Genomic DNA, 141405 nt, shown 5'->3' with positions numbered 1-141405 from the left:
TGCAACATTACAATAGCTAAGACATGGAAAAAGTTGTTTCCATGGGTGAATGGATGAAGAAAATGTGAAAGATATGTATGTATGTGTGTGTGTGTGTGTGTATATATATATATAGATATATTTTATATATAATATATAGAATGGATTTCATGTAATCTTGGCCAAGTTAATAAGCTTTTTTTTAAAACTGAAGTATAGTTGATTTATAATATTGTGTTAGTTTCAGGTTTACAGCAAAGGGATTCAGTTATATTTTTTCAGATTATTTTCCATTATAGGTTATTACAAGATATTGAATATTGTTCCCTATGTTATACAGTTAATCCTTGTTGCTTATATATTTTATATATAGTAGTTTGTATCTGCTAATCCCATACTCCTAATTTATCCCTCCCTCACTCCCTTTCCCCTTTGGTAATCATAAGTGCGTTTTCTTTTTTTTTTTAACATCTTTATTGGTGTATAATTGCTTTACAGTGGTGTGTTAGTTTCTGCTTTATAACAAAGTGAATCAGTTATACATATACATATGTCTCCATATCTCTTCCCTCTTGCATCTCCCTCCCTCCCAACCTCCATATCCCACCCCTCTAGGTGGTCACAAAGCACAGAGCTGATCTCCCTGTTCTATGCGGCTGCTTCCCACTAGCTATCTATTTTACATTTGGTAGTGTATATATGTCCATGCCACTGTCTCACTTTGTCCCAGCTTACCCTTCCCCCTCCCCATATCCTCAAGTCCATTCTCTAGTAGGTCTGCATCTTTATTCCAGTCTTGCGCCTAGGTTCTTCTGATCATTTTTTATTTAGATTCCATATATATGTGTTAGCATATGGTATTTGTTTTTCTCTTACTTACTTCACTCTGTATGACAGTCTCTAGGTCCATCCACCTCACTACAAATAACTCAGTTTCATTCCTTTTTATGGCTGAGTAATATTCCATTGTATATATGTGCCACATCTTCTTTATCCTTTCACCTGTTGATGGACACTTAGGTTGCTTCCATGTGCTTGCTATTGTAAATAGAGCTGCAATGAACACTTTGGTACATGACTCTTTTTGAATTATGGTTTTCTCAGGGTATATGCCCAGTAGTGGAATTGCTGGGTCGTATGGTAGTTCTATTTTTAGTTTTTTAAGGAACCTCCACACTGTTCTCCATAGTGGCTGTATCAATTTACATTCCCACCAACAAGAGGGTTCCCTTTTCTCCACACCCTCTCCAGCATTTATTGTTTGTAGATTTTTTGATGATGTTCATTCTGACCAGTGTGAGATGATATCTCATTGTAGTTTTGAGAAACTACATTTGCATTTGTATTTCTCTAATGATTAGTGATGTTGAGCATCCTTTCATGTGTTTGTTCGCAATCTGTATATCTTCTTTGGAGAAATGTCTATTTAGGTCTTCTGCCCATTTTTGGATTGGGTTGTTTTTTTGATATTGAGCTGCATGAGTTGCTTGTATGTTTTGGAGATTAATCCTTTGTCAGTTGCTTCATTTGCAAATACTTTCTCCCATTCTGAGGATTCTCCTTTCGTCTTGGTTATGGTTTCCTTTGTTGTACAGAAGCTTTTAAGTTTCATTAAGTCCCATTTGTTTATTTTTGTTTTTATTTCCATTTCTCTTGGAGGTGGGTCAAAAAGGATCTTGCTGTGATTTATGTCATAGAGTGTTCTGCCTATATTTTCCTCTAAGAGTTTGATGGTGTCTGTCCTTACATTTAGGTCTTTAATCCATTTTGAGTTTATTTTTATGTATGGTAAGAGGGAGGGTTCTAATTTCATTCTTTTACATGTAGCTGTCCAGTTTTCCCAGCACCACTTACTGAAGAGGCTGTCTTTTCTCCACTGTATATTCTTGCCTCCTTTATCAAAAATAAGTTGACCATATGTGCGTGGATTTATCTCTGGGCTTTCTATCCTGTTCCATTGATGTATATTTCTGTTTTTGTGCCAGTACCATACTGTCATGATTACTGTATGTTTGTAGTATAGTCTGAAGTCAGGGAGCCTGAATCCTCCAGATCCATTTTTCTTTCTCAAGATTGCTTTGGCTATTTGGGGTCTTTTGTGTTTCCATACAAATTGTGAAAATTTTTGTTCTATTTCTGTGAAAACTGCCATTGGTAGTTTGATAGGGATTGCATTGAATCTGTAGATTGCTTTGGGTAGTAGAGTCATTTTCACAATGTTGATTCTTCCAATCCAAGAACATGGTATGTCTCTCCATCTGTTTGTATCACCTTTAATTTATTTCATCAGTGTCTTATAGTTCTCTGCATACAGATCTTTTGTCTCCTTAGGTAGGTTTATTCCTAGATATTTTATTCTTTTTGTTGCAATGGTAAATGGGAGTGTTTTCTTAATTTCTCTTTCAGATTTTTCATCATTAGTGTATAGGAATACAAGAGATTTCTGTGCATTAATTTTGTATCCTGCTACTTTACCATATTCATTGATTAGCTCTAGTAGTTTTCTGGTAGCATCTTTAGGATTCTCTATGTATAGTATCATGTCATCTGCAAAGAGTGACAGCTTTACTTCTTCTTTTCCAATTTGGATTCCTTTTATTTCTTTTTCTTCTCTGATTGCTGTGGCTAAAACTTCCAAAACTATGTTGAATAATAGTGGTGAGAGTGGGCAACCTTGTCTTGTTCCTGATCTTAGTGGAAATGGTTTCAGTTTTTCACAAATTGAGGATGATGTTGGCTGTGGGTTTGTCATATATGGCCTTTATTATGTTGAGGATAGTTCCCTCTATGCCTACATTCTGCAGGGTTTTTATCATAAATGGGTGTTGAATTTTATCGGAAGCTTTCTCTGCATCTATTGAGATGATCATATGGTTTTTCTCCTTCAACTTGTTAATATGGTGTATCACATAGATTGATTTGTGTATATTGAAGAATCCTTGCATTCCTGGGATAAACGCCACTTAATCATAGTGTATGATCCTTTTAATGTGCTGTTGGATTCTGTTTGCTAGTATTTTGTTGAGGATTTTTGCAACTATGTTCATCAGTGATATTGGCCTGTAGTTTTCTTTCTCTGTGACATCTTTGTCTGGTTTTGGTATCAGGGTGATGGTGGCCTCATAGAATGAGTTTGGGCATGTTCCTCCCTCTGCTATACTTTGGAAGAGTTTGAGAAAGATAGGTGTTAGCTCTTCTCTAAATGTTTGATAGAATTCACCTGTGAAGCCATCTGGTCCTGGGCTTTTGTTTGTTGGAAGATTTTTAATCACAGTTTCAATTTCAGTGCTTATGATTGGTCTGTTCATATTTTCTATTTCTTCCTGGTTCAGTCTCAGAAAGTTGTGCATTTCTAAGAATGTGTCCATTTCTTTCAGGTTGTCCATTTTATTGGCATATAGTTGCTTGTAGTAATCTCCCATGATCCTTTGTATTTCGCAGTGTCAGTTGTTACTTCTCCTTTTTCATTTCTAATCATAAGTGTGTTTTCTATGTCTGTTTTGTATACAGATTCATTTGTATTTTTTTAGATGCCACACGTAAGTGATATCAGCTGATATTTGTCCTTCTCTGTCTAACTTACTTCACTTAGTATGATATCCTCTAGGTCCATCCATGTCGCTGCAAATGGCAGTATTGCATTTTTTATGGCTAATATTCCATTGTATATTTTATAAAATATGTATACATACCACATCATCTTAAACCAATCATCTGTTGATGGACATTTGTGTTGTTTCCACATCTTGTCTATTGTAAATAGTTCTGCAGTGAACACTGGGATACATGTACCTTTTCAAATTAAAGATTTCCTCTTTTCCAGATATATGCCTAGGAGTGGGATTGCTGGATCATATAGTAGTTCTATTTTTAGTTTTTAAAGGAACCTCCATAACGGCTGCACCAATTTACATTCCCAACAACAGTGTAGGAGTGTTCCCTTTTCTTCACACCCTCTCCAACATTTATTATTTGTAGACCTTTTGATGATGGCCATTCTGACCAGTATGAGGTGATACCTCATTGTGGTTCTGATTTGCATTTCTCTAATAATTAGCAATGTTGAGCATCTTTTCATGTGTCCATTGGCCATCTATATGTCTTCTTTGGGGAAATGTCTGTTTAGGTCTTCTGCCCAATTTTTGATTGAGTTGTTTGTTTTTTTGATATTGACTTCTATGAATTATTTGTATATTTTGGAAATTAAGCCGTGGTTGGTCATATCATTTGCAAATATATTCTCCCATTCTGTAGCTGGTCTTTTTGTTTTGTTAATGGTTTCCTTTGCTGTGCAAAAGCTTTTAAGTTTGATTAGGTCCCAACCTAACCTTATTTATTTATTAATTTATTTGTTTGGCCATGCGTGCAACTTGTGGGAGTTTAGCTCCCCGACCAGCGTTTGAACCCCAGGCCCTCAGCAATGAGAGTGTGGAGTCCTAACCACTGGACCACCAGGGAATTCCCCCAACATAACCTTTCAAAACATGCTGTTTAGTCTGTTAAATAAAAAATATATTATTAATTGTACTTGCATAAAACTGGGCATGTAAAAAAGAAATGGGCATGTCAAGTTGGAAAGGTGGGGAAGGAATCCATTATTTGCTGAATACCTACTCTATGTCTGACATTGTGCTTGGTGCTTTACATGTGGTATGTAATTTAACCCCATCCTCAAATTAATCCTGTGATTTAGATAATGCCAGTCCCAAACGGCAGATGTGGAAACTGAGATGAGGTAAATTAATCACACTAGGTTAGGAATATCATTGGGGACACACAAAGAATTGCCAGGAGTCCATGGGCACATTCATTTGTAAAGAAACCAATTTCTAGACTCTTGACTTCCTAAAATGATCTCCCTGAAAACACTGAGTCTCCTTTCCAACCTCCTCTTTCTCAACAGCCCTTCTCTCATTTTACAGAAAAAAACATTCCTCTTTCCCCGCTACCCCACATGTGGCTAATCTGACCTTGGTGCATTGCCCCAAGGGACAGAAGCCTCTGGGTACCAAACAACAGGACCAGCCAAAATAAGGGTGTTGATGTGGAAAAATGAATGACGCTAATCTCTGCTTAAGAAGACCTTTTGCAACACAGGAGGTTTATAATTCTTTGCTTTCAACAAAATTGCTGAAGTAACTAATGGGATTGTCAGCTAATAAATCATGAAAATTAATTTTTGAGGCTCATGGTGGAATTTTTGGTACATAACTCAGAGGAAATACAAAGAATTGTGTGACAATGCTGTGAGAAAAACTTTTCATTTCCTTTTACCTATTCATGTGAACAAAACTTCTTAGCATTTACATTTTTTCAAAGTGAAAGAATCAAAATAAAACTGATACTGAACCCTGTCTCAAAAAAAAAGTAGCAGCTTAAAACAAACATTTATTATTTCACAGTTTCTGAGGGTCAGGAGTCCATGAGCTGCTTAGGTAGGTGGTTCTAACTCAGGGTCTCTCAAGAGATTGCAGTCAGGCTGTCTGTCAGCTGGGTCTGTAGTCATCTCAATACTTGACTGGAACAGGAGAATCTACTTCCAAGCTCATTCACTAGTTGTTGGCAGGCCTTGGTCCTCACTGGCTGTTCCCTACTGCATAAGCGTCTCCATAGGGCTGCTCACAAAACGGCAGCTTGCTTTTCCCAAACAAGTGATCTAAGAGAGCACCCAACACAGCAATAGGGCACCCAGCATAGAAACCACAGACTTTCATAATCTAATCTCAGAAGGGTCAGCACCACTTCTATTGTATGCTGTTGGTCACACAGACCACCCCAGTACAATGTGGAAGGGGAATACACAAGGGTATAAATACCACTGAAGGACAAGTTGCAGGCTGGCTTCTACAGGTGGTCAAGAGTAACAAAGCATCCCATTGAACTTCCCTGGGAGGGCAGAAAGATTCTCTCATGTAAAGTGACAGCTCAAAGTCTAAAAGAGCTTCCCAGAAATGCACTGTAACAGGCACTCAAGAGTCACAGATGAGAGTGTGGGCAAGCCTGGAGATCCCAATCACCCAAACATAAGAAAAGAAATCAACTTAGTTAGTGCTCGTTAAGTAAGCTGGAGATCCATGTAACTTCAGACAAACACTTCCTCTCTCTGCAACCGTTTTCTCACTTGCAAATGAAGGGACTGGACTAAACTGTGGCCGAATAACAAATACGTAGCAACTTATATTCTGTGCTCTACCCACTTTAACTTTTTTATTTTATTTTTATTTTTATTTTTTAACATCTTTATTGGGGTATAATTGCTTTACAATGGTGTGTTAGTTTCTGCTTTATAACAAAGTGAATCAGTTATATATATACTTATGTTGCCATATCTCTTCCCCCACTTTAACTTTTAACTCATTTTACCTGCATGGCGAAAGGTAAAGCTCGTTTGGAAGAGCCCTTGGCACCATTGCAAATGTGTTGGGTGCGCCCACACCAGTTTCCTATTCTCAGCCTGAGCTGGAGCTCCGAAGATGTGATTCATGTGTTTAGCAATGGGCTGGCTCTTTCTCTGGGCTTCTTGTGAAATATGCTTCCCTGTGTGGCAATCACCGTGCTTTGTGACTTGGAACAAAGTAAACTAGAGACTAAACAAGTTTGCTTCCTCTAAATATAAAAGTGTCTGATCCTTTCTGTGATGTTTTTATTTTGACCTCCAGGAGAAGAGAGAGTCTTGATAATTTCTGAGGAAATAAACTCCCAGCCTCTGAATTTGGCTGGACCGTGAAATGGATTTTCCCCCAGCCTAACAAGGGCATCTCTGCTGAGACTCCAAACTACCCTTCATATGAAAGTCTATGGACATGTCTTCCCACGGTTGGGCATTGGGAAATCCTGTGAGTTCTACTTCAAAATATAGTCAGAATCCCTAGTCCATGGCACTGTTGCCTGTTGCCTGGTCACTGCAGTAATCTCCAAATTCACCCCCTGCTTCTATCCTTGTCCCTCTACAGTCCATTCCCAAAACAGTATCCAGAGTGACCCTTGTTAAATGTAGGTTAGATTGTATCACTGTGCTGTGTGAAATCCTATAATGGCTCCCCACTTCCTTCAGAGCAAAATACAACATCCTTAAAACGCCTTCAAGATCCTACATGAGCTGCACCCCCATTACCTCTGGGACTTCATCCCCTATACCTCTCTCCCTTGCTCACTCCTTACCAGCCCCACTACCTCCTTGCTGTGCCTCAGTTAGGCCTTAGAGACTTTGCTCAGACTCTGCTTGGAAGGCTCTTCCCCCAGATGGCCACCCAGCCCTCTCCTCACCTCCCTCAAATCTTTGTTCCTATCTTACCTTCTTATAAGGCCAACCCTGACCACCCTATTTAAAATTGTGACCAGTCTCCTTCCCCTATTTCTTCCTTTACCTTCTGAAAGAAGGAGTTACTTAAAGACCAAAAAGAAAAAAAACTTTAGTTACTGGATTCCATCTGCAGCAAATTCCAGATAGTTGAAGATAGTATACTGAGTTAGGCTGCAATTCAATTTTCAATTATCTTTTATTCAATTCAACAAACAATACACTGGTGGTCTCCCAGAAGCAAGCTTTAGGGTTGGATGGTGAATTGTGGAGAGACGGAGGTCCAGCAAAGTGTAGTGAAGGCAATAAACTTGGAACAAAGACCTGCATTCAAACCCTAGCTTCACCTCTATCTTCCTTTGGGAACCTGGGCAAGTCTCTTCCCTACTCTGGGCTTCAGTTCTCCATCTTGAAAATAAGGGGAGGGAACTAGTTAGTCTCTAAGATCACGTTTAGCTCTATAGCTCCATGACCTTACCCTTATTTCACAGAGAGCTATGGTCTCTTGTGTCAGTTGCGAGTTCTCAGTAGTGAGTGGGCAGAGAGTGCATGGCCACCAGCTATCTCTTATAAGCCAGCACCTCAGGGGCCTGAAGTCTGCCTTAAGCACTAGCAGCAACTGGGTAATAGCTGCAGTGGTTAACCTGAAGTCACCCTGTGCATCCTCCAGCCGGAAAAGGATGCCCATCTCACCTTCCTGCGTCCTCAGCAGAGCACAGAGGAAGTGTTCCATGGTGCCACAGAATTAGCATTAGCTTCCGGTTAGTCTACTAAGCAGAGAAGGGGGTGGGGGTGGGAACAAGCCTTGGTTAGATTTGAGGTATGCTTGGGAAATTACTGTTGAAGCCAAGCAGACAGCATTCTAGAGGTGTGAAACTCATGTGCCCATAATGGGAATGATGCAATTCCAGCAAAGTTCCAGGGCAAAAATGAGTAGGCCATCAATTAATGTTCCAGTTTCCCTTGTATTTGCTTTCTTCTCTTTTTAAGTGTTGTTAGAAGAGCAACTGGTTTCTTACTCTGCTGTGAATATGAATGAACTGCTGTAGTGTGCAGGGAACTGCATTTATGGAATTAGAAAACAGAATACTGTACCAGGAGTGAGAAAACCTGCGGCATGTTCCTGGGGCATGTTGACACTCAGGACCTCATTTTCTCCATTTGAAAAATACAAGTATTGAACTAGGATCTTTCTAGTGTATGATAATTCTAAGGTATCCTGTCCACCCAGGAGGCTAGAGCAGGCGTCAGCAGACTCCAACCCGTGGCTGTTGTCTGTTTTGGTAAAACCTGCCAGCACCACTGAAGCAGGCTGGCCCTGGGAGCCTCAGAAACCAAGCCAGGTATCCTCCTATGACTCACTTTCTCCCTCTGTTCCCAGTGCCTGTCTGCAGTGCCAGTGCCTGTGCCTTGCTGCTGCCCAGGGCCCAAGCTGGTCCCTACCTACACATTGGGGATTCTGCTACTGCTGACTACCAGTCACAGAGCAGAGGAATCTCAGTCTGCCCCAGGTGAGATGGCCAGGCTTTCTTGGGAGAAGAGAAGGGCACCCCGATCTCAGTTTCCTGCACTGTAAAATAGAGATAATGATAGTACCTGCCTTTTGAAGTTCTGGTGAAAATTAAATGAGACAATGTATGTATAGTTTTGACACAGTGTTCTGCATTCAGTAAATGCTCAATAAACGTCAACTAATATTACTATTCGGTTCTATTTCTTCTCAATCACCAACTCTAATATCAGATAGGTAATAATACAACACTAGTACAAAGGAAAAAGCACTGAACTGATGGCAGGTAACATGGGCTCCAGTCTCTGCCAGCCCAGTTCTAAGTGGTTATTTTACATGTCTAAGCTTTAGTTTATGCACTAGAAAAATGTAAACGACACCTAGCAACATTGTTCATTCATTGATTCCACTCCTTCACTAAGCAATATTTAATGAACACCCACAGTATAAACTTAGTCCTAACGCTAAATATGCGAAACCTTAAAATGAATGAGATATGGCTTCTGCGTGGAGGAGCTCAATCTAAGAAACTTCAAACGAGATAACGTCCGTGAAAGTTTCCTATAGGTCAGTAACAAGACTGTCAGAAGAAAGTGCTGGTGTGGACTCTTAGTTTTCCAGTTCCCATGAAACTCTGTCTCAGAGATCCTCCCTAACTTCCGGATGTTTGTCTGGAAGGTGAGGGCGGTAGAGGCAGTGTTAAATAAAACAGAAGAGCAGCCTTCCTTTCTGTTAGAAACAAAGGAAAGGAGCGCACTGTGTCTGTATGGATTTGTTCTGCGACTCCGTACTTATCAAAAAAAGGTCTAAGCTCAGCCCAGACGGCTGACGCTCTCAAACATGCTGCAGAGGTAAGGTGGAGGCGGGGTGAAAACCTGGAACCCCAAACGAGCATGCGCACTTTGACTTTCGTCCGGCGCAAAGCCTCTCTAGCTCGGAAACCTTACGTCAAAGTCTACGTTGAAAGACGTAGGGAGGGAAGCCAGGGAAACGCTCGCTCTCCAGTCACGTGACGCGACGAGAGCGTCGTTGGCTCCTCCCCCTAAAGATGGCGTCGTTGCTGCAATCGGAGCGGGTTCTCTACGTAGTCCAGGGAGAAAAGAAGGTTCGGGCCCCGCTCTCGCAGCTTTACTTCTGCCGCTATTGTAGCGAGCTGCGGTCGCTGGAATGTGTGTCTCACGAGGTAATGTAGTCGTCCCATGAAGAGTGTGTGTGTTGGGGGAGGGGGGAGGCGGTTCCACCTAGTCAGCGCGACCAGCGGGTGGTAATTTTCCTAGCATGCTGATTGGCTCTGCCTTCCGTCACTCAGATTTGCCTGTGATTTAATTTGCTTATACGTACGTAATTTGTCACTTGGAAAGGAGGAGCGGCCTTGGGTGGGGCTGAGCGGCCCTTCTGGTCTAGAGCGCCCTCTGGGACAAACTTGACTTTGGGGACCCTGGCTATCTCCTGCGGGGGGTGGGTGTTGGTTATCGGGTGGGTCAGGGGGAGAAAAGGTATGGGGATGCTTAGTTCAGGCCACTTGAGGGGCGAGATATCGTCTTTCCAGCATTGATTGAGGGAGTGGAGAGGTCCGCGGGCATTCTCATCCAAGCCCCTCCCATCCTGGAAGTTCTGCCCCTGCTTGGGCAGAAACTGGGCCCTCTTCCAACTGCCTTGTTATGTTTCCTGACCCAGCCCAAGGCCTGCAGCAGATACGAGGTTGGGATGGGGTGAGCTGAGTGAAAAGCGCTTACAATCGGGTCTGTCGTTGAAGAAGCTCAAAGTGTTATATTCATGGCGCTTCTCCTGAGGGTACATTTCTGACCTTCACTGGCGCAAGTGGGCGTTGGAGGTGGGATTGCTCAAAATGTAAAAGACCCCCGGAAAAAAAAATCACCAAATAACAAAACCCCAGAACTTCTGCAGCACTTGGAACATGTTGTTCATTCAGTAGGCTCTGCGGATTAAAAGACGCGTTAAGACGTAAATCTTGCTGTTGAGTAACTTGCAGTCTCGTGAAGGAAAAGCTAATTAGTAATAATACATAGTTAATGCTTATTCAGTACTTTCTATATGCCATGTGCTTTACATAATCTTTAATCATCCTACAAACTAGAATAGATACCCTTTTTTAAAAACCACTTTACAGTTAAAGAAAGAGGCACATAATGTTTGCGCTGGGTCACACAGCCAAAAATTTGTGGGTGGGAGGGGGCAGCAAAATTTGAAACCAAGCAGCCTGATTCAGAGGACTTGAGTGAGGATCCCTGGACGGTTAAAAATGCATATGAGAATATGTCCTATACGATAAGCCATTTTACACATTATGAATAATTATTATTTTATTGGGAATATTTTTCATGCTATTAAGAATAGTCAGAGAAAGCAGTTAAATAACACAAGAGAAAAATCAATGCTGTATTATATACATGATTTTTTTTTCTCCATCTCCATTAGCACTTTGTATGCTTATTCTTTGGCAGGTCCTTTCTCTTTAGGATGCTGTCCCAGCTCCACCTCTAGAATTTATTGGATTAGATTCTCATTTGGTGATCATTAGGGAGCTGAGTCTCCATAATCTGTAAGGATCTCTTCAGCTAGGACATTCAGTCTGTGACTGAATCGTTTACGGACTGGTGTGCACCTGTGAAATGGAGGCCATTAGGGTTTGGGGAAGGATGATGCTAGTGAGGGCTGAAGCAGTCCAGAAATTTCAAATGACAAGCCTGGGATTGGAGCTGCACATGAAGGGATGAGCATAATTTGGAAAGGGAACAGGGAGGAATAAATTATATTTTGCTTTTTATGATGAGTAAGTGCAAATATAAGTTAACAGTATTATATTTTGTGTTCCTGGAGACTTATTTGAGCAGTAACTTTATCTTTTCAAAGGTGGTTCTGTTTATAAGCAGATGATGAAAAAAGGAAACAGTTTCTGTCATAGTATTTATGTTCAAGTGAATCTGTCCATCTGCAGGTGACTAGAGTTCTAGAATTATCAAATAGGATCTACTACATTAAAGAAAATATTTAGTCCTTAAAAAAGTACAATGAATTTAATTTTGTACTATGTTTTTGCATTAAATACAATAAGACTATGTTGTTAACTTAGTAGTTTAATTTGCCATTTAAAAATCTCTAATTGGTTGGCTACAGCTGACTTTGTAAATGTTAATGTATGCTTTTCTTCAGTGAACATGTAATACCTCAGTAATGGGAAAACTTTTAAAATCTCTTAACAATTTGTGTGGCCAAGTTATTGCAGTCACACAAAGCTAGACTAGATAGAAGGATATTTGATCACAGCCTCATAAATTGGGTTTATTTATTAATCTATTTAGATTATCATAGAGATCTTTTACATAAACATGTTTTAACACGTCTAATACATAAAACCCTGATGAAAGGGAATAGGAAAGATCAGAAAGGAAAAATAGAAGGATTTCAGGAAATCCAGAGGTTAAGAAAACAACAGGTGATTGAAGAATAAACCCGATGCTGAAAACAGTCCAGGTTCTTTGCCAGATCAATGGTCTCTCACCTCTGCTGCAGAATAATGTAATTTAAATTTCACTAATTGGCATAGGCATATATACAAGCCAAGCTAAATGTCTTTTCCTCCGATTTTTTGATTTCTCGTTTCTTTCTAGGTGGACTCGCATTATTGTCCCAGTTGTTTAGAAAATATGCCATCGGCTGAAGCCAAACTAAAAAAGAATAGGTAAGACTGGGATCAATTTTTTTCTATTTTCCCCAGCTATTCCTTTAATAGCTGGTAAAAAAGCACATGGAACTAACTCTCATTTTTAACAAGCTGTTTTTCTTTTTTTAGCATCACTTATGTCAAAGGTGAAACTTTCATTTTAAAAAAATAAATTGTATTTTAGAACAGTTTTAGACTTAAGAATTACTGTGAAGATGATACAGAAAATTCTGTTTACTCCTTACCCAGTCTCCCATATTATAAATGTCGTATGTTAGTATGGTATATTTGTCTCAACTAATGAACATTATTGGTAACATTATTATTAAATGAACTCTATATTTTATTTAGATTTCCTCAATTTTCCCCTAATCTCCTTTTTCTGTTGTAGGATCCTATTCAGGATACCCACATTATATTTAATAGTCATGTCTCTTTAGGCTCCTCTTGCTGTGATATTTTCTTAGACTTTCCTTAGTTTTGAGGAGTACTGGTAAGATATTTTATAGAATGTCCCTCAATTGGAAGTTGTCTTATGTTTTTCTCATCAGCTGGGGGAATGTGTTGTGGGGAGGAGAACCACACAGGTAAAGTGCATCTCTCATCACATCATATCAAAGGTATATACCACCAACATAACATCACTATTGATGTTAACTTTGATTACCTGGCTTGAGCTAGTGTTTGTCAGGTTTCTCTGATGTAAAGTTACTCTATTTGTTTTCTTCTCCTTTTCCATATTGTACTCTTTGGAAAGAAATGCACTATTACAGCCCACACTTAAATAGTGGGGAGTTATGATCCCCTTCCACGAAGGCTATCTCCATGTATTACTTGGAATTCTTTTGTATGGAAGATTTTTCTCTTCTCCTCTTTTTATTTATTTAGTCATTTACTTCAAGCAGTATGGGCTTGTGAATATTTATTTTATACTTTAGGTTATAATCCAGTACTACTTTTTTTTTTTTTTTAATTCAGATTGTTCCGGCTTTGGCCATTGGGACCTCTTTTAGTAGACTTCCTTCTCCCTTTGGCATACCCCCGTCATTATATGGCAGTGAGGAGGAGGGAAGTGTTATTCAGTTGTTTGAGAACTTTCTTACTTACTCCAGGCTCATCCTCTATATTTTCTGCTCCAGTCCTAGAATTAGCCATTTCTCCAAGGAGCCCTGGTACCTTTTATTCGAGATTGGTATTGCAAACCAAGATCTGGGTAGTATTAAAAACCAAGATCGGTATTAAAAACCAAGATGTGGTATTAAAAAGCAAGATCTGGTACTCACTGCTACTGGTGCCATTTTGGTTTTTAGCATGGTGTGGAAGTCCTTTGTAACCAGTCACACCTCTGTACCTCCATGGATATGAACCACTGTTTTGTCTTTCCTGTCCTGGAGAAATAGCTCCTTATAAACCAGTTTTGTATGCTTTCCATACATTAAATTTTGTCATTTAATCCTCAGAATATCCCTATGAGGTGGGTACTATTATTATCCTTATCTGAGGATATTACCTAGTAGCAAAATATCACAGAAAATTGGAGTTATGGAATGGAACATCAGAACAAGTCCAGGACTGGAGGTGAAATCTTGATAATTTCAGATGGTGGGAAAGTTAAGAATAACAAGGCATGGGGGGGACTGTAGGGGAATGTTGAGTGTTTCACTAGGAAGAGTAACGCCTAAAGAGAGCAGAAAACCCTGAAAATGCCCCTTCTGAAACATTTCATCTTGGTAACATTGTTTGGTATCTGTTTCAGCTCTCTGGCACAGCAAACAAGCAGTTATTTTCCAAACCCAGTTTCACAGCTTATTGTATTGTTGCCTCTCAGTTTTCCATTGTGCAATTGGTCTGTTCTCTCTAAAGTCATAAGCTGTGACATTTCTCTGTCCCACAGAAATCTTTGTGGTCTGTAAAAGAGTCTAAAAGTTAACTCCAGACTGTTAACCGTGATTCCCTCTCTGGAGTAGGATTGGGTCATGCTGTAACTCTTCAGGAACTTTGATGATGATTGTATTTTTAAAAATAATTATTGTAATACTTTTGAAATTTTAAAATGAAGTTTGTAGGAGCCTCTTCAGAGTACTTTTTAATTTCTTTTTGCTTGAGAGCCACGCTTCCCTTATAGTTCTCTCTTGAATTCCTAACATGTAGAACAATGTCTGGCACATAGTAGGTGCTCGGTAAATATTTGTTGAATGAATCAATGATTGTTTGTCGTGTCCTAGATGCGCGAACTGCTTTGACTGTCCCGGCTGTATGCACACCCTCTCCACTCGGGCAACAAGCATTTCCACACAGCTTCCAGATGACCCAGCCAAGACCACGGTGAAGAAAGCCTATTACTTGGCCTGTGGATTTTGTCGCTGGACATCTAGAGATGTGGGCATGGCAGACAAATCTGTGGGTGAGTGAGGCGGACTTCAACATGAGATTTTGTGAAATCGGCAGTGCTGTAATTGCACACAAATCATTATTTCTGTTACCTGTTGGGAGGTAGGCGATAAATTCAGAGTATTTTGTCATTAAATCTTCTATGTTCCCACATTCTCACATGGACCGTGATGTTTCATCTGAGACTTGGTAAACTATTTCATTTTCTTAAAGTTGGTAAAATAGCATTTATAAATCTGATACTTTTTTAGAATCAAAAGATTAATGTTCTTCATAAAAAATAAATGCTCCTGATGGTGGAACACACCATGAACAAACCTAAAAGATAAAAGTCACAAAGCTTGGATCATATATAACAGTAAAGATAAATAACCAAAAATAAGGAACCCTTAGAAATCAGAAAGCTACCCAATAGAAAGAAAGAAATTGTCAGAGGATATGAACTGCAGCTCTCAGAAATGGAAGTAAAGATGGTCAATAACCAAAGTGTGCACAAATCATTGGATTTTTTTCCTTGCACACAACTTGGTGAGGTGATTTTTTTTAAGTCAATAAATATGCAAAAAGATAAGTTCAGTTTTGCTAGTAATCATGAAAATGCAAATTAAAACTTCGTCCATTGATTTGGCAAAATTTTAAAAATCTGGTAGTATGACAAGAATATGGGAAAATAGTTCTTTTGTCTGCTGCCATTTTAGAGAGCAGTTTGACAACATTTATTAAAATTTCAAATTGCTTTTATTCTTTTACCCAGAAATTACATGTCCAAGTATCTATCCTGGAGCATTCAAACACATGCTCAAAGATACATCTATATGTATCATAAGTGAAACAGGAAAGTTACGTATGTTCGGACCTAAAGAAAACCTAAGGTATTAAATTACCTTTCCATCATTTGAGCATTTCAAAGCAGAGGTTGCATTTACCTTCATTAGGAAACTTCCTTTTTTTTCCCGTATCCTGTACTCCATGGTTAATACCAGAGAGTAGAAACACTCTTTATTATAATCAGTTCAAAATCTTGAGTTGCTGTTTATTTTTTATATAAACAGCAGCACTGCTAACTCCCCATTGTCTTTTTTCTTTCTGAAATTTCGTTTGTTTAATTTTGTGAAAACTTTTTAGATTTGTTAAAAATTCCCATTTTTACATTTCCATTAAAAATATCAACTTACTGGGGCTTCCCTGGTGGCGCAGTGGTTGAGAGTCCACCTGCTGATGCACGGGACACGGGTTCGTGCCCCGGTCTGGGAAGATCCCACGTGCCGCGGAGCGGCTGGGCCCGTGAGCCATGGCCGTTGAGCCTGCACGTTCGGAGCTTGTGCTCCGCAACGGGAGAGGCCACAACAGTGAGAGGCCCGTGTACCGCAAAAAAAAAAAAACTCAACTTACTATTTACATGAGGAAGCCAACTAAAAACTCATTATGTTATTTGACATAACTAAAATGAAGATGGACTTCAGCTAAAAGTTTTCTACAGATTCTTACGTAGCTTGGAAGTAAATATGGGTGAAGTTCCTTTAGATTCAACTCTATTCTTAAAACTTAATCCTTGGTTCTGTTGAGTTCACCCTTTGGTTTAGAATGCTTGAGCTCTTGGTTGTTTTTCTAACTTCATACATTATGTTGATAAAATACTCTTCAAAAACAAAAAACTAAACAAGTCCCTTAAAAATGCTCATTGGTGGGTAGGCATTTCCTGAACTGTGATTTATATTGGAAAGTTTCTGTAGCGTCTTCTTAGATTGTCAGTAAATATTTGTGTGTGTGTTTTAATGTCAGTGTAGCAAGTAAATTGTTTGAATTTGTTTATGAATTTATGTTACATGTAAAAAACAACCTCAAAGTGGCACTTAGTTCGTGAGTTAAAGTGTATTTTTTCCATGTTTGTATTTTGTTTCTTTTTATCAAGTTAAAGAAAGGAAGCCTAGAAATCCAGATAGATTTCTCAGTTTGTTACTCTGTAAGTGCTTTTTTAATACTTTCTGGACTGTAAGCTATTAGAATTGGAGAATTTATTTTTCAGCATTTAAAGGCTGTGCTTGTTTCTAGAAATCTAGCTCCTCTAGGGTATCTTGACAGTGATAATTATTGAATACTAGGAGTTCTTAAGGAGTACAGGTAATTTCATTTCTTCCATGATGTCACTGGTGTCTGAGAAGCCCTGAAACCACTTTAGTTAGAACTGTTTGTTTATTTGTAAGTAAGCCATTGTGTCAGTAATGTGCAGAAACTTTTTAATGTCTCTCAAATTTACATTTAGAATAAATCACCAGTTCTAAAAATGCTATTAGGTAAAACATTCAGATTTTCTAAAATATTACTAAAACATTTCTTTCACATAATTATTTTTCATAATTGCCTTAAGGCAACTTTTAAAATATAAATACTGTACTTAAGGATATTATCGCTGCCTTTTCTTGCAAGGGGCTATAGTGTCACCTTCAACAGGAGTCCTTTTTATTTGGAAAAAAAGTTATTTTTAATTATACAAATAATACACTTTTATGAACTTATCACCCAGCTTAAGAAATTAAACATAACCCAAACAGTGTAAGCCCATTGTATAGCCTTTCCCCCACTGCATCTGCCTTCTTCTGCCTTCTAGACAGAGATAGTCATCACAGTCCTGAATTCAGATTGTCATCTGAAAAAAACCATGTATGCTTTTGCACGTCTTCATGTATGTATGTAGCCACTAGCAAAGAATGCTTCTCAACTTGAAACAAATAGAACCATGCTTTGTGCATCCTGCTACAATTTATCTCTATCATGTTTGTCTGTGGTATGTAGTTGTGATGGTGGGTGATAAAATGGTGGGTGATTCATGCATGACTTACCACAGATCTCTTCTTCACATTTGTTTTCAATTTTTTGGTTCTGACAACAGTGCTGTTAGAAACATTCTTGTGTGTGTTTCCTGTCACAAGAGCAAGGGTTTCTCTATATAACAAAGTAAAATTGGTGGTTTTAAGATGTGTACATGTTTAGCTCTCCAAAATGGTTTACCAATTTTTGCTCCCACTAATAATATATGAGTAGACTACCCATTGCTCCAGATCTCCGGCAGCTCTTAGCATTGTTGGACTTCTTTCAAGTTTTTCCAAACTGATGGTTGTGAAATGGTATCTCGTTACAGTCCCCCCCCCCTTTTTTTGGTTAGCTTTATTGAGATATAATTTACATATAATGAAGCTCACCAATTTTAAGTGTAAAATGCTTTGATTTTTTGACAAATGTGTATAGCCATGTAGCCACCTCCACAATCATAGAACATTTCCGTTACCCCAGAAAGTTGTCTCATGCCCCTTTGTAGTCACTTCTTTCCCCCCCACCTCCTGGCCCCTGACTACCACTGATTTCTTTCTTTCACTGTAATTGTGCCTCTTCTAGAAGTTTATATAATTGGAGTAGTTTAGTCTGTTGTGTCTGTCTTCTTTCACTTAGCATAATGCTTATGAGGTTCGCTCGTGTTTTTGCTTTTTATTTTTGAGTTGTCTTCTATTGTATGGATATACCATAATTTGTTTATTCATTCTCCAGTTAATGGACATTGAATTTTTTGCAGTTTAGGACTCATATGAATAAAACTGGCTATGAACATTTGCCTAGAAATCTTAGTGTATTTTCGTTTTTCTTGAGTATATACCTAGGAATGGAATTGCTGAGTCATAGGGTTAAGTGTATGTTTTCCTTGACTGAAAACTGCCAAACTATTTTCCACAGTGGCTGTACTATTTTGGGTCCTCACCAGCAGTGTAGGAGAGTTCCAGTTCCTCATCAACTATTAGTATTGTTTTTCTTTTTTCATCTTGGCCATTCTAGTTAGTGGGTAGTGATACCTCATTGTGGTTTTAATTTGCATTTCCTTAATGTGCTTGTTTGCCATCTATGTATTTTCTTTGGTGAAGTGTTTGTACAAATCTTTGCCTTTTTTTTTTTTTTTTTGTGGTACTTGGGCCTCTCACTGTTGTGGCCTCTCCCGTCGCGGAGCACGGGCTCCGGACGTGCAGGCTCAGCGGCCATGGCTCACGGGCCCAGCCGCTCCGCGGCATGTGGGATCCTCCCGGCCCGGGGCACGAACCCACGTCCCCTGCACCGGCAGGCGGACTCTCAACCACTGCGCCACCAGGGAAGCCCTCTTTGCCTATTTTTAAACTGAGTTTTAATCTTTTTATTGAGTTGTGAGAGTTCTGTATTGTAGATACAGGTCCTTTGTTGAATATATATTTTGCAAATATTTTCTCCCAGTCTGCGGCTTGCCTTTTTATTTTCTCAACTATGTCTTTTTTTTTGTTGTTGTTTTTGTTTTTGTTTTTGCGGTACGCGGGCCTCTCACTGTTGTGGCCTCTCCCGTTGCGGAGCACAGGCTCCGGACGCGCAGGCTCAGCGGCCGTGGCTCACGGGCCCAGCCGCTCCGCGGCATGTGGGATCTTCCCGGACCAGGGCACGAACCCGTGTTCCCTGCATCGGCAGGGGGACTCTCAACCACTGCGCCACCAGGGAAGCCCTCAACTGTGTCTTTTGAAGAACACGTTTCTAATTTATTGTTATTTTTATTTTATTTTTGGCTGCATTGGGTCTTTGTTGCTGCACTTGGGCGAGCTGCGGTGAGCGGGGGCTACTCTTTGTTGTGGTGCCTGGGCTTCTCATTGTGGTGGCTTCTCATTGCAGAGCACGGACTCTAGGCGTGTGGGCTCAGTAGTTGTGGCGCATGGGCTTAGTTGCTCCTTGGCATGTGGGATCTTCCCAGACCAGGGCTCAAACCCATGTCCCCTGTATTGGCAGGTGGATTCTTAACCACTGCGCCACCACGGAAGCCCTACAGGTTTCTAATTTTGATGAGGTTCAGTTTATCAATTTTTTATTTTCTAGTTGTGCCTTTTGTGTTCTAGTAAAGAAACTTTAGCCTAACCCAAGGTCGCTAAGATTTTCACTTCTGTTTTCTTCTAGAAATATTATAGTTTCAGCTCTTACACATAAGTTTATTACCATTTCAGGGTAAATTTTGTAAATGTTGTGAGGTAAGGGTCAAGGCTAATTTTTTGTAAATTGTTACAGCACCATTTGTTGAAGTATTCATTATGGTTTTACTTTCAGCTTTCTGGAATAATCTTTTCCCTTATGATTTGTGCTTTTGTCTCTTATGTAAGAAACTCTTCTCTAAACTGAGGTCGTAGAACACAGAAATTGCCCAGTGTTGCAGATATGGGCAAGTTCTCTGGAGTCAGACTGCCTGAGTTTGAATCCTGGCTTTACCGCTTACTGTCTCTATGACTTTGAGCAAGTTATTTAATTCTCTGAGCCTCAATTTCCTCATTTGTAAAATAAGACTAATAATGAGAGTCCCTACCACAGAGGGTTTTTTTTTTAATGAATTTATTTATTTATTTTTGGCTGCGTTGGGTCTTTATTGCTGTGTGCACGGGGCTTTCTGTAGTCGCGGCGGCGAGCAGGGGCTACTCTTTGTTGCGGTGCGCGGGCTTCTCATTGCGGTGGCTTCTCTTGTTGCGGAGCACGGACTCTAGGCGCGTGGCTTCAGTAGTTGCAGCACGCAGGCTCAGTAGTTGTGGCTTGCGGGCTCTCGAGCACAGGCTCAGTAGTTGTGGCACATGGGCTTAGTTGCTCCGCGGCATGTGGGATCTTCCCGGATCAGGGCTTGAACCCGTGTCCCTTGCATTGGCAGGTGGATTCTTAAGCACTGAGCTACCAGGGAAATCCTCAGAGGGTTATTATGAGAATAAAATGAAGTGTGATACATTTCAAATACCTGGCACAGAAGTTATACATGTGTTAGTTGTAGTTGTGGTCCTAGTGGTGGTTATTATTATCACCATCATTATATTTAAAGAAAAATTTTCATTCTGAGCCCTTCAGTCTGTATAATTTCTAGGACTCTTTCTTGGAAATTGTGTGATTTTATGTCTTCAAGCTTTATTTTGTGGCCTGCAGATGACCTGTTTTTGTGGAAATAAAATTATCAAATTACATAAGTCTTGTTTAATATTCCTTTATTTTGCAGCTAGTGGTGGTTGGCAGGAACCTGAAAATCCTCACACGCAACGGGTAAGTAAAGGGTCATCAGAGAGAGGATGAAATGAGAAAAGATGAAGAAAAAGACCATTTTATCAGTGTATATGGCATATGCTTATAAATCCATGATGTGTATTTTGGTGTTTTTTACACTTAGAAAGTGCTTCTCGCTGTAAGACATTAAATCACAGTGGCAGTTTTTTCCAGTCTGACTTAAGTTAATAGAGAAACCTAGGTGTAGTTTTAGTTATGTACTCAGGTTGTGAATTGGAAAAGGGAAATGATACGTTTCTGTTTTCCACGTACGCACCAACTGTGTTAAGGATCCATTTGTTCTCAGAAATCTCATCCACATATAAACATTTTAACTCTTGGAAACACCACTAATTTGGAAGATGCCCTTGGACTCAGTAGTGGTTGCTTATAGAATCATGATTTAGACATCCTTTAATAGTTCACAGTGAGTTGATCTCTGCAGTATATACATTAGAACTGATTTTGTTGCCCCTGGAAGTAGAATATTAGAAAGGTGATAAAATGCTATCGAAATGAAGTTGTACAGACTGCAAATTAAATAATAATTTATAATTATTCACTTATGACATCAGCAAAAATTAGAAATACTGAAAATATCTTGGATGGGAGTGTATGGAATTTGACCTTTTCACATATACTGTTGTTAGTGTAAATTAGTACAGATTTATTGTTCTCTCAGCAGTATCTACTTCCTGGACTCTGACCTACAGAAATACTTGTACTTATGCACAAAAATATGTATATTCATTTATCAAACACTTACCAAGCATGTGCTGCATACTGTGTGTCAGGGGTTGTGCTAAACAATAGGAATACATGGTCCTTACCCTCAAAGAGCTTAAGTCTAACGGGAAAACAAAAATCAATTAAATAATCCCCAGCTAAAGGAGAAACTCAAGGTAATATGAAGGAGGAGAAATTGTGCATGTGGGCATTTTTAGGGGGAATTTCAATTAGGTAGGTCCATATCTGAGGATTGCGCTAGGATCTGAGGATGACAGGCAGAGAAGGGAAAGAATTCAGGGCGGAGGAGCAGCATAGGCAGAGAGCTTGTAAGTGGAAGGAGCAAAGCAAGTTATAGACAAGAGGCAAGTGTGCCAGAGTAGAGCATAGCAGTAGGTGAATGGAGAAAAGGATTTGGGGTCAGACTGCAGAACCATGTGGACCAAGTTAAGGAGTCTAAGAAGCCTTTAAAGCAAAAGAGCTGACAGAATCAGGTTAGCGTTTCTAAAAAATAATTACTGCTGAATTGAGAGGACAAGAGTGGGTACCAGGAGACCATTTAAGTGCTCTCAGAGCAAATGGTTAAATACCTTTAGGACATTTGTACCGTTTAATAAGATGCAGCCTTTAAAAAGAATGAGGTAAAAATCTATTTGTACTGAATGGAAAGTTCATGGCACTTACAGTGAAAAAGTTTTAAAATAGTAAGTTTTTTCCCCTTATATGAAGAATAAAAAGAGCTGTATTTATTTTACACATATAAAAGCGATATGTCTATACATGCATTTTTTAATGTATGCAGGATATAATATCATACCTGTGTCTGTAAGTGTGTAAGAAAGATATCTAAACTCTAATGATGGATACCTGTGGGGAGGGGAAGGGTGGACTTGGGCGTGAGAGATAAAAGAGAAGTTTCACTTTTTATTCTTTATGTTTCTATATTGTTTGAACTTTTCACAGTTATATATTGCTTTTATGATTAAAATATATTTTTAAATGAAAATACGTGATGGAGAGTGGGAGAAAATAAAGTATGAAATGTCACATCCTTGGAAATAGGTGGTCCTCTGGTCATGCAGAGAAAATAGGAGCAGTTGTGAGGGGAAGTAAGCAATGAAGTTAAAGAGCAGTGAAAAGAGAACATGAAATTTTCAAGCCTTTTCATTGCTCATTTCTTCCTGTTGTTGAAGGTTCCATTTCAATTCTGAAAATAGATCGTGTAATGAAGACAAATTCTCTTTGAAGAAGAGGGCAAACTTGCCCACCTTAATAATTATTTGTCTTGTCTATTCATTATATGTCTAGTCAGTGGAGTTGATTAATTTTGTAAGTTTCTTGTTAGCTTTTTCGTGAAACGAATACTGAGTCTTTGATTTCTTACAGATGAACAAACTGATTGAATATTACCAGCAGCTTGCTCAGAAGGAGAAGGTTGAGCGAGATCGCAAGAAACTGGCACGGCGTAGAAACTATATGCCTTTGGCTTTTTCGGTGAGAAATTGGTACAAAAAGGAGTTTGCAATTCATGGATCGAGACCGGTGTGGCATAAGAACAGGGAACATTTCAGAAAGTGGCCATTGTCCCTAGATTCCTGAACGATGGCTAGCAGAAGAAGGTTCCTCAGCTGATAGGTGTCTAAGTCCAGCGGTTATGCTTTTGCCATATCATTAGTTCTGTTTGAGTTCTTTGAGTTTTAAGTACATTTGTGTTTCTTTCTCCATCACACCCCTTTCTCTTCTGATTATTCCTAAAGCGGCTACTGTTTAGTTTTGTAGGCACCCACATTTACAGCTTTTGGATATTACAGAAAGACAGGAGAATATGGGCGAGTGGTAGGTTTTATCCATATTACCTATGTAGCCCACCCACCTTTAGCATCCTGGTAGTAGTGGTTTCCCAGCTTTAGTTACCATAATTTTTTGGCCCCTTCCAATATTTCTCCAGTATAAAAAACCCTGACTTTTACATAGAGCATTTTTTGTGGTTAAGTAAGTAGTGATATATGCAGGTGTAATTTTTGATAGGAATTATTTACAAAAGTCATTCTCTACTCATTTGTAAACTACCAATTAGAAGCAAGAAATTAGGATTTGGAGCTTTTGCTATTGTCCCCCAAGTTTTATTTGCTCTCACAGAACAGTTTATTTTCTGTGTGTTTGCTTGGAGCCAAGCAGGTTGGCATTTAATAAATAATGTTTATTGAATAGCAGTGATGTGTCAAGCTCTGTGCTAAGCACTTTATACATATTATTTTGTTTAATCCTCACAACAATCCTGTGTAGTAGGTGGTATATCCCCATTTTACACTAAAGGAATGAGACCTGTAAAGGTTAATTAACTTCTTGTACTACCTCTGCATGAGAATTAGTTAAGGCATTAAAACCCTAAGAATTGGTAAGGTTCATATAAAAATATGTAGTTTAGAATTTAATAAAACATTAAAACTTGCAAAGCATCCATATTTGCCAGAGACTTTTATGAAGTCTCGGTGAATTTTTTGAACAATTCAGTGGTACAATCAGCATATGCACTAGTGTATTTAGGAGAGGAATTTGAATTAAATGTGTTATTCTGCCAACTTTCCCATATAACCTGCCTGCTGTATGAGTTTGCTTCTGTCTTATGCTGCATTTTTTTGTCTCTGTTGCAACCTGCTGCTATTTTGGGGCCTACAGCAACATACTATTCATGTAGTGGTAAGTTCTCTTTTATGATTCTTGCTAACCCTGAAGAAGTTAGCAGATGATCACTGGTGTTCCAAGAAGACGTTCATCGTGTGTCTTAGATACTCCACAGAGTTCTGGCCTAAGCCATAGCTTAGATATTCTTAGATTATCACATTTTGCTCATTTTCACTGCATTAATGTAGTTTCAATCTCCATGTTTGGTGCTTTTGTTATTATTTTAAGAGTAAGATGATGTGGGGCTACAATTACTCTCTTTAAAAGAAGCTTTAAAATTAGCTTTTTTTTTTTTGGCTTATTTCCCTGAGCTTCTCATGCTGTCCCTCCCCAAATTCTTTATTTTGATACACAGGATATTTAAAAGTAGAATTTCTAATAGGAATTTCTGAACTCTGTTTAGGACAAATATGGTCTTGGAACCAGGCTTCAGCGACCACGAGCTGGTACAACCATCAGTACCCTTGCTGGACTTTCGTAAGTTTGGACGTTAAGTGGCTTTGAGGGAAAAAGCTGATATCAAAATGAACATTGAAGGAATGTGGTTTTAAAGTTAATAACAGTTGCCAATGGGGAAGAAGATACTCATACTTAGGAAAAACCTAAACAGAATATTCTACAGTAGAGGAATACTTCAATTATTGATATCATGGACTTTGAAGATATTCAGGTGGACCCTTGAGAAATGATGGCTTTTATCTTTTAGCCTTAAAGAAGGAGAGGACCAGAAAGAGATAAAGGTTGAGCCAGCTCAGGCTGTAGATGAAGTGGAACCTCTACCTGAAGACTATTATACGAGACCAGTAAATTTAACAGAGGGTAATTTTATACATGATTCTGCTTTGTTTCTATTTTACATCTAATTCTGTTTTTGTTACTTATATGCCTTGTGATTTGAGGTTTAATTTTTTGAGTTGAAATTTTTAATAGCATAGTTGTTAGTACTAAAATGAGTCATGTAGAAAATAAGATAGGTGTAATCATTTGAAGAACTTTAAAACATCTGTCAAATTTCTATATTGTAGTTTTTTGAAGAGCACTGTTCACAAAGGCAGTGTTATTTTGTGTAATTATCTCATATACGTCTGATTTTGAGCAAGTCACTGTAAACCAAGCTTGGTTTCTACCTTTCGTGCTAGTGACCACCCTTCAGCAGCGCCTCTTACAGCCTGACTTCCAGCCAATCTGTGCTTCACAGCTCTATCCTCGTCACAAGCATCTTCTGATCAAACGGTCCCTGCGCTGCCGAGTAAGTATTCCTTTCTGTAGAGTTGTCATTTGTGTAAGAGAAAAGCAAAAATAAACACGATTGGCATCTGGTCAGTATCAAAACCTCTGGAATGTAGTAAATGTAGAAAATGCTTGTAGATAACGTTCCAGTGTCCAGGCACTATTTTAAAACTTTCAAGATAAACTTAATCCCCCTAACTCAGTGAGGTAGGTACTGTTGTTACCCTTGTTACAGATGTGGAAGCTGGGGTATTTGAAGGTTAAGTTCATACTGCTAATCCCTAAAAGAATAGTGAAAGAATATAAAGCTTTTAGGCCAGTAGAGAGGGGAACAAAAGGACTAATAAAAAAAAATCAATTTAAAAGAAAGCAAGAAAGAAGAAAAATCAAGAAAAGCCTCTGGGAATCTATGAAACTAACAGCAGGGTTTCTTCAATAAATAAAAGAAACATTGTAAAAGAAAACAAAGTATGGAAAAAAAATGGAAAGGAAACCTTTGCGATCAGTACGATCCAACAGAACTTTTCTGTGGTGATGGAAATGTTCTTTATCTGCATAGTCTAGCATGTTAGCCACTAGTCACCTGTGGCTACTGAGAACTTGAAATATGGTAGTGCAGCTGAGGGACTGAATCTTTCTAAGATGAAATTCATTTAAATAATCACTTGTGGACTTCCCTGGTGGCACAGTGGTTGAGAGTCCGCCTGCCGATGCAGGGGACACGGGTTCGAGCCCTGGTCTGGGAGGATCCCACATGCCGCGGAGCGGCTGGGCCCGTGAGCCATGGCCGCTGAGCCTGTGCGTCCAGAGCCTGTGCTCTGCAACGGGAGAGGCCACAGCAGTGAGAGGCCCGCGCACCGCAATGAAAAGTGGCCCCTGCTCGCCGCAACTAGAGAAAGCCCTCGCACAGAAACGAAGACCCAACACAGCCAAACATAAATAAATAAATTTAAATAATCACATGTGACTAGTAGCTCCTGTTATCAAATAACACAGCATTAGATTAGAAGAGGCCTATCAACCAAACGCAGTGTATAGACTTTAATTCCTGATTCAAACACAGCATAGAACAATAGAAAGAAAGGGACCAGGGGAGGAGCGAGGGAGGAAAGAAAAATGTGTGAAACCTTTGGGGAAATTTAAATACTGACTGGATTTTTTAATGCTATTAAAAGAATTATTCATTTTTTTAGGGATAATAATGGTATTGTTATTTTTTTAAAGTATCTTTATCTTTTAGAGCTGCATACCAAAATGTTTAAGGATGAAATGACATGATGTCCGATATTTGTTGCAAAATAGTCAGGCATAGGGAGTGGGTAAGAGTCTAGGTGAAACAAGATTGGCCATTGTCGCTAACACATTGCTAATTGTTGAAGTTGGGTGGCTGGTACCAAGAGATTTATAATACTACTCTGTATTTTTGCATATGTTAAAAAATTTCTATATTGAAAAACCTTTTTAGAAAGGAACGGGCTTCCCTGGTGGCACAGTGGTTGAGAATCCACCTGCTAGTGCAGGGGACACGGGTTCGAGCCCTGGTCCGGGAATATCCCACATGCCGCGGAGCACCTAAGCCCGTGCGCCACAACTACTGAGCCTGCGCTCTAGAGCCCACGAGCCACAACTACTGAAGCCCGCAGGCCTAGGGCCCGTGCTCCGCCACAAGAGAAGCCACCGCAATGAGAAGCCCGCTCGCCACAACTAGAGAAAAGCCTGCGCGCAGCAACGAATACCCAAGGTAGCCAAAAATAAATAAATAAATTTATTAAAAAAAAAAAAAAGAAAGGAAAAGCCCACTTTAAATATAAAGACACATATAGATTAAAAGTAAATAGAGAAATCCAAAAATGGGCAGAAGACCTAAATAGACATTTCTCCAAAGAAGACATACAGATGGCCAAGAGGCACATGAAAAGCTGGTCAACATCACTAAACATTAGAGAAATGCAAATCAAAGCTACAATGAGGTATCACCTCACACCAGTTAGAATGGGCATCATCAGAAAATCTACAAACAACAAATGCTGGAGAGGCTGTGGAGAAAGGGGAACCCTCTTGCACTGTTGGTGGGAATGTAAATTGATACAAGCCACTATGGAGAACAGTAAGGAAGTTCCTTAAAAAACTAAAAATAGAATTACCGTATGATCCAGCAATCCCACTACCGGGCATATACCCAGAGAAAACCATAATTCAAAAAGACACATGCAGCCCAATGTTCATTGCAGCACTATTTACAATAGCCAGGTCATGGAAGCAACCTAAATGCCCATCAACAGGAGAATGGATAAAGAAGTTGTGGTATATATATACAGTGGAATATTACTCAGCTACAAAAAGGAAGGAAATTGGGTCGTTTGTGGAGACGTGGATGGATCTAGAGACTGTCATGCAGAGTGAAGTATGTCAGAAAGAGAAAAACAAATGTCATATATTAACGCATGTATGTGGAACCTAGAAAAATGGTACAGATGAACTGGTTTGCAGGGCAGAAGTTGAGACACAGATGTAGAGAACAAACGTATGGACACCAAGGGGGAAAGCCGCAGGGGTGGGGGGAATGGTGATGTGATAAATTGGGTGATTGGGATTGACATGTATACACTGATGTGTATAAAATTGATGACTAGTAAGAACCTGCTGTATAAAAAAGTAAAATTAAAAAATTTTAAAAAAAGTAAATGGAGAAAAATATACCATGTCAATACTAATTGAAAGGAAGCAAGAGTAGCCATATTAATTTCAGACAGAACAGACTTCAAAGTAAGGACAGTTATGAGGGATAAAGAAGGGTATTACATAACGGTAAAGGGGTCAGTTCTCCAAGAAGATGTAACAATTCTTAATGTGTATGTGCTGAACAATAGAGTGTCAAGCTGTGTGAGGCAAAACCTGATAGAACTGCAGGAGAAATAGATGAGTCCACCATCGTAGTTGGAGTCTTCAACACCTGTCTCTCAGAAGTGGACAGATTCAGCAGGCAAAAAATCAGTTTCGTATTGACCCATTGATCTCACTTCTAGGAGTCTACCCTGAAGGTACACCTCTACAAACCAAAAATATAGAGGTTAGGGTACATCCACACAATGAGTACCAAAAACATAAAACAGAACGTACTAATGTGGGATATATTTTTAAATGCAAAAAGCAGGGTGCGCAGCAGGTACATAACTTTTTGTATAAGAAAAGAGGGAAAATAAATATATATATAAACATAAAATTATTTGGGTATGTTAGATTAATAGACTGTTGGAACAGAATAGAGAAAGCAGAAACAGACTCATGCATGTGAGGAAACTTGATTTTACTAAATATGGCCTTGCAGGTCCCTGGGGAAAGAATACTATTGAAATTTTGCCAGGTCAAATGATTCTATGAAAAAAACATAAAATTGGGTCTCTAACTCATACCATACACAAAAGTCAATTTCAGGAGCATTGGAAACTTTAAAGAGTAAATATGATGACCAGTATGTCTAGAAGGAAATATGGGAGAATATTCTTTATGGCTTCTACTTAAGGGAGTAGTCCGAAAATAAGACAAACCATAAAGGAAAAGTTATATATTTGACACATTAAAAGTAAAATTTAGGGCTTCCCTTGTGGTGCGGTGGTTGGGAGTCCCCCTGCCGATGCAGGGGGCGCGGGTTCGTGCCCCGGTCCGGGAAGATCCCACATGCCGCAGAGCGGCTGGGCCCGTGAGCTGTGGCCGCTGAGCCTGCACGTCTGGAGCCTGTGCTCCGCAACGGGAGAGGCCACAACAGTGAGAGGCCCGCGTACCGCATTAAAAAAAAAAAAAAAAAAATCAAAAAACCTTTAAAAAAAAAATAAAATTTATACCCCCATTCCAAAGAAAACCCATATCGAAATGAAAAGGTAGCCCATAGACTGAGAAAAGTAATTTGTAAGGTATATAATTGACAAAGAATTAGTATCCAAAATATGTAAAGAAGCATAGCAAATCAGTAAGGAAAAGATACCCAGTATAAAAATAACAAGTGGTACTAACTTGCAATTTACGGCAGAGGAAATCCCAATACCCAATAAATAGGAAAGATACGCGAACATGTACAGTAATCAGGGAAATGTACATTAAAACTACAGTGAGAAACCATTTCATAATCATCAGATTGGCAAAAGTTAGCAGTTTGGCAATATCCATCAAAATAATAAACGCATGCATTCACTTTTAGGAAATTATCCTACAGATACATTTATACGTGTGGGAAGTGATTTGCATACAAGATTACTCATTGCTGCATTATTTGTAGTAGCAAAATCATGGAAACATTTATCAATTTGGGTCTGGTTACATAAGTTATGGAAATCATTACAGTAGGACACAGAGGTACATCTGTGTGTGCTGGTATGTCATTCCAAGATCGATTCAGTGAAAAAGGCAGAAGAATATAAAATGTTCTCTTTTGTGTTATTGTGAAAAAGAAAGGTGATGTATGTGTATACTTCTATGTGTATCAGCTATCTGTGAGAAAACACATGAGAAGCTTGTTGGCTCTGGGGAGAGGAACAGTGGGACGGGTAACTGGTATCTTTACACTGTTTCTTTTTTATACCATTAAAAAATGTTTTAACTGGATGCATGTGGAACCCATTGAAGAAAGTAACCAAGTAATTGTTACTGTATTTTAAAGCATGAGATCTGGAATCACACCACTTGGATTTAAATCCCAGCTCCAACTCTTACTGGCTCAGTGAAGTTTACACAGATTATATACCTTTCCTGTGTCCCATTTTTATCATCTGTGACATAGGGACAATAATAATTATAGTACCTACACCTACCTCGTAAAGTTGATGTGATGTTTAAATTCACTTAAACCAAGAATGCGTATGTTTTAGGCTAGTAGAAAGGAAATTTAAAAGGACTAATAATAATATAAAAGAAAACAAGGAAGGGACTTCCCTGGCGGTCAGGTCGTTAAGACTCCACATTTCCACTGCAAGGGGCACGGGTTCAATCCCTGGTCAGGGAACTAAGATCCCGCATGCCTCAAGGCACGGGCAAAAAAACAAACAAAACAAAACAAGGAAGAGGAAAACTCAGAAAAAATCCACATCGTTCATGCTTAATAAGAAGTCTGTGTTATTATTTCAGTAGTTTTGAAGCACTACAAGGTTATTAATATTTGATAGTGTGGTTGCTTATTTCCAGAAGTCCAAAACATCTTTTGTATATTTTGGTTATGGGTAGTATACACTCTATTTCAAAACATCTGTGATCTTGCAGCAAAATAAAACCAAACTGTAGTAAATGCTATGCTTCTGGATTTGGCAGGTCTCTGGATCAGCAGAGTGTGTTCCTGTTTTCCTCTGATACATATTTTTTTCTTTTTAGAAATGTGAACATAATCTGAGCAAGCCAGAATTTAATCCAACATCTATCAAATTCAAAATCCAGCTGGTTGCTGTGTGAGTATTTGGGATTGGTGTTTTGGGTTACTGTTTTTTTTGTTTTTTCACTGTGACATGTGCTTACTCTTGGCTTAAAAAAGGAAAGAGAAACTACTTCAGAATAATCTTGCTATTTTGTTCCTGTTTTGGTTTTGAAATACATACCAGGAAGTTGAAAGCAGATTTACAGACACAGAATCCAGGGTGTTATATCAGGGCACGTGATAGTATGGTCTGTGGCAATGTGGTATGTTGCTGGTTGGAGAGTCACTAGTCATTCATCACAAATGATAAAGTACCTCCGTTTGGGAATGATCTCTTAAAAAATTAATAAAATAAAATATAGCAGATGGAAGAATATCCCTGTAACAATGTTCATGCTATTTAACTGTATTCTGATAATGCTTTGTTGAGTGGGATAAAAGTGATTAAATTAGCGTTAACTCACAGAGACTTGTCAGTAGAAGGGAATTTTGTGTGTGAAAATCATCTATCAAACAAGAAAAATTAGGAAACTATTGTCTTGACTTTAGGGTGAGAGAGCCCTTCCCAGTAAGGCAGAAAGCCCAGAAGCCCCTAAGGAAAGTAGCCAGCTTTGACCTTAGCAGAAAGATACGAGTTGTAAAAGCAAAATTGACAACAAAGTCCTGAGACAGTAGAGCAAGAAAGAATATTTGCTACTCCATGATTAATAAAAGTTGAATATCCCTGGAATGGGCTTGTTGGGGGTGGGGGGATGAGGTAGGGCAAAGGATTTGAACATGTAGCTCACAGAAGAGAAATTCCAAATGGCCAGTAAATATATGGAAAGATGCTGAGACTTGATAGGAAAAATGTTAAATAATAAGTAGTATTGAGTGCTCGTGAGCGTGTAGGTAAACATACTTGCATACATTGTTGGTAGACTGAATTGCTAGAGTTTTTTTGGAGAGAGACCTGGAATATCAAGACAAAATGACATAGACCTTTTAAGCTGGTAGTGCTGTCTCAGGAATCTATTCTCTAGAAACAAAGCAATATATAAAGACCAATACATAAAGATGTGTGTTATAACATTTTAAAGGCAAAAAGCTGGAAACAATTTTAATGTCAAACTGATTAACCATTAACAAAAAAAAATTGATTAAATTGAGATACACTTATGTAGAATATTATGCAACAATTAAAAAGAAATCATTGTCAGTCAAAATGGCAGAGAAGTGCTGGTCTCATGACTTAGGAGGGCCAGATATGGGTTCTGGCACTTACAGAATTTGTCTAAACTGATTTCCCTCATCTCTGAAATGGGCATAACACCAGTCCTACCTCTCTCTTGTGGTTGTTGAGAAGGATCAAATGAGCTATATGTTCACAAATGCTTTGTAACTGTAAATCACCGTACAGTATGTTCTGTTTTCCCAACTATTATTTAATGCATGACTGGTTAGGACTACAAAAATGGCATGAGAAGTGTGGTACGAGCTCCTTTCTTAATTAAGAATTACACTTATTACAGAAATCTTGAATGGCAGGATGTGCTTTGCATCAGTTTCTTAAGATTGCTTTGAAAAAAAGTGCTTTTCTTCTGGCATCATGGCAGAGTCACTGGGGAATCTTAATACATATGTTCTGGTCACACATCAGACCAGCTAAATCCAAATCCTTGATAGTGGGGCTCTTGAATTTGTATCAAGTTACTCAGGTAGTCCTGATGACCGTCATGAAAAGTACCTAGTCTGAAGTTAAAATACCTTAATGCTAAGATGCACTCCTGCCCCTGCCCACTTGTAGTGTTTCTGCAATAGATTTTGTCTTATGTTAATATATGCACGATAACATTTATGCATGCTTTGTTCCAAGCACTTTTTGCACTATTATTTAATTTATTCTTCACAATAACCTCAAGATAAAGGTACTTTCAATGTTCTCAGTTTATAACCGAGACACAAAGAGGTAAATATCTTGCCCTGCTCTTTACAAAGAAGTATCTCAGTATATAAACACTAAGCTGGAATTTGAACCTGGGTTTTGAGGTTTTGAGTCCAGAACAAGCACATATAAGTACAAAATTCTATTGTCTTATTTAGAGAGGTAGCATAACATAGTGGTTAAGAGCAAGGGCCCTGCAGCCAGACTGCCTAGATTTGAATGCTGGCCGCTTACCAGCAAGCTACTTCTCCCAAGCCTAGTTTCTTCCTCTTTATAATGGGGATAATAGTAATATCTATTTTACGCAGTTGCAGTGCAGATTACATGAGTTCATATTTGTAACATACTTCAAATGTTACACATAGTAAGTGCTATATAAAAGTGCTAAGTATGTGGTAGTGTTTTTATACCCCTATAATGTATTATTAAATCAGTCTTGGATCTTGTAACCAGTTGCCTATAGATTTACAGAAATGAATTACTAAAAATCTCAAAAAATATATCTAATACACATATAAGGTAGAGATATCTGCCATGATGCACACACATATATAGGCTCTAAACTAGAGGTATACGTAAGATGTCAGAAAGAATTCATTACCAGTTTGGTTTCATGTCTTAAGTTCTTATCGTAGTGGTATGATTCTTTAAAATTTTCTCTGACATGTTCTAATTAACGTGAAGAAATCGTTTCTTTGCTGCACTGGCTTTAAAAAAAAAGTAACAATTTTAAGAGACTCCAATGACCATTAATACATTTTTTTATTCACACATAGCAATTATATCCCAGAAGTGAGAATCATGTCAATTCCCAACCTTCGCTACATGAAGGTTAGTACCATGCTTATTTACGGGAAGAGAAAGGATTAATTGATCAAAGATGTGTGCATATGTGTATGTGGTGGCTGTGTGTATTTGACATGGGATGCAATGAGCAAGGGATAAAGAAGAAAGTTTGAAATAATAAAGGGATTGAGATTTTAAGTGTCATTAAGCTGGGATTCTTGATAACAGCATCTTTGAAATATATGCAGAAGGAGCAGTGTGCACATTACATTGAGGTAGAATCATGGTAGGGAAAGAAAGGAGATGTTAGACCCCACAGGCATCTTCAGCTCTCCTCCAGCCAGGAGATTCTCCACCATCTCGTGTGTGTGTATGTGTGAGATATCAGGAATCAACTAGATTTCTTCTTTACCACAGCCCCTCTTTTCTTTGAGGCCCTTATCTCCCACACAGACACCACAGTGAATTGCACAGTGTTCTGCAGCAGCGTCTTAGTTCTTTCATGCTGCTCATAAAGACACTTTTATAGTCCCTGTTCATTTTAATTTTTTTTTTTTTGCTAATGTAAAGAGCATACCAAACAAGGGCAAATTATGGTTCAAGAAATCTTAAGGTCTTTTACAGTCTTGATGTGCCATTTTTTTCTATGCTAATATATCTGGCTAGCCTGTGGCTGCCATATTTTATTTATGAGGGCTTCCTTCTTTTTAGCCTTAAGTGGCGACCTGGGTAGGGCAAGAGTTGTAAACTTTAAACAATCACTTAGATAATGTGTATTTCTCAGAATTTCTGCATCTAGTAACTGGCCCTTTCTGTGGGATCTATTCTATTTCCTCAGTGAAATAGCAGCTCCAGAGAGTATGTAGACTAGCATATAAGTAACAGAATAGGAGTTAGTGAGCCCTTTGAGAATACAGTGATGTAGAGGCACAGGTGGCTGTTACTGTTCAAGAGTAATGCTGGAGGCGTGGAGGGCGGAGGGGGTGATGATTTTGTGATCTAGGCATCTAGGAAAGTGGACCTAGGTGGCAGCAGTGGAACATATCTGAAAGATGCCTTTCCTTTTCCCCAGGAGAGCCAGGTCCTCCTGACTCTTACGAATCCAGTGGAAAACCTCACCCACGTGACTCTGTTGGAGTACGAGGAGGGGGACCCTGATGATATCAACAGCACTGCTAAGGTAGGAACGCTTTGCCTCATCCTGAGTAACCCTGACTTCTCCTGGAGTGGCTTCATTTGCCCTGGCTTAAAGGACTCCACACTGTCTCATTTTCACATCCAAACAGTCATCAAGTTCTTCTGATTTCACCTCTTGAGTTTTTTTACTTTATCCGCAAGCACACTGCCACTGCCCTTTTAGAAGGTCTCATCATTTCTTACGTGGGCTGTGACAGTAACTTCCTAACTCCCTGTTTTTTCTTCACCCCCACTTCCATGCCAGCCCATCTTCCATCTTGCCATTAGGGTGATCTTTCTAATATCTAACTTTGATCATGGCATGCAGCTTGTTTGGTGTCCCTCTGATGTTGGGATGAAGTCCACATTCCTTGGCATAGCTTAAGAGCCCCCTGATGTCCTCACCTCTCTCTTTTCTTCCAGGATGATCTTCCCTGAAACCCCCAAATCTAGCATTCTCGAAATTGTGCATATTAATGGTTGCGATCCAAGCATATCCAATGGGTCATAAACTTTCATGCTTCTAGAGGACTACATATGCTATTCATTTTATCTAGAATTCCTCCTTCCCATCCCCACTCCTCTGATATACATGGCCACACCTCTCTTTCTGCCTGATGCATACTCATTTTTCAAGACACAAAGGAAATAACATTTCCTTTTAAAAGCTGATGTGCCTCCGCTAGATGCCCTCTGCTTACACAGAGTATACATAGCACTAAATATATATTTTTTAATAGTCTGTTTATTTATTTATTGGCTGTGTTGGGTCTTCCTTGCTGCATGCAGGCTTTCTCTGGTTGCAGCGAGCGGGGGCTACTCTCCGTTGCAGTGCACGGGCTTCTCATTGTGGTGGCTTCTCTTGTTGCGAAGCACGGGTTCTAGGTGCGTGGCTTCAGTAGTTGTGGCTCATTGGCTCAGTAGCTGTGGCGCACGGGCTTTGTTACTCTGCAGCATGTGGGATCTTCCCGGACCAGGGATCGAACCCGTATCCCCTGCATTGGCAGGCAGATTCTTAACCACTGCACCACCAGGGAAGTCCAAGTACTAAATATTAAAATAGGTAATTTTGACTCTCAGTGTTGGTTGAATGAATGAAATGAGGCCTTTCTGCTTTTTGCTACTTCATGACTCATCTAGTACTTGAAATTTTAGAACAAGAACTTTTCTCTATAGACCATCTATTACTGACTCATAATTCAGCATGATACTCATAACAAAAGTTGGTAGAAAGGATGCCTGTTATCTTTAATTAGCTGTTATTCAAGTTATACTTACTAGTAGAGAATTTATCTTTTTTTTTTACTTCTGCTTTTTAATGATTTCATTTACTAGCATCACTTCCAAAGAGAGATGACACTCATCTGTCCTTGCTCCTTTTTAAAATAACACTAATAAGCTGTGCCAGTGAGGATAGAGACAGAAATAAGTGCCTGATGAGTATACCCAGCTTATGGATTTGCCGTTTTTCTCTCCCTTTACAGCTCCCCGGCCACATTTATATCCATAATTAGTAATGTTGTTTACATTGTTATCTGTTAACTTCTAACATAGCGAAGTTGAAGCCTAGTTACAACATAAGGCTAAGTGTAAAGAATGCTTAACTGTTTTTCATGGCCATAAACATACCCAATATCTGCATTTCAGAAAATATGTTGGAACTGCTGTTTCACATTATGTTTTTTCTTTTTTAAAAAAAATGAGGGCTTCCCTGGTAGCGCAGTGGTTGAGAGTCCGCCTGCCGATGCAGGGGACGCGGGTTCGCGCCCCGGTCCGGGAAGATCCCACATGCCGTGGAGCGGCTGGGCCCGTGAGCCATGGCCGCTGAGCCTGCGCGTCCGGAGCCTGTGCTCCGCAACGGGAGAGGCCACAACAGTGAGAGGCCCGCGTACCGCAAAAAAAAAAAAAAAATGAAGAACTGTTTCAGATACACCACAAAGCATAAAGAATAACATAGCAAACACCCATATTCCCCCAGCCCCTTAAGAAATAAAACATTAAAGACACAGTTGAAGCCCTCGCATCCTGCCCACTTAAATTCCCCTTAGCAGCGCCAATGAAGTAAGCACTAACCTGACTTTACCATTCCCTTAAATTTCTTTGTTCTTATACCTTTATCAGAAATGTCCAAACAATATGTTTGTTAAACTTTTTATAAGTGAAATAATGTATGTTTCTTCAAACTTGCTGCTTACTTCTGCATGTCTAGGTCAGGGCAATACTTTTCTGTATTCCACTGAATGAATGTTCTACAACGCACTGATTCCTTCTGAGGCAGCCCTCTTTGTGTTGCTCTCCAGGTGGTGGTGCCTCCCAAAGAGCTTGTTTTAGCCGGCAAGGATGCAGCAGCAGAGTATGATGAGTTGGCAGAACCCCAGGACTTTCAGGATGATCCTGAGTGAGTGATCCTTTTGTGACACACACACACACACACACACACACACACACACACACACACACACACACACACGCCACAGTTGGTTGGTACACGAGGCCCACTCACAGATCTCAATTTTCTTATCTGAATTTTTAAAGTAATTTTTTCTTCCTATTTATAAAAAAAATTACTATAGAAATTTGGTGAATATATATTTATTTTTATATATAAAACCATGAAGAAGAAAATAAAATTTCACCACCAGAGATTAGCACCATTAACATTTCCATCATTGGGATCATTCTGTAAGCACAGTTTTTTTAACCTATGTTTCCTGTGTTAAAAAGTTTTCAAGTGCATGATTGTTCATGGTTGTGGACAGGATATAGTATTCTATCCCCAAAGATTTACCATTGGATTTGTCTACCTGCCCCCCAACCTTTCCATCTTAGAGTAACAGATTTTACTCTCTCATACCTAATAACTGAGAAGTAAAAAACCAAACCTTTCCCAGATGAAGAATACATCAGTCAGGTTCCAGTCTAAAAACAGAAATCACATCAGTTATTTGAACAGAGAGAATTTAATATAAAGATTTGTTAACTGGGTAACTTCAGAGGTTAAGAAGAAATCTGCAGTATCCCAGAGATGGTAATTTTATGAAGCAGTTACCACTCCTAGGGCTGAGGGAACAAAGGGAAATGGTTTAAATGATTCAAATTTAGAAGCTTGAAGGAGGAGCCCCATGGAGCTGAAACTCAGACCTCTGGGAAATGGGAGCAGGGACACTGCCTGACTGGTGCTGGCATCACAGGGTGCCAGAGGAGGGGTGGCATGCTGAAGCTGGTTATGCAGTTGGAAAACCTGGATACTGCCACTTCCTGAGTGAAGAGGCATTGCTAGAGTGCTGCCCACAGGAGCTGCATGCAGACAGGAAGCTCACCGGGAGAACCAGGCCCCTTCTTCCTGCAGGCTTCTGGTCTCCATTAGAGCCCCTAAAGGGAGCCTGGTAAGGAACCAGCCTACCAAGCAGAAATGTGGTTAGCAGAGTCCTGTGTCACAAAGCAGGCTACAGAGCTGAAAAGCAATAGCATTTAATACACTGGTATAGGGAATATTTAAGGTTTTTTAACAGAATGATCAAAAGCTCCTTCTGCAAGATCCCGGAAAGAAGAAGTAACATGGGACAAATTAGAAAGACAAAGTGAGAGCAAAGAGGAGGTTAGTACGGTGATTACCAAACTTGGGTGAACTTCAGAAAGCACCAGCGTGGGTGTTTTAATCTTTTTTATTTATTTATTTTTTTTATTTTTATTTTTTTGCTGTACACGGGCCTCTCACTGTTGTGGCCTCTCCCGTTGTGGAGCACAGGCTCCAGATGCGCAGGCTCAGCGGCCATGGCTCATGGGCCCAGCCGCTCCGCGGCATGTGGGATCTTCCCGGACCGGGGCACGAACCCGTGTCCCCTACATCGGCAGGCGGACTCTCAACCACTGCGCCACCAGGGAGGCCCTTAATCTTTTTTTTTTAATTCTGTATAGAGTACCAGACCCCACAGCTTCTCTTTAACAGGTCTAGGTAGGCACCAGGAATCTGAAGTTTTTTAAAAAAACTTACCAGGCATCAATGGTTGCCTGGGAAATTAAGGCTAGGAAGACTTTTTCTTTTTTACTGTTTTTGAACTGAATTTTTAAAATGAATCTGATGTAAATCAAAGGTTTGATTAGTTACTTCAAAGTGATTGTGTTAATATAATACAAAATGCATTCTCTGTAATCCTTGCTTTATATAAATTATATTAATTTAAGTACAGAAATTTGTTAAGCCAAGGTGAACTTCTGGAAAGATCATCTGAGATAAATTCCAGTCAGATTACATGACAGATTAATGAAAGATTGAATTAATTATATTCCATATTATTGTACTTTATAGGACTTCCAGATATCTGGAAATTAGTAGTGCTAATACTGGATAATATGTAAATATTTGATTTGAGTAACTTTTCTTAAAGTAATTGAGTATCATCTGGATAGTAGATCAAGTTCTGTTTATTTCATTGCCTTTTGACTTTTTGAAGCTAAGTTATTTAAACACAAACTTCAAGTGCATATCAGAAAACTGAAATGGAAACTTCAACTAAAGAGATTTTTTTCTATTCTAAAAATTCCTAATTTACAGACTCTATTTACAAAACACACTGATTGATGGTATTCCAGAAACTCCTTTAAAGCTCCGAGTTAGCATCCATCTATATCCTATAGAAATAATACCATATGTATATAAAGGTTAATGTGAAGGGATGTTTGTAACAGAGGAAATCAGTGTATACTAATTATGGTCGCTATGCACCCATTAAGTAGAATGGAGAAGACCTAGATATACCAATATGGACAGGTGTTTGTGATAAACAGTGAAAAAGAGCATGTTACAGAATAGTGTCCCTTTTGTGTTGGTTAAAAAAGCAGAAAAGTGTAAGTGCACAGAAAAATATTTGGTAGGTTAAGAGCCAGACCGTTTACAGTTGTTCTCTGTACTGAAGAGGAAAATAAGAGGAAAGACTTACTTTTCCCCATTTAAAATTTTTATGACTATATTTTACTGTTGTAATATTTAAAAAATAAGGAGGTCAGCATTTTGCTGAAGAAACTCTTCATTGTTGACAAACGGGATGGTGGTCATATCTTGTCAACAGAGATTTCCTGTGCGTCATAAAATGACTGTGAGTCTAACAGGCTTGGCTGACTTGTGACCTGCCTAATACTGTGCTTATTTCCTTCCATAGCATTATAGCCTTCAGAAAGGCCAACAAAGTGGGTATTTTCATCAAAGTGACCCCACAGCGTGAGGAGGGCGAAGTGACCGTGTGCTTTAAGATGAAGCACGATTTTAAAAACCTGGCCACCCCCATCCGCCCCATCGAAGAAGCTGACCAGGGTACAGAGGTCATCTGGCTCACCCAGCATGTGGAACTCAGCTTGGGCCCGCTTCTTCCTTAAAGTGTTCCAGTGGCGGGCAGATCCCAAAGGACAGTATCATCACAAACGCGCGTTAAAATGTGGAAGCCGCTGCTTCGTTAGGCCTTGTTTATAATGATGTACCCATGCACTACTGAATCCTGTTCCTAGGAGGTTGGGGGCATAGGCAAGGCATTAGGAACACTGGGTGACTGCTGTTCCTCTGGCCCTCTCTTCTGTTAATACCCGTAAGTCTGTGTCTCCCTCACTGAACCCTGCACGTTGACTAACAACAGCATAGTTCCATCCCAAGAAAGGGGGTGGCTGTTCCTTGGAGTGGCATTCGATTGACCACTTGAGAAACTGACCATACTATCTCCCGATCTGATCTCATAAAGGATCAGAGTCTCACAGGTGAAACTTAAAATAACTGAAAGGTAGGCCCGCTATTGATGACCCAGCATTGGTCTCAGTATACCAGCTGCTTTTTGCATTCCACTAGATATAATCTAGCACTCTAAACGTATCCCTTCACTTGCCATCTTGGCTCCCATCCATTTGACGGGATAATAGAATCGTCATGTTGTCTTTAGTTTTGTGATGATTGGAAAAACCTGTGAAATAGTTAAGGCACCTTAATTTGCCCTCTTTTAAGTGAATATAAGATACTTATTTATTAATTGTTCTAAAAATTTTTTCCCAGTAGAATACAGAACTTTTTCTTCTAGGAAGAATTTGAGAAGCAAGCAATTACGTGTCATGTCAAGGGGGTGGCAAATTCTGTTCATTTTAACTGTTGCCACAGTATCCAGGGACTGATGCTGCCGCAGCGAGCCTGTCTTTATGTCTTACTCCCTACGCTTCTCTTCGGCTCAGCCTCTTTAACTCAGTAAGTTGTTCTGAGTACTGGGGACCTGGAAAGAACCCAAAGAAAACTTGGTAGACAAGTTCACTTCTGGAATTCAGAAAACATTTTAAATGTTAGATGTTTATCATGATCTGAACTAATGTTCTTTCCATTGATTTGAAGGGGAAGTTAACATTTGTAATCTCTTGAATCCAAAACTGGATATTCAGAAAAAGAAACTTCTCCCTTCCTGCATTTAAGACTTTTATCATACGGTTTGTCAAATAAGAGCATTTTGACCATAAATCATAAAGAATACTTGCCTAACAGCACACATGCTGTTTTCACTTGGTATCCTGGAGTTGGGTTGCTAACCTTAATTTCTGTGATGTCTTCTCAACTGAGACTTGACAAAGTAGACCACCACCTGCACCATATTTTCTGTAAATGTATTGTTAGCAAGCAGCCAACAGACCTTTGGGGAAAGAGAAATTTCCTGTTTATTCTGGTTTTGTTTTTAAGTTCAAGCCTTTAGTTTTTTTAAAAAAATTAAAGGTATATATAGTAATCTAGAGTACAGACAGGACATAGTTACTTTTCAGTTCCCCTTGGAAGATAAAAATATTTAGGAAGCCTCTGAAAGACACTAAATAGTACTCTTAAGATCAAGCCAATATTATGAAACAGTATTCCACAGAGCAATATATATGCTGCAGTATGAGAACAAAAACACTCATGTCTCCAATATTATGACAGTAATAAGGCTTAGCCTGTTAGGAGTTGGGGCAGGGTGTTGTATAATGACAAATCTGCAGACTATAGGAATAGCTTAACTTTTTGTGACCCCACGAAGTGTCAAATTAATTTTTGTTTCACTACTCACTACAGCCTCCTGTGATGTGAGTGCTCCTTATTTGCCAGTGGAGGAGATAAGCCTCAAGGTAGAGGATAGCTTCCTATGTTTACACGTTTGCATCGACTACACACAAGTTACGTGTTGAAGGCATATAGCTGGTGTTTGTTCCCAGAAATAATAATGTTGAAGTAATGGGTCTCATCACCCCCATGTGACACAGAAACACAAAAACACTATTGATCATAGAATTTTTTCCTCAGAAGCCAAATTAACTTGCAGAATAACAGAGCCATTGATTTAATGGTTCCTCAAGATAGTTTTCAGTGCAAGCTGGTACTTCGTGTGTTAGTAGAAATGGTTCAGTATCTGTGTGTTAGTAGAAATGGTTCAATACCTGCAGCTGGTGAATTTGGAATTTTATTTGTTCCTTTTTTATATTCGATTAGGTGCAGGATTTTAAAAGTATAGTCAGTGTGCACCACTGCAGGCAAATTAGATGTCATTAGCACTAGAAACTACAGTTTTGGAAACTTAAAGCTAAGTTAATTTGAATTTGCGATTTGATTAGCCCACCAGAGTTTTCTTTTGTTCAGACTGTTTAATGAGCTAAATGTAATGCATATTTGTAAAGAAACATCCTTTTTGGTCCCTTTTGGGAATGAGAGGCACTCCTTGGTCTTTATGAATGACAGGTTACTGTTTTGCCTGATTGCTGAACTTCGTGTGGTGAAATAAAGCAGAAAAAGCTTGAAAAGTGTCTTTTGTTTGGTTTCATGAAGACTGATTGGAGTAGCATGCCAGGGGTGGAGTTAGGGTTAGCATGCGAGTCAGTGGGGCGTGCTCCCTTCTTCCATTTGTCTAAATGAACTAAGGTAAAACCTCAAGGTAGTTCACTGTCATATTATATAGATAGATGTTGCTTGAGCTCCTTATGAACGTATTATCAGAACCAATGTGTAAATGTTACGTTGTTAGGACTCTACCAGCTTTTATCCTGGGTCATTGCTCCCAAAGATATCCTTTTAAGTGTACAGAGTGGCCCAGCCCTCTCAGGTAGCCACTCGTCCACTTTCATCTGTACTCAACTTTTTCCCTCCTCTTACTGTAGATTCATCAACTACTTCCCTTGCTCTCTACACCCTAGCCACACAAGTCTCTGCTATTCCTGAGTCACCCCAGGTTGCGCCCTCTCAGGTTCTTTGCACTGGCTGTTCCCTCTGCCTGGAAAACTCTTCTCCCAGATATCTGTACAACTCAAACCTTGCCAGTCAGGTCTGTGCTTAAATGCTTCCTTCTTAGGCTTTCCCTGACCTCCCTATGTGATAATGTAAACTGCCCTTCCCTAAACACGTATCCCCCTTCTTTGCTGCTTTTTTTCCTCATAGCACTGATCCCCCTTCTTTGCTGCTTTTTTTCCTCATAGCACTGATTACCATCCAGCACTATATACTTTATTTTTTGTTTCATCATACGAGAACATAAGCTCCATAGTACAGGGATTTTTGTCTTTTTTTAAAAATTGATGTATCTGCAGAGTGTAGAGCAATGCCTGGCAAGTAGCAGACAACCAATATTTGTTAAATAAATTAATACCATCGTCCTTTTCCTTGTTCACGTAGCTGTTGGTCTTTTATCTTTTTTAAAAATATATATACATATGCCTCTTTTTGTCATAAGCCAAATATCTTAACTTCCCTTGAGCTCTCTTGTTCCAGTGTTAGCTCAACCTAGGATACTCCCTAGGTATCCTACTCCCATCTAGATGTGGTCTTAATCTGTAGTACTTAACCTCTCCAGGGCATTTACCTCTGCCTAGTATTGGGTTTTGTATGTGTATAGTTCCTTTGCTGTAATGCACACCCTTGCAGAGCCAAATCCAGGCCCCTTTGTCATCTCTTTCTCCTGTATTCCAGTCAAAGGGTAGCCTGAAATAAACTCAGAAACTCAGAGCCAAGTCACTTGCTCAATTGCAATATAGTTGATCCTTGAACAATGCAGGGGTTAGGGACACTGACACTGGGGCAGTCAAAAACCTGTGTATAATTTTACAGTTGGCCCTCTGTATCCAGGGTTCTGCATCCATGCATCCAGCCACGTGCAGATCATGTAGTATTGTATGTATTTAGTGGGGGAGAAAAGTGTGTGTAAGTGGACCCACGCAGTTCAAACCTGCGTTGTTCAAGGGTCAACTGTAGTTAGCTTTATTTATCCCCATTTTCTGGTGGTCAGGGACATCAATAGTGGAATATATTTCACAATACAAACCGCCTACACAAGACAATGACTTTAAGTGTTAAGTGAAAGTAACATTAAATGATATGGAATCAAATAGTGAGAAAGTTGTATCATTCTCATGCCCTGCTCCCCTCTCCCCATCCTTCTGTCAAATAAGGATAAAGTATCAGTTCTCTTATGTAGCACTTTTTTTTTCTTTTAAACATAGGCTTCTGTCTCAGAGCCTTTGGCAGACAACAGAGGCTTACTTACTAAAAAATATTGTTTCATTTTCATTGTACTTGTTCTTAAGGCTACATCTACACAAGTGATACTAATTTTCCATTTACAGAAGTGATAAAAAATGTTCCTCTTAAAATATATTTAAGTAACATGAGGAGACTTAGGAGTTCCACTTGTGCCTATGATGTAGATGTGTGGAAAGAGTGTCACCCTGACTCAAAGTGGATAGATGACAAAATCATAAATTTTATTGGCTCTATATCAGATAGCTGATGTGGCAGGGCAGTCAACTAGCCTGAATTTCAAGGAAGGACAGACCCCTCCAAGGAGAGGTGGGATGTAGACGGGCTCACCTGTAGCAGAGCATGGGAGGAAGAAGTGTTGACCAACATATAAGCAGGTAAGAGGAAATCAACTAAAAGAATTGCTAAAGGCCAAACTGGGGCTAACATGACAGTATAAAACCCCTGGGAGCCTGAGATACTAGGGGACCTTGCATGCACTGACAAGCTCTTTACAAAACTACCGGGTGTTCATGAGAAAAACCTGGGGGGAGTGGGGTGCTGGAGCTCTACAGAGCCTCCCTTGGTTTGGAGGCATGCAAAGGAAGGAGGAGTAGGAAAGGCATGAAACCTTGCCTCCCCCTGGCTAGGCCCTTCCCTCATTAGGAGCAAAAAGGCCTAAGCCACTGGGGGAGGAGCAGAAAACCCTGTCTCCCTAGAACACAGGTAAAGACCCGTTGGTGCTGGGACAAGGTAAGAAAAAACCTCTACACTTGGGAGGGACAGGATTCAGTCCTGAACCCCCCCAGGATTTTATACCAATACCATTAAAGGCCTCTTGCCAATGCAAGAAGGGCAAGAAACTCTCCCCCTTCAAGACCAACCAACCACAGATACAAGTCAGGGTTTGGCTGCCACAGAGAGAAGGGGCAAGAATGCTGAGAAAAGACCCATTCCCAAGGCCTGGGCACGAAGGACCTACTAAAGACTGAGGCTTTGGGACTTCCCTGGTGACGCAGTGGTTAAGAATCTGCCTGCTGTACTTCCCTGGTGGCGCGGTGGTTGAGAGTCCGCCTGCCAATGCAGGGGACACGGGTTCGAGCCCTGGTTCAGGAAGATCCCGTGTGATACAAAGCAACTAAGCCCGTGCACCACAACTACTGAGCCTGCGAGCCACAACTACTGAGCCTGTGAGCCACAACTACTGAGCCTGCATGCCACAACTGAAGCCCTTGTGCCTAGAGCCCGTGCTCCGCAACAAAGAGGAGCCACCGCAATGAGAAGCCCGTGCACCACAACAAAGAGTAGCCCCTGCTCGCCACAACTAGAGAAAGCCCACGTGCAGCAATGAAGACCCAACGCAGCCAAAAATAATTAATTTTTTAAAAATTAAAAAAAAAAAGACTGAGGCGTAATTAGAACAAAGAATCCCTGAGTCCTCCCTGACTCCCAACGTAGCAAGCAGCTGCTGGGGGCATGGGCAAAGGCATAGAGACTTAACCATATGGTGCAGGTATGCAGGACAGCTGAAAGCTAAGGATGAACACTTGAGAAAAATTCTTCAGCTCCAAAGCACAAAATTAGTGGATATGAAACCTGTGGTTTCAAACACTGAAGGCAACCATCGCAACAACAAAACCCAAACCTAGCTCAATTTCTGGCCAGGATGACCAAACCCCACACGAATGGCCTGACAGAAGAGGCTTGCCTATTTCCAAGCATTAATAATATTGACTTCAGTCTCTACTGTTACATAAGTAATGACTGGCATTCAATAAAAATTTTGAGATATACAAAGAAGCAAGAAAAGTCAACCCATTTGTGATAGACAATCAATGAGACCCTATACAGGTATGACCCAGATGTTGGAATTATTGGTCAGAGACTTAAACTCTGATTAACATGTCGAAGATCTAGTTGAAAATAGGGATAATATGCATGACAGATTTCAGCAGAGAGGTAGAAACTATAAGAAAGGGACAGATTGAAATGAAAACCACAGGATCAGAGATGAAGAATATTTTCTCTGGGCTTATCAGAACACCTTGTCATACCTGAGGAAATAATCAGGAAACGTGGAAATGGATCAATAGAAATTATCCAAACTGAAACTCTCAAAAAGAAAACAGCATATTCAAGGTCTATGGGATGATATCAAATAGTCTAACGTGTAATTGGAGTCCCAGATGGAGAAGAAACTGGGCAGAATATTTAAAGAGATGACAGTTAAGAATTTTCAAAATACAATGAAGGACAACAAATCACAGATGCATGAAGCTCAGATAATCGCAAGCACTTTCTTATACAGGAAAAAAACATATGATCAAGTAATCCAACTCCTAGGTATTTACACATGCAAAATGAAAACCTATGTCTGTACAACACCTGTATGTGAATGTTTATAATGCCTTTATTTATTTATTTATTTTTGGGTTTTGTTTTTATTTTTTTTAACATCTTTATTGGAGTATACTTACTTTACAATGGTGTTAGTTTCTGCTTTATAACAAAGTGAATCAGCTATACATATACATATATCCCCATATCTCCTCCCTCTGTGTCTCCCTCCCACCCTCCCTATCCCACCCATCTAAGTGGTCAGAAAGCACCGAGCTGATGATCTCCCTGTGCTATGCGGCTGCTTCCCACTAGCTATCTATTTTACATTTGGTAGTGTGTATATGTCCGTGCCACTCTCTCACTTCGTCCCAGCTTACCCTTCCCCCTCCCTGTGTCCTCAAGTCCATTCTCTACATCTGTGTCTTTATTCCTGTCCTGTCCTTAGGTTCTTCAGAACCTTTTTTTTTTTTTTAGATTCCATGTATATGTGTTAGCATACGGTATTTCTTTTTCTCTTTCTGACTTACTTCACTCTGTATGACAGACTCTAGGTCTATCCACCTCACTACAAATAACTCAATTTCGTTTCTTTTTATGGATGAGTAATATTCCATTGTATATATGTGCCACATCTTCTTTATCCATTCATCTGTCGATGGACACTTAGGTTGCTTCCATGTCCTGGCTATTGCAAATAGAGCTGCAATGAACATTGTGGTACATGATTCTTTTTGAATTATGGTTTTCTCAAGGTATATGCCCAGTAGTAGGATTGCTGGGTCCTATGGTAGTTCTATTTTTAGTTGTTTTTTATTTTTTTCTTTTTTTTGCTGTACTCGGGCCTCTCACTGTTGTGGCCTCTCCGGCTGCGGAGCACAGGCTCCGGACGCGCAGACTCAGCGGCCATGGCTCACGGGCCCAGCCGCTCCGCGGCATGTGGGATCTTCCCAGACCGGGGCACGAACCCGTGTCCCCTGCATCGGCAGGCGGACTCTCAACCACTGCGCCACCAGGGAAGCCCTATTTTTAGTTTTTTGAGGAACCGCCATACTGCTCTCCATAGTTGGCTGTACCAATTTACATTCCCACCAGCAGTGCAAGGGAGTTCCCTTTTCTCCACGCCCTCTCCAGCATTTATTGTTTGCAGATTTTTTGATGTCCATTCTGACTGGTGTGAGATGATACCTCATTGTAGTTTTGATTTGCATTTCTCTAATGATTAGTGATGTTGAGCATCCTTTCGTGTGCTTCTTGGCCATCTGTATGTCTTCTTTGGAGAAACGTCTATTTAGGTCTTCTGCCCATTTTTGGATTGGGTTGTTTGTCTTTTTGATATTGAGCTGCATGAGCTTATGCCTTTATTTATATTCATTCAAATCTGGAACAACGCAAATGTTCATCAACTGGCAAGTGTGTGTGTTGGGGGGGCGGTGTGTGTTTAACCCCAGGTGCATCCATACAATGAAATTCTCAGCAATAAAAAGGAACAAATTACTGATACATGTAACAATATGGATGAATTTCAAATACAATATGCGAAGAGAAAGAAATCAGACCCAAAAGGCAATACAGGATTCATTTATGATATTCTGGAAATGGCAAAACTATAGGGGCAGAACACAGATCAGTGGTTGCCGTGGATCAAGCATGGGGAGAAGTGGATTCACTCAGCACAAGGGAACTTTTGGGGATGATAGATGATAGAACTATTCTATATTTGTATGACTATATGCAAAAATTCATAAATGTTCAAGTAAAAAGGGTAAAATTTTACTCTACACAAATTATGCTTTAAACCTAATTTTTAAGACATAAGGTGGCATAAATAAAAGTATTTGATGATAGGATATGTCAAAAATTATGAAAGTGATACCAGGACGCTTGAAATTCATAAAATATCGGCAGTGTGGTTATGAGTTGTTCCAAAAACGATGTAGCAATACATGTGTTGATCCACAGGACCCTTTTCATTTCAGAAGTTGGAAACACAGCACTATTGTCTTTGGATTTGTGGCTTCACCATTTTCTAGCTACACGATCAGAAGCAAGTTACTTAATCTCTCTAAACCTCAGTTTCCTTCTATAAAAGAGGTACAATAATACTTGCCTAGAGGGTAATGGTTGCCAGATAAAGTTACAACACATCCTGATAAATTTCACTTTCAGAAAAACGAGTCATTATTTAGTGTAAGCATGTTTGGAACATATTTGGAACTAAAATAGGGTTCGCTGTTTATCTGAAATTCAAATTCAAGTAGACGTTCTGGGTTTTCCTTGCTAAATCTGGCAACCCTACAGAGAGAGGGCTTATTGTGGGAATTAAGACACGGTAACGGCAAGACGTTACCCCACCGTTTGGCATAATAAGCGCTCAGTGGGGACCAACGCTGTTTTAATCCCAACCCCTCATTCATTACTTGTTCCTTTATTCTTTCACTCAAATATTAAAATAAACCGATTGTACTTGTGACTCTTCATCCCTTGCTGTCACCACTCTGAAGAAGCACCAGGAAGCCAACTATCAAACGAAGAAATTCTGAGCGGGCGACGTCATGACGCACAAGGCCCGTCCCCCGCTCAAGGGCGCACAAGACGCGTAAATAAGACGTCGACGGCCGGCAGGCAGCTTCGGGGCCTGACGGGATTGTGGCGGTCTTCTCTCCCAACTCGGAAGCTGCGGCTACCTCCAGACGCTCTCAAGATGGCGACCTCTCTGGGTTCCAACACCTACAACAGGCAGAACTGGGAGGATGCGGTGAGTATGCCTGCCGATGGAGGACGGAAAGAGGCAGCGAAGCCAGGCTTCCAGCGGGCGGGCAGGGACATGGCTGCGGCGCAGCCGAGGGAATTCCGGGGAGAAGCCAGCACCGCGGCCTAACTCTGCCACGGCTGAAAGCTGAAGGGCGGCCCTCCTGTGGGCTTGGAGGGAGAGGGCTTAGCCAGGGTCCGGCAGCAGCCCCCTTTCCATCCCTACTCCCTCCACTCTTTTCGAGCGGGTCTTTTCTCCCGCCGTCTGCCGGAAGTGCAGACAGCACCCCGTCCGCGACCCGGCCAGTGCTGGACCTCGGGTTCCTGCCCTGTTCCCCAACCTCGCTCCTCGTCCCCTCCCCCCGCCCCATCACTGTGGCCGCGATGGCAGGGTCTTCGGAGCCTGGCGTTCGACCAGATTTCCCATTTTCACCAGGACTTCCCTATTCTGTGCCAGACGTGTCTTGGAGAAAACCCATATATCCGAATGGTGAGTGATCGTGTGTGAAACGGGACTTACTGTCTGTGTTCTGTCAGTGTTGTGGTACTTGCACACTGTCGGTGATGTGTTTGTCTTAGCTGAGAAGTAATAATGCCCCTTTACTAACCCTAAGAGTACGACGAATTTGCAAAGGACTGTCATGCTTGTTCTCTCACTTTGGAGCTCAGCAACAGTCCTGTGATATAAGAGTCATAATAATAGCTAATATTCGTTGAGCATTTACCTAGGAGATAGGTCTGTTAACCAGAGGCAAAGGGAGTTTATGTCTTTTCAATATAGCAAGTAAGGTGTGGAGCTGGAATCTAAGTTCAGATATTCTGACTCCGGGTACCTCAGCAAATTAGGAGCAGACCCAGGACTAAAAATCTAGGTTTCCTGACTCCTAATCAAGTGCCTTTTGGCCTCTGCACCTTGTAATCTGTTTAGTATAAGGTATCCTCTATCCTTACAAATAAGGGTAAAATTAGCAGCAGTTAACATTTAATACTTAGATTAGGGCTGTGTTGTGATCAGTCTTGGAGGCATTGGTTGACTATATGCAGGGGACCAGCACAGGATGAGTCTGTAGTAGTTAACTCTGACTAAACTTTGTAAAATGGGCTGGCCATGGCTGCATCCTCCATTTAGGGACTGTGGAAACCATTAGGAAATTGTTCTTGGGAGAGAACTTCGGAGCCAGAAATGAATCTAAGAGTTGCGGTTGTGGAAAGGTACATACTTACCTGGTGTTAGATCTGTAAGATTCTTAAGAGGTTATAACTTGTAGGTGACTAGATTATATCCCCAGCCCTCCCTTACCCCCCCTCCCTCCCCAAAAGGGTGGATTTTTTCCTCCTCTCTTCAAGATGCCAGGGATTTCCAGATAAATTTCTTAGGTCCTGTCTAGAGAAGGAGCAGGCATTAGGTTTTCTTCTTTCCATAACTCATTCTTTTCTATTTTTTCTATTTCAGACCAAAGAAAAGTACGGGAAGGAATGCAAAGTAAGTATATTTAAAGAGTAATGATTTAATTTTATTTTCCGTTTCTCTTCCACTTGTTGAGGTATGAAGTCCTTTATAAAAGTGAGTGCTACACAGACATTCATGTATCATTTACATACTCATTGGCTGTTAACTATTTAGTGTAGGGGTAAGAAAATGAGCCCTTTAATGTAAGGATTCTTAACTTGGTGTCTGTGATTGGGCTTTGAACCCCCTGAGATTGTATATACCAAGTATTGTTTGATTATGCACATGAGCATTTTAGCTGAGGAGGAAGGTCATAGCCATCGTAAGATTCTCAGAGGAGTATATGACACTCCCTACTCACCCCGTAAAAGATTAAGGGTTATATCATTAATGGTGGTGACCTCTAGGGTGGGGAGGACTTTGATTTTTGAGTATTTTATTTCTGTACTATGTGAATTTTTTAACTACTGAGGAAGGGTGTTGTAAAGGATTGAAACATCATATGGTGTTTAGACTAGATGATTGCTAAGATCTCTTCTACACCCTAGACTGAGGGATTCTTTTATTAAATCTCCTGGATTGATTGTCCAGATCAGGACCATTAATACGCTGTGGCTTTATTTTGTGTTCCAGATCTGTGCCAGGCCGTTCACAGTGTTTCGTTGGTGCCCCGGGGTCCGCATGCGTTTCAAGAAGACTGAAGTTTGCCAGACCTGCAGTAAATTGAAGAATGTCTGTCAGACCTGCCTCTTGGACCTAGAGTATGGTATGTTTGCCCTGTCCCATAGGTCTGAAAGTGTGCAACTACTCTACACGACAAACCAGTTTTCTTGTCTCCCACTTCTCACCCCTTCTCTGGTTCTCACCCACTTTGGAGTGTCTGCTGTGCTCTGCTTTTCCCAAGAAGAAAAGAACCATACTAATTTATTCTAGCGTTCTGAACAACAGTAGGGACTTAAAGAAAAGTTGGTAATTGATCAGCACTGGCCGAAACCTCCCTTCTGTATACCTTTGTAGCCAAGGTAAGTTAAAGGCATTGTTGCTCTGATAGGTAATTTCTTTGCCTTTGGCTTCTTTCTAAATCCAGAGCTTTTTTTCCCACAATCCCTGACAAAGTTCTGGCTAATTGTGCTCTAGATTTTTGTATCAAATATATTGTTAGGACTGATACACTATATTGCTACTGTTTCAGAGTAACTGCTTTTGGGAGTGATTTTTTTAACTGTAGATGACTTTTTATTTATGCGAAAAATATTCTTTCAACAAAAGTTTCTACTATACAGTAAAATAAAAGGGAAAAGGAAAATACAGGTTTATCTATGTTAAGTTCAGAAAATTGACTCTGCTAATCAGAGTCCTGGTCACATATTGTTTAATATTATTTGTATGTTTGTTAAGGGGGTGTTCTGATTCTGGAATATAATGACCCTTACATGACTGATTATCCAGAGGATGTGTAGGAGAAGCCTAAAAATAATTCATTTTTTTATATTTATTTTAAATAAATTATGGCATATTAAAAGCTAGATGCATTATTAATTGCAGGTCAAATCTAACTGTAGTAAAACTTTGTTCATCTAAAAGATTTTCTAAAACATTAATTTCATGAAATTTCATGAAAACTCAGGAATTTGGATAATTTCTTAGAATGCTCTGTAGTAGTATTGGCCTGATGGTGCTAAAGATTTTGAATTAAAATAAAGCCTCTGGGGCTTCCCTGGTGGCACAGTGGTTGAGAGTCCGCCTGCCGATGCAGGGGACACGGGTTCGTGCCCTGGTCCGGGAAGATCCCACGTGCCACGGAGCGGCTGGGCCCGTGAGCCATGGCCGCTGAGTCTGTGCGTCCGGAGCCTGTGCTCCGCAACGGGAGAGGCCACAACAGTGAGAGGCCTGCGTACTGCAAAATAAATAAATAAATAAATAAAGCCTCTGGTACCAAATAAGAAAGTGGAGAAAATGATGTATTCTGTCTACATATTCAGTTTGGATATGGTTTAAAATGTATTTTGAGTTTTTTCCTCCTTTCCTTTGTTCTAGGCTTGCCCATCCAGGTTCGTGACGCAGGATTGTCTTTTAAGGATGACATGCCAAAGTCCGATGTCAACAAAGAATACTATACACAGAATATGGAACGAGAAGTATGTTGCCACTTGCTTGATGTAGTTTTATATTTAATGAAAGAATCCTGGGGGATTGATACAACCTGTGTAATTTATCTTTTGAATGTGTCATTCCTTTATAGATTTCTAACTCTGATGGAACACGGCCAGTTGGCATGTTGGGGAAGGCCACATCCACCAGTGACATGCTGCTCAAACTGGCCCGGACCACGCCCTACTACAAAAGAAATCGGCCCCACATTTGCTCCTTCTGGGTGAAAGGAGAATGTAAGAGAGGAGAGGAGTGTCCATACAGGCAAGAGCTGAACTGCTTTTTCAGTTTTTGCTTTCAGATGATTAGTCATCTAAGAAGGGGGAGGTGCTAGCTTAAACTATTTCTGCTTTAAAATGTAGAAGTTTATAGAACTAGTGTCATATGTCTTATATCTTAGGACTAGAGCTTGATCAAATTGTTTTTACTTATAATGGAACTTTTACTTACAACCAAGCCTTGGGAAACTAAATTGCTCTGCCATAAAATATCAATGTTGACCTCAAAAGTTTCTGCCTAAGGTGTAAGTCTTTGCCATCAGGGTATGATTGGCTTGAATCTCAGTGTATAGTTGAAATCAGATTAAGACCAGACTTGTAAAGAATGTGTAAGTGTGTTTGATTCAAGGCTGCCAGGCATCTGGATTAGGAGTTCTTACTTTGGGGTTGGTGAAGCCTACACCCAACAAAAAGCTAGCTATGTTTTTTTCTGGGGTTGGGTCCATAGATTTAATAAGACTCTGAGTGGAATGCAAGACCTCAGACACATTAAGAACCCTTGACCTAGAGGAGGGTAATCATGTTTTGGTTACCTTTTGTTTTGGAGTGGATTGTGTCAAAAACATTCCTTTATAAGGAAACTCTGCCACGCTGTGGCCGTTTAAGTGGCTTTTCGGAGGCTAGCGAGTCCTTGTATGATACAGTAAATCCCTTGATATTAGCTCTGTTTTAATAGTTATGTTTTGGTATGGCCATGGTTCCTAGATCAAAAGGGGACTTTTGTAGCTCCTGTTGGGTGGTATCTGTAAAATTTTTTCCCTTGTTTCACCTTTATGCATTGTTCTTTCCTGAACCATAGACATGAGAAGCCAACAGATCCAGATGACCCCCTTGCTGATCAGAACATTAAAGACCGATATTATGGAATCAATGACCCTGTGGCAGATAAACTTTTAAAGCGGGCATCAACAATGCCTCGTCTGGACCCACCAGAGGACAAGACTATCACCACACTGTATGTTGGTGGTCTGGGCGATACCATTACTGAGACAGATCTAAGGTTTGTGAATATAATTTTATGAGTTGTTTTTGCCTTCACCTGCCCTAGAATTTTTTTTTTTTTTTTTTTTTTTGGCAAAAACATGATAATTCTGTATAAGGTACATTTTTCTTTAGTTGCTCTAGAGTTAGTGTCATGCTGACTGGAATTTTTATAAAGTTGTCCTTTGTGATGCCACGTAATGTTCCTCAACAGTGCTTATTCCATGCTTGTGTAGGGTATTAATTACATGAGCTTCTGTTTGGCCTAATAGCCATTAGAATTTCTAAAGATGGCACATATCCAAGTATGATTAATTTTGTAGGGGAGGGAGAGCTTTGCAATTATAAAACCTTATGGTTTAACTTGTTGGCTTTTTAAAGGGATTGGTATTTGGTAAATTTGTGTTATTCTTGGCTTGTATGTTGCATGGCTAGATGAAACATCTGGGCAGATACTGATGGAAATTGCCTCTTGCAAAGAGATAGAGGGGAGAAGAAACTATTATAGGTGTACAACCTGCCCTTGGTAGCTTGTCTGCATTAAACCCTAAGTGAGCGAGAGTGTCCCCAGGGGGTGGCAGACTTTTTCCCACCTGCTCTTTCTCTTCTTCTTTTTTACAACCTTAAAAAAATTTTTTAAAAAACGTTCTTGGCTCATCAGCCATGGGGGCTGTAGTTTGCCAACCCCTTATCTAGGGTTTAAGGTCTTTAGGGAGCCTTCTGGAGCCCCTTTTCCTCCATGGGAAGAACCCTGAGATGTTTGATAGCCTTTATTTACTCATTATTTTTCTTTCCCTTCCTCAATACACAGCACCCATAATAGAGTTTAAGGTATGGGGGAACCACCTGCAGGTAATTAGGCAGATCATCATGGGGCCACCTGCCTTGTGGTGAATCAGTTAAAGCGTTAGTAATCCAGGGCTTCCCCGGTGGCGCAGTGGTTGAGAGTCCGCTTGCCGATGTAGGGGACATGGGTTCGTGACCCGGTCTGGGAAGATCCCACATGCCGTGGAGCTGCTGGGCCCGTGAGCCATGGCCGCTGAGTCTGTGCATCCAGAGCCTGTGCTTCGTAACGGGAGAGGCCACAACAGTGAGAGGCCCGCGTACCGCAAAAAAAAAAAAAAAAAAGAGTTAATCCATATTCAACATCCTGGGAATGTCTGTGTCATTAACTCATTTTTCTCTACCTGTATCCCTTCAGAAATCACTTCTACCAGTTTGGAGAGATCCGGACAATCACTGTTGTGCAGAGACAGCAGTGTGCTTTCATCCAGTTTGCCACAAGGCAGGCTGCAGAAGTGGCTGCTGAGAAGTCCTTTAACAAGTTGATCGTCAATGGCCGCAGGCTCAACGTGAAATGGGGAAGGTGAGCATTAGACTGTATTAAAATAGCATTATTGAGATTTTCAAGAACCTTTTCATTATCTGGGGACTAGTAAGCTTTCGGTGAATAGGCTTAAATCAATAGGACCTTTAAAAAGAATTTTTCATTCTGTCTGGCACTCCATTCCTGTGGATATTAGGAAGATGCTACTTTGGAAATTTATTCAGGGTTTTGGTGTAGTGATCTGATCCTTTGAAGGTTCATGTGTTTTTTGACCAGCTATTACAGGCCAAGGCTAATGCCAGGGCATGAAATGTGGCCTGAGAGTTTACACAGGAATTAGACCTAGATTCTGTCCTCTGTAGGCCAACTATCTAGTGAAGAAGAATAGCTAACATAAGTTTGAAAGTGGTGATTGCATAAGAGAGGCACAAGTAAAATGTCCTGACCATTCAAAGGTGGAACGTGTTTCTGGCTTGGAGCCAGGGAGACCTTTCACAGCAGCAGCAGCAGCAGCAGCAGTCCTCACGGAGGGCTTTCTGAGCACTGGGCTCAACATATGGTGTTGCCTCCTCCATCCCCTACAGCAGTTCTAGTGAATTTTGAACCCAAGTCTTTCTGGCTTCAAAACCTTTGCTCTTATCCACTGTGCACTATGGCATTTATGGGAAAAGAATGTGTGCCGAAAAGGAGGCAAGGAGTGAAGGAAATCCGTTTGTCTAGGAAACATGAGAAGCAGAGGTGTGAGAGAAGGTGGGACCATGTGCTGATGGCGTAAGGGTCTGTGTCTCCCAGGTCCCAAGCAGCCAGAGGAAAAGAAAAGGAGAAGGACGGAACCACAGACTCTGGAATCAAGCTAGAGCCCGTTCCAGGGCTACCAGGAGGTGAGTGCAGACTTTCTGCCTACCTGGTAGCTTGCTAACTTCAGTTGCTCACACTGCCCTCGTGTCCCACGGACGTTAGAAGAGACCCAGGTCTCTGGCTCCCAGCAGCTGTGTTCTCCCAGCAGGACCTCCCAGGATTTCAAGGCAGTGGAAGCGCTGTTGCACGGTTGTCCTCTGCTCTAACCAGCTGTTTCTCTTCTTTAGCTCTTCCTCCTCCTCCTGCCGCAGAAGAAGAGGCCTCAGCCAACTACTTCAACCTACCCCCCAGCGGTCCTCCAGCCGTGGTGAACATCGCCCTGCCACCCCCGCCTGGTATTGCCCCGCCCCCACCCCCAGGTAACCAGCTTCCTTCTGAGGAAATCGGGAAACCCTGGCGAAGTCCTGTAGGCTGTGGGTGTGTTTTAGCTTGCAAAGCCTTTACTACCTGCCTGCAACAAGGTAACGAGTTTGCACCAAAATGTAAATTCGTCAAGAAAGTCGTGTTACCAAAGAATTGTCAGATGAACTAAACAGTGTGCTTGGTCATGTAATGAAGTTACATTTTGACTCAAGCTCTTTATCTTGTTCATGACAAGTAATAAACAGTTCAGGGACTTGCACTTTGTATAGCACTGCTCTTTATAGCACTGTCAATGCCAGTATGAGCAGTGTGAGTAAATCACAAGCAGCAGGTTCTCCTGGGCAGAGTTCCCATACTCTCTGGAGAAAGTTCTGGTTTCTGAACACCCTTCACTCGAGTATAAAGCATTGAGGTTAATGATGACAGGGTCTTGCCATCAGCCTGATTTCTCCCTCACCTCCCCAATTCTGATCAAATCCTGTCTGACAGGCTTGGCATGTTTGATAGATAGCAGAGGCTCAGATGACATACTAGCAATACCTGAGACGTGGAGTTTTTTTTTTTTTTAAGCCATCTTGAGGGGGAAGATTTCTAAAACCAAGGAAGTCATTCAGGTAGACATTCCTAAGCAAGTCTTGTGAACTGACATTTTCTGAAGCCCCATGTCAATTTGATTTATGTGTAGGTGGTATTGACCTTAGAAAATTCAGGGTTTGAAAGGTTGTCAAGAGAACTGCAAGCCTAACAGACTTTTCTCTCCTATCTGTAGGTTTTGGGCCACACATGTTCCACCCAATGGGACCACCCCCTCCTTTCATGAGGGCTCCAGGACCAATCCACTATCCTTCTCAGGACCCTCAGAGGATGGGAGCTCATGCCGGGAAACACAGCAGCCCCTAGCACATTATCACCACTCTGGGGCTCTACAGAAGAGAGGGCGCTTAAAAATCCCAGTAAATGAATCTTGGAATAAATATATTTTTCCTTCCTTTGTAGTTTCCATGATAGCGGAATGTATTCAGATGTGGGCAGTTGGAGAACAACAGCCATGCTTTCCTACATGTGCTCAAAGGATTGATGGACCTGAAATAAGCTGCCATTAACATATCTGGTTACTACTATAACATTACTAATAAAGTTTAATGCCTCTTCCCCTTATCTGTGTGGGGAACAAGCAACTGGGTAAATTGGAATGTCCAGCGGAGTTACCATCCCAATTAAATGTTCATTTTGTATCTTTTCTGGGGGGAAAAAGTTGACCTGCAGTAAAAAAACAAACAACTTTGACCATTTTTATGTCCATTGGATATTTTCCTTTTTATCATCTAAAAAAAGATTACTAGTACTAATCATTGTAGTGGCAAGAGTGTGATTTAATGCTTCTAAAGTCACACTCAGAAAGACAAGTAGAAACCAGCACCCAGCACAGCCCAGGTCTTTTCTCATCTCTCCTTTCCTCATTTATTACTAAAGGAATCTGGCTGATAGTTTTACTTCTTTATGCTACCAAAAAGAGACAAAGATAAAAATTACTTTTTATTCCTGTCAATCGGATGGAAACACAAATGTCATGGGGTTTTGTATCATTGAAGAAACCTGGTGTCTAGGATGAAATTATTTTAAAGAACTTCCAGTAAAACACTTGAACAAACTGTGAAAGGAAAAGAATTAGAGTGTGTTTGAATGGAAGGCTTGTGACCTATAGCTGGAACTTTGATCTTCAGCATTCACCTTTGTGTGACTTCAGCGTCTCGTTTTAATTCCCTGCTTCTGGGCAGGGGACTCCGGTCTTAGAATATTTGGATATACCTGAATTGTAGATGGCAAAAAAAAAAAATTGATGTTGTGTTGTGGTTTTGTTTTTAAAAAATTAAAACGGGTCAATTTTCTAAATGTTGTCATAGGTTTATTTCTGTTTTCTTTATCCTTGGTAACTGAACTTGAGGTCAGTGGGAGTTAGAAACAAGTTATATATAAATATGTTTTTGCTTTAGACTGTTTTGATTCTGATCTCTATCCATTCTAAAAGAATCAGGCCTTTTTAGTACTTATGTCAAAGGTTAGTTGTGGGCTTGAAATAGGAATACACAGAAGGCACAGCACAGAGCCTGTCATGTGGTTGTTGATACATGGTAGCTTTAAAAAGTTGTCCTAGTATTATACAAGTCATTTTAAAAGGAAACAGGAAAAATTTATCTACAAGTGCATTTTTCCAGAAGCCAATTCCCATGTCATTTTTATCTAAAATACGTACTTACAGAATGGATATACCCCTTATTACCCTATTTTAGCTTCTCTGGAGAATTTTTGTTGTTTTCTTCGAGACGACTTTATCTTGCCTTTTTTTTTTTAAGACCTAAAATTAATCTAGAAGCACTTAGAAATTTTTATTTTAATTCTAGTAATATCAGATGTGAAGCAATGTAGGGGTACTTCCAAGTATTTTGACACCCTTTTGGGTAGGGTTTTTTACTTTTGAGCAGGTGAGAGGTTTTTAGCCAATTTGTGAATAATGTGAAACATAGTGTTTTAATGATTGCTAAATTCAGTTATATCTATACATTTTATATACACATGTAAATATGACTATCCAATTTGCATATTCTTGCCTTTTTGAGAACGATTCTAAATTTTGTGCACTTACCTGGCTGTGGATGTGTATTTGTTTTTAAAGCATAAACCAACATAAATTGAAGTATAGAATAGATGCTTGATTAGTCTTTCTTAATGGAAATCAGAATTATGAGCAATTAGATTTTGGCAAAAACTCTTAGGTGCTTACCAAACTCCATTTCCTTCTCTAGGGCATACAGCCAGGGGTACACTTGGCAAAAAGTAAACTTTGCCATTCCCAGACCTCGGTAAAAAACATCTCACCCACCCAGTCCTATGAGCTCTTTCCCCATCTGCTGGCTGAATGCACAGGAGGATGATCCCTGGAAGATGGCAGAGTCACACAATGGAAGGAGCCTGGGTTACTTTATCACTGCTTCAGGGAGAGCATTGTGATAAGAGGAATTTTGGTTACAGTAAGCCATTGAGACTTGGGGATCTGTCTGTAACAGCAGCTAGTGTTACTCTCATAAAAGATGTAGTCAGATCTGATCACAAAAAAAAAGCAGAAACCCATTTTTGTACTGAGTAATGGTGATTTCTTAAATTTATTTTTATTCAAGTATAGTTGATTTATAATGTGTTAATTTCTGATGTACAGCAAAGTAATTCAGTTATATACATATATACATTCTTTTTTATATTCTTTTCCATTATGGTTTATCCCAGGATATTGAATATAGTTCCCTGTGCTATACAGTAGGACCTTGTTATTTATCCATTCTATATGTAATAGTTTACATCCACTAACCCCAAACTCCCAGTCCATCCCTCCCCACCCCCACCTTGGTAACTACAAGTGTGTTTTCTACGTCTGTGAGTCTGTTTCTGTTTCGTAGATAAGTTCATTTGTGTCATGTTTTAGATTCCACATACAAGTGATATCATACAGTATTTTTCTTTCTGACTTACTTCACTTAGTATGATAATCTCTAGTTGCATCCGTATTGCTGGACATGGCATTTCACTTTTTTATGGCTGAGTAATATTCCATTGTATATATGCACCACGTCTTCTTTATCCATTCATCTGTCAATGGGCATTTATGTTGTTCCCACGTCTTGGCTGTTGTGACTAGAGCTGCTATGAACATTGGGGTGCATGTATCTTTTTGAATTACAGTTCTGGCCAGATATATGCTCAGGAGTGGGATTGCTGGATCATACAGTAACTCTAGTTTTAGTTTTCTGAGGAACCTCCTTACTGTTCTCCACAGTGACTGCACCAACTTATATTCCCACCAACAGTGTAGGAGGGTTCCCTTTTCTCCACACCCTCTCCAGCATTTGTTATTTGTATACTTTTTAAAAAATAAATTTATTATTTATTTTTGGCTGCATTGGGTCTGTTTCTGTGTGTGGGGCTAGTTGCGGCAAGCGGGGGCTACTCTTCATTACAGTGCGCAGGCTCATTGCGGTGGCTACTCTTGTTGCGGAGCACAGGCTCCAAGCACGTGGGCCTCAGCAGTTGTGGCACGTGGGCTCAGCAGTTGTGGCTCGCAAGCTCTAGAGTGCAGTCTCAGTAGTTGTGGCACACAGGCTTAGTTGCTCCGTGGCATGTTGGGTCTTCCCGGACCAGGGATTGAACCTGTGTCCCCTGCATTGGCAGGCGGATTCTTAACCACTGTGCCACCAGGGAAGTCCCCCATTAACTTTTTTAAAAGGAGGGATTGTCTTGGTAAAATGTAACTCATGTACAGAAAAAGTGCATAAACACAGGAGCACAGCTAAGTTAAATATTTTTAAGTGAATATCTGTGTAACAATCGCACAGATCTAGAAATAGTCCAGCTTTCCCCAGAAGCATTTTATTATGTCCCTTCACAATCACAAAGCTTTCTTCCTCCAAAGTACCACCATCCTGACTTTTATATTCAACACCTCCTTGCATCAGTAAACATATGTTTGTATATGTGCCTTCCTTTGCTCACCATTTTGTTTCTGAGATGCATCCATATTGTTGTATGTAACTGTAGTTCATTCATATTCACTGATGGGAACTGCCATGTCTATTGTCAGGTTTCCCAACGTTTGGGCTATTCTCAGCCCTTTTCATTTCCATGTCACGGTCTGATTTCATTCATGTATAGAACAAAAACAGGCCAAAGCATAGAGTTTATATGAAGGGCCTACTAGGCCCCCAAATTACATGAAAGGTTAATGACCTGCTTTTTCAGGATCGAAATTCTACTTGTTGAATGAAGAAGCAAAACACAGAACAACAAATACTGTATGATCCCATTAAAAGGAAGATATATCTTTGTATTTATGCATCTATATACATGTAAATATTTATTCAAATAAGTCTAGAATTCTAGAGCGACCAAACTATTACCACTGGTTACCTCTGGTATATGGGAACGGGGCAGAATGCAGGAGAGTGGGAAAGTCTATGTATGTGCATGGGAGGAGCTATGTGGGCAGATACCTTCACATTTTACTTCTTCATTTATTTATTTTTACAGTAGGCTTCTTTTTTTTTTAAACAACATCAGCAAAAGTCACATCAGCATAAGGAAGGAATGAGAATTTACTTTGGGGTGCAGCAGGCTCCCTACCAGTCTCTCCTCTTCCGTCCCTGGTGGCTGCCGTTACCCTCAGGGCACAGCAGAGCCAACCCAAGGCAGACCAAATCCTCTCTTCTGTGTTTCAGACACTTTAATGGTTGGCTTTCAGCTCTTGGAAACATGACTTTAAATGGAAGCCCCCGAATTCAAGCCAACACATCAACTGCAAGCAAATCTGAGTCAGCTGTTGGCCCCTTGAAACTGTGTGGGGCAGAGTGAAACTCCAGAGCAAAAGGAAAATGCAACCACTATCCCGTGCACCTGGGAACCAGCTAGATTCCCAGCCTTCTCATCTCCCCAGGAGAGGGCGTCAGGGTGGAGACCGAGGGAAGCAGCGGGGAAGGAGGTGAGCCATGTCCAACAGAGCCCTACGGTGATCAGAGGCTTTCCTTCAGGTTTCAGCTTTACTGACCCCCAGTGACATTTCCATGAACCTGCTTCTCGAGGTGCACTCACTGCAGGAACATCTTATCAGCCAAGAGTAGCAGCTGCATGGAATCTGATCATGACTGAGTGCTTATCAGGTAGGTGTCCATCACTATGCCCACAAAACTCTATGCAGGGGCTTCTACTCTTGTCCTCATCTTACAGGTAGAGAATTAGAGGCCCACAGGCGAGAAATGACTTGAGTTCACACAGCCAGTGGTGGCATCAGAACCCACCCCATCCAGTCTGACCCCCAGCCTGTACTCTTAACCTCTGAACTCTAAAGCAGGGCACCATGACTAGGTGATTCCAGAGTGAATGGGCTTGGCCGCCCAGTGGGGCGAGAAGAAACATCCGCTGGAATCGGACAGATCCCCACTTGTCCCTGGACAAGTCACTTCCCCATTGTGAGCCTGAATATCCACATCCGTAAAACGGGACCATACCTTCGTCTCAAGGTTGTACTGAAAATTAGAAATGGGGTATGGAGAGAACCTACTACCGGCCCAAGCCCTGAGGCACCCAATAAGAAGCAGCCACAATCATCATCATCACCACCACCTGCAGGGAGGCGTTCCTTGCCCTTCTCTTCCTAACGAGCCAGCATACAGGCCGAAAAACTCCTGGCGGAGACTAGCACAAGGTCTACCCTGGCGCCTGCTCTAAACGGTGAGTGGAAGGGGCTGGAAAGGGGTCGTCCTTGTAAGCACCCTACTCTGCGCCTGTCCTGTGAGGTGCCGAGCGCTGCCCCTTCTTTCTGACCCCATGGCCGCCTCCCTAGTCCAGGCCTTGTTCCTTCAAGGATCCTGGCGTCCAGCTGTACTCCTCTCCAGTCTGTGCTGCACACAGCAACCAGCGAGACCCCTTGCTCTCCAGCCTAAGAACCTCCCCATCTCCTTAGTGCAGCCCACCCCACTCTGGCCCCCTGAGGAGTCACTGACTCCTCTGACATCGCCATCTCCCTTCTCCACAACACCTGCCCGCATGACAATTCTGTACCTTTGCCCTTGCTGTGCACTTGCCAGGAATGCCCTCCCCATCACACTCTCCCCATCACACCCCCTTCCCTTGAGGGACTGTCACTCCTCTGCGGCCCCACTTGAATCCTCTGGGAAGCTTCCCAGAATCCCACCCCACACGCAGGGTTAGAGAACCCCTCCTCTGCTTCACTGGTACTTTGTTTCTCAGTAGTCAACTAGCGTGCTTTAGGGAAAATTAAGATGACTTCCTGCTTTACAAATCTGTCTCCTCTACTGTCTTTTCCTCCCTAGGCTAGGGCCTGGGCTTACCACACCCTCTCCCTGGAGCTGGCCCAGCGGCTAGCGCACAGTTGGTGCTTAGTAAATGTTAACAGCGTAAATAAGGACCATCTGTGTCTCAGTAAAAGGAAAATCTAATTATCAGAGTGATTCACAGGTAAATAGGCGGCTAGCGAGCTCCCTGTCATTGGGGCAGCGTAGCTAGACTACAGGAGCAGGAAAGAGTGGAGGCTTGGACGTGAAGTCATTGGTGGTTTGGATTCCTAAAGATACAAACCGGGGACGAGTTTTCCTGGAATCAGCTGGGAGTACTGGTTACTATTGAGACCCTCCACTCAGGAGATTCTGATGCTGCAGGTTTGGGACGGGCCAGAAGTCTGTATTAAAACACCTCCAGGTAATTTTGAAGCACACCACATTTGGGAACTGCTGAACTTCGTGACCTTTGAGGCCATTTGTGTGTGATGGCCCTTCGTAAACTGTGAAGTGCTGTCCACGAGTCTTGGCTCCAGGTGTTACCCGAACTCTGAGATGGGGGAATTGAAGTGGCTGGGGCTACAGCTCCTCAGACTCTGGAAGGTTGCGGACCCAGCCCTGGGCCACCCTGTTGAAGCTGGGTCTGAGGCGGAGGAGTTCCAAGCCACTGGTGAGCTCCGGGACGAAGGGGGTGCCTGCCCTCGGAATGGTTTCCCCCACCAGGGCTCCTCCAAAGGGCACTGGTGTCCTGGGGAGAGAAGAGCAGCAGGGGAGGAAGGCTGTGTGGGAAAGGGTGGCGGAACAGACCTGTGGGTCGCCACGGGAAGCCCCTCCCCTCCTCTCTCTGGGCCTCAGTTTCCCTGCTGCTCAGCAAGGTTTTGTACTGTCTTTAACAGGTTTCTCCAGCTCTGCCCATTCTCAAATCTGCCCCTAGTGGGGATGGCTTCTTGCTTTGAAATAGGAGTGAGGTTTTCAGTGAGAACTGGCTTGTCCTGGCAAAACTCTAGGTTCCTGTTAAGGAAGGTCCAGAAGGGTGTAGAATTGGAACAGAGTTTTTCCCTCCTCTTGTCATCTCCCCTTAAAACAATATATCACAGGCTGGAGAGAGAAAGGAGGGTTAGAAAGAACACTGAGAATCAGAGACTACAGATTACCCCAGAGACATGCCACTTCTCACCCATAAGAATGGCAAGAATAAGTGATTTGGTAATGGGGCAAAGTTAGTGAGGCGGTGGGGCAAGGTCTCACTCATATACTGCTGGTTGGAGAGTAAATTGGTGTTGCTCCCTTGGAGGGCAATTTGGCAGGATCTGTTTTTCTTTTTTTTACATCTTTATTGGAGTATAATTGCTTTACAATGGTGTGTTAGTTTCTGCTTTATAACAAAGTGAATCAGTTATATATATACATATGTTCCCATATCTCTTCCCTCTTGCGTCTCCCTCCCTCCCACCCTCCCTATCCCATCCCTCTAGGTGGTCACAAAGTATTGAGCTGATCTCCCTGTGCTATGCGGCTGGCAGGATCTTTTAAACCTGAAAATGTGCAAATTCTGTGAACCAGCGCTCTACCTGTAAGCATATGGCTTAGGGAAGCATATGCACAAGGAAGCAGATATGAGCAGCGATTAGTGACAGACCAGAAACAAGCCATATGCCCACTGGCAGAGGAATGGATAAGATAAATATAGTACATTCACATGGCAGAGTACTATATAGCAACTTAAAAGGAATGGAAAGAGATATAGGTATTAGAAAGAGGAGACTGAAAAGGCATAATGTTGAGTGAAAAAAGCAAGCAAGTTACAGGATGAAATACAAAGTAGCAAAACACACACATGCACACCAAACAATGCTGCATCCCCATAGGTATGTAGCTGCTGGTAGAGAATATTCTCTTGTAGAGAATGTTCTGAAAACATACATACCAACCTGACAACAGTGTTACCTTTGGGAAGGGAGCTGGGATTGGAGCATGGGGAACAAAGGGGCCCTACCTTTATTTGAAGTCGCCTAGGGTTTTTTTTAAAGATAATATAAATACATGATTTTCAAACTATTTTTTAATTTTAAGAGAATAAAAAGCATTGCTCATTTAGTGTTTTCCCTGCAACCTGGGACCAATGGAGAGAGGGGAATGCCTGCTCTGGGGTAAAAAGGCAATCCTTGGGCCAGAGCCTGGGTTCCAGCCAGGACAGTGTTTCTGCCTGGACCACCACAGCTGTGATGGCAACAGCCAGGGCCCCGCAGGAACAGGTTGGGCTGTTTCCAAGTCAAGCAGGCCTCACGGTTGGGCCCTTGATCAGGAGCCCAGGGCCCTGGATCCTGAGCACAGCTTGGCCACCAACGCTACAGTTCCTTCTCTCTCTGCCTCAGTTGCCTCTTCCGTCCCAGGAGGGGTCTGGGCTCAGGGGTCCCTAAGACCCTCCTTATTTTTGTGGGAACATGCCTCAGCCTGTCAGAGCTGAGGCATGAGATGGGTGGGGCTGCGACCTGCCATGGCCAGCCTGGAAGCTGGCTGCTAGCACTGAATGTCAGCTGAGGGTTTTAAAGAGCTGGACAGGCAGGGTGTGAGGGCCCCAGGAGGACAGCAAAGTCCTGCCTGGCAGGAAACCCCCAAATGTCTGCCAATGGCTCGTGGTTCACACGAGGCCTGTCGGGCCCATTCTTCCCATCATGGTCCTCCCTGGCTCTCAGCTGTTTGAGGGCAGTCACATCCCTCCTGAGCAGTCTCCTCTCAAGGCCCATCACCCCCAGTTCCTTCAGCCCTTCCTCAGAGGGCTTGGTCTCCAGGCCTAGCAAGACAGACACAGTCTCCATGTGTGGTCTGAGCAGGTGCCAGAAGCGCTGGACTGTGGCCTCCTCTCTGTGGACCCTCCACTTTCTCGCTTAATCCAGCCCAAGCCAGAGGAGCATTTTTCACGAATAGCAGCACACTAAGGAAGCCAATTGAAATGCGGTTGAAATGCGTCCCCCAGCCCAAAGCCTTCTTTCCTGCCAAGCTCCTGTCCTGACTGCTGTGATTTGTTTTCAGGCCCCCAGGGCGGGATGTTAATCTATCCCTTTTAAGTTCTCCCCTGTTGGCTTTTGCAGCCATCATTTCAACCTGTAAATAATAATAATAATAATGGCAGCCACCACTTATTGAGAGCTTATCGCTTGCCAGAAATTTTGCCTAAGGCCTCCCATGCCATCCTCACGACCATCTTTTGAAGCAGGTACTGTAACAGTCTCATTTTACAGGTGGGGAAAGGGAGGCCCAGCGAGGTTAAGCCACTTGCCCAAGGTCACACAGCCAGGGGTGGAGATTGCATTAAGCCCTCGTCGGTGGAGGGCCCACTGTGCTAAACACTGTGAGTCACTGCTTTGTGGCTCTCACCTCTGGTGTCCAACATTTCACTGCCACTCCCCACAGTGGTACAGCCTCAAGATCACTTTCTAGGCCTCTTCCAGACCACTGATGAAAGTGAGGAAAACGCTGAGCTGGCGTAGGACTAGTGAGATCTGGGGCCCCCACCCAGGGAAGGACCCGCACCTTGATGTCCATCAAGGAGATGGCACACAGCAGTGATGGAGAATAAGCAACTGGACTCTGGAGTCAGACAAAACCAGACTTGGATCCCAGCCCCGCCACTGCTTCCTTGCTTTGTGATTTTGGGCAGATTGTTGATGATCCTCTTCTCCAGCAGAATAGGAAAAACTGTGGCACCTGCCCCACCCTGTTGTGGAGGAGAATCCAGCAAGGTGTGTGCCACATTCACCCATTTATTCCCGGTACATTTATTGGGCACTAGTTAGTTGTGCTAAGGCAAGAGCTCTACTGTTTTAGCAGGGGCTCAATAAATGTATATAAGGCGTTGGGGTAGAGCCCGGCCTGTAGAAAGCGCTCAGGAGATGCAGCTACTGCTGTGGTTGTGACTGGCTCCAGCGCATCCTCCCTCCAGGTCTCTCCCTAAGCAGCCCGCCTCGTCTTACTTGTTGAAATTTCGATACTCCGCCAGGCTGGGGGTATGACTTCTGCCTTCGCCCAGGTGGTCCTGGTAGCTGAGGAACTCCTGCCATGGGCAGCTGTAGCCCTTGGGGATGGCCGTGTGGTTGAACTTCTCGGGAGGGACGCCCTTCAGTGGCTCGGCATAGCCTAGGGGGTGGAGCATGGCACGTGGGAGGCGGGCGAGCGGGACGCCTGGGTTCCTTTTAACCTTGCCGCCACGCCCCGCTGCAGACACTGTTGGGGGGGGGGGCTAGGAAAGGTGAGTTGGGGGACGGGGTGGAATGTGATGCTAAAGTTGCTCCAGCAAAGAGGACCCTTCCCCATCCCTGGAAACAAGGAGGACGGAGCAGAGGAATTGCAAGTTGGGGCGCAGACTCTGGTCTTGCCTCGGACCCTGGCTGGCTCTGTGACCTTGGCGCATTGCTGCGCTACTCTGGGCTTGTGTTGGGTCTCTGGAGTGGGGTGAGTGTGTGTGTGTGTGTTGGGAAGGAGGTGGACTAGACGCTCTCTGGATGCTCTTCCTGCCCCACCGTGGAGCTCGCCCACGCTACGGTCCCCTGGTCCTGGGACGCGGGCAGGCCACTTACCTGGCGCCAGGGCACTGGGGCTGTGGGCACTCACTGGCCGGGCGGCTGTGGGCTGGGCATCCTCAGGGCCCCCGTGCCCTGAGGTCGGGAAGATGTGGAGCTCAGAGCGGTAGTTCTGCCCCTCGGAGCTATTGGCAACCTAGGCACAGGGGCGGGAGCTCAGAGGTGGCGGACCGGGGAGTCTGAGCTGCCTGGCCCTTTCCCCCAGGCTTCCGCCACTTCGGGCTCTCTGTGCACGCTCACCATCCCAGGTTCCGCTGTTCCAGTCACCTTCTCCTTGGCGCTTCCTGCCACGAGCTGGGGGGAGGGGAGGGGCAAATAAACCGCAGGAAGGCTCAGCGGGGCAGGAGGCCAGGGTTCTCCCTCCACTAAAAAAATGGCAGGGGGTGGTGGGAGGTCATAATGCTAGAGCCCACCTCCCAGGGATGTTTTGGGGGGAGGATGAATTAATAGTGTAGAGCGCTAAACCCTGGAACAGAGAAGTGCTCTTATATACGTTAGTTGCTATTATAGTATTGACCCTGGGCATATAATACTTAACCTCTCTGAGCCACAGTTTCCTTCTCTGTAAAGTGGAGATGATGATAATATCACTCTCTGATCATTAAATGAGATGATGCATGCAAACTGCTTAGCCAATACCGTCATAAGCACGTAGCAAAGGTAGGTGTTTTGTCATTTTTATTATTCTGCCACATCGATCCCTCTCATCATCTCCTGTTTCATCCAGAAATTGAGTGGAGTAGGATGAAAGTCCCCTGAGTTCATTAGAAGTACCCGAAACTGCCTGCCACCTTTTTGAAGCTGGGGGACAAGCCATTCTTGCCTCCTTTCTCTACCAGCTGACTGTCTCGTGGCCTTTGCCTTCTTTCAGTGGGAAAAAGAGGACGGCATTCTGCATTTTCCATCTTAGATCAAGCTCAAGTGTAATCTAAATCCTGCTTCCTGCAAATTCAGCCCAGAGCACCTGACTGTTCTTCTGCACTTTTTGTAGGAGTCAGAGTCCCTTCGCTCCATGGGGCATCCTGTCCGATACACTTTATGTATTGTATCTGGGGAAAGGTGCCTAAAGGGCTAACCCTTTTCTAGGATCACCTAGCAAGGCAGAGGTCAATCTGATGGCAATATCACAGCCGTCCCTGGCTGGAACTTGAGGGACCCCCCCCCCCATAGAGGGCAGAAGTCCTATCTGGCTCATTGTTTGGCTCTAGGCTAACGATTGGCCCTCTCCGGGCCTCAGTTTCCCTGTGAACACAATGGAGGCTTACTCACCGCACGCGGGCTGGCTGCAAACTCAAAGGTGAATTTCTGCACGCGGCGCTGCCTCTTCTGGAAGAGGAGGGATCCTCGGTTGTTACGCAGTGATAGCTCTTCCATCATCAAGTCCTGGGGCACGCTCAGCTTCTTGCCCAGGTCCAGCAAAGGGACTGCCCAGAGAGGCCAGAGGGAGCTCTTACTACCAAACCCTCAGGGCACTCCGGGTTGCTGCCTGTAAGGGGACCTCCGCACAGCACCATCCGCTGTGTATGAGAGTGCGGACTTTGCCCCACACTTGCTGACCCTGGGTGTCATTATTCTTAGGAATCTTTGCTCACCCAATGGGCGGAAATGACTCCTCTGTGTTTAATTAGCATGTGTTTGACACTCAGTGAAATTGAGCATCATTTCAGGTGTTCTTTGGCCAGGTATATTTATTCCATGCATTTCCCATGAAGCTCTTTGCCCATAGTGGTGGAGGTAGTGAGTAATGATCAGATTCTAGGTATCTTTTAAAGGTAGGCCATGGGTGTGGGATGTGAGAGACAGAGAGAGAGGTGTGGGAGGTAAAGGCAAGGTTTCTGGCCTGAGCCGCTGGGAGGATGGAGTAGCTGCTCTCTGAGATGGGAAGGCTGGAGGAGGAGGAGATGTGAGGAAAGACCAGGCATTCCGTTCTAGACATGTCTTCCTTTAATGTTAAAATAGCCTTTTATTATTATAAAAACAGCATATAAGTGCATTGAAGAAAGTTAGAAAATATAGACATAAAAGAAAAGAAGGGCTTCCCTGGTGGCGCAGTGGTTGAGAGTCCGCCTGCCGATGCAGGGGACACGGGTTCGTGCCCTGGTCCGGGAAGATCCCACATGCCGCGGAGCGGCTGGGCCCGTGAGCCATGGCCGCTGAGCCTGCGCGTCCGGAGCCTGTGCTCCACAACGGGAGAGACCACAACAGTGAGAGGCCCATGTACCACAAAAAAAAAAAAAAAAAAAAAGAAGAAAAACACCATTTTCTACCATCCAGAGGTTGCCACTACTAACACTTTAGTGTATCTCCTTTCCCGTCTTTTCCACTGACTATGTATTCATATGTGACTTTTTAACCAAAATGAAATCATAGCACAGCTGCTTTGTAACTTGCTTTTATCAGTTAAACATCTCCACCTTTCCAAATGAATGAATTTTTTTATATATATAATGCCTAGTCTATATTCAAACTCCCCTAATTGTCTCCAAAACTGAGTATAATGTTTGCAGAGTAGGGAGCTGGATATATGAGTCTAGTGTTCATGGGAGAAAATTGACCTGGACGTAAAATTTGGGGCATCAGGAAATACAAATGGTATTTGCTGTTGTTGTTTTTTAATGAAGACTGTCCCGTTTATTTCTTTTCTCATAGTTAGGACCAGTCATTATAGCCATGTAGACGGATTCCAGGGCTGATGACCGTCCTTAGTAGTTTGGTAGCCCATCCATATCCTTGGTGCTTTCCCCACCAGCAAAACACATACTTTTATGTTGGTGCCACAAGGGAAGACTTTTGGAAGAAAGGAGTGTCAGCATGGTGAGGACGTTGGTAGGAGAGGGATGTGTATGGGCAGCACGGGAAGACTTGTCATCTCTACAATCAAACACACATAGGTTCATATTCCAGCTCTTTGAATGGTATTTGGAGCCTGGAGGCTAGGTGAGATCTCCAAGGATATGAGAATGGATAAAGAGATCCAAAGACTGAGCCCTGGGGCCTCCAACATTTAGACTGAGGAGATGAGCCCAGCCCTGGAGCCTGGGAGAAAACACCCAGCACGTTAGGAGGAAATCTAAAGACTGTGGTGTCCTAGAACCAAATGATGAAAGCGTATTAGGCAAGATGGACTGATCAACGGAGTCAAATGTTGCTGATATGTCAAGTAAGAGGAGGGCTGAAAACTGACCATTGTATTTAGTAACATGGGGTTATTATTGGCAGTCTCCGCAAAAGCAGTTCCTGTGGAGTATTTGGGTGTGAAAGCCTTATTAGACAGGGTTCGAGAGAAGAGGACAGAGGGACAGTTTGACACAACACAAGGAAGCAATGAGCCAAATCTAGGATGTGGGACGTTCTACAGGGCAGGTGGCCCGGTGTCTTCAAAGGAGTGAATGACATGGGAAAAAAGGAGGCGGGGGCAGTGTTTTAGATTAAAGGAGATTTAAGAGACATAGCTACCAAATAAAAACAAGGGCCCTTGAGGGTACAGTTATTATGCTAAGTGAAATAAGTCAGATAGAGAAAGACAAATGCCATATGATTTCACTTATATGCGGAATATAAAAACAAACAAACATAAACCAAAATAAATGATCAAACCAAACCAAACATCAACAAACATGTAGATACAGGGAACAGAGTAGTGGTTCCCAGAAGGGAATGGGGGTGGCGGGGGAGGGTGAAATGGGTAAAGGGGATCAACTGTATGATGAAGGATAGAAACTAAATTTTTGGTGGTGAGCGTGCTGTAGTGTATACAGAAGTAGAAACATAATTCTGTACACGTGAAACTATCAATATATAACGTTAAATATGAACCAATGCTACCTCAGTTAAAAAGTGGCTCTTATTTGGATCCCCGTTAACTAGAAAATTGGAGAAGTTTGACTATAGGACTGGCTATTAGATAGTATTAAATCAACATTTACTTTTGTTCAATGTGTTAATATCTTTGTGGCATGTAAGGAAATGTCCTTTTTATTACTTTCTGTGAAGTATTTGGGGGATGAAATGACATGCTCTTTGGGATTTGCTCTGGAACCCAGGAATAAAAGGAGGGCCACAGGGATTTGCACTCTCAACTTTGTGTGTGTGTGTGTGTGTGTGTAAGTTGGTTAATAAAATGTGAAAAAGAGAGAAAGAGAGGAGGGAAGTATAGACAGCTGCTTTGAGGAGGTGGGCTCTGAAGGACCATGGCTGGGGGCAGCTGTGGAAGCAAGAGTGGTTTGCTCGCTTGTTGGTTTGTTTACTTGCTTGCTTGTTTTTAAAGAGGGAGGAATAATAGCACGTTTGTTAGCTGATGAGAAAATCTGACGATGCAATAAAGAGAGGGGAGAATTACTGAAGGAATGTCTTGAGCAGGAGAGAGGGCAGGGAGGGTGTTCAGTGCCCAGCAAGAAGGGTTGGCTTCACACAGTGCAAGGAGAGTTCATCTATCATATCAGGAAGGAAAACCAAGAACAGGGACACAGATGCAAACAAGTGGACAGATGTGGAGGCGGGAGCTTGCAGAAGTTCTCTTTTGGCCACTTTACTTTTCTCGGTGAAATAAGAAGCAAGGTCATTAGCTGAGAATGAAGGTGGGGGAGGAGGTATTGGAGGTTTGAGAAGAGAGGTTGCTAAAGTTATCTCAGAGAACAGTAGGGGAGAGTGAATGGGTCAGGGATGGGTGATGTGGTCACCAGGCAACACTGAGGGCCATTCAGGTGCTGTGATTCATCCCATTCAATGGAATCCTAAACAGCCTTTTAAAAAAGGAGGCTGATGTTTCTTTCATTCTTTCAGCAAATATAGAGACAGCACCTTCTACATGTTAGCATCAGAAAGAAATCCACTGTCGATTAAAAGGGGGAAAAAAGGAAATTTCAGAAGAATCTGTATTCTAAGATCCTACTCGTATATTTTTAAAAATAAGCACATGTTTATGTATGCATTGAAAAATCTGCAAGGAGATATGCCAAATATTGGCAGTGACAATTCGGGGACCTAGGAAGGAGGAGGGCTGGAAATTGTGTGCATTGTTTTTGTTTTTGAACAAGAAAATGTACTGCATATTTAAACAGATGAAAGACCACATATACCTAAATACATAATAAAAGTCCCCTGGCATCATATTCTCAAATGCTGTTCAGATGAACTGAGCTCAATATTAAAAAAAAAAAAAAAAAAAAAGCTATAGATAAAACCTATTTGACTAAGCAATTCCACTTCTAGGCGTTCGTCCTCGGGCAGAAAAGTTGAATAAACATGCCTGAAGATATATATACAAGGATGTTTACTGCAGTGACTTTTCGAATTGTGGAAACTGGGAATCAGTCTTGCGGTGCGTGCTGCCCAGATGCCCTTTATCAGTGACTAACAGCTCACAACTGCCACCTCTACAGAGAACTGCCCCGGTGAGTAGAGGCTGCAACAGCCCCCTTGCTGAAGATGAGATGAATTCTGTAGGGCAATTAATTTATGCTTTGGAGCCCACATCCTTACTTAGCAATTTCCTCTGCCGGATTGTGCTTTTGTCACTTCCCTTCTCCTAGGAATGCGAGCTCAACAAGTCACTTGTTTGGGAATCCTCAGGCTCTACTCCTAAGGGTCCCAACCTGGGCTGAGCCTTCATGGCCTCCCTTAGGGGATGTGTGTGTATAAATATATATAATATCTTATATGCTGGGGGAGCGAGGGGAGGGGAGGGGTGAGATAAGTCATACTAGGTTGGAAAGAAGTCTGTGGTGTGCCGCTAAGTGAAAAAAATTTAAGATGATGAACACAGTGTATAGTATTTAGCCCGTGTGTGTGTTTATATAAATACGTTTATATATGAACAGAAGAAGGATTTACACAAAACTGTTAATAGTGGTTCTCTCCAGATGGTTTTGTTATGAGGAACTTTCACGTTCAAAGTCATTCATGTCTGCTTTGTCTGAATATTCTATAAAATGAATGTTTTATTTATATAACCGTGTGGTAAAGGAGCAGTTTTGGAGACAGATCTGGGGTCAAATCTCAGTTCTACCACCTACTATATATGTGACTTCCTAGCTTCTCTGACCCCTGTTTTCTCATCTGCAAGATGGGTGTGATCGTATCTAACTTACAGAGTTGTTGTGAGGGTTATATATATAACGAAAGGTACAAATGCTCTTAGCACAGTATCTGAGACATAGTGAGTACACAATAACGGTAAGTGTTTTATTATTATTATTTTACGATGGCTATCTTTCGGCGGTGACACCATGAGATTTTTTCCTTTCTACTTTTCTTTAGCTTCAAAATTGTCCTTAATTAATACCTTAGCAATCGTCAACAATTCACGTACTTCCAGTCTGGCGTAAATGTTGTGTGTCAATATTTGGGGGTCTGTAACTAATTAATTACTTAGACAAGAGAAAAGAAAATGCATTGCCTGATTCTTCTAGTTAGAGCATCGGTACCTCACAAAGCTTGTGTATTTCAGCACAGAAAATCATGGAATTAAAAAAAAAAATGATACCAACAAAAGGAGGCAAGAACATACAAAACAAGTTAAAAGTACGACTCACACATAAAGTCATACACATGATTAAATACTTCCTAGAACACTGAAGGAGTTAAAAGTGCAGCAATGCCCTTAGATAGGGGTTTATCAGAGCTTGGTTCACTTCCCACCTGCATCAGAATCACCTGGGTACTTGGCTAAAAGGCTAATGTATGGCCTCCTCCGCAGGTCCCGTGAATCAGAATTCCTGGGGGTTGATGCTGGGAATCTGTATTTTTAACCAACAACGCCATGTCACTGCGATTCACAGTGAAGTTTGAGAGTCCTGACTTAGCTTAGTTTGTTTTTAAAATATTTGAAATGCTATAAAGTAGGCCAAATCAACAGACTCCAAAATTATGCCAAGAGGTCTTGTAAAGTTGATAATCATGTATTTTAGATGATTTATGCATTGGATGAATGTGCTTTTAAGTGAAATGGTTTGAGATCGGACAGCCTATTCCTGCCCCCCTGCCCCGCTCTCCCCTGACCCCTTGTCTCTTGCCATGGGGGCTTGGGGAGACGGCCCAGTTAAAACAAGCAGGGGCAATCTGTGGGACGCTTGGGCCATTGTTAGGATTGAATCTGGGGCCAGAGCCCTCAGAGCTCCATCTGGGGCTGAGGTAAGGACTTAGGTGGGGGCAGGACCCAGTCTAGGGCACTCAACCTCAGCTCTTGGGGGTGCGGGCATTAGAGCAAGGCCCTTCCCAGTGCTTCGGGAAGCTTCCCAGCCCAGGCGGCAGATTCCACAGGCCGGCCTCGTACTCACACCTGTTTGCCCAGGCCTGGGGCCAGCAGGCCTGAGTGGCTGCAGCCTGGGAGCAAGAAAGCATGGGATCTGAGGAATGCTCACGGGCTGGGTCAACCTTACCTGGTTCAGTGAGGTCCCCCATGGTAGTCATTACCGGCCCCTTCTGCTCCTTGGGAATCATCCTGTGGAGGAGAGACTGCCACAAATGGTCCAGGCTGCCTCCGTGCCTCCCCAGACCTCCCAATCCTTGGTCTACCCAACCCCGGCCCTGCGCAGCCTTGGCCCACACCAAAGTCTCAAGCAAGGGTGTCTGAGCTGGAAAGAGGAGGCTGAGGTCCATGGAAGAAAAAGGAGATGCTCAGGGTCACACAAATCTGCTTCCTTGGCGCTAGGGAAGCACACACGCATTGGGGGTAGTTTCTGGGACATTAAGAGAAGGGGAGGTGAGGGTCTCTGACTGTTCTTGTCCACTGACTCAAGTGAGCGCTAATCAGAGGCTGAAAGAGGTTGGAGGTTGAAGTCGGGGAGAGGAGCACGGGTGGTTAGGCTGACGCTGCACTGGGGTCTGCGAGGTGCGCCCCTCCTCTCCTCAGGACTCGGCTCTGAGGCTTGAGGGCGCAGGCTGGTCCAAGGACACTGAAAACAGCCATCAGCCCCCTTCCTACCCCCGTCCTTCAGCTCACTTACATGGTGTCCTTTTCTCCCTCGCTCCTTCTCTCCCTCTTCCTCCATCCCCCCATTTGCATCTTATGGCGTGTCCCAGGAATCTTGGAGGTGATTTACAAATAAAATGAGGTCCAAAGCCCCAGAGAAGCCCTGCAGGCCCCAAGTCCAGATCCCCTAACTCGCCCCCAGGAGAGAAGGCAAAGTCCTTGAGCCTCCTGACGGCCTTACCAACCCTTGTGCCCCTCTGCTTGGCTTCCAGGTTTTTCTGTATTTCTTCTTTTAGAGAAACAATCTGCCTCCATCTGTGCCCCCCACGCCCATACCCAGCCCCGGGTCCGTGGGCGCTGAGCTGGGCGGCCTGGCTTCTGATCGGTGTCCCTGACTCCCTCGGTAACTGTGAGCAAGTAGCCCTCCTGTAACCTGAGGAGACTGGGCTACATCGTGGGTATCCATGGACGTGCTTCAGGGCGTACACGGACCCCCTCAAACTGTGTGCAAACATGAGTACACATGCATGCCTTGGGGGCGATGCCCACGAGCTGGTGGCCAGTGCTCCAGCTGGGACCACTTAGGGTTCCACAGTCCCCGGATCTGTTTCTTGACAAACACTCTCCTTACAGAAATTCACAGACATTGGGAAGGACCCTGCCCCTCATTTTACAGACAGGGACCCTGCTTCCCTCTATTGCTGAAAGATCTTGGAGTCCTGAGCAGAGCCATTACCTACCCCAACCTTGAACCCTAGCCACCCCCTCTCCACTTAACCCAGAGTAACCCAGAGCTTAGAATCCCTCCCTTCCCAACTCAGGATCCAGGCTTCCACGAGGCCCCACCCTCCCCGGACCCCCTTGGGCCCTTCCTCTGCTTGGGGGAAGGGGCTCTGGGAATTGGCTCCCCCCCACTGCCCACCCCCGACAGTGCCTCGAGCTCCCCTTAGTCCTGGTACCTGAGAGATGGAACCACAGTGGGCAGGAGGGAGTGTCAGACCCTCAGATTAACACCTCTGTCGGGAAGCTGAGAGTTGAGTGGTCGGTGTCTGCGCAGGCGGTCGTCAGTGAGCTGGGTATGCCGTGCCTCTGGCTCTGGCCTCAGCTGACGAGAGTTGTCCTTGCCTTGTCGTGGCTCATAGCCTTATTTCGGGCTGCAACAGGATCCAGGGACAGATGCTAAAAGCACCAGGCCCCAGGGAAGACAGGTGCCCCGGCAGCAGGCCCTTGCAAACAGAAGGCCTTGCACACGTACAGTACACATACATATGCACACACCAAAGTCACCTGGAAACGCTGAGTGAGTCACCGGTCCCCTGAGCTTGCGAATTGTATCCTTAGGGCCTAGATCGGGGCCTGGTAGGAACTCAGTAGATATTTGTTGAATGAATGATTGAATGGGTAGATTGATGAATGAATGAATTGTCCCCCAGTAACTTTGCTTGACTTGTTCATTCCTCCTTTCCTTTCTTCCTCTGCTTCCTTCCTTCCTCCCTTCTTCCCTCCCTCCCTCCACCTTCTCACATTCTCTGAGCCTCTCTCTATGGACTGAAAATAAATAAGGCAGGGCTCTGTCCTCAAGGAGCTCAGCCAGGCCTGTGTCAGACCTGTAAACAGCCTTTGCGACGCATCACGGAAAATGATCTGGGAGGGCCAGGGAAGGGTGCCACCAGCTCGGCCTGGGGGTGGGGAAGGCCTCCCAGAGGAGGAGACATTTGCGCTGGGCCTTGAAGTCTGAGTGGGAGCTCACAGGCAGAGAGGGGCACGGGCACTGCAGGCTGAGGCCATGTCACACATAGGATGTGAGGGGCCAGCGAGGAGAGCTAGAACTGGGGGCTGGGGTGGTGCTGAGAGATGAGGCCAGACAGGTGGGCAAGGGCCAGATCACAGCAGGCTTTTCAAAAGTACCGTGTATCTTATAAAAGGGCTGTTGGAGTTTAAGGCGGTGGAACAGAGCCGTCACGTGGTCATTTTCCAAAGATATCTCTGGCTGCCCTGTGGAAAGTGGGTTGGCGGGAGTTAGTCTTCAGGCAGGAGGATTTCACTGTGGTCAGGTGAGACCTGGGAGTGGCTGGACCAGGGAGGTGACAGAGGGCATGGAGAGGAGGAGAGGGGCTTGAGGGGTATTTGAGGGATCACCAGGTCCCAGTTAGAGACTGGATGTGGGAGGTGAAGAAAGGGCCGCTCCCGTTTCTGGATTGCGTCATTCAAGGAAAATAATGGTGAGGAGTAGGGGGGATGGGGGCAGCTTGGGGTTGGGGGCAGAGACTGAGTTCAGTTTGGGGTGAAATTGGTTTGGCGTGTCTGGGCACCAGGATCACCAGTAGGCAGGGGGATACTGTGCTCAGGAGAGGTTCCTGCTGAAGATAAAGATTGAGTCAGAGGTGCACTAACCACTACCAGGGAAGGGTGGGATCAGCAGGGATGCGCCGGGTCCAGGGCAGGGAGCTCCTGTACCTGTGTGCTGGATAGACTGTCCAAGGGCATATCTCTTAAGAAGAAGCCTGGACTCTGCTGTGGACCACCTGAACTCAGCCTCCTGCCCGTCAGAGTCCTTTGCCCAGCCTCTGCAGGGCCTGAGCTTTTAGAGAGGAAGGTGAGGGATCTTGGCCTCACCTGGGAGTGGGGCCCCAATCCCCTTCTCTGGACAAAGGACGCCCCCATCAGGAGAGGAGCACTCCTGATGGTCTGGATCCTGAGTTCTCTAGGGTTGGCTGGACTCTGATGTTACCTCTTGTAGGGGCTCCTCCTCCTGTCTGAAGCCCCGACCTGCCATCAGGAAGCAGCCCCAGAGCACTGGGCCCTGATGCAGCTTGGCCCTGGCCACTCCAGTGACAGTGTCCTGGGGTCAGGGCCTGGGCAATACCACCTTGAGACATCACCTCACCAACTCACTCATTACACAGATAGGGAAGCTGAGGCCTGGAGAAGGAGTGGGTTTACCCAGGGTCACCCAGCTAGTAGATGATGGGACCAGAACTTCAACCCAGGGACTTGTATGGCCCAGAGTGTTTTCATTGTTCCCCATCTCTGTTCATGATTGTTACTTCCCAAGCTCCCATCCCATGTGTATCATTCTCATCCACCCAGCATCCCATGGACTGTTCCATGGGTGGGGGAAAGGGAAGGGCTTTAGACATAGCTGAAAATGACACAGGAGACAGAAAGATGCAGGAAGCATTTATTGAGGGGCAGAGCTGAATTCTACAGGAGGCAAAAGGCATGACACAGGCAATTTCTAGTGGGTTAGAGGAGAGGACTGGGAGAGAAAGCAGTTACAGGGAGAGAACAGCCAGACAGAACTGCAGCTTCCCAAGGCTGCCTCCTGCTGGCTCTTTGTGGGAAATGCAGGTAGAAGTGGATTTTCTCTGCCACTGCATCAACTAGTGGCCTGATAGTGTCTTTTCTCTGAAAGAGGCCCTTAGCCCCAGCCTCTCATGCTACAGGGGTCCCTGAAGCAGGTGGAGACTTCAGTAATGTGATCACTCATCACTGACAAGTTGGAGCACCCTCTCATCTTCCTACCAACAGGGCCTATGTTCCCAATCTTTAGGCCCTGGGAATCCTTTGGGATCAGTCCTTTATTCCAAAGCACCCCACCCTCACCCTGACTCCCATTCTACCCCCAGCTTGCCCTAGCCTCAATTAGGGGTTCCTGGTCTAAATCACCCTGAGGGATGGGTAAGTCTCCTCCTAACCCCAAAATCACCCTCTGTCCCTCATCTTTAGCAACATCCTGGTATCCTTTCACTTACATACATACCTTTGATCCTCAGCCAATTCCAGCCCCCCCCCACTGCCGCCCCCCCACCCCCACACACTTAGTTTCCTGAAACTGATATTCTGAACCTCTAGAGGGCACCACCAGCCAACTCTGGAAACTATAGGACCGAGGTACATTCCTCCCTGTGTCCCTCCTGGGGATTGGAATCAGAGTCACTATAGCCTAAGGGACAGGCTAGGGCCTGCAGCCAGGCTCCCCAAGGTCACTGGGCACCAGACACTGGCTAGGCCAGAGTGTGATGGGAAAGAGATGAGGCAGAACAGGGCCCCATCATCTGGGCACAGTATGGATGCTGGGGCCTGAAACTGAAGAGTGAAGTACTTCCTAAGGAACCAGAAACACAGGCAGACTCTGGTCTAACCCCTCACTCACCCATCCAAGCTCATCTCCCTAGCCAATCCTCCAGCACTACTCTCCCTCCCTTCCTAATACTGTGGAATGCATTTCAGGACTGGAAGAGCCCCCAGAGGTCATCTGAGCCAGTCCATTCCCTACTAGAATCTCCTCTATGCATCCTGGCCACTGCTGGTATACCACCCATAACAAAGAACTCTTTGCCTCCCTCTTTCCAGATGGGCAACCTCAAACTCAGGGCTACCAGGTAAAGCCAGAGGATAACAGATAGCTCCGTATCAACTCTTCTCTGCCCGGCTCAGCTTTGAGCCCAGAGCCTGCCATGAAAGGGCCCGGAAGGGATAGATGGGTTGGAGACACCTATAGCATCATTCCTGGAGACCCTGGGAAGCCTGAATTGGGATGGAGAAAAGCCTGAGAGGGATCTGAGAGGAGGAATCTTCCCTCCTCTTCTCTCCAGAGAAGCCAGCAGGGCACCTTGAGCTGGCCTGGGAGACCCTCTCTAAAGGTCACCATGGTAAAAATAGAGCTTGTCTGGGAAGGGATGGAAAACAGCTGCTCCTGCCTGGGACTTGGTGCCAGGGAGGCAGATGGTCAAGCCAGGGCCTGGACAAGGAACTCAGGCGTAGGATCCTCTGAACACACCCCTCATTTACCAGACTCCAGACATCAGAGCCAGGAAGTGGGGGGGGGGGGGGGGGGGGGCGGAGAGTATGGAACCCTGCAATGCAGCAAGTCTAGGGGTCCATACATACAACACCCTGCCTCTTCCAAGGCACTAGTGTGTGTGTACTGATAGAAGGGGTAATTTAGAAGTTTGGAGATTGCCTTGGCCAAAGCTCTATTAAACAGATGGGAAAGCTGAGGAGCAGAAGAAGGGTCTTTCCCACAATGACTGAATGACGGAGCAAGGGCTAGAACCCAAGCTTGGATCACCACCCCACCTCCAAGCCCAGAGCTCTCCTCCCCTGACCCCTTATCTCTGGGGCTATCAAAGAGGCCAGACCCTTGGGGACATGGTGCTGGGAGCTCCCAAGCCCCACGACACTTCTTCTCGCTCGGCTCTCCCGGGGCAGGGATGGGGTGTGGGCGGGGAAGCCTTTAGGTGGTGCAGGAGGCCTCCGTGGGTAGGTTGCCACGCTTGAGCCTCAGGCTGCCGTTCCATCCGCGGGGACAGATGTTGTAGCCGAGGATGCCGGGCGACTTAGCCCCAGAGTCCTCGGAGTCGAGGGACACATCGGAGTCCGTGGGCGAGCGGCGGTAGGGGAAGGGCCTGGGTCGCGCGGGCAGCGGGCTCCGGGGACTAGCGCAGGGCGAGGGCCCGGCGGGCAGTGGGCTCCGGGGGATGGGAGCGAACGTTGTCCCGGGGTCCGCGGCCTGGCCGGGTCGGGACGGCAGGGGCGAGCGCATGCGCGGCGGCGGTGGCGGCGGTGGCAGCGCTCTCGGCGGGGAGAAGGGCCGAAGGCTCTCAGCGCCCGCCGGCCGCGGGGAGGCGCTCTTGCGCCGGGCCGCGTTGATGATGTTTCGCGCCAGGAGCGCCTGCAGCTGGCGGCTGGGGGGCCGCGCCTCGGTCTCATGTCGCAGAGGGGATACGGAGCGCTCGCTCCACGAGGGGGACATGGGCGGCGGTGGCGGCGGCGGCGGCGGCGGCAGCGGCGGGGGGCTGCTCAAGCTGCTCCCGCGGCCCGGCTCCCACGGCCCCGGGCTCACCCAGCCGTCCAGGCTGCTGGGGGGCCGGGACGCGCCCGGCGTCCAGGGCGGGGAGGTGGGCAGGCTCTCTCGGCGGTCCTGGGGAGAGAACAGAGAGGGTGGGGGCAGGCGTTAGTGCTGGGCTCCTCTATACCGGGGTTTCAGAAGGGACCGAGTTGGCTGTGTCCATTGTACAGAGTCGGGAAGCCAGTGACCAAAGTCAGGTAGTGCCTGCAGAAAAACGCAGGTGCCCCAACTTTCATCTTTCAGGTGCTTGAACGAGCCCACGCTGCCTGCCCCTGCGCTTAGCAGGGAGGCAGATGACTGGCGGTTTAAGAACGCTCGCTTTGGAGACAGACCCCTTTGTTTACTGAATGAACTTGGGCAAGTTGCTTCAGCAAAAGAAGCAACTCGAAGCCCCTGGGCTGCAGTTTCCTCCTCTGTGAAATGGGAGTATAATATCAGCATGTAACCTATAGGATTGTTGTGAGGAGTAAATGAGATAACTTACGTCAAAGACTATCACAGTATGAGAAGGTTCCCTAGAAGAGAGTAGGTGCGCAATAGATGTTAGTTACCTTAAAGACATACTAGAATGATGCACATGAAACTAACCAGAGTGCCTCTCTGTTAGGAAATGGGGTGAACAGGGCAGGGGACACAGCCACAGGAGTGGGAATAAGGCTTCTAATGTATTATATACTTTTTATATAAGTTTAAGGTTTTGAACCATATGGATATAATATCTATTCAAAAAATTACAAGCAAAAATATTGATCATTATTACTAAAGTTGGACTTAGGGAAAGGCCCTCTCTGTCTCAATTCCCCTGCCATGTTGCCATGGTCACCTCCTAATTGTTCCTTGGACACCTTGAACAGGGAGGAGGTTCCCACTGACAGATGGAAACATAAAAGGAAGTTGGGTCGTTCCTCCCTAGGCAGCACACTCCCCTCGCTGGACTTCTTGCCAGCATGGGGTGGGGAGTGTGGGTTCCGTGAGGCCAAGTTGGTGAACCTCTGTGAAGTTATACACTGCTCTGCTATACACTATCATACCTGCTTCCTACCTCCTTAGGAACTTTCCAGTCTACAAAGTTCGGTCTCATCCTTACTCTCTCATCATATCCTCACAACAGCCTGGTGAAGTAGCTGGTATTATCACACCCATTTTACAGTGATGAAAATGAAGTTCAGACGTGTAAATAACTATCTGGTGTGTTCTGCCCCACCAGGAAATGTGTGTGACTATCTGTTGCTTAAAGGTGGGAAGCAGGCTTAAGCAGTTTGAACTGGTTTGAAAGTACAGGGCTTGGGGATCCAGGCCCAGCATGTATCTGCTAAACCATCCAGCTGTTCAGCCAATCAGATTCCAGCAACAAGCCAGTCCACTCAGTCTTCAATCCAAATTCACCAGCAGTCATCCCTCAGAGTCCAGAACTAGCCAGTCCATTCAGTGCCTCCTACCCAATCAAAATCTAGAACCTCTCATAAGATCCATTCTCTCATCCAATCAGTAACCAGCCGCAGCCAAGCCAGTCAGCTTCTCATCCAATCAGAATCTAATTTCAACCAATCAAAAGGAAGCAATAAAGTACATGTATTCTCCAAACAATGCAGCAGCTACCAGATGAGCCCAGACTCAGAAATGGAGCCCTTTAACCTATAGAGGAACGTATAGCAGTCTGAACAGATTTTTCATGGGATTGGGAATGTTAGGAACCTCCCGGGGACATCCAAGGCCCCAATCATCAAGCAGGAAAGTTAAAGCTCAGCATGGGCTCCACCCCTTTTACTCCCAGGGTCAGTTGTGTATATGTGAGCCAGAGACACTGGGAGCTGCTGTCTGTGAGCCATCTCAGGAATCTTTCAGTGAGCCTGGCTGGGGGGAGCAGGGCCAAGGGGTCATGCTCCAAGTCCATCAACAAGCACTGAGGCAGAGCAACCAGGGCTTTCAGCCAGGAGCAAAGCAGGCTGGGGCAAGAGAAGCTGTGATAACTGTCTGAAATCTCCAAGGATGGTCTGCCTTTAGTGGCCACGAGGGGAAGGCTAGGGCCAGCAAGTGGAAGGAGTAACAGAATTCACTTCTCAGAATGCCTGGGTTGGAATGTTGGGGGCAGTGGTAAGCAGCTCCTCACCCTTTGGAGGTGGGCCAGGGCCTGACCTCATCGAAACTGCCATGTCTGGGTACTGACTGTGTGTGTGTGTGTGTGTGTGTGTGTGTGTGTGTGTGTGTTGGGGGGCGGGGGAGCAGTGAATAATACAAAAAGTCTGCAGGGAATCAGAATTATTCACTTTCTGAAAAAGTTCTCAATGTACCATATACACCAGAACTCCTTGGAAATGCACATGGGTGAAAATTCAGAGAGGAGCACCCACTTAACCCAGCACCGGACCCAAAGCAGGACACATGTGTGGGCTGAAGGTGCGAGTAGAGCAGAGTCAGACAGGAACTATCAGATCAAAGAGAGCTAGCTCCCAGACAGCTTCTGTAATCCTCTTGTTGCATGGAAGGGGAGACTGAGGCCCACGGGTTGTCTAAGGTCACACAAGGAGTCAGATGCAGATCTGGGCCCAGCACCCATTTTTCTGGCTCTTGATGGCCGTACGCTCCTCTCCACGAGGGCAGAAACTCATTTTATGCAAGAGCCCGGCGGTGATGACTGTGGAAAGTGGCCGGATTTAGATAATGGGGGCGATGGGGAGGTGGGGGGGGCGGCTGCTGAGGGAACCAGAAAGTATATATGCTCTGGCTAAAGGCACTTAAATACCACTTTTAAAGAATTCGAACAAACCTGGACCATAAGGGGCATGGGTTTTCCCCCGTGCTCTACAGGCTTTTTGGCCAAACTCTTAAGGAAGGAGAAAACAGAACATGATTTCCACAGGATTCTGGTTCCCTCAGTGCTGACCCAGGGAAGAGAGAGGGCAGCCCTCACTTTCAAGCCAGCACACATCTGTACCCATGGCAGATCCAGACACTCAGCAGATGCAGGCAGCACGTGGACACACACCACAGGCTCACACGCCGTAACTAAGCAGTCCCACCCCACTTCTCAGGCCAGAATTGGGGAGGAGGGAGAGGGCCCTGACCACCAGCCAGTGAGTGTGGAAGAAAGAAAGAAGCAAGACAGATTTGAGGCAGAGTGTATTGAGAACAGGAGAGAAAACAAAGTTGAGGGAAGAGCTCAGCCAGCCTGATCACAGGAGCTGCAGGATGGAGGGTGGGCTCTTCCATTGCTGGCCCTCAGGGGTAGAAGGGAGCAGGGGTCCGGAACACGGGCTTCACTCTGCCCTGGGAGGGGTTTGGCGTGAAGGAGCCGAGCTCCCTCGCGACTCTCCTATGCATGCCCCCACGTTCTGGGCAGAATGAACTCACTGGGAAGGCACCCTCTGTTGCCATGGAGACAAGCCGAGAGCTCACGAAAACTGCGGGCTCAGCCCGGCATGGGCACCGCCTCCACCACCCCTCGCCCCTCTGGGGAGCCCAGAAATAGGGCTGGGAAAGAGAAAGTGGGTGGTGCTCGCCCCCGGTCTTGGGAAGCTTCCATCTGAATTCTGCCTCTTGCGTCTATGTTCTCTAACCCCCACAAAGTGTGGTTTGGGGGGGCTGCAGCACATCAAAGGTGTCAGAGGTGGTGAGGATCTCAGACTACCTGACTCAAAACCCTCACAGTATGATGGGGAAACTGAGACCCAAAGCTGCACATGGAGTCCATCTTTGAGAATCCAGATCTCCTAAGTCCCAGCCTTTTCTTCTAAACCTTAAGGTCTCCTTTGTCCCTTCCTTGAGCTGCTGTGCTCCTGCCCCAGCCCTTGCCGTGTTCCCACTGTCTCCAGGCGATCCTGAGCAGTCCCAGCCTAAATTTCTGATCTCCTGGCCTCCTGCTGCAGCTCATTCCAGCCACACCCTCCCAAGGACACCCTTACATCTACTCACCATCTGTCCTATGGCAACTGTCCCATTTCCTTCCCCTCTCTTCCCAGGGGACTGTCTTATCACTTACAGGGCCTTTCTCCCAAAGCACCAGCCTGTCCTCTCATTCCTCACAGATTGTCCAGCTAGGAGGGCCCTCATCGTATAAATGAGAAAACTGAGGCACAAAAAGGGAAAGTGACTTGGCCAAAGTCGCACAGCAAACGGCAGGCTGAGATGCCTCTCTCCTTGCGGCCCCTTCCACTGCACGTAGACGGCTGCTTTCAGTCGTGCAGATCTTGGCTGAGGTTGAAGGCAAAACAGCTGACGGATACACTGCTAGGGGCCTCTCTCCTAGCTGCACACCAACCTCTGCGCAGCCTCCTACAGGGCTCTCTGTCTCTCAGGGGTCCCCTGGGACCTCCCACATCCCAGAACGGTGAGGGCAAGCTAGGTCGAACCAGGACTGAGGTCTGGGATGAACTGCGTTAGCTGTCTCGAAAGCGGAGCTAGATGTTTGGAGCGGGCATGAAGGCAGCTGAGCAGAGGGCCAGGAAGAAGAGTGTCAGACAGCAGTGGTGGGCTGAGTCCTCATCCAGCAGAACCCGAGAGAAGAGAAAATGTGGAGGCCGAGGCAGAGGTCTCTGAAGCAGCGGAGAGGAAACAGTGTCCGGAAGGCAGAGGTGGGTGGAAGAGACAGACCTGCGGAGGCGAGAATCCAGCAAGAGGCAGAGAGTTGCCAGAGCTGGGGCCACAGTGAGGACGGCCCCACCGGGGTGGCTGAGGAGGCAGACCCTTGGCTGGCTGGTCCCACAGGCCAGGGCAGGCTCTGTATGCTGCAGAAGCCCCTCAGCAAGACGCTGGCATCCCTACAGCTCACCAAGGCCAGGTGAAGCCCCCCAGCCTCGTTAGGGCCTGCCAAGGGAGTTCTCTCTCCGTGACCCTCCTCCCCCTGCAGTGGCAGACTTCAGATCCCTCAGACATGGAGTCGAACCACTCTGTGGTAGGGAAGGGGCGGCTGCAGCTCAGAGAGGGGAGGTGACTTGCCCGATGTCACAAAGCTAGCTGGTGGCAGCATCAGCCCTTGAGACCTGAGTCCCCATACTCCTGACTCAGCCCTGTGCCACTTCCTGCTCTCCATCCAGCCCTCGGAGAGCGGGCTCTGACAGGCAGCGGGATCCCTGTGGGGTCCATTACTTGAAGCAGAAGGAGGGCTTCCACACCTGAGCCTCGATCCCGGCATTCCGGGTGGAGAAGGAGGGCCTGGGGGCTTGCTTGGCTCGGGGAGACCACGCCCTGGAGGGAGACACGGGCGAGACATCACTGCTGTAGGTAGGGCTCAGGGCAGTGGGCTGGAGGCCATCCTGGCCGGGGGAGGAGCGGGAGGGCCGAGGCAGGGCAGGCGACGGTGGGAGGGCCGCCTTGGGCAGGCTGGGCGCCAGGTCCAGGGAGCTCGGCTTGGCAGGCGAGGCGGCTGTGGGCGAGGACTTGGCAGGTTCCTTGATGGGTGAGAGGACAAAGAGCGAGGGCCGCAGCTGGCAGGGCGGCTGCCTGGAGGGCTCCGGGCGCAGGACCCCGTTCTCAGGCAGGTAGCCGTGATAGAGGGAGGCAGGCGGGGTTCGAGCGGGGCTTCGGGATGCCACTCGGAAGCCGCCGGGCGCGTGGGTGGGGTACTTCCAGCACGAAGGCAGGGACATGGTGGGTGAAGGGCAGCGGGCCCGTTCCGCGTGGCCCGAAGACTCGATGACGTACTTCTCCATGCGGGACTGGCGGCGGGCGTAGAGCTCGGCCCCCTTCCCGGAGGCCTCGGAGAGGTTCTGGTTGGGTTTGGGCTTGGGCTTGGCCTGGATACGCGGTGACTTGAGGCATGAGGCCCACTCGGGGACAATCTCCTCGGCACCTGCGGGGCTGGCCCTGTCCCGGGGTGCGGGCTCCTGCTGGAAGTTGGAGGCCTCGGCCCCCAGCGCAAAGGGCTCCTCCTCCACGCCCATCTCCCCCTGGTCCCTCTGCCTCCGCTTCTCGTCCGCTGTCTGTACCAGATCCAGCAGGTCCGGATTCGGGGTCACCTTGGGCTTCTCCACGAAGGTGAACATGGATTTCCGGCTGCCCCTGCGGGCCATCGACTCCTCCAAAATGCCCGTCTTGCTGGCAGGAACCGCCTGGCCCTTTAGATGAGAAGGCTTGGGGTCGGAGCTGGGGTACAGGGCAGAGTAAGAGGGGGGAGACCTAACCCGGGAAGTCAGGGGGGCTGTGGACAAGGTCTCGGCATAGGTTGGGGGCGGGGTGAAGTTCCCCAAGGGGCGTCTCTCCAAGGCGGGGCTTCGCTGTGCCACGGGCCTCCTCTCCAGCATGGGGCTATGGGACATGATGTGTCTCTGTGGCCGAGGGCTCCTGTCTGCCACGCTGGGGGGCCGGGGAGCGGGGCCCTTCTCTCCAAGATGTCGTCTCTCTACCATGGGGCTTCGTTCCATCTGGCTCGTGCCGCCCGGTGCCTGAATCCCAAAGGGCCTGGCCGTCCTGTTGACCACAGATGGGGGCTTGGCCAGCGTGAGGTGGACCTCGCTGTACAGTTTGGTGGGCGTGGTGGCAGCTGCCCGCCCGGACATCTCTTGTTCTGTGGATGCCACTGGGGCACCAAGCTGGATATCGATGAGCAGGGAGCTGGACACGAAATCTGGGGCTGGCGACCTGGAGCTGGAGATGGGAGTCACTTCTCTGGAGAAGGTGCTGGTGGTGGTAGGTGGAGCCGATACCTTGTCAATTAGCAGGGTGCTGGATCTCACCTCCGCGGCTGGCTCCTGGGGTTGCCCACCAGCACACGGGGTGCTGGGTTTGAAATCTGGCACCGCACCCTTCGGCGGGAGCTGTGCCTGTGAGGAATTCTGCTGGACGCTGGACAGTGGCAGGCTCTGCGGGGTGACAGTTGCCGGTGGGTTCTGATCGACATCTGTGGCTGGCAGGTTGTGGTTGCTGTTGGAAGCTGGCGTGATGAGCGTGGCGCCGGGTGAGGGAGGGTTTTGGCTGGCATCTGTGGCTGGGCTGTGGACCTCCGCCGGAGGTGGAGTTGGGGGTGTCTGCTGGGCTTCTCGGTTCTGGGACAGGTGGAGCCCATTGGCCGTCAGCAGGGCCGCGTTCTCCTTTAAATAAACCACCAGTGGTACCTCCTCTTCCTCACTGGCCACCTTCTCCAGGTGCCGCAGCAAGTTGGCTTCCTCTGAGGAGCCCTCCATGCTGTGACCAGGGACCCCTGTGTCAGCGCTCTGGCAGGCGGGGTTTCTCGGAGGGCCTGGTTCAGGGAGGGAGGTGGGACTCAGGCTGAGCCCTGGGGCATGGCCTGTGGGGCTGGCGGGGGGCACCCTGAGGGACTCCTGGCCGGGCTTCTGTCCCCTCTGGCCGTGGCTCTCCAAGGTGAACTCGTTCACCCTCTGCCGGCGCCTGTTGAAGAGCTGGACGCCGCGGGAGTTGGAGCTGGGAGGGGTGGTCAGCTGGGCTGCGATCTGCTGGCTCCTCGCCTTGGCCTCTTTTAGATCCTTCTCGGTGAGGCTAGTGCTCCGGCCCAGCGCTGCAGGAGGGACAGAGGCCGAGTCAGCAAATGGGATTGCAGAGCCACAGGGGTACACACACAGACAGACAGATGGTCACCCATGCCCCACTACAGATGGCCTTTTCCTCCGGAATTTGATCTTTACTCACCGTGTCCTAGAATCTCCTCATAAAGATCCCTGACCCAACCATCATGGCCCAACTCAAATAGCCATGTAAAACCTCCCCTGATTACCCTTTTAGTATTAACTGCCCCTTGTTTGGATTCCCGCTGAAGGTTGTTGACATGGCATTTACCAAACTCAGTAAGAACACCTCACCCTAGCAGTCAAGGCCCCACTCCATCTCGGACTCATCTTGTGCCACCTTTCTCTCTCACTGGGCTCTTCCTGGCTGGCTTTCTGTTCCTTGAAAATGCCAAGTGTGTTCCTGCCCCAGGGCCTTTGCACTTGCTGTTCTCTCTGCTTGGAATGATCTTTTCCCAAGTGGCATTCCATGTTGGTTCCTCATCGCTCAGGACTCACGTGAATGTCACCTCTCTGGAGGGGCCTTCCTCTATAATCAGCACCCCCCCCAACCCATCTCTTTGTTTTGTTTTCTTCATAGCATTCAACACAATTCAGTATTCTCTTCTTTACACGTTTCCTTGTCTATTATCTGTCTCCCTCACCTAGAACGCAAGCTCTAAGGGGGAACTGAACTTGCTTGACTTGTTCATCCCTCTAATCCTAGCCCCTAGAATAGTGCCTGGCAAAAAGTGGGCACTCAGGAAGCATTACTGAGGGCATGAATGAACCTGCAGGATATTCATATGCCTAAGTGCATATCTTAGGGCCCTTTACACTTTCAAACTCATAGTACAGTCATTTCTTAACACTAACACTTCCTCTTTTTAGAATAGGTAATACATTTACATGGACTGAAATTTTTTTTTTAACTTAAAAACATAAAAAAGTATACAGTAAAAAATGTCTCTCTACCTGTACCACAAATCAGGTAACAACTGTTAATAGTTTCTTCCAAGTCCTTGCAGAATTTCTTACCATTTTCATTTAAACAATCATTGAAAAATTCTCATACTTTAATGTTATAAAAGTAATAAATTGGGCTAATTTCAGCAGTGACTCTACTAGAACATTGCATTACCTCATTTTATCCTCACAAGAACACTAGGACACAAGCATTACTTGCTCCCTATTTTACAGAAGTGGAAAATGAGGTCTAGAGTCTTGTAAGTAACTCACCCAAGATCACACAGCAAAGGGTGGCAAGGCTGGAGTCAGATCAGAACCACTTCTCTCTGGGTCCACAGTGCATGCTCAAGTTGCCTGCTTGTCCCAAAGGTCCCTTTGGGACATATAGGGGACAGAGTCGGTGGGAGTCGGGGTTCAGTCTGGGGCTGCAGGCTAGGACCGGAGTCTGGGGCCTGAGGTCAGGGATCAGGCTGGGGGTCAGGCCCTATTAATCTGTAAGTTGACTACAGGCAACCATTTCTTTCTATATCACCAGTGCCCGGCTGGCACAGAGTCAGTGTTTAATTTGTGCTTATTGAATAAGGAATGAAGGAATGGACGCATGAACAAATGAACTTACGGACAGATGGATGGGACAGCCTGTGGCCGGGCTAGCAGCTCAGTCGGTGGCTGGGAAAATTCCTCCCTTTGTCACCCCACCCCCATCGAGGGAAGCTAATTAGTTCTAGAGGAATCTGACCCTGCCCTTCCTCCTATCTTGCCCTCATTAGCACTGGCCATGACATGCTGAGTGGGTCTCCAGGGACAGTTTTTCTAGGAATCTTGCCAGCGAGGCTCAGAATTCATGGACTCTCGAGCTGGGAGGGCCCCTATAGAGGAGCTGTTTCACTACCACCCCCATTTTATAGATGAAGAAACCAAGGTTCGGAGAGCGGTGCAGGGTAGAGCTCACACTAGGGTCAGCGGGGAGGCCCACACAGGACAGAGTGGCTGCCGACAGCTGCTTCACTGGGACCAGGCCCAGCAGCCACAGGCTGTCTGGCCCCAAGCTCCTTCTTCCCTCCTCCCATCACGACCTGGCTCCCCACCACACACACCTGTGGCCACAGGTCCAGAACAGTGACAGCACACAGCCTGCCCCATGCGCCCCTGACGCCTGCTTCCTCCTGGTAGGGCTCCTCTCCTGCCTGGATCACCCCATGATGAAGGCTTTGGGGGTTGGGCCAGGCTGCTCCCCTGTGGGGAACTTAAGTAGGGGACAAGCCAGCAACACAGGAGGAGTTGCTCAGCTCATGTGATGTCCATCTCCTCTGGTCTGCTTAGAAACCAAGCCTCCCGGCCCAAATCCAGGCTCTGCTATTTGCTAGCTGTGTGACCTTGGCAAGTTACTACGTCTCTCGGAGCCAGTTTCCTTAGCTGAGAAGAAGGTAATAAAAGCACTGACAGGGGCTTCCCTGGTGGCGCAGTGGTTGAGAGTCCGCCTGCCGATGCAGGGGACACGGGTTCATGTCCCGGTCCGGGAAGATCCCACGTGCCGCAGAGCGACTGGGCCCGTGAGCCATGGCCGCTGGGCCTGTGCGTCCAGAGGCTGTGCTCCGCAACGGGAGAGGCCACAACAGTGAGAGGCCCGCGTACCGCAAAATAATAATAATAATAAAAATAAAAGCACTGACATTAGGGTTAGGAGGCTACACTGAGATCGCGGATGCCAGGGGGATTACTGTCATTCAGCCCAAGTAGAGAGGACCGAGGGCTTATGCTACTCTGGGATGGAGTTGACGGTGACCCCACGTGACACCCTGGAAGGGGTCAGCGCTTCTTCTAGCAAAGGAGATTCACCCTACAGATCATGGTCCTGAGAGGGGTGACTGTCTTAAGGTCACAGAGCAGGGGATTCTAGAGTTATTGGGAGGCAGGGATCATTGCCCCAAATCACAGAACCTCAGAATCTCAGAGATGGCTGTCACCGGGTCCAATCCCCCACACAATTCCTGCGTCCCTAAAGCCATGTCCCTGCGTGTACAAGCCTCTGTTTATACCCTCAACTGACAGGGAGCTCACTACCCTGAAGATGTACCTTCTGCTAATTAACATTCTTTCTTTAGCTATAAAGTCACTCTTCATATTAACTCCCACCTCTTGACATGACTCTGCCCCTCACCGCCACACAGATAAAGAGCTTTCTCTTTGCAACCTGACAGCCCTGCAGAGACTCAGGCACAAATCACATCCCCACGGGGCATGGTCAGGATGAACATGTGGCTCTTATGACCCAACTGCAGCCATCGGAGCTCACACTGATTGGGCTCTTACTGTGTACCCGGCTAGCGGGTTCCCACAGTGCCAGGCTCCCAGAAAGGGCTTCAGTGTTTGTGTAACTCAGACCTCCCAAATCCCTGCACTTTTCTCTTTTTTCTCTTCGCCTCTCCGCTTCAGTCCTATCCCAAGGTTGGTTCTAAGGGCCATGGGGCTAGAAAATGCTCCAGTGTCAGAGAGTGAAGGGCCCTCAGGGATAAGCTGGCCTGGGAGGCTTTAGAGAGGGAAGGGGTTGCAGAGGAGGCCATGGGCCAAGACCTAGTCTGCTGACCCCCAGCCAGGCTGGGAACGTTCCCCACGCTGTTGTTCTGGGACAAGAGGAACCCAGCAGAAAACGCCAGGGGGTGAGAGAGCCCTGCCTCCGAGGGAGCTCCCGTGCCCCCCATCCCAGCCTGCAATGACTCCACGGAAAAGGAATTTGGCAGGAGGCTTGGACCAGACCCAGCCAGCAATCCAGATGACTTTTGCCACCCTGCACAAACAAAGCTGGGAGAAGGGGGGCTGGGCCAACTACGGGCATCCCAGAGTCCCCCACTGCAGGGTACTGGGGGTGGCAGCTCCATTCAAAGTTCCCCAGACTAGGGAACTGCCACCTCTAGTGATGCCCCAGCCAGGTGGGTCCAAAATTGTGGTCCCTGGTGTCAGAGAGGCAAGAGGTGGCCAAGGGCCACAGGGGAGAGGCCCCTTGCTGAGCCCCCAATCTGCTTGTCTGCAGCCTGCACCTGTACAAGTCCTAACACCCCCTCTTCCCTCAGCCTCTTCAGGGCTGGTCCTTGAAAGTCCCACCCTGGACAATGGGTGAGGAGTTCTGAAGACCGGCCTTCCAGAGATGGAGGGGTGAGGGCAGACTCAAGGAGGAGCTGCGCAGCGTCAGGAGACCTGGGTCCAACAGGGTTAAATCCCTAAGTGGGGAAGGCGGACAGGAAGCCCTGAGTACAGCCCTTCGAATGAAGATCGCAGTGGGTGCTATAATTAGCGAGCCCTCGCTACTGCCCCGTATAAAGTGCTGTGCCACGCACTGTAGCCCCATCGTCTTGTTCGATCCTCCCGATGACCCTAAGAGATAGGCACTAGCGCTCTTCCCAGTTTGCAGATGAAACCAGCGCTCAGAAAGACCTGCCCAGGGTCATATGACTTTTAAGTAGCAGAGCTGGGATTCAAAACTCAAAATCTGGCTTTGCTGAATCTCATTTCTTAACCGCCCTGCCTTCCGGATCCTGACTCCGGTGGGAGGGGCACCCACAGAGACTCTGGTGCTCCTGGATGCTGGTCTGAAGAGCCCTCTGTTTCCACATCTCGTGATCAGTGCCCGCGGCAGTGCCCTCGCCTCTTCATATTCAGCTGCCCAGAGCAACTCATGCTTTGTCGTCCTTCTTCCTCTCGGGAGAAGAGCTGATAAACGCATTGTGACTAAGGTAGAGATGACTGCTAGGACATAAAAAACTAGTGGAGTAGAAAGAGCACGGTGTGGGGAGTCAGGAGACCTGAGTTCAAGTGGTGCTCAGGCAGGGTATATAAGCCCTTTCTCCCACCCCATTACTTCTGTAGGCAGCTGCCTGTCCTGCCGGCCATCAGGCCTTTTGGACAGAGGATCCAGAGGAGGGAGGCAGGGCAGGGGAACGGAGGCCAGAGCAGAAGGTCAGGACAGGGAGAGAATTCAAGGAAATTCTTCTTCACACGGCTGCCGTCAATGGGAGTGCCCAGGGCCCGGGCAGGGTGGAGTGGGACAGGGAGCCAGAGGTAGGAAGAGAGACTGGCTGGAGATGGCCCATTGTGGCTGCCTGGGAGTCTTGGCAACGGGACAGGTAAACAGGCTGGGATAACTGCCCCCCTGGTGGGGTCAGGAAGGAACCAATGGCTGGCTGCTGCACAACCTCGGCCTCGGCCGGGGGCAGGAAGATGAACTGGACCTGAGTAATGGCCTGACTACCTTGCCAGCCCCTGCCCCGCATCCTCCCTGCTGAAAGGAGGAAATGACACAGCCTCCTTTCCCTGGGGAGTTCTCCATCCATGCCAAAGTCCTGGTGAGTGCAACCTGACTGAGTCCCAGCAGACTGCCAGGCCTCCTTGCAGAGAATAATTCATACCGAGGTGGGAAGGACTGCCAGACACGGGAGATGCACAGGAATGGAAGTGAAGAGCCCCAGACCTAGCTCCAGCCTGGCCACCCACCGGCCGGCAGAAGTCATGGCACGCCTCTCCCTTAATGCCCAGGGGGAACTGAGACCACAGGAGGATGCTGTATGCCCTAAGTCACACACCCCAAACCACCAAGGCACCTCTGAGTGCTCGCTTTACTCACTCCGGCTGGGTCCTCCCTGCAGCCCAGCTTCCCTCCGGATGCTGAGCCGGCCTTGCTTCTCAAAGCCTCCGCGAAAGGCAGCCAATCGACTAGCTGACACAGAGGAAAATCCCACGTTGACGGCAACGCGGAGGAGCTGGATGTGACTTCTCTCCTCCACAGATGACTCAGCCTAGCTCTTTATCAGGAAAACCGATTTCGCAACAGCCTTTTAAATGGTCCCTCCGCCCCCAGTCTCTCCCCCGACAATCTACCCACCCCACGCTGCCAGATCCGTCTTCCTCCTGCCTGGCTCCGCTCTGTGTCGGGCCTCTCTCCTCCTCTCCAGGACATGGGGGCTCAAGCAGCCAGTCCTCGTCCTGGCATTGAGGGTCCCTGACGTCAGGGTCTGCCCGAGAGCTCGCTCACCTGCTCCCTGCGCCCTCAGCAACGGTCAGAGGGAGTCCAGCGGCTCGTGGTGCCACGCCTGCCCTGCGAGTTCCAGCCTCCGCTGTGGGTTTGCGCCCATCTCTCCACCCGAAACCCGTCTCTGTCTCCTATCCTTTCTACACGCTCAATCCCCAGATCATCAGTGTTTTATCTGCACCGCTTAATAACCTCATCACTTGGCAGATTATTTGTTTTAGTCAGAGTTTTCACCGGGGCGTGCTCACCACATGCCCCGTGCCAGGCCCTGGCTTCATTAACAGCAGCCAGGAGGTCAGCAGTCCCCTCATCTCCATGTTAGAGGAGAAACGGGCTCAGAGAGGTGAAGTGACTTAAGTGGTACAGCTAGCCAGAGGCAGAGTTGGGATTCGAACCCAGGGTGGCCCCGCACCCAGCCCAGGACCCATCACATGGGCCCTGCTGCCTCCTCCCAACATCTTGCTTTGCAGCAGTCAGGGTCTGGGTCTTATCTTCCCCCAGAGAGTGCAAGAGCTGGGGGACAGGGCCCTCAACTGCTTCCGCCTTGTCCCCTACACCTTCCCCGGGGGCTTGCAGAAAGGATGGAGTCAATGAGGATGACAACAGCCAACACATGAGGAGCTCCAGATGCTGCCAAGCTAAGGGTTTAGCATATATTTTCTCACTGAATCCTCACAGCAACTCATAAAAGAGGCCCCCTTACCTCTGTTTTATTGATGAGGAAAACGAGACCCAGAGAATTAGCCAACTCACCCCAGGTCTTACAGCCAGCAAGGGACAGGCAGAGCAGAGCTGGAGCCGGGAGTCTGACTGATCCCAAGCCTGGGCCCCTCCTTCTGAAGAGCTCAGCCCACAAAGCACACTCACTTTCCCACCTACTGTCCCAGGCCCAGCCCAACTGCCACTTCCTCCAGGAAGCTTTCATCAATCCATCCAGACTCCTCGATCAGTGCCCCTCCCCTACTCGACCGGGCCCAGGGGCCTCGCAGCAGGAGCAGGGCTTGAAGGAAACGACAGGTTAAGAAAGCTCAGGAACCAAGGCCCAAGGGGAAGGAGGCTGGGACTGGCCCAACTCCTGGTATCTCCCTGACAGGGGTTCGGGATCATGCAGGGCAGGGTGGGTGGGCTAAGTCAGGTCGGCATGGGTGTTGGCTAGCAGGTATCCCTGTAGGCCACAGGCACTGCTCACTGCTGGCTGACGAGGGCTGCTATGCGGTCCTCCTCTCCCAAAGGCCGGGAGCCACCACCTTCCTCCTGCCTGCTCTACTGGCCTAAACACTAATCTACAGTTAGATTTTCAGGGACTTGGAAATGGTGACCCAGAGAGAGGCAGGTTCAGTTCCAGGTGCACAACAAACTGGAAAGGGCTGGTTCACCGGGAGCCGAGTTCAGACCCAGGCTCCCACCTCCCCCAGTCCAGCCCTGGTAAGCCAGGCTTCCCCCGCGACCCCCAAGCCCTCTCCTGCTGCATCAGCCTCCATCATCCCAGCCCTGGGAGCCTTGAGAGTACAGAAAGGACTACCACACCCTACCCTTCCAGAGAAAACAGTGAATCCAGGAGACGTAAAGGTGGTGAGCCAGGGTGGGAGAGAGAGCATTTCCCCTAAACTATGCCTCTGCCAGGAGCAGGGCTGAGCCTAGTCTATCTCAGGGTCCCCAGCACCCAGCCCAAGGCCCTCGACAAAGATACAGCCCTTCCTCTTGGCCCTGGGGCAGCCTGGGGCTGGAGTTGGTCCCATTCTCTCTAAATTCCCCAGACTCAGCAGAGGCCGTCACCCAGGAGGGGTTCACTAAGTGTTGACTAAACAAATGACTGAAGGATGAGCACTCCCACAGTCCAAATCTACCTTCACATGTTACTCCACCATTCACCCCAGGAGACAAATTCTCGATGTGTCTAGATCCCAGAGTTATGGAGATTCTAGGTCAGAGATCTAGAGGGTGGTTCCTCGAGGAAGGGGAGAGAGGAAGGAGGGAGGTAGCAACAAGACTTTGGGTGAAGAGGGAGATGAAACCTCAAATGGCAGTGTTAGATCCAAGAGGCAGAATATTCCATCGAGTGCCAGGAGAATACAGAGCTTAAGAGATAGATGAACGAGGATGAAGAAATCTGGGAAGTCTTCCTGGAGGAGGCGGCATATGCCCTAGGTCTTGAAAGATGGAGATGTGGAAGTATTTCAAGCAATGGGACAGGCCAGTGGAGGCTGGAAGGCTCAAGGTGGTCCCCACCCCATCCTCTACACCCCTCCACTCACACCTCCAGTCAAGACAGCTGGAGAGGAAGGCACCTCTGACAGAGGAACACGTCCACCACTGGGCTTGCCCAGAGGCTAAGGGTGACTGGGGTGGTCCAGGTAGAGTTCCAAGGGAGCTATGTACATGGGAATGCACATGCCTAGAGCTCAGAAGCACCGTGGTATCTGCCCTGGGCCTCCGGGTGGGTTACATAACCGCCCCACCGGGGCCACAGATTCAGCCAGGACCCTCCTCCGCCTCCACCTCCCCAACCATCTGTCTCTGCTGCTTCCCTCTCATAGAAGAGGCCGCTGCACTGCCCAAAGCAAGGCCAGCGCCCTGTGGTAAATTCCCCACATTCCTTCCTCACAGAAAAATAAATAACGGGGAGAAAAAAATGCTGGAGGAATGATAATGACGGCCCCAGCACGCTGCAGTCCCAGCTCGCCTCCCCACCCTGTAGAGCAGAGCCCCATCCTGGGCTGGGGCGGGGATGGGGACGCTGCTGCTTCTCCCTGAGGCATCCTCACTGCCAGGCCCCGGGATAGACGAGCTGCCTGCAGCCCCTCACCGCTCCCCCAGGCCTCTCAACCCTCTTTTGTTCTCAGGGTCACTCATATCTGCTGAAGAAGGTGCTGGGAAAGGTGCTGAGAATCTTTCGGTTGTGGCAGGTGACCTCCGAGGGCAAACTCGCCAGAGGCTGGGCGCCCTTCACTTTTACTACTCAGGTTGTTGTTTACTGAGCGCCTCTTATGTTCCAGGCATTACTACATTATGTTTTGATTTATCTTTGCAAGCTGTGAACTGGAAGTACTGTCATACCCATTTTACAGATGAGGAAACTGAGGCTCAGAAAGGTTTTATGATTCGCGAAAGTAGTTTGGCCAGTGAGTGGTCTACCCTCTCCACTCCTGCCTCTTACTCCCATATCTATTCAGCCTGTCTGTCCTCCCCCAGACAGCCCTCCTTTACCAAATCCAACCAGAGGTGCAGCCTGTTCCCTTCCCACGTCCTGCTCAACAAAGCATCCTGTGCGGGCTACCTTTAGTAAGTCACCTCACCTCTGAGTCTCAACTTCCTCATCAGTAAACCAGGGATGATTATAGCTGCTTTGCAGAGTCACTGCTGAGCAAATGAGATGCACAAATTATTTCTATAGCATAAAGCATTGTGCACACCTGAGGGGGATTTAACTTCAGCCTTTTGCACAAACCTACCTTTGTATAACTGTACCAGGCTAGGGCGCTGTCTGTGTCCCTCCCTTCTCCAGCCCTCCCTGGAGCTGGTCTCCCTCTTCTGCTCATAGTCAGGCACAGCCCAACCTTCCCCTCCCCCTCCAGCATCCTCTCAGCAAGGGAACCCCAGTGTCAACCTCTAGCTAACTGTGCTGTAGCAGGAGAGAACCAGGTTTGAATACCAGGTCTGCCTCTTACTGGATGTGAGCACCCAGGCCCCCTTGGGTGGCCCCAGACCCAGACTCCTGGGAGGGAAGGTATGGCCAAGGCTCCCACCACTCAGTACGCAGTCCTGCAGCCAGGAGGGTGCTGTGGTCCTGAGCGGGCAGGAAGCTACCGACCCTGCCATCCCCTCATGCCATTCGCCGGTTACCAGGCATGTGTGGCTCCCCTCCAGCTGGAGGAGTCTCCAGCCAGAGGGAGGCTGAACCATCCCCTTGTCCCTCGAACTGCAAAAGGAAAGCAGGCTGGAGGTCAGGGGATTTGGTTCCAGTCTGTTCTGTCACAATATGGGTGAGATGCTGGACTAGTTCCTGACCCTCTTTGGGTTTCAGTTTGTCCATGTGTTTGTTTCAGAGAAGGGATTGGCCTGGACCAGTGATTCCTAGAGTGTGGTACCCCCACACCTCTAGTGGGAGCAAAAGGATTTAAGTGGTACCCTGATACTTAATAACATCTTACTAGTTATGTAAATTTCACGTGTATTAGAAAAGGAGGATAATAAATCCATCAAAGGTACAGTACTGCTTAGGGAGAGGTAAAAGTGGATATTTCAGCAACAAAAGTTAGACAATTTAAAGAAAACAAGTATAGGTGGTGTATGAACTCATTCACTCAACTGATATTTATTGCACACCAACCAAGGGCCAGGCACTGTTCACAGCCATGAGGAGAAACAGATAAAGCCCTGCTTGCATTCTAGCACGGGAGCCAAAAAATAAGACTATTTCTATAATCTTATTATCTTATTATATTATATATCTATAATCTTATTCTATAATAAATTCTGTAGAGAAAAATAAAGCAGGGGTGGGAGATATACAGACTGCACAGGGTGGGGAGTGGTGTGCAAAGGTGAATAAGGTAATCAAAGGAGGCATCACTGAGAAGTCCCATCGGAGTGAAGAAGGTGAGGGAGTGAGGCTTGTGCATTTCTAGGGGAGGAAAGACCAGGCAGAGGGAACAGCTAGTGCTAAGGTCCCTAGGCAGGCTCGCACCTGGCAGGTTGAGGATGGTGCACGTGATGTGGAGGTGGGACATGAATAAGGAAACCAGCTTCTCTAGTGGTCTTTCTAGTGGCCTGCAGGGTCTCAGGGATCCCCCTGCATTGCAACCATTTGTGCCTGTGCGCACACGCACACACACACCCCCTGCAACACGCACATTCTGGACAGCTCCCTCATGCTGGTGAGAGCCTAGCCAGCAATAGTATATCTTCCTCTGCACACACACCCACACACAAAGGTGCTCTTTGCGTGTGCACCCGTAGAGGGGGAAGAACCTACACACCAGTGTGTGCACGCATAGCGCCCGTCGGTATGCATGTGGAGACACACAGGTACTCAGGTGGCACACTGACGCAGATGCACGTGTAGCGGGTACACACCTTGTGAGCGGACATATGTGTCTCCCTCCTGCCAGCCTGCCCTGTCTCTGAGTTACCAGACCACCCTTGCCTGGAGGGCAAGTGCCCCGATGGCGTGGTTTCAAATTCACTTCTCCATATCTCTGCACCTCAGTCATGGTTTCCCATTTCCAGGGCTACATTAAAATCAGCCACCTGCTGCTCAAATGTCCCAAGGGAGCACGTTGCTGTGGAGCATGTCCCCTTTTCTACCCCTACTGCAGTTAAATAGAAAAGCCATGAAAATGCCTAGCACAGCACTGTAAACAGGATCAGCCGCTTCTGGCATCATCGCTCATCACAGTCATCCGCATCCCTGGCTTCATGCCTTTAGGGACCTCAGGGGGCAGCTGATGAGTAGAAGGAAAAGGCCAGACTGCGAGCTTCAGGCCCGGGTTTTAGTTGCAACCTGGTCTCCAACACATCGCGAGGCCTCAGGCGAGTCCTGTCCCCTCTCTGGCCCAGATCGGAAACCTGTGGGTGCGGCAGAATTTCTCAGGGAGTGTGTCCAACATGCCGATTCCTGGACTCCGCCCCAGACCCAGGACCACAGAGTATGCACGTTAACAGTCTCCCTGAGGGGTTCTGAAGCACAGCTAGGTTGGGGACCCAGGGGGCTTTAGAGCTCATGATTTTATAAATGTGTTTATAATTAAATGAACATAGAGGGAAATGCTTGGAACATAGGCTGGCAGATAGACCCACGTCAACAAAAAATAAGTTTGAGAAAATATGTTTACATAAGTAATTCTATGTAGTGATACACCATCCTTGAACATGCACACACGTTTATAGTTTTCCTGGCAGCTTCACATCCGTCAGAGAAAGAAGTAGAGCAGGGATTGTGATGCTATTTTAAAGACTAGAAAACTGAGGCAGAGAAAGGTCAGGGGGCCTGGCCAGAATCTCACAGAACACAGGTCTTTGGCTCCCAGCCAGAGTCCTTGGGCCAGCTTCGTTAGATGCGCCACCTCGGGGCCTTGTCACAGCCCAGCCCACAGTGTGCACTGTGTACACAGCAAACACAGTCCTTCCACTCCAGGTGCACTGACTTTTCCAGTCACTTGGGGTTCGCTGACAATGGGACAACCTCAGCCGGTTAATTTCCTTCCAGCTGAAATACCCTTCTCACTGGGTAGGGCAGGGCCTTCCCAAAGCCCTTATGCTCCATGCTACCGTCTGATCTGGAATGGTGTTTCTGTTCCAGCCAACCTGAGTCCAGATCCCACCTGAGCAGATCACTAGCTTGTATATGCTAAGCCTCAGTTTCCTCCTCTGCGAAGGGGTCTCCTAATTCCTATCCTTCGGGGTGATTGTGAGGATAAGGTCTTTTGTGCAAAGTACCCAGCATCTCGCCTGGGTACCCACGCTTCTGCAATGCTGGAGCGCCACTAACTTGCAGGCTAAAGTGTGCGCTCCTGGAAGGCAGGAACCCACAAAGCGGTCATCAGGGCACCCACACCTACCACGTGTCGTAGGCTCGATTAATACGCACCCGAATGGGTGAGAAATGAGATGTCGTCTCGAACTTCTTCCTGATCCCAGCTCATCATTGTCTTTCACGACCCATTTCCCAGCGTGGGGGCTGGACGCACAGAGCAGAGATGCTCGGGGCCAGAGGGATGGGTCACGGGTCCTGGGAAGACACTGATGAAGGCCGCTGGGGAGGGCCGTGTTCTGGGAGACCTGAGTGCAATCCTGTTGACTCAGAGGCATAAATAATGCACTAGCACATTCTCTGCTCGCCATCCTGTCATGCTAAGAATAGCACCAGCTACCCTTTCAGGGATTTCTCAGGGAAGAGAGAGGAGGACACCAAGATGGGGACAAGCAGGAAAAGGCATCGCTAGACTGTGGCCCATCAGGCGCCCTTTCTTCAGGCCCACCTTTCCAAACCCATCAAACTGATGACCCTGGAGGTCTGAGCTGAAAGGGCTCCTGGGGGCACCTGGTCAGGAGAGGCCTGAGGAGACGGGGCACCACCCACCCTCGCCCACTGGGGCTGTTTCTTTTCCTCCTCCCTTCTGATGCCCATCCCAATAAAGCCCGTGCCCCTAGCCCATACCCCGCGATCCCCACCCCCAGTCATGTGATGAACAGAGTGGGCGGTTCCCCTCTTAATGTGTTTTCATCTGTAAGACTTTGGAGAGAGAAGAAGATTCTATAGCTTTTGATTTAAAAAAATTTTTTAAGTTGAAACATGACTGACTTAGCGCTTCTCATACTTTAATGTACATATAGTAGTTACTCAGGGTTGTTGTTAAATTGCAGATTCTGATTCAGGAGGTCTGGGGTGCGGCCTCAGAGTCTGCATTTCTAAGGAGCTTCTGGGTGACGCTGACATTGCATACATGATTGCCATACCATGAGTACACAAAAACTAGAGTATTTCCCTATAAACTAGATGGAGAAACCGAGGCCCAGAAAGGAAAAGGGATGTGCCCGAAAGCATACAGCAGAGCTAGGCTCAGAACACAGGCCTCCTGAATCCTCCTGGGGCTTGGTCCTAGAGGGGCTCTGGGGTTGAATGGAGGTGGCTGGAGTGGGACAGGGGACAGACAGCAGTTTCAGGCAGCAGGAGTCGGTCCGGGGGGCGGGCCTTCATTCAGCCAAAAGCTGAACCTCCTGGGGTCCACAGGCTCCCACAAGCCATAAGAGGAAATAAGAATCCACCGGAACAGAGGCGCTCAGCTGAAGTGACTGCAGCCCCTTGCTCAAAATCATGCCCTCATCAGTTTGCATTTGAGGCCCGAGGGGCTGGTACCCTCCTGGAAGGCAGGATGAAACAGGGGGCTATTAAAATGCAAACAAGATCCAGACAGAGGAAGATGAGGTCTGAGCACTCTGCATTCAGTCATACTGAGAAGTGGCTGGGGGAGTGCGCGGGGGGGCCCACAGCACTATCAGGATGGGCATCGGAAGGAAAGCAGAAAAGAAAGGAGGCAAGATCAGCCTCTAAGACCAACACTAGGAACAGCTCCTCCTTCCTAGGCTTGGCCTCAAACCCCTTTGCAGGCTCCAGGCCCTGCATGACTAGCCCCACTGCCCCTCCATGCCAGGCTGCAGCTCCCCTCGTGGTGTTTGCCCTCCCTACACGCCAGCCACGCTGGCCTTCCTTCAAGTGCTCAGACAGGAACCAAGCACTTCGCACCTCAGGGCCTTTGCACTGGCTGCTGCTTTTGCCTAGAACCCTTTCCTCCCATACCCCTCAGTTGCCCCTTTCTGGCCATACTTCTCCTTCAGATACGTTTACAGGTCTCAGGGAGGGTGCGCCTCTCCTGGGAGGTCACATTCCCCTGCCACGGCACCCTCTATCTCTCCTCCAAACTCTCATGAGATTTGTAATTCCATCGTCATTTGTTTTAGTGTCAGTCTGCCCTGCCCCATGGTAAGGAGGTCCCGCCGGGCAGGGACCTTGGCTATCATTTCTCTGCTATGTTCCTGCCCCCGTGCCTAGGCCACAGCTGGGCTCAATAAACATTTCCTGACCGCATGAGGGAATAAATGAATAAAACCAGTGCTGACATCTACCTGCATGTTTCCCAGTGACCTCGCTCACCCTGGAGAAGCTGTAAAGGACCAGGACTTGCAAGATTATGTGGGTCTAACCCTCTGCTCTGCGACGCTCCAGCTGAGTGGCCTTCACAGGTCATATCACCTCTCTGAATGGGGAGCGCTGTTTGTCGGGTCTAAATGAGAGGTAGAATCTGGGAAAGGCTCTGAAAGCTAGAAAGAGCTTTAACTGGTAGCTCTACTCATCCATGTTTGAGGCCCAGAGAGGGAAAAGGCCTCATTCAAGGCCACACAGCCAGTGTGTGGTGACGCCAGACTCCCTGTGGCACAGCTTAAAGCCAACAGGCCCACCCAGACTCAGTGAGGGCACCATCTGGCTGGAGGCGGGGCAGGGGTGGAGGAGGAGAGGAGAGGAGGTGGCTGGGAGCATCCAGCCTCAGGCCCAGAGCCAGGGGTGGGGTGGGCGGGGCCCCCAGCAGGAGCCCTGAGTGGGGCCTGGCAGCTGGGCATAGGGGAGCCAACTGGCTCAAGCTGGGTGGTGGCAGGCCTGTTCCGCATGCGCGTGACGGTCTATTTTTTAATCAGCTCCCTCCCCATCCCCCAACTTCATGTGCCCTCCTAAAGGGTACATATTAGGAACCACGTCCTGGCTGAGACCAGGGGCCAGCTTGGAGATTGGTGGGAGGGTCCCCAAGTCCCATATCGTCACGAAACCCACAAGTCCTAAGCAGCCCAGAAGGCAGTACAGGAGACTCAGGGAGCCTGTGTGGGCTTGGGCCTGTCCCTGGACTCTCTGACCTCAGTTTACCCCGTCCGTACAGTGAAGAGAGTCAGGCCAGACTCCATGACAGTTTATTACAGCTCAGGCTCTTGGGATCCACTCAAGCTTCACGACACTAATGACGCTCACTTGTCAGGCCCTGGCAGAGCCTCCTTTGCCACAGCATTCCCAGGGCACACATGATCCTCCCTGACCTACTCCCAGGGGATGAGGGGAGAAGATAAGAGGCTGAGCTGGCTCAAGGGTCAACCTCAGAACCCCAGGCCCCAGACCCAGTGAGGCTCCCCCTTCCAGCACCTGAGGGGCAGAGATGATGAGGATCAAAGGGCAAAGAGGTGTGTTATTAAGCACGTGGCTCGGCCCCTCTGAGCCTCTGGCACTCCACCTAAGGCAGGAGAGAGCATGTTGTGCAGGAGTTAAGCACATGGGCTTTGAGGCCAGACTGCCTAGGTTTGAACCTGGCCAGTTACCACTGTGTGACCTTGGGAAGCTCACTTAACCTCTCTGTGCCTCAGTTTCCCATCTGTAAAATGTTGATAACAGGACTTACTTCATAGAGTTGGTGACATGTAAAGAACTTAAAACACCCTGGCACATAGTAAGTTACCATAAACGTTAACTATTTTTCAAGAACTTTGGCTTTTACCTATCGAACACTATTTGTCTCCAAAAGATTTTATTCCAGAGGACGACATGCAGGAGTCTCACGTCAGCCCACTCTCCTGTCTCTGAGGCTCATCCAGCCTGCCCCTTCCTGCCCCACCCTGCTGACCACCCTTCCTGCCAGCCCAGTGGCTTTCGCGTCTGTCGAGCTCTTTCACACTCACGATCCCCTTATATCCTTCTTAGTCCATTTCATAGTAGCTCAGAACCAAAGCCTGAGCCCCAGAGGAAGCAAATGATTTGTCCAAGACCACCAGCTTGTTGGCTAAGGCTGGAGGTTCAAGTATCCATTCCTGAAGCTCGATCCAGGCCCTTTTCCACCATACTGTGCCCATCCTCCCACTATCAAACCTGTTCCTGGCTAAATGTCAAAAAGTAACATATACTGAGATATGAGTCTTCAGCGAGTGTCCCTCTTCTCCAGGGCTTGCTATTTTAACAGAGATCAAAACATTATAATACTATTTAATAGGTAATAGTTATTTTTATCATCTCATTTAATTTTCACAACAACAGTACAAGGTAGGGTCTGTGATTGTTTCTATTTTATAGATGAGGAAACAAAAGCCTAGAGAGGTTATATAACACACTCAAGATCTCCCAGCAAGCTGGGGAGAGAATCCAGGGGTCCAACCACAGGATCTGTGTATTAGACACGCAGGAAACAGCTAGCACAGGAGTAGACCGAATTTTGCGTCACCTGCAGCAGCCCTGGGAGGCTGGACAGAGAAGGGTAGGGTAGGGTAGGGTCAACACAGCACTATACTATACTGCCTCACTGAGTGGAAAAGATGAAGCTAGGATGATGGAATTTCAGGCAGCGGCCAGTTGGTAAAGATTTCATTTCGGAGAGAGAGGGCTTTTGTGAGCCTCTGGAATTACAGGGCCTGGAGGCTGTCCCCACATTGACTTCTCCTCTGGCCACACTAGGTAGCAATTGAGCCACAGTGTCCAGGGACAGTTCACAAAGGACTCTGAGCTCACACACACACACACACACACACACACACACACACACACACAGGCCTGGTACAGCCCAGCTGCCCCTGTGACCAGATCACAGGCCTGGGTTCCTTTGGGTGGACAGCCTGAAGCCCTGAGGAATGAAGGCATTTTCATAACCTACAGCCAATGCCCACCCCACTCCCTTCCCCCAGCTCTTAGTTTAGACCTTTCACCAGCCTCTGAAACACCCTTTCTCCCAACCAAATCCCTCCCATTCTTCTAGACCCAAGTTCTGGACATGCCAACTCCACAAAGGCAGCCATGACCACACCTTCAAATAACATTCAGGGTGTTGATCCAACGCCACCTCCAGAGAGAGGCCTTCCCTAACCACCAAGACAAAGAACCCCTCTAAGTGCTCTTCATCTTAGCAATGTGGCTTTTTGTTTGTTTTTCAGGCTACTTTTATCTATCTGAAACTATCTTGCTGATTTCTTTGCTTCCCTTTCTCTTGTCTATTTCCCCAATTAAAGAGCAATCTTGAGGGCAGGGACCAGTCTATCTTGTTCACTATTGTAACCCCACTGCCTAAGGATCCACGCACCCCATTGCTAGACAGGGACACTGAGGTCCATAGAGGGCAAGGGATTCACCCAAGGTCATACAGCAAGCAAGTGGCAGAGGTCGGTCTAGCACCTGCAACTCTGCACTGCGGCCCAGAGCACTTGGCCTGTCCCGATCCCCACCCCAGTTGACCCTCTGTTGGCCTATCTTGTCCCTGCCTTCACACTACAGTGGGGCCAGAGCCTGCCAGTCCTCGACAACAGCGTCCCTCCACTGCCCCAGGGGCCTTTGGTGCCCCATTCTGGGCAGCCCAGCCTGCTTCCCCCTCTGTCCCTCCCTTCCTGGCATCAGCATCTCCGATGAGCTCATGTCTGGAGGCCTGGGAGCTGCCCTGAAGGAAAAGGTGCCTCCCAGGCCGGGCCCCTAGGTCTGGAGGTGTGTTCAGCCTTGTGGGATAGCAGCCCTGGCGGGTGGAGAAAGTGTGATGACCCCTGCCCATCCCAGCACCCAGGGCTGTGCAGTGGGCTCAGGGAGACACGTGTCATCCAGGGAGATAGAGCACGACTAGGGGTAGAGAGGAGATGGAGAAAAGGTTCCTCCTGTGCTTCTCCCATCTCTCCAGGTGCTCCTCTGCCACACTGGCCCCTCCTGCTTGTCAAGGAGCTGCTCTGTCCCAAGGAAAGGGGGCTCTGCTGCCTTCTCCTCACAGAACCACCCTGAGCAAATCTCTTTCCCTCCCCGGCCTCAGTCTCCCCAACTCTAAAATGGGGAGATTAGATAAAGTGCTGACTGCAGAGACTAGGGATCAGTTGGGAACCAGGCCCCGAATGCCACAGGATTTTTTTCTTTTTTCTTTATTATTATTTTTCTTACCTTAGAGGAAAGGCAACAGATAACAAGGGAGGGAAGGAGTTAAAAGGCCTTATTTTAATAATGTAAATGCTGATTCCAACCACAGTTTAATTTAGGTACTAGTCTGGGGGCGGGGAGTGGGGGGAGCCGTTTCAAGGCCTGCAAAGTGGCGATGGGGAGCCAAGGTAGCATAGCAGCAAACAGTTTGCTTTTGGGAAGTTCTCTGAATATCAAACCAGAATGATCCTAGTCCGTTCCCCTCGTTGTACAGATAGGAGAGAGAGGAAGAGGAACCAACCCAAGATCCCACAGGGAGACGGAGGCAGGTGTTCCCCCACCTCCCAAGCAAACAAAGTATTTTCACCTCCCTTGAGGTCCCATTCCACTGCCTGAGATAACACAGCAAAGCACTGGGAGGAGGACATCAGTTTGTTTGTGGTGCTGTCCCCCAACACAGGGTGGGGGCCAGGCCCGGGGGTGGTGACAGTCAGGCTGGCACCAGCAAGGCTCCCAGCCCCCTACCCCAGCATACCCTGGTCCCTCTGAGCAGCATCCTATCTCATCCTAATCGTGCAACATGACAGGGCTGGGACAACCTCCGACTGCCACTACAGCCACTACCAGTGCTGCTGTCTCCAACGCAGTTAGCCGCTCAGGGGCCACCCGCCCACCCTCTCACTGGGAGCCAGAGAGGGCAGGAGGCTTGTCCCAAGATCACAGAGCAAGGTGGTTTACTCCAGTGCCACCTGCCACTCCGCGTAGGACGGGGACTGGGGCGCGTGCTGCTTCCCCACTGGCTCTTGTCCCTGTGAACAACCCAGGCATGGAACACGGGAGGTCCTATCCCCATCCAGAGTTAGCCTATAACTTGGGGTGGAGTGGGGAGGAGGGAGACCTTTTCTCCCGAGTTCTCAGAAAGGTCCTGTCCGGGCTCTGGTTGGAGCCCCCTGATTCCACGGTGTAGTGGTTAGATAGGAGCCCCGCCCTTCACCTCTAGGGCCTCCGCGCTCACCTTGGCAGACTGGGCAAACTGTGAGAATGCGGTGTAGAGTCCTTAGGACAGGTCCCCCTCTCCCCCACAGGCACTCAGGAAAGGCCTCGATTTCCCCAGGTGGGGCTCGCGCCGGTGTTCCCCGCGGTCTGCGGGTTCCGCGTCCTGCGTGCCTCGCCCGCACAGCCGGACCCGGGCGCCCCGCCCGCGGTAAGGGGTGAGGGCCCGGGCCCAGCACACGCCGTTCCCGCTGCCCCACAGGCGCCCATGTTGGTCAACCCCCGGCAGAACCCAACCCGCCACTTCCCGGAGTCAAGCCGTTTCCCCCTTCCCCAGAGCGGGCCGGGGGGCGCAGACCTCCGGAGGGCTGTCGCCCGCCCGCCAGCCCGCGGCTGACCCGGCCGCGATCTGCTTGCGGGCTGGGGCTCGAGGGCTGGAGCTCCCACGCAGCCCGGCTTCGGGGCGTGCTGCTGAGCTGCCGCGGAGCTTCGAGATTTCCCCAGGTCCCCGCCTCCACCCCACCGTACAGGTGGGGAAACTGAGGCCCAGAGTGTAGCAGCGACTCAGCCAAGGTCACCCTGCGTGTGGGGACTGGAGCCCAGACGTGCCACCTCCACATGGGCGGCGCCTAGACCGGCACAGGTGGGAAGGGGCGAGGCTCGCTCGGCACCGGCACCCCTGCCCGGCCGGCGCCCCTCACTCACCTCCAGCCTCCGCGCGCGGTCCCCGAGCTCACCGGCGCCACCACCTCCGCGCACCTGGCCACGTCCGTCAGCGCGCCCCGCCCCGATCGAGACCCCCACCGACCCCCCCCCCCCCCGCGCCTGGCGCCCCCTCCTAACCTCCGCCACAGCCCACTCCACCGCCTAGCAGGCTGCTCCGGGACCGGGAGCCGGGAGGGCTGGGCGGGCTGGCGAGCCACGCTCCTGCCGCTCGCTCCCCGGGGCCCTAGCGCCGCCCTTCCCGCTCGCCCCGCCCAGCCCTCGGAGGTGCGACTCCCTCCTCCACGGGCTAGGCCTCCCATCTCCCTTCGGGTCCCGTCTCTCTGCCTCTTTCCTCTCCCTGGCCTCACTCTCTGCTGCCTGATTGTCTGTCTCTCTGTTTCCTCCTCAATTTTTGTGTCTCTCGATGGGTCCCTGAATCCTTCTGCTTTCTATTTCACTCAGTTTCTTCATGTCTCTCCCATCTATTTCATGCCCCCCTCTTTTCTCTATCCTTCCCACTAACCCCATTTTAAGTCTGTCTTTGTGAGTCCCCATAACTGACACCACCTCCCATCTCCCCAGCCCATTTCCTTTCAGACCCAGATGCAGTACCCTCTTAGGCCTGTCCTCTCCCTTCTCAGCCCCAGTAACTAGAATAACTGTCTAGGACTTAGGCAGGTAGGACTGCCTAAGTAGGCCTTGGCAAATAGAGGTTGAGGAAGGTTGTCACCTCCCAGGCAGTCTGGGGCCATCCACTGTCTTAACTAGTGGGCCAGCAGCAACAAGGGCAGTGATGTTCAGAGCCCCATGGCAAGGGTCATTGTGCATCAGAATCTAGTGGGGATGCTGTGAAAAGTCAAGATTTCCACAATCACGTGCCCCCTCCGAGTGGTGGAGGGGCTAGCAATGGGCTTGGAAACTGGGCTGATAAGAAGCACCTTTCACGCCCCCAACAAAGCACGTGGAAAAACGCTGTCCTGGGTTTTCACCGAAGTTTCCCTGGGTTCCAAGTACCCCACCCCTTTAACCAGGGTGGTTCCACTTTTGTGTCCTTTATATCAAGGTTCTGTGTTTAGATTTCTGCTAGAGGAAGTTAGAAATGTGCTGATGTAAGCCCACTCACCCAAGGTTCTGTGAAATGCAGAGGTGTAAGTGGCCTGGTTTTGAGACGTCCCCTGTCCCCAGTGGGTGGGCTTAGAGTGCATGGGGTCAGGTGACAGAAGGGACAAACCCTCCCTGGCTGCTACCCTCTGCTTGGCTTCGTGGCTTCAGAGAATCCCTCTGACCCGGTGGCTGCCCCAGGTGACAGTGGGGGGGTGGAGGTGGGCACTGAAGGGGTCCTGGGGATTGGCATCAGGCAGGGTATTGCCTGCTCTGTGAGTGCACGTGCTATAGCCCAGCCTGTGAGAAACCAGGAAACAAACTGTGTGGGAGAGAGAAAGAGAGAGAGAGAGGGAGGGAGGCTAGGATTACTGTGTGGGTGGGTATGAAAGTGAAAGAGATGGGGGAAAGGAAGGACAGAAAGTGGTTCGGTCTGTATGTGGGTATGTGACAGTGGGTGTGCAGAGTGGATATGCCTGTAGGAGAGAGTGTGTGCATGCAAGAGAGATTGCACAGTGTAGGTGTGTGAGCAGAAGAAAATGGAGAAAGGAACATGCTTTTAACCTGTATCTAAGGGAGGGAATATGTGTGCTTGTATGTTTTCAGGTGGGACTGCTATGTATGCAAATCTGACACATGTGTCCACATGTGAAAGTTAAGCATGTATGGATGAGGGGGGCATCTGTGGGAGGGTGTGTGCCAATGTCTACCCCATGCACGGGTGTGTTGGTGTCTGAGAGCATGCATGTGTGTGCATGTGTGTGCAGTTGTGAATATATACACATGAGCATTTGCATAAGAACATGGTGTGTAGGTATCACTGTGCATACACGTGTGTTTGTAGGGAGTGTGAGCGAGTATGTGTGGGTACACGTGTGAGGTCTATGAGAACCTGTGAGCCCTGCTCCTATACCATCACCCCTATTAGAGTCACCGTGGTCGGGGGGTGGGGGGAGGGAGAGTGGGCAGCACCTTGCCTTTCTGTCTGCCCTCTTTTCCACGGGCCTGAGGAGCAGGGACCTTGTCCTTGGCCCAGGGATCAGCTCTCATCGTGGGTGCTGACTCCTCTGCCTCAGCAAGATAGACATGGCCAGGGGCAGGGCTCCTCTGACAACCCAGATCCACACCCCCATCTCCACCCCAAATGCTTGGAGCAGTATCCAGTAGAGTTGGAAAGGTCTCCACATTCTCCAGATAACCTGAACCTCCAGAACAATGGCCTGGAGAGGAGGGAAGGTGGGAATCCCAAAGCCAGGGGCAGAGGAGGGGCTGGATTGGCAGTGGGTCCCAGGTCTCCCTGAGTGTCTCCAAGGAGGAAGGGGTATGGCTTGTCCACCATCCCTCAGAGTCTGAACAACCTTTCCCCAGCCCCAGGTGGGTGGAAGAACACAGCCTGCTGCCTTGTCTCCATGGAGACAAGGCAGCACAGAGGGTGGTTGAAAGCATGGGCCAGACCTCCCAGGGTTCACATCTCAGCTCCTCCACCCGCTGGCCTGATACTTTGACAAGTCACCTTAACTTGTTATGCCTTAGTTTCTTCATCTGTCAAGCAGATAAGAAAATGATGAACTTCAGAGGGTTGTTTAGAGGATGAAAAGAAAGAACCCATGCAAAGCATTTAACACAGGGCCTGGCAGCTGAATTGAGGGGCAGAAACTCTGGGTTCCAGCTATAGCTTTGCCACCAGCTTACTGTGTGACCTTGGACAATTCACTTGCCATCTCTGGACTTAGGAATCTCCACAAGATTATCTGTAGAATAATCTCAATAAGCCCTGCCAGTTACGACCAGCTGAGACTCTGTGGGAAGTACAGCGTGGGTCTCTCTTGGTGAGCTATGGACTAACCAGCGCTGATGAGGAGCCCTATGGGACACTTTCCTTCCCACGTATCTTCTCTCAAGTTGGCAGCAGCTGATGGCAGGAAACTTGAGCTGCAGGCTGCTGCCCACCTCATCTCTTTGCATCCCCTGACCCTCCAGCCTGCCAAGGACCCCCTTCTGTTCTGCTCAGCTTGTACTCTGGCCTGAGCAAAGTGTCACTGAAACCCACCCACCCCAAGTGGTGGATACCCAAGGCAGAAGATGCCGTGACCCATAGTTAAAACTGTCAGGGAGCACTCAAGAGAGGCAGGTATAATTGCGGAAGGATGGGTGTAACTGTCTGAAGATGCTTATAATCCTTTGGCAGTAACGGGAGGAAGTTTTAAAAGGACGCCCTAATCCGCTATTAACCTGGCAGCCACAGGCCCCTTCCCTCCAGATCTCCGCATAGAGAGAAGGGACTCTGGCCACTCCCTTTCTCAAGGGAGCAGAAAGGCCAGTGTAGGCTCTGACCCAAGACCACCCGGGTTTCTACTCTCTCCCAAGACCCAGCTTCCTTTCTGCCTCCACTTCTGAGAAGTCTCCCCTGCCCACTCCATCCGCCTGAGGTTACTCCTACCTCTTCTGTCCCTAGAAATGTTCAGGACAGAACTAGATAACCATCTGGCTAGTTGTTAAAGAGAGGCATGAACCGGACTGTGAGCAAGAAGAACAAGACCATAGTCTCAGCTCCAGCGCTGACTGTGACCTTGGGCAAGGGACGTAAGTCTCTGAGCCTCAGTTGCCTCACCTGTACAATGGGGAGAATAATAGCTGCCTTGAAAGATCAACAAGAATGAGATACCATGAAATGGGCCAGCTCTGTGTGAGAAGCCAACAGGAGTCGGTACTGGTAGTTTCTCCACATATGGTCTCTTCCCCTCAAGGGTGTCAGCAGACAACTCTCGCCCGTGTAGATCCAGAGCACAGTGGTAGCCAAGAGCAAAGCCCCACATTCAAAACACTGTGATTGAATCATGGCTTTGCAGCTTGCTAGCCATGAGTCTTGGGCAAGTCACTTATATTCTCTGAGCCTCAGTCTTCTCTTCTGTATAATGGAGATAGTAACAGTATGTCCCTTACGGGAATTGTTATGTGATTAAATGAAGTGATCTGTGCAAAGCTGTTAGCACAGTGGACTTGGCACATGAGGGCTCAACAAATAATAGCTCTTGTATTGCTGCGCTGACGATGATCATTGTAGTTGTTATCAACATCCCTTACATGCTTATCTAGATTATCCTGCAACCTCCCGATAGCTCTATGAGGTAGATAGGGCTCCTATTTTTATTTTATTTTCACAGATGAAGAGACTGGGAAGGGATTTTTGGGGCCTTGGCTAGTTGCATCAGGTCCAGAAGCAGCACCCATGTCTCCTGACCCCCAGCCATGGTCTGTGAGAGGGAAGGGAGCAGGTCCTGAGGCTTCCAGCTCTAGGGGACCTGGATTTGTGTCGACTCTGGTGTGGAGGCCTGTCTCCAAGTTCAAGGCTGCTGGATCCCCCTGGGATCCTCCTCCTACCTACCCCAAATGCATTGAAGGCCCCTCCTTGTTCCTGCCTGGTTCCCTGTGTGACCCAAGCCTGGGGGCCACGGGGATGGGGAATGGTGCCCGTGGGGTGTGGTCAGAGCCTGGAGAGAATTATTTCGGAAAAGGGAGTGGGTGGGAGGCTGGTGAGACGCCAGGCTGGGTGTCGGCGACGCCTGCACAGATATGAAGTGCTCCTTCAGTTTCCTGACGCACAAGCCCTCCCAGGCCTGTGTCCCCCGCACGCCCTGCGCCCCCAGGATCTGCTGGCAGCGGCTCCCGCCTGAGCGAGCATGGCCCGGCTCATGTCCTCCCCATCTGGACCCACTTCAGTGTTGCCATGGACCCAGCGGTGGAGGTGATTCAGTGTGGGTTTCCCTGTCCCGCCCTGCTCTGCCGACTCTTGCCGCCTGTGGGAAATTGATCTTCCTCCCTTCCTTCCTTCCTCCTGTGCCATGCACACCGAGCTCTCCCCTACACAATGTCACTGAGTCATCACTGCAGCCCAGGTGACGTGCCTCTGTCGCCTCTAACAGATGGGAAACCAAGGCCTGGATGAGGAATGTGGGCTCGGCTCAGCCACCGACAGGCCGAGTGACCTGGAGCAGTCTCTTCCTCACTCTGGGCCTCAGTTTTCCCACCTGTAAAATTAGGAGGTTGGTTTAGATCAAAGGTTCAGTCTCTACCTCCAAAGCACCGTGAGGGCAGGGACCACATCTGTTTCGCCCCGTGCTGTATCCCCAGCACCTGCAAGTAGTTGGCGCTTAGTGTGTTCAGCAAGGTGGTCCTGCCCCGTCAGTCGCTCAGACTCTAAGGTCATTTGTTACCACGAATGATCAAAGGGCAGACAAGGGGCTTCCCTGGTGGCGCAGTGGTTGAGAGTCCACCTGCCGATGCAGGGGACACGGGTTCGTGCCCCGGTCCGGGAGGATCCCGCATGCCGCGGAGCGGCTGGGCCCGTGAGCCATGGCCGCTGAGCCTGCGCGCACGAAGCCTGTGCTCCGCAACGGGAGAAGCCACAACAGTGAGAGGCCCGCGAACCGCAAAAAAAAAAAAAAAAAAAAAAAAAAAGGGCAGACAAGAGTGTGTGATGGGCTTTTTTTAACCAAGCATGATAACATGGCTTTCTCTCGCTGCCTTCTCACGTGCCCTCTTTGGCAGAGAAGAGAGTGGACTTAGATGTGGTACAGCTGGAACGACACGTATGGTACAGCCTCCCCTGTCTCCCCACAGCTGTTAATCTGGGCAGGCCCGTGGGACTCTGATGGTCTCTTGTGTACCATGGGAAAATATGGTCAGGAGTGCCTGTGTTAAGCACCTGTGGGGTCCCCCATGACTCTGGCAGTCCAGGGGAAAAGGGCCATGAGCTTACCTGGTTTCTGGGCAACCCTGGGCCCAGGGCTGGGGCTGAGGCCGGCTGTCATCACCTGCTGGGCCTTCACCGTGTCCCAGTCCTGGCTGGCTCTGTTGTCATGCTGGGAACCCCCTCGTGCCTCCCTGGAGCAGATGGGTGACTGGATGCCCCGGGGTCTGGGAAGCTGTGGTGCCCCTTGGGTGGCTCTGCAGGCATTGTCCTCACTCCTTCTGGCCACTTCATTTTCCTCCAAGTCCGTGAGCCCCGCCTCTCCCTGTAGGCCCTCCTCGCCGCTGCTCTCCTCGGCCTCCAAGGCCAGACACCTGTAGCTCCCGTCAGGAAGCCCAAATGTGCAAGGTGAGGACTTGCCTTCGCTGGGCCCCAGGGGCGGGGTTGGGAGGTGAGGGCCCAGCATGGTGCTGCCTCTCCTCAGGGACACAGAGAAGCTGGCGCCTGGGCTGAGGCCAGGACTCGAGGCTCCCGAGTAAGCCCTGGTCTCTGCTCTTCTCGGGGCCTTCTCACAGAGCTGGAATGGGGTTCAACTGCTAGACTTCCTGGACTGGGTGGGTGGTGGCCCCCCAAGCCCTCCTCCTTCACCCGTCTCTCGCCTGTGAGGCCTCCCCTTCAAGATGATCTATCTGCAGAGGGAGAAAAGAAACAGTGCATGAGATGGTTCTCTGCGTGTTCCAGGCTGAGTCTCTGACTCCACTTTAGGGGAACCCTGAGAAGTGAACTGACTGGTGTTTGGGGGTACAGGCGTCACGTGTCCATAGGAAAGTCCCAAGCTTCAGTCATTCGACATCCCAAATTTTTGCCCCAATTTTTGCCATATCCTTATGCCACTTACACTTTATTTGCTTAATATCTTTCCGTAAATCAACTTTAAATAACTTACTTCTACTACTTTAGACTTATCTTAAGCAATAATTGCAGAGAAACCACAAATATGTTGTGCTAAGTCATTTTCCCCCTTAATACACATTAAATAAATACCTAGTTATTTAAAAATATTTATCTGGGCACCTCCTAGAAAAAATTCTCTCGTGTGTCACCAAAGGTACATATGCCACAAGGAATCACAGCAATGGTGGCGCAGAGGGTGCAAGACTGGGGCCAGGACCCCCTGAGGAGGCTGTGCACCAAGGGATGGGGCGCAGTGATGTGCTTACATGCCCAGGCTTTGAGCTAGAATCCCACCTCTGCCACCTGTGTGGTGGGCAACAAGTCCCATGACCTTTGTGAACTTCAGCTTCCCCATCTGTAAAATGGGAACCGTAATATTTCCATCATAGTGTTGCAATGAGGACTAAGTGAGAAAATGCATGCAGAGGACTTAGGACAGTTTCTGAGACAACTTAATACATGTTGACTATTCTTTCATTCCACCAAAAACTTTTGAGCTCCTGTTTACATTTTAGACACTATAAAATGTACTCGGGCTACAGTGGGACTAAAGAAGACATGGTACTCTGGCTTGAGAAGCCTTCAAATCTGGTGGGGAGAGCTGTGAATGACAACAGGGACAATAATAATAACAGTATGATTATTTAGAAATGTTAAAAATGATGGCAATCCAGGAGAGAGAGGATGGAGTCTTTCTGCAGGGATACGCGGAGGGGATAGATGGGAGAGAAACTTGGGCAGAAGAATTGGCTGGGCGGGGAGGCAGATGGAGAGTGGGTGTGAAGGAAGAGGGAGGAGGCTAGGATGCAGCCCAGTTCGTCACTCTGGTGACAGTGTGATTTCGTTAATAGAGATCAGGAATAAATGGTTAGGAGCAGGTGTTCAAGGGAGCAGGGAGATGAGTTTGATTTGGGATTTCCGGGGGAGCTGAGCACGGTCAGCTCCACAGGGAGGCCTGAAGAGCAGGGGAGAGGTCCAGGTTGGAGACAAAGATTTAAAAATCATTTGTGGAGGCCCCAGGCAGAGGTGGGCAAGATGCCCCAGGATGGGCAGGTAGAGCTTAAGTCAGGGTCAGTGACCAATTGCACTCGGGAGGAAACCTTGAAGTTTATAGATATTGGTTAACAGATCTTGGATTCCACCACTGCTTAGCTGTGTGAACTCTGGAGGATCTGAACTCTCCGAATGTCACTTATCCTGTTATAAAACAGAAAGAGAAGAATCCCCCCCACCTCCTACTGGCTGCCCCATGGGCAGTGAGAATTCTGAGAATTGTGAAAGACTGTGGATGTTGGCGACCTCAGGGCCTGGGCTGACCTCTGCTGCTGTGGTACCTGGAGGCCATGCCTCTGCCCCCAGGCAGGGTCAAGCATCCCCCACCCCAGTAGGCTCCTATGAGGGAGGTACTGTTATTATCCCATTTCGGAGGTGGGGAAATTGAGGATCAGAGAGGCGAAGTGACTTCTGGCCTGAGTCACACAGCTAGCAAGTGATAAGGCTGATCTCTGAACCCATCTCTGGCACCTTGACCGTGATGGTGGACACAGGGAAGAGAGGTTCCAGGGCCTCATTCGTCTCCAGATTCCTTCTCACTCGCCAGCTGCTGCCAGATTTCTGCCATTAGAGTTTCAAAGAATCTTAGAACCTCACGAAGGGCTGGTAGAATTCTGAAGAGTCCTAGCTGGCTGTTTGACCTTGGGCAGGGGCCTTCTGTACTCGAGTCGGTTTGCCCAAAGGCACCATGGTGGGCTTGAGCCAGAGGATGCTGGAGGGTCCAGCCAGCCCTGGCATTGCAGGATGCCATGATCCTAAGCCTTTGGAGCCCTCCATCACCACCGCCACCCGCCCCACCATGGAGCCAGATGGCAAGAGGCAGGAGTGGGTGTGGGGGGCAGGGCTCCCTGGGACGCCCCACAGGGCCTCGCCTCACTCTATGCCTGCTTCTGTTTTGCTGTATTTGACGGTGGCCACGGTTTCCAGGAAAGAAGACAGAGGCGGAAAAGTTAACTTTCCGCCACCCACACAAATATTTTTGGCCGGCGTTGTCTTCGCACTGCCAAGCCGGGAGGGAGGAGTTGGCAGGGGCGCTCCAATTCAAGTCTCCCTCCCAAGGAGGGAAGGCTCCCAGCCCAGCTGGGGGGTCTGGGCAGGCCCCATTGTGGGCCCAAGCCCTGGAACACCCACCCTGCTCCGGAGCCTGGGGAAGGGGCGGGGGTGTCAGGACCCGGAACAGTAATGGCGGCTGCCCCTTCCTGAGCATCTGCTGGCGCTTGGACAAGGCTTTGACCTAACGCTCCTGTGGGACAGCCACGTGAGTGCTGTCTACAGGTGAGGAAACTGAGGCACAGAGAGAGAAATTCTGCATCCAGGGTCACAGGGGGCTGAGTGGTAGAACTGCTGGGCCCCGTGCTCTTACCCGCACTCTCAGTGGCTGCAGACTTGACTCCAGGGACCCCGCCCAGCCCCCGAGCTTGCGCGCTCAGACGCAGCACACCTGTCTGTGTGGGCACGGCTCCACCGTGGGCAGGAGAGAGCCTGCTCCGGCCTCCACAGAAACGGGAGGGGGAGTCCTCTGATACCAGCTTCCCCAAATCCACAGCCCTCCTCTGGCCACAGGCCCAAGGTTCCAGGCCATCCACCCTCAGCTGATAGGGCTGACAGAGTCCAGCAAACCCACTGCGTTCATCTCAGAGAGGGGAGCTCTGAGCCCAGAACAGGGAAGGTATCGCTTAGGTTGTACAGAAGGTTCAGACACAGGCCTGGCATTAGAGCCCAGGTGTCAAGACACCTGCCTCCAGCCTCTTGCACAAGCCCTGCTCCCTCCTGAGCGGTCAGCCTCCTGTCCTCCCTCCCCTCGCCTCCCAGGAGTCCAAGCAGGGCCCCCAGGACCAGAGGCCTAGCTGAGCATCAGATCTCTACAGCCCCTGTCCGTGCAGCTCTGAGGGTCTACCGAGATCTCCAGAGGCTCCTTCAGTGGTTGGCTTCTGCCATGAGTGGGCCCAGGGGACGTGGCCTTGGGAGCCTCACGTCCCTATGTGGTGGAGGAAGGGCACTGGCTTTGGAATCAGATCTGGGTTTGAATTCCGACTCCTCTGTTCAGTGGCTGCCCGACTCTGGGCAAGTCTCTCTGTCTTTGTGAGCTTCAGTTTCCCCTTCTGTAAAACAGATTAACACAGAGCCTACTTCACAGGGTTGTTGAGGGATTAACTGAAAGATACAGGCTCGTTCCTTTGCTTGGCAGGGGATGAGGGAGCAGGGCCGGGTGCTGCTCACCTATGGGGCTCTGGGGATGCTTGGCTCACAGGCCAGGGGAACATAAAGCACAGTCTGGCCTGCCCTGATTCTTCATCGTCTTCAGTGCCCTCAGCCTGCTCTGCAGCTGCAGAGGAAATAAGGGGAGTGAGGAATGCTGAGGATCAGGGCTTAAGTAGACACATGGCAGCATCAGGCATGGGATCCTAGTTTTGACTTTCCCCCTGACTTCCTGAGTCAGTGCTGGGGAAATCACAGGATCTGATTTCGTAAGGGGGAGACTAGAGTAGGCAGAGAGGGGATAAGCAGCCCAGGAAGGTGAAACCCTTATTCCTCTGAAGGACTCCATACCTGGCCTGCCTACCTGCAATCTCTCCCTGTCTCCATCCTCTACAGGATCTGGCCCATTCTTCTAAAGTGTACCTCTGAGTGTGTTGCTCAGCTGCTCAGGAACCTTCCGTGGCTCCCCATTGCTCATGGAATAAAGAAAAGTTGCAAACAAAGGGAAATGCAGATTCAGAGGCAGATCTCATGATTCTTGGCTGAGGGGAAGAAAGGAGGGCTTCCTGGGATGATGGACGATGTTTCAGTTGAATTTGAAGGATTTTGGCAGGAAGCGTTTGGCAGTCTGATGAATGGAGGGTACTCCGTCCATCAAGGCCCCGTGGAGGCAAGAAGGAAGGACCATCTGAGGATGAATCTGGAGAACCACAAGGGCCTGGATAGGCTGAGGCTAGGGCACGTGTGGCAGGGCAGAGGGAGGTGAAGCTGGGAGAGAAGGTGGCCAAATTGTGACAAATTCAGCTGCCTGGACTCTCTCCTGCTGGCTTGAGAGGTCATGTAGAGGGTAGCCCTATAGGGCTGCGGGAGCCGTGGCAAGGCCCAGCTTTGGGGGTGGAAGTGGAGGCTGAAACAAGGGCTGGCGTGCAGACGCCTCTGTGAGAGGAGCATTTTGAAGCAATTTCCTCAGCACCTGGCACAGTGCCAGGCACATAATCACAATGACAAGGATGATGGCTGAAGTTTATGAAGTGTTTACTACATCAGGTGTTATTCCAGACACTTAGTGTACATTGACTCATGTTATCCTCATCACAACCCTATAAGGAAGATGCTATTATTATCCCCATTTTACAGATAAGGAAATGGAACTTATGTGACTTGCCAAGCTCACACAGCTAGTGAGTGGCTGAGTCGGGGGTCAGATCCGGATAGTCCAGCTCCAGATATCCCTCTTCTCCATAGGCTGCACTGCCTTAATAGTTTAAGTAGTTACTAAATGAACAAATGAATGAATGAGGAGGAAGAATGGAAAGATGGGAGGATGGGAGGTGGAAGGGAGAGAGGGGAAGATTATCTGCAGTGCTTGGTACACTGCCTGGAACACAGGAGTCACTAAATAAATATTTATCAAGTGGAATAATGGACTTGGAGTAACTGAGGTACTAACTGTATGTATAGCCTAGGGACAGAATTGGAGTCACTCTGGGGAAAGGGGTAACCCAGAAGTGGTCCAGATGGCTCAGGGTGCCCCTACCCACCCCACCCCTGTCTGGCAGCACCCTGGCATTAGGAGTGGGGTGGAGGGTAGTGTCTGGACTGTCCAGAGCTGAGTTCTCTTGGCCACTAGGAAGAGAGCTTTTGTTGTCCTCAAGGGTCTGAGCTGAGAGTATGTTCCTGCCTTAGTGCTTTTCTCTCAAGGGGGGGATGGGAGCCAACGTGGGTGGGGGTCTCTTCCCCATGGCTCCAAAGGGGGAGTCTCAACCCCCTCCAACCTCCAGAACTGGTGAGAATGAGGAAGCCTGGCAGTTGGAATTATCTTGCTATGTGTTCTGGAAGAGTCACTTCCTTTCAATGGGCCTCAGTTTCCCCAGCTAAAAAAGGCCTTGGGCAGAGTGGTTGGTGGGGATGGCAGTATCCACGATTGAAGGTGTCCCTGAATCCTCCCTGGACTTGCCCTCCCCTGGCATTTTCCAGTGGGCAGAGTCAATCCCAGAGGGATGTGCAAATGTGACCCCACATTACTGACCCCTCCCTCCAGACCTGCAGGACAGACTGACCGATCGTGGCCTCCTTTCTTCTTGCCTTGGCCTCCGGCCATCACCACCCTGGCTGCCCAGCCTGCTCTGACTGCTCTTCCTTCTTCCCCACTTCCCTTCTCCCCACTGTTCCTGTCCTACTCCTGGGACCTAAGGGACCAGTGTTGGACGAGCGTCATGTGAAGCTGGGAGAACTCTGGAAGCGTCAGGAAACCATCCCTTGAGAAGAGGTAGCTGTGAGGGCCTGGGAAGAACTCCTGAGCTGGACACACTGGGTGGTCTCAGGAGAGATGAGTGTCAGCCAGGCCTCAGTTCAGCCTCATGATAGCTTGGTAACTTTGGACCAGTCACTCATCTCACTGAATTCCAGTTGCCTTCTTGGTAGGATGGAGACGCACACATTCACTTATTCATTCATTCTTTCTTTTGACACATATTCACTGAACACCTGCTCTGTGCCATCCACTATTTTAAGCCCTGGCAGTACACAGTGAACAAAAGAGAAAGAAACCCTGCCCACGTGAAGCTCACACGTTAGTTGGGGTGGACGGACAATAAATAAATAAGAAAGTATGTCAGAGGGTGATAAGTGCAATGGAAAAATAATTAAGCAGGAAAGGGGACTGGGGAGTGCATGTATCATTAGGACAGGAAAAACAGTGGTATTACTGTGATGCTATCTTCTGTTTTATATGGCATTTGTATTTCAGGTTCAGTATTACATTAAATTCTCATATACAATTAAAAATATGTAAAATCAACATTAGGTGGCAAACTCAGGAACACAAACCCTGCAAGCCCCTGGGAGATGTCTTACACTAACACTCTGATTATTCAAGCATTCACCACTTTAGAACCTTCATGTTCCACTACGAACCTGTCTACCATCTAGGATTGAGCATTTTTATGGTCCAGTATATAAAAATGTGATTTCACATATTAGCTTTATTTCTTTGAGGGCGTTCTTTTCCAAGTTCATTAAATGGATAGAGTGTCTCCTCGATGTAAAACACATGCTATACAAAGAGTTTGGGGATAATAATAATGATATCCTATAGGTTACTTTTGTTAAGGGGTGACTGAGGATATAAGGCACCACTGACCGAACACTGACTGTGACTGTGTGCTGGCACTGTCCAGGTATATGATATCAAGCATAACCTTGTTTATTCCCCACAGTAACCTTAGAAGGCAGGTACCTACTACTATTCACATTTAACAGATGGAGAAACAGAGGCCGAGGGAGGATAATCTCTGCCCACAGTCCCAGAGCAGAAAAACAACCAAACCAGGACCTGACAGGTACCTGGCACCTGATATGATCACTCGTGGAGGGGGCGGGCTCCCCAGGGTCCGGGCAGAGGCCATTTTGCACAGTGCAGAAAAACTCTTTATTCTGGGCCTGTCTCTGCCATGCCCTCTGCACACCTGGACATGTCCCTTCACTCCTGGGCCTGAGTGACCCCCAACCACACAAATACAGGGCTGGGCTTGGAGTCTCCAAGCGCCCTTCCGGCTCTGGATTGCCTGAGTCCTGGTACCCAGGATGCTGGGAGCTTGAGTCCATTCCAAATGGACACACCAAATCCAGTCTGCTCACCAAATCAGCCAAGTTCCCTGCACGTCACATCTATTTCTGCCCTGCTGGGTTTATAAATATGTGGTCCAGGGAACTAGCTTCAGTGGCACTGGAGAGACTGAAGTCATGGCTATAAATACAGGGCCAAGGCTGGCTGGGGTCAGGCAGGGGTGCTGCAGGGCCAACACCAGCTTAGAAAACCACACCCTGCGGGTCCCACGTGCCGTCCAGGCTCCTCCTGGACACACAAAAAAATGGAGGCCCAGAGGGGCAGGGACTGGCCCAAGGCCACCCGGGCAGTGAGGTCAGAGGTAGGCCTGGACCACAAGGCTTCTGGTTCTGAGTGGAGGCTGCTGTTCACGCCACCTACTGCCCATTATCATAAGTCTCCACCCTGCCCTGGGGCTCACCCAGTTTAGCAAGAGCAAGATCTTATCATTTAAGTTTATAAAATAAACCTCTACTGATAACATACTGCTTTTTATCTGTTGGAAATATTGGGGGCTTGCAAATTTTTCATTTGAGAAAGTGTTCTATGACTAAAAATTCAGCAAATTACTACAATATCTACCTCCTACTCAAAAGGATCCCCCCCCTTCACCGTTCCGCATGGCCCAGCCACATGCTGGAGCCCAGTGTACTGACCCGACAGCCAATTGTGTGAACCACTTCCCAGCTCTGTGCTCAGTGACATCACTTTGGTAGCTTGAAATCAGCCATGGTGGGAGTCATTCCACCATGGATATGGGCAGATGCTACAAATCAGGGCCTTTGTTTTGGCTCCAGAGAGCCAGTCGTTAAACATTTAACAGCACACCACTGGCTAAGACCATGGCTAGTAAATCCCTACCATGCCTGTTTCCTGGCTGTCTGAACTTGGGCCCGTTATTTTACCTCTGTGAGCCTCCATCTTTCCATCTGTAAAGTGGGAACTATAACCACACCAGCATCCTAGCTGCTGTGAGGACTAGATGAGCTTGTGCCCCAAAGGGTTAGCGCAGCAGTTCCCAAAATTGTGTGCCTGATAGATCTCCCGAGATCTTTTACACATTCCAAAGCCCCGCCGCTGCACCCTATGCCAATTCAATCAACCTCTGAGGCATTGGTATATTTCAAAATTTCCCAGGTGATTCCAATGTGCAGACAGGTTTGGGAACCACTTTGCAAGCGCTCAGCAACCGTCCAGGAACCACAGAGGGATAGGGGGCAATGCCAACCCCTTATCTCTGTTCCATTTAACTCGTGGGGTTTCATGAAAAAAAGAAGTATTAAAACAATGTGTGGGGATTTGTGTGTTTGTTTGTTCTGTGTAAAGACCTAATCTGCCTAAGGCGTGCAGGAGGTGCTGCTTCCAGAGACCACAGAAGGAGGGGCCTTTGTCCTTTTCCTTCCAGATGTGTACCTGGCCACCCCACACTCCACAGCAGATGGGCCACAGGCTTATAGACCCCAAGGAGGCCTCACTTCATGTGGTACTCAGCTGGCCAGCTGGGGAGATGGAGAGACCTCGGCCTGGTCTCTCCCTCACCTCCTAGAGAGAATTAGGCTGGCTCTTCCCAACCCAGAGGCCAAGGGTGCACAGAGCTTGGCTTAGCCTGGGAGACATCAGGCTGCTGGCTTGGAGGACTCAGATTAAGAACAGAAACATCAGTGCTTATGCCAAGGGCTTGGGGCCTCGGCCCAGCTTCTCCCTGGACCACCACCAACAACAGCCAGTGATAAAAATAATCATAACGGTGCCTGACATTTATTGGATTGTTCCTATGCACTAGGATATAGCATAGCAAGCACCTTGAAAGGCAGTCTAGTATACAACTCTGTGGTCCAGTATGGTGGCCACTAGCCACATGTGCCACTAAGCTTTTGAAAGGTGCTGAGTTCAAACTGAGATGTGCTACAATGCATACCAGGTTTCCAAGGCTTAGAACCCAAAGAAGAACGTAAAGTGTCACATTAATGAGTTTTTTTAGATTTATTACATGTTAAAATGATACTATTTTGGATTTAAGTGAACATATTATTAAGATAAATTTCTCAGGTTCCTTTTTTTTTTCACCTGTTTCTTTTTACTTTTTTAGTGTGGCTTTTAGAAAATGTAACATTACATGTGTGTTTGCATTTATTTCAATGGACAGCGCTGGCATAGAGGTTAGGAGGGCAGGCTCTCTAGGGCCCCACTCCTGGGCTTCAAATTGTATTCTGTATTCTCCCACTTACCAGCTGTGAGACCTTGGGCAAGTTATACAACTCTCCATGCCCCGGTTTTCTCATCTGTCCAACTAGGATAATAATAGTACCTACCTCTTGTGGCTCTAATGTGCCTGGCACAGAGAAAGTACTCAGGAAAGACGAGCTGTCAGGGAACCACCTGGCCCTGGGCTAAGTGATATCCTTGGATCATCTCATGCCTCAATAGGTGCTGAGCTCCCCATCACTGGTGGTGAACAAGCAGAGCCTGGGAAACTCCTTGGCGGGCTGCTCTGGAGGGAGTCCCAAAGTTGAATGTGGGTGGGGGAGGCACTGGGTGAAACGGTCTTTGAAGCTGGCTCCCAGCACTGACGCTGCGTTATGCTGCTGTCTGCCCCTTGCTTGGTGTTCTCTACTCATCCTCTCTTCCTCACCATGTCCTCTTTTCCTTTCCCAAATCTTTATTCAACCCAACTGAATGTAATAAATGTTTATAGGTGCCAAGGAAGATCAGCGCTGTGCAGGACACAGGGGAGAACAGAGGGAAAGCAGAAGTGGTTCCTGCCTTCCAGGAGTCTAGTGTGGTCAGAGGGGCATGAGATAGGGGCTTGGATAGTTATAATATAAGGTGGGAGGTGGCAAGAGCCGTGAGAGGCTATTCAACCTCTCTGAGCCTCAGTTTCCTCATCTGTAAAATGGGGCCAATGATAGCACTACCTTCTAGGGCACTGTTGTGAAAATTAAATGAGATGATGTGGGAGAAACACTTGGCAGAGTGCCAGGCCTATGGACGGGCTCAGGAAGTGTTGGTTGTTACCCTGGCTCCACAAGGGCTGGCATCGCGTCAGTTTTGCTCCCCATTCACTCATTCAGCAAGCAGTTTATAAACATATCCTATGAACCCGGACTGCTCTGGGAGCTGGGAGTACAGTGGGGGCTTGGATGGGTTGAGAGCAGGGCAGGGTGGCACAGGGAAGGCAGGGAGTAAGCCATTAGATGAATAAATAAACCAAGTAATTTCAAAACTGAGAAGTGCTCTGAAGGTGACAGAGGGAAGAAACCCACCCCCTACTCTAGTGCAGCCACTATCACATCACTAAGTGCTAGCATAATGCCTGGCACCTAGTAGGTTCTCAATAAATGCATGTCAAGCAGATCTCAAATGAGAGACACTATGGGGTGTGGAAAAGAGTGGGACTGATTCTGCCTGGGAACCTTCCCTGACTGGGGGAACCACATTGTCGGTCCACTAATGACCTGGCAGGCTCGGAGGCAGGAGCCCAGGGGTGGAGGTCTGGGTTCAAGGTGGAGTTATGATCACCTCGTACAAGCCACTGACTTCGGGCAAACCCTTTCTCCTCACTTGCCTCCATTCACCCCACCATACAGGGAGGGGGTGGACAAGGTGCTTCCCAAGGGTTCCTCCAACCATGTGGATTAGCCTGTCCAAGACTTTATGTCCTGGTCCTGGTGGGCCGTGGGGCGGGCGTGGGAGTTGAGGCTGTGCAGCGTGGAGAGACCGGGGGTGGGATGTGCTCAGGCCTCCCTGGGGACCCCTCACCTTCAGCACAACCTGTGGGAAGAGCTGGAGTGAGGAGACACCGACTCAGAGCGGCTCGGTGTTGGGACTGGAAGGGAACAAAAGCCCCCAGCTCAATCTCAAATCCCCTTTCACTAAGGCCTCCAGCCTTGTGCTTCTCTGGTGTCAGTGGCCTCACTTTCCCCAGAGGCAGCTCATTCATTCCATCTTTCGCATCCCTTTTCTAGAGAGGTGAAATCTCCCCCCACTCTACCCCACTGATTTTAATCCCATCCTCTGAGTATTTTCTATTCCCTTCCTCAAGCTAAACCTCAGTCGCTTCAACTATTCCATATGGGGAAGAATTTTCCGACCCCTTCTCTCCTGTTCACACTCCTCTACTCTCAACCCAGTCTGTCAGAGTCTCGGAACTAAACTGACCACAATAATCCAGGAAAATCAAACCAGCGTAGACCAGGGCAAGGCCATGACTTCCCTCATTCTGGGCACTCTATCTTTATTAATGCAGCCTAACATCAGAGTAGCGTTTCCCCCCTTTCAACTGCGATATCTCTGCTGAATTATATTGTCTTTATGCTTCACCAAGACATCACTATACCACTGCTGCTTTTGAGCCACATCGCCTGCACCCTGTACATGTACAGTTGGCATTTTGAGCCCAGTGGAGGACTCTGATATGCATTTTAGTGAGTCTGGCCCTCGACTGGAAAGGATTCTCAGTGAATGGTGGAGACAGGGTAAAAGAAAATAATAACCACCACCACACACATGCAGAATGAAATAAAATAATGGAAGGGAAATATGTTTTGTCAACAGGCATCCAATGCTATTATTAAGAAGCTCAGGACACGCTCGTTGAGGTAATGGCTGGCTGGATAAACTAGCGTGAGGGTGAGAGATGCTGGATGGTGAGGTCTAGGGGATAGAGGTGAGTCTCAGGGGTTGGGGCAGGTGACGGAAGGGAGCTATGGCAGAGACGCTGGAAGAGGAGGCTGGAGGGCACTGAGCCTACTTGTGACGCGAGAGTTTGTCCGACCCCGACCCCCGTCTCTCCTCTCCGCACACGCAAAGACATCCAGCCCTGTGCCCTCCACTCTCTGTGACTCCCCTTCCTGGGGCCTGAGAAGAGGGCAGCATCATGTTGCTGGTCACATGGTGTGGAGAGTGGGGGCAGGGTGAAGGGGCTGATCCCAGGGCCTGGCACAGAGACAGGGAGGGGCACCACGCTCCGGGCCCTGCCACTCCAAGCCCACTTTCCCATCTGCAGACTGGGGCTGATTACAGTGCCCACCTCGTGGGGTTGCTGTGAGGCTTAAACAAGTTCATCCAAGTAAAGGGCTTAGAGCTCGACAGTAAGTGCCTGGTAGGTGTTACTATAATTGCAGCAAGGGGCTGGGCTGCTGTGTGCCGTGGCTGTGTGGGAAGAGAGGCGCCCAAGCTGGAAGGGGCTGCGGAAGCCCTCCGTCCCAGCACCTGCCCTCCTGCTCGGAGCTCCTGCGCCCTGCCTCTGTGCATACGTGTGTGTGTGTGTGTGTGTGTGTGTGTGTGTGTGTGTGTGTGTGCGCGCGCGTGTGTGTGTGTGTGTGTGTGTGTGTGTGTGTGTCTCTGTGTGGGACTGTGTGTGTGTATGTGTGTGTGTGTGTGAGCGCGTGTGGCGAGGGTTGCTGGAATCTGTCTGCAGAGCAGCTGCGAGTGGCCCAGGAGGTGGTCAGCCAGACCAAACAACCCCAGCGCTTGGAGCTCTAGGCTTTTCTCTGATTCTGTTTGCTTTCTTTCTCTCTTTTCCGGTTCGCCTTCAATCGGTTCCTGCTTCCAGGGAACAGCGTTAGAAGGAAGCCCTGGCTGGGTCGGTACAGGGCCCTCCCCGCCTCCCTCTCCCCACAAGGTTTCCCACCCTCTCGCCTGCACCCCTCCAGTCCCCGCCTCACCTCCGCATGGACCCCACACAGGCCCCTTCCCTCTTAGAGCCTCAGTTTTCCCAGTTTCCTCCTTTCTCTCAAGATCCTTCAGGTAGGAAGCCAACTCACACGCCTGCTGGCCGTGATAGTGAGGTGTACTGTTACTGCCCACCCTCTGCCTGGGGACAGGGACCGGGACAGAGCACCCCTCTAGGAGATGTTTTTGGTAGTGTTTGTGGCAGGACCTGAAACCAGTCCAGAGGGGAGATGCCCTCCAGGGCTGCAGAGCCTCTGATTGCCTGACCTTCCTGCTCCAAACGCTGTGGCCCCAACTGGGGACGAGTGGGATGATTTGAAGCAAGCATTTTGAAGGCCCTGGCCCCTGAGGTCAGCCCAGGACCTGGCTTCGGGCCTCCAGGTTCCCGCTCAGCTAGAGTAGTGTTCCCTGAGAGCCCACTACATGCCAGGAGTTTTAGGTTGGCTCGTTTAATCCCCACAACCGCCCGATGAGGTCCCTAGGTGCTATCCCTGGCCCAGTTTTATAGCTGAGGAAACTGAGACTCAGAGAGTGAAGGAACCTGCCAGCAGGCACAGAGCCAGCGGAACCCAGGCCTGGGAAAGAGTTGGTGCTCTACCCTCATCTCACTGCACGTGGCTCTGAGGCCCTTCCCCTCTGTGAAGTGGCGATGACACACCCTCCCTAAGTCAGCAGAGTTATCCTCAGGCCTGATACCTTTGAGCTGCTATTTATCGAGTGCCGGCTACAGTGTCTGCCAGGTCTTCTGTACCATCATCTCCTGACTCTTCATGACAACCCATTTTACAGATCAGGAAAGTCAAGCTAAGAGAGATGCAGGGACCTGGCAAGGTCCCACAGCTGCGGCCGGAGCAGAGCGCAGGTCCAACTGATCTCTCTCCTTTTTCTTTGTTCCTAACCCAAGAGCAAACTTCACCTTTCCTTTGCCTGAAAATATTGTCAGTAGATCTGGGTGTGACCCTATAGGTGGACTGCTTTGTCACCACTCCACACTCTGCGTGTAGCAAACCCAGGAAAAAGAAATCAAGGTGAAATCTAAGGAAGTGGAGCCCCCGGGGCATCACTTTGGGTAGATGAGCCAAGTTTAACTGGAATCCTCTGCCTCGTTGGAACCCATGGCAGAGCCCACCAGGGGGGACATGTTTAAGCAGACAGTGGTCGTATGAAGAGTTTCATTTTCCAAATGAGAATGTTTCCTTAGGAAGAGGTTGCTCTTTAAGTCCGTGTCCTCCCCAGTAATCAGTACCACCTCCCACTCCCTGGCCAGGTTGATCTCTCTGTAACAATGCCCATAAGGCTGCCCACGTCTCCACTTGCCCTTGGCCTTGGGTGTAGCTGCTGGTAGCTCCCAGGGTCACTGAAAGCCAGTTAGAATGTGGTAAGTTCTGCAAGCAGGGACTTTGCCCCTGACCCCGGCCAGCTGCTTCCCCAGAGTTCGAGACAGCTAGTCCAGCCCACAAGGGAACCTGGGCTCAAGGAGTATGGATGACTCCATGTGGCCCATCCCTGCTCAGGGAGTCCCTCCCCAGACTCCCAAGGTTTGTCCCCCGCTCCTTCCCTAGAAGGGCCCTCTTCTAGAGGAACAAGAACCCTCTAGAGGTAGACGGATGTTGCTTCATCTTAGGACAGAACTAGAAAATTACTTTAGCCTCACTGAGGACAATGTCTCCTGGGGGCGGTAGGGACACTGAGACCCCAAAAGGTCAGGGAGCTTGCCCTGGGCTCCTTCTTGGGCACTTGCTGCCTCCCCAAGAAGGGGCCATGCATTCATCCCCACCGAGGATGCCATCCCCATCCTCGAGCCCTCTGGATGCCCTCTTCCCAGTGCAGGATGAGACAAGTCAGACAGTCTGGGAAGGTGCACTTCCTGCCGCAGGGAAATGCCGTGCTGGCCTAGAGGGCTGGTGACGAGACAAGTTACCAATGAAGATCCATGAAAAAACAAACATTGTCCTGAGTAACAGTAACAGCGAGCCACACAGTGGGCTGGGGGTGAGGGGCATGAGGAGCACATGCTCAATGGCGCCAGACCCAAGCAGCCCAGCCTGCAGGAGTGATGAGGCCTCCGCCAAGGGGCCTCCCACACGCCCTGCATCCTCCCGGGGCACCTTTCCTGGGCCAGTCCTGGGTTGGCACATAAAATGCAGCCAAGTGGCCAGGGAGCCAGGGCTGAATGACAGGAAAGGCTGAAGTTAGGGCGGCCCGTCGCCTACCCACCCATCCCGGCGATTCAGTGCAAGGCTGAGGGCGGACAAAGCGCTTGAAAATGTCAGTCAGGCAGGGAACAATCTCTTTCCCCAGCTCCCTGCCTCTGACCTTGGGCACCTAGTCTCAACCTTGGATGGGCTAATCTTTTCCCCAGCTCTGCCCATTTCATTCCCAGTCCCTTCCCACACAACACACACACACACACACACACACCACACCACACCACACCACACCACACCACACTCCAAGGTGACACAGAATAACAGGGCTGCTAATCTGTGGAGGCCAAAAAATGATCTATACAGCAGATCACATCTTTAGGTCCCAGATAGCCGGAACCAGCACTCTCATGAGCATTTAAAATGGTAGAAACGTAAAGCAGGCCTGTTGCTAAAATGGAGAGGACCCCAGGGATCTCCTAGCGGAACTCAGTCTTCATTCATTTGGGTTGTTTATATTTTTATTTAAATCCGCTCCCTGGTTTGAGGCACTTTTATGTATTTTCCACTAATGGAGGGGGTGAAAATAACACACAACCCTTGTTAAAATGAAAACTGGCAGTCCCCGTGGCATCATCTCCTCAGCCGCTGGCGCCGTGCACACCACGCTTTGGGAAATACTATCTTGGTCCACACTTGTCTTTGTGGGGATGGGGAAACTGAGACCCGGAGTCAGGAGGAGACCCATCCAACTTCCAGAGCAAGGCAGTGCCAGGGCCACCCCCAGGACGCAGAGCCCAGCTCCCGGCAAGGCTGGCTCTTTAGGGAGAGAAGACCCAGGACTCAGGTTACAGAGCTCCCCCAGAGCGGGGTGCCCCTATTTGCCCTAGAATCTGAGTGCAGCCTTTTTCCAAGGAGCCCTTGTCCCAGTCATCCCCTGACCCCTGCGGGTTCGGACAGCCCCCATACTCTCTCCCTCATGCCATGGGCAAGCTGTCCCCTGTCTTGGGCTTGGTTTCCTCACCTCCAAGGGCTACAGTGAAGATGCCAAGCTCCTGGAGGCGAGCACTCTGAAAAAAGATGACGGCGGACGTGGGAGAAGAGATTGTTGTCAGCCCCTTGCTCCACGCCTCAGCCTTTCTCTCTGGGAAATGGGTAGAGGTTGTGCAGGCGTGAGGAGACTGAACTGGGCTGGAGGCAAAAGGAAGGAGGGCGGTGGCTACAGGGTAGTCTCAGCATAGAAGGACTGCCACCAGCTCGGCTGGGTGTCTCCTCACCCCAGAGGACCCTCCCAGGAGGCAGCCAGCGGGCTCCCAGGCTCCGGGTGTTAGGTAGGAGTCCGCCCAGGACTCAGGCCACAGGAGGCCAAGGGGGAGACTCATTCGGTCCTGCGAGCAGGGACACCCCACCAATCTGCAGACACGCTTACACACACACACACCCCCACCGACACACAGACCACCCACCCATGCAACATGCACACACACAGAACTCAGAGTCACGCACGCTCTGGTACACATGCAAATGACCCCCACCCTCCCTACCCCCCCAGCCGCCCCGGGGCACACAGTGGGGGCCAGCCTGCATCTCTCCTCCCCCCAGTCCCAAGCGCCAGGCCTGGCGGCGTCTCTGTCCCGCTGCCTGGGAGACGCATGTGGTTTCCGTTAGCAGCAGAGCGGGCATTTCCGTCCCAGACAGCCGGGCCCTGCCAGGGGCCCTGCCCCACAGGCACCCGCAAGAAGGGCCACCTTGGTCCCCACTCCTCCACTGGCCATCCCAGTGACCCTGGAGGCCCCTCTCCCCTGGAAGACCCTGCTCCCGTCCTCCATGGACTCCCCCTCACCTGGAGCCGGAATCCGCGCCCACTCTCGCAGGGACCGGCTGTGCCCGGGCTCCAGCCCTGCCCGCCTGCCTCCTGGCTCCTGCTCTGTCTTGATCAGGCTGAGCGGGATGGGAGGAGGGCAGGGTGTCAGGGGCGGGCGGGAGGGAGGGGAGGGGGCGTGTGGAAATGAAACTTTAATAACAGAGCCCCTTTTGTTTCCGAGCATATGGGATATTTCATACATACTGAAGACATTAGCCGTCTATATTTTTAAGGGCTCGGGCTAAAGGATGAATAAATACAGCCCATATTCTGCTCCGCAAACACGCACATGCAGAGTGCCGACTTCTGGAGCGTTTCAAAACCCAAAGAAAAAGCCCCCGGTGACACCGGACACTTAAAAATAAATGTTTCCAAAACCTCAGGCTCGCCTTGCCCCCTCTTACAGCCACCTGGAGGCCTTGGGGCTCCTTTTCTCCCACTGCCCTCCTTCCACCCCCTCCGCCTTCCACTCAAGAGCAAGGCCCTGGAATCCAGCTCCTATCCCAATTCTCTTTCTCAGGCCCCTCAACCCCCAGCAGGATCCCAGAGTGTCAGAGTTCCCAGAGAGCTTGGAAATCTTTGCCCTCCTCATTTCAGAGACAGGGGTCCAAGGCCCAGAAAGGGGCAGGGACTTGCCTGAAGTCACACAGCAAATCAGGAGCTGGAACGAAGGGGCAGTGCCTTCTTCTTCCAGCAGGAGGGATCCCACACTTCCCCATCCCGTGTGGGGGGTGGGGGAGACCCCAGGGCCCCAGAGGGAGGGCCGAGGTGTGGGCTGGGAGAGTGCCCGCCTGCCTTTTCCACTAGAGTGCTGCTCTGGGCACCCATCCAGGGGAGACGTCAGCAGGGCTGGAAACTGGGCTGGCCCCAGGAAATCCCCTTCAGGTTCGCAGATCCCAACAGGCCTGGAGGCCTCAGGTGAGGGAGCCTCCCTCCCTGACAGCTCGGCTCCCAGTTCCCTTGTGCCTTCCCTCTGTCCTCTGTGAGGAAAAACAGAGGCCCAGAGAGGGCCAGACCTTGGCCAAAGTCACAGAGCAAGATGATGGGAGAGTGGGAAAGTGAACTGGCATCTTCAGACTCTGGGCTTGCTGGCATGCTTTGCTGGTGAGCTATTCCCCGAGCTCCCTCCAGGAGGAGGGCCCCTTCCTCCTGGTCTGCACTTTCCCCCACTGATGTTCATTCAACCCTCACTCTTGTTCGAGTCCAGGCTGTCCTCGCCAACTATCTAACCATCCATTTAGTTGAGCAATTAGCGTGGTGCTTGGCACAGAGTAAGTGCCCATCATAAATGTGAACAGTTTATTAGGATGGTATTGACTGAGTTTCTACCCTGCACCAAGCCCCATGCTAGGCACAGGAGACGAGCCCACACCCTCCCAGCCTCCCTCTTTGGGAGCAAGTGAGGCTCAGAGAGGTTCTGATGCTTCCCCAGGCCACGCTGGTGGTAGGTACTGGGGGTGGGCCTCCAACCAGGATTTCCTGAGTCCAGAGTCAGTGCTTGTAACCCTCTGGGAGCTGAATCGTCCCTTGCCCCACCCTCTCCCCTGGTCCCAAGACTGCCCAGCACTGTGTTATTATTGAAAGTCTCTATATGCAATAAGAGCAGGCAGGCAGAGCACCCCCAAACCCTTCTTAAAAAGGAGCACTGATGCGGGAGCCGGAGCCCTGGGTTCTTGGCCTTGTCTGCCATTAACAGCTGTATGAGGTCCCATTGCTAAGGACACGGTTCTTCTCCTCTGTAAAGCAGAGAGAGATGTTGTGCTGAATTAGGAAAATCATGTGATATAAAGGATGCGAGAGGGGGGCGCTTTGCCAGGTACATGGTGATTTCCCTGTCTGGAATTTTATGTTGTGGATGGATCCTGGCACTGAATCCTGTCTAGGTTCCAACACGCCGTGACTGGCCTCCTTGGCAGTCAGTGGCCCTCGCTGGGACTCGCATCAGCCTCTAGACTCAGCTTCCTGAAGAAGCCCCTTCCTCTCGTCCCTCCCCCATAGTGACCCCACAGCAGCCCCGTTTGCCCTACAGCAGCCAACGAGTTAGAGGGGCAGTCAAGACCCCCAGGAACCTGGTCCCCACCTGAACCTCCCCCTCCTTCCCAGCCCAGACCCTCTACCCACGTCGGCCTGGCATCCTTGGGCCTCCAGGAAGCCTTCCTGCCTCCTAGTCATCTGAACTAGCATCCCACCACCCACTCATCTCTCCCGCTTCTGTCATCAGTTTACTGATGAGGAAGGTCCACGAGCTTCAGGGCACAAACTTGCCACACTTTATTGGTGACAGCTCAGAGGGCTTTTTAGAAAGGGGTCTTCCGATGAGTTCTTGGCTGGGTTCCGTAAGGTAGGAAGGTTTCCAGGCAAGTGAGAGGTTGTTGCCTTGATGCTAATTATTTCATAAGATAATAATCAAACAGCCATTCGCGGAGCACTTACTCTGTGCCAGGCACTTGGCTAGCGTTTCAAACGCATTGTCTGCTTGCTCCTGACAACCTGACAATGGCAAGAGGCAGGCAGGGTGGCTAACCTGTTGGCCTGAAGCCCTCCCCCTGCACGGGGCAGAGCCGCACTCACCCATGGCCTGCCCAGCGCCAGCCTGGGCTCCTCACCGGCTTTTAGGTCAGTGTTTTCCATCTCACTGACAGTGGGAGCCTCTGGGGGAGTGAGATTCGGCCTCAGAGCTTTCGTCCCCCCCACAGCAGTGCTTTGCTCTTAACCAGCGTGAGTGAACTGGCTGGATTGAACACTGGACTGATTCTCTGATGGAAGGAGGTGGTGTGTCTGTACACGTATGCGTGCTGCTTCTCCAGCCTGGCGAGGCCAGCCCAGCCCACGCGGAGCTGTGACGCTGCTGTGTCACCTGGAAGGCAGTGGGCACTCACATGTGATCCTGCTACTGCGAGAATGAGGGTTTTCATCCACTGTGCTTTCAGTCCTGGCCGGTTCATCCCTCCCGTGGCAACCTGGTGGTCCCTGCTCCCAGGAGGTCACTAAATGGAGGGGCACAGCGCACTAGTGCCTGGAGCGCGGGTAGGGCTCGGTGACCCTCCTCTGTATGTGGATGGTGAGGGGTAGGGAGGCTCCACGTCCAGGAAACCCGTGCTTGAGCAATGGGCTCAGAATAAGGGGTGTTAAACGCAGACTTGAAGAAACAGGAAACCTCAAAGCCCACTGCCCCCCACTCACCAATTTAGCAGAAGCCACAGGAAGATGGCAGGGATTATCTGGACCCCCCGAGGAGGGTACACCAAGACACCACCCTCGGTTCCCAAATCCTCCCTCTCGCAGCCCTGCAAGTGAGAGGCAGCCCTTACCTTCCAGGCTGCCCTGCTAAGCGGTCAGATTGTAAAGAGGGTTCATGAGGGTCGCCACCCTCACAGGCACCACTGAGTGGACACTCGGCTGTAACAACTGGTGTAAAACTGATACACCGCCTTCCTTCACCCTTCAGCCTTTGTGCGTCGATCTGGGTCTTGAAGGAATCGGGCCTGGGACAGAGCAGGAGGTGGCAGCCGATTCTGAGTCTCCTGCTCACCAGGCCCCGTGTCTTCAGGGGCCAAAGGAAGGCCCCCCGGGGCTGCGAGAGGGCTGGATCACAGGGATGGGGAGCCCTCATCTCTGGCAGAGCAACATCACCAGGGCCCCCTCTGACACATGAGCCATCCTGATCAAATCACCAGTAATTGAGTTGCTTTGGGGGGTAAATTCCATCCAGATGTGGAGGGCGGGGTGGACTTCCTGAGCAGAGCAGGGGCGGGGTCCTGATACACGGGGGCCGTGCAGCCGAGTTGCCAAGCGCCCAGGCGGCCTGGGATAGAATATCGTCTTCTGAAAAAGCCAGAAGTAGAATTTCAGGGCCGGGGCATCTGAGTCCAACCCCCTGCAGGGGCAGATGGGGAAACTGAGGTCTGGACTGCTTAGAAAGCAGAAGGGACTGGTCCAGCCATGAATGGGGGTCCCAGATTTCCTGCCTGGCCAGATCTCTTAAATCTGAGGGGTTTAGATGGAAGTAGGCAGGGTAGCCCCTTCCCCAGTAATTCCCATCAGCCCTTGAATTAGGAGGTCAGAAGCGGGGGTCAGGGAGTAGGGAATCTTTGGGTGGAGGAAGCTCTAATCACCTCCAGCTCAAACCCCCAAACCAGAGAGAGCTCTGCGTTCCATCTGCAAGGATTGGGACGGTGGGGGAAGGCTGCAGGGGAAGCCCTCCCCTCACCACCCACCCCTGCACGTTGCTGGAGAGCCTGTGGCCTGGGCCTCTTTTCCCAGGGGAGGCCCCTCCGTGCTTCTCTCCTTTGACCTCCTCAGGCCACATACCTTCCTGACTCCTTTGGGCTGACTTACTGGAAGGCAGGAAGAGGCCAGCCAGCCGTGGGGTGTGGAGGGTAGGGAGTCGGGGCCGGGGGGGGGGGGGGGCATGAGAACTTGGAGAGAATGAGAGGAAATGAGGGGGGAGTGGGCTAGGGTTGGGGGGAGATTAAGAAGGGAATTTTTTTCCTCCTGCCTCATGTTTTGGCTGCCTCAGTGCGAACATGTCTGGGCGCCTTATCGCGAAGGCCAGCCTGGTCTGCACGAGAAAGAAAATAGTGTCTGCGGTGAGAAAAATTACATCTTGATAAAGTATCCTTTTGGAATGGCATTGTGGGTCTCTTATCAGCAGGCGGCTGGGCCCTACATACCTCTTGTCTGACTGTCCCCGGGGCCTGCAGCCCCTTCTGTTTCTTTCCCCTCCCCTGCCCCTCTACTCTGTTGCCGCCCCAGAAAGTGGCCTGTGCTGAAAATATCTGGGAAGTCAGGATACCCAAGTTCTGGTCCTGTCTCTGTCTCTGATGCTGTGTGACCTGGGCCAAACCCCTTTCCTTCTCTGGGCCTCAGTAAAGGTCAGGGAGGGATGCATGAGCCAGATGTTTTGTAAAAATCCTTCCAGCATTAACACTTTGTGATGCTGACATTTTCATACCTTGCGGTTCTCTGTGTTGTGAAAATTTCCAACTTCCACCCAAATGCCATCACATGCTAAAAACTGTGCAAATCGCCTTCATTTCCATTAGACACATGAAGTTCTTACCTAAACCCAACCCAGAGCTTATGCAGCTGAGAAGCGGGTCCTTTCCAGCTCCCATCTGAGAACGCCCGGAAGAGCATGGGCTTTCAATTCTTTTTTAGACACAAATATTTTTTCCTCAAAATATTTCCTACATAGAAATCCACATGGAAAACAGACAAGTGAAGCAATTGTGCCCATTCTGACCTAGGGCCCGTGTCTCCCACACTGTGGGAGCGTGCAAACCAGTGTTTCACATGGACGGAGGTCTGGACACGGCCATGGGAGCCCTGGCTCAGCCACCACCTTGCTGTGTGAACTTGAACGACCCTTTTGCCCTCTCTGAGCGTCAGTCTGTCATCTGAAAAAAAAATTAGGGGAATAGCACTCACCATGCCCACCTTACTAACCACCCGGTTGTTGCGAGATAAAGTAAGTGGGAAATAGGGAAGTGCTCTGTAAACCGTGAGAACTCATCATCGTCGTCATCACTGTTGAGAACTTGTAGTCTGTAAATGTGAGACCTGGCAGGGCTTTTAGAGGCTGTCTATCCAAGTCCTTCCTCATACAGTTGGGGAAACTCAAGCCCAGAAAAATGGGAAGGAACTTGACAAAGGTCACACGGTGAGATGGCTGCAGAACAGAGGTCAAAAGGAGAGAGACAGGGAGATGGCAGGACCCCCTTCTTTGCCCATCTGCAAAGTCAGAGATGCCATCTGTCAGGAAAGCCTCTCTGCAGGCTGGAGGGAGGACTTGTCAATTTGTAGAGACTTTACCCAGCTTGGAAATTCAATCTGAGCCCTCTGAGATACTCAGAGTCTGGGCTCTCCCCTTTTCCAGCCTCCTGGCCCTGCAGGGCAGAGAAGGGGAGAAAGCCCCTTTGTGTGGAAACCAAGCCCCAGCTCTGACCTGTGTTTTTGTTTCCTAAAGACCTGCCCCCTGGCAGAGGAGCCCCATCTGCACTCCCTGCGCCCCACCCTGCCAGCCTCCCATGCCGCCTTCCACACCACCCTCAAGCCGTGAGACTTGGCCAGCTCACAGGATTCCACAGAGCACCTCTGTCCTCCGGCCCTCTGGGTGGCAGAGCGTGGGCTGACACATGTGTGATAGTCTGCAGGCTGGAGAAAGACAGGGCCAAGGCGACCGTAATCACGCAAGGTACCTCCCTCCTTCCAGCAGGGACGGCCACTGCCCCATATCTGAGTTCACCGAGCACCTCGTTTTGTCCTGCTTTGTCATTCCAGAGCCAGGCACTGCCAGAGCTGGCAGCCCCCTCAAGGCCGCAATTGGTCCTATGCAGCTCCTGGACTACTATGCCACTGCCTACACGTGGCCCGATTTCCCTCTGGATCCAGACGTTGCCTCAGAATCCTTCTTATCACAGAAACCCAAGCCAGCACAGCACCAGTCGATCAGAACAGGCACAGATGTTTCTACTTGTAAGCATAGGCCGAGCCGTTCACAGTGCATAAAGCAGAGAGCTGAGGCCCAGAAAGGAGAGGGCACTTGTCTGAAGCCACACAGCAAGTTAGGGACTGAACAGGGAACGGAGCCCGGGGCTCCAGCACTCTGCTGCAGCTCCCGGAGGCTGAACATCTGCAAGAAAGGAACTTCCCTCTCTGTCCTGGTCTGTCCTCGCCTCAGCTCCCAGCATTCCCCGCAGACAGCCTCTTCCCTGCTCCCTGCTTGTACACAAGTCAGGGCTACCCAGACATTTCCCTACAAATGGGGAAGCCAGAAACCAAGCCATAAAGGGTGCAGTTCAAAGAAATGGGTCTATTCAGACTCCAGTGGGCTATCATTATGGATGACACAGCTCTGAAGGACCGTCATGGGGCAGAGGGGAACATTTTGTTCAGAGGGTCAGAGTGAGTCTACAGGAAGGCAGATTTCTGTTCATACTAAGGAAGAACTTTCTCACAATCAACCCGCCTAACGATGAAAGAGGTTCCTTAGGAGGTAGTGAATGCCCCACCACTGGAGAAATGCAAGCAAGTTTCAGATTTCCACATAGGGCGGGCAGGGACTGGGGGTGGTGTGAGAGGAGAGGCCCTCAAAAGCCCTTTGGTGTCCTGAGAGGGTGTGATTTGGGCAAACACACAGTCATTCATACCCACAAGCCCCAGTCACGCCAACACAAGCCCCTCTGTCCTCTGAGAGCAGAGTCAAGACCTGATCCCTGCGGAGTGTCCTCTGTCGCTCAAGCCCTGGCCGATGGGGGGAGGGGTGCTCAGAACTCCAGCAAGACTGCTGCCCTGCACTCGCTGGCCCCCGTAGAGTCCAGCCCCAGTGCCTCCCTCTCCTCTGGGGAGCCTTGCAAAATTTCCCCCAACTGCAATGCTCTTCCCCACCTCCAAATTCCCACACTAGTGTGTTTTGTTGCTCTAACTCCACCTTGAATCAGAACAGTTTTTCTCAAGATTATTTTTGGTAGCATAGGGACACCACATGCAAACATCTAATCTCTCAGCAGAGAGAAATTTATTCTTTTAAAAGGATAAAAGAATAACTCATCAAGGATAGGGTTGCCAGATTTAGCAAATAAAAATACATAATGCCCAGTTCAATACGAATTTCAGTTAAACAACAAATAATGTTTTTTTAGTCTAAGTATGACCTATGCCGTATTTAGGACATACTTATACTAAAATATTAGTCATTGTTTATCTGAAATTTAAATTTAACTGGGCATCTTGTATTTTATCTGGCAGCACTAATCAAGGAGAAAGTCTTAGCTGGGTGTTAGCCTGTCCTTAACACAGCTCTCATACTTGCTTATCTCCCTCTACTTTTATTTTTAATCAAAGGAAGCAAGTCTCAGGCTCTAGCTAGAATTTAACATTGTTTATTGTACTTTATTTATATGGTTACTCTGTATAACAAGTGATACAAGTCTTCCATTTACAGTAGCAAATACGAAGTCCCTTTTTAAAGAAATGTATTCAAGTTTTTAAAAGTGAGTCAATTTAAAGAAAAAAAGTTATATAATAAAATCACAGGCTAAACTCAGACATGACCAAAAACCAGTACGGTGGCAACAAGGGATAAGTCTTGGGGCTACCTGAGAAGGTGCTTCTCTCCTTCCCCATCAGTGGGCTCCCAGGGGCAGGGTCCCTCCCTCCCTGGCTCAGTCCTTGGTCCCCTGCTGGCATCGGCTGGAGGATGGAATTCTCCCACCCCCAGGGCAGGCCCTTGGGAAGTGCAGCGGTTCCGTCCGCCCGTCCGTCCGCGTGTGTTGCAATTCTGGGGGAGAGGTTTCAGCCCATCCTCCATCTCTGAGGTCCCCGGAGCCCCTTTATACAAAACAGCCTCCCCAGTCCGGTCTCAACTTCAGAGAGGCTGTTTCTGTGGAGGCAGCCGCCAGGGACTTCTCAATGTGTTTCCAAGTCAAATCCAGACCTTTTCAGCTGTGCCAGGAAACCGCCCCTCCTTTCCCACTCTGGCTGCCTCCTGGAGTCAGGGCTGCATGGGGGGGGGCGGGGGGAGCGGGGCTGCAGGGCCACATCCTCCCACA

General features: G+C 47.8%; 4 protein-coding genes across 14 annotated transcripts; 2 read left to right on the top strand and 2 right to left on the bottom strand.

The window, feature by feature from the left end:
• Positions 1-9801: 9801 nt before the first annotated feature.
• Positions 9802-42647, top strand: DCTN4 (dynactin subunit 4). 3 transcript variants are annotated; one of them, XM_033853465.2, is made up of 13 exons: positions 9809-9972; positions 12422-12492; positions 14700-14878; positions 20888-20931; positions 23044-23151; positions 24746-24819; positions 25049-25161; positions 25482-25591; positions 30931-31004; positions 33671-33725; positions 34753-34860; positions 37157-37254; positions 40016-42647. In XM_033853465.2, the coding sequence occupies exons 1-13, from the start codon at positions 9838-9840 to the stop codon at positions 40227-40229; spliced, it is 1383 nt and encodes a 460-aa protein (XP_033709356.1). In that variant the 5' UTR covers positions 9809-9837; the 3' UTR covers positions 40230-42647. The 3 variants fall into 3 exon arrangements, with proteins under 3 accessions (XP_033709358.1, XP_033709356.1, XP_033709357.1); XM_033853466.2 differs by lacking the exon at positions 9809-9972 and adding an exon at positions 13026-13094 and having other exon boundaries at positions 12433-12492; XM_033853467.2 differs by lacking the exon at positions 37157-37254 and having other exon boundaries at positions 9802-9972; positions 40016-40211.
• Positions 42648-48435: 5788 nt separating this feature from the next.
• RBM22 (RNA binding motif protein 22) lies at positions 48436-60797 on the top strand. Of its 3 annotated transcripts, XM_004323655.4 has the most exons (12): positions 48652-48780; positions 49191-49444; positions 49874-49927; positions 50891-50920; positions 51521-51653; positions 52925-53025; positions 53130-53302; positions 54116-54316; positions 55499-55663; positions 56417-56505; positions 56710-56841; positions 57615-57833. In XM_004323655.4, the coding sequence occupies exons 2-12, from the start codon at positions 49391-49393 to the stop codon at positions 57743-57745; spliced, it is 1263 nt and encodes a 420-aa protein (XP_004323703.1). In that variant the 5' UTR covers positions 48652-48780; positions 49191-49390; the 3' UTR covers positions 57746-57833. The 3 variants fall into 3 exon arrangements, with proteins under 3 accessions (XP_019780289.2, XP_004323703.1, XP_019780294.2); XM_019924730.3 differs by lacking the exon at positions 56417-56505 and having other exon boundaries at positions 48436-48780; positions 57615-60797; XM_019924735.3 differs by lacking the exons at positions 48652-48780; positions 49191-49444; positions 49874-49927; ... (1 more) ...; positions 51521-51653; positions 56417-56505 and adding an exon at positions 51667-51909 and having other exon boundaries at positions 57615-60797.
• Positions 60798-61316: 519 nt separating this feature from the next.
• MYOZ3 (myozenin 3) lies at positions 61317-77658 on the bottom strand. Of its 2 annotated transcripts, none has more exons than XM_073802703.1 (7): positions 77136-77658; positions 75644-75719; positions 69534-69688; positions 68505-68558; positions 68262-68400; positions 67659-67821; positions 61317-64432 (listed from the first exon to the last, which is right to left on the bottom strand). In XM_073802703.1, exons 2-7 carry the CDS (start codon positions 75702-75704, stop codon positions 64264-64266), a joined length of 741 nt encoding a protein of 246 aa, XP_073658804.1. In that variant the 5' UTR covers positions 75705-75719; positions 77136-77658; the 3' UTR covers positions 61317-64263. The 2 variants fall into 2 exon arrangements, with proteins under 2 accessions (XP_073658804.1, XP_073658803.1); XM_073802702.1 differs by having other exon boundaries at positions 75644-75705.
• Positions 77659-79343: 1685 nt separating this feature from the next.
• Positions 79344-132968, bottom strand: SYNPO (synaptopodin). 6 transcript variants are annotated; one of them, XM_033853462.2, is made up of 4 exons: positions 132833-132965; positions 115426-116045; positions 87142-89480; positions 79344-82102 (listed from the first exon to the last, which is right to left on the bottom strand). In XM_033853462.2, exons 2-4 carry the CDS (start codon positions 115820-115822, stop codon positions 81416-81418), a joined length of 3423 nt encoding a protein of 1140 aa, XP_033709353.1. In that variant the 5' UTR covers positions 115823-116045; positions 132833-132965; the 3' UTR covers positions 79344-81415. The 6 variants fall into 6 exon arrangements, with proteins under 6 accessions (XP_033709353.1, XP_033709355.1, XP_073658802.1 ...); XM_073802700.1 differs by having other exon boundaries at positions 81886-82102; positions 87116-89480; positions 132833-132968; XM_033853464.2 differs by lacking the exons at positions 115426-116045; positions 132833-132965 and adding an exon at positions 109704-109797.
• Positions 132969-141405: the final 8437 nt, after the last annotated feature.

The sequence above is a fragment of the Tursiops truncatus genome, chromosome 3, assembly GCF_011762595.2.
Source record: "Tursiops truncatus isolate mTurTru1 chromosome 3, mTurTru1.mat.Y, whole genome shotgun sequence".
Classification (NCBI taxonomy): Eukaryota; Metazoa; Chordata; class Mammalia; order Artiodactyla; family Delphinidae; genus Tursiops; species Tursiops truncatus.
This window is presented reverse-complemented; position numbering and strand designations above follow the sequence as displayed.

Bases quoted from the DNA above. Each gene is read 5' to 3' on its own strand.
- DCTN4 (XM_033853465.2), top strand. From the start codon at position 9,838: ATGGCGTCGTTGCTGCAATCGGAGCGGGTTCTCTACGTAGTCCAGGGA. The intron at 24,820-25,048 runs GTAAGTTTGGAC...TTTATCTTTTAG, and splicing joins AGTACCCTTGCTGGACTTTC to CCTTAAAGAAGGAGAGGACC. The intron at 31,005-33,670 runs GTGAGTATTTGG...ATTCACACATAG, and splicing joins AAAATCCAGCTGGTTGCTGT to CAATTATATCCCAGAAGTGA.
- RBM22 (XM_019924730.3), top strand. From the start codon at position 49,391: ATGGCGACCTCTCTGGGTTCCAACACCTACAACAGGCAGAACTGGGAG. The intron at 51,654-52,924 runs GTATGTTTGCCC...CCTTTGTTCTAG, and splicing joins CCTCTTGGACCTAGAGTATG to GCTTGCCCATCCAGGTTCGT. The intron at 55,664-56,709 runs GTGAGCATTAGA...TCTCTTCTTTAG, and splicing joins CTCAACGTGAAATGGGGAAG to CTCTTCCTCCTCCTCCTGCC.
- MYOZ3 (XM_073802703.1), bottom strand. From the start codon at position 75,704: ATGATTCCCAAGGAGCAGAAGGGGCCGGTAATGACTACCATGGGGGAC. The intron at 68,559-69,533 runs GTGAGTAAGCCT...CCCTCCCCCCAG, and splicing joins TTGCAGCCAGCCCGCGTGCG to CTCGTGGCAGGAAGCGCCAA. The intron at 64,433-67,658 runs GTAAGACGAGGC...TTCTCTCCCCAG, and splicing joins GAGTATCGAAATTTCAACAA to GACACCAGTGCCCTTTGGAG.
- SYNPO (XM_033853462.2), bottom strand. From the start codon at position 115,822: ATGCTGGGCCCTCACCTCCCAACCCCGCCCCTGGGGCCCAGCGAAGGC. The intron at 89,481-115,425 runs GTAAGCTCATGG...TCCCTCCTGCAG, and splicing joins CAGGGTTGCCCAGAAACCAG to CGCTGGGCCGGAGCACTAGC. The intron at 82,103-87,141 runs GTGTGGAAGCCC...TTCTCTCCCCAG, and splicing joins ATGCCGGGATCGAGGCTCAG to GACCGCCGAGAGAGCCTGCC.